The sequence below is a fragment of the Taurulus bubalis genome (assembly GCF_910589615.1).
Source record: "Taurulus bubalis genome assembly, chromosome: 2".
Taxonomy (NCBI): Eukaryota; Metazoa; Chordata; class Actinopteri; order Perciformes; family Cottidae; genus Taurulus; species Taurulus bubalis.
Window position 1 is genome coordinate 38104900 of NC_136590.1, and position 110311 is coordinate 38215210.

The 110311-nt window shown below is 40.3% G+C and overlaps 1 protein-coding gene across 1 annotated transcript; it reads left to right on the plus strand.

Annotated features, from left to right (window-relative positions):
- Nucleotides 1-33099: 33099 nt before the first annotated feature.
- Nucleotides 33100-107741, plus strand: LOC306753993 (roundabout homolog 2-like; the record flags this gene model as incomplete). The annotated part of the gene is made up of 27 exons (XM_079237905.1): nt 33100-33198; nt 36967-37293; nt 75974-76131; nt 76290-76410; nt 76562-76700; nt 79344-79480; nt 81092-81103; nt 81613-81737; nt 83074-83245; nt 86785-86990; nt 88490-88571; nt 88684-88849; nt 89380-89546; nt 89632-89753; nt 91179-91410; nt 96548-96672; nt 96769-96940; nt 98006-98182; nt 99252-99278; nt 99417-99456; nt 100979-101106; nt 101704-101976; nt 102771-102933; nt 103845-104102; nt 104909-105120; nt 107183-107338; nt 107476-107741. The coding sequence occupies exons 1-27, from the start codon at nt 33144-33146 to the stop codon at nt 107739-107741; spliced, it is 4218 nt and encodes a 1405-aa protein (XP_079094031.1). The 5' UTR covers nt 33100-33143.
- Between the last annotated feature and the right edge of the window lie 2570 nt (nt 107742-110311).

Sequence of the window (110311 nt, forward strand, 5' to 3'; positions counted from 1 at the left end):
TTTGCATCAGTAATATTGTAAACCCTGTACTTCATATTGCTATACTAATGCAGTATAAGTTAAACACCTCAATCACAATCAGCCTGTAAAAAGACACTCAGAAATAATGGATTGGGCCCTTTTGGACCTTGCCATGTTATCTGGTTGGTTATGCAACATTGAACACAGCCATCTGTATCCTTTCCTCAAATATGTCATATGCTTCTTTCCGCATTTCAGCAGTTTTTTTTGGATTCAAACAAGCATTTCTTACTCACTTCAAGCTGTTACTCAACCTCTTAAACCCTAGCCCTAGAAAAAAGAAGAGAAAAAAACATATCCCACATGCATCACATCAGGAGTTTAAGCTTAGTGAACCTATTTATATTATCATTGCAGATTAAATGGAGATGCAGAATGGAGAATGGAGATTTTCAAGGCAATAAGCCTTCAAACAAAGATCCCATGGATAATGATGCAACTCAATGTATTATCCTACTCTCTGCTCCAATGATGACAACAAAACTCTAAAATACAACATTTATTAACTCTTTTATAGATATACTCATGCATGTTTTGTCCATGTTGACTGTATACAAACATGTTATTGTCATATATTGTCTCCCAAAAACATTGAAATAGTAATAAGCACAATGAATATTGATCAACAATCATAAATGACTGACGAGCTCCATGCTATGCAAGCAGATGAATGGAGAATGCCAGGCCCCTAAGTAATCCACATTGTGTCCATGCAAGCTGATTGTAATGATATACGACTTGTTGTCAGTGTAAGTGTTCACATACAGGCACCAGAAGGTATTGACAGCCGCGCTCCCACCATGGATGTATAAAGAGAATAGTGCAAGTCAGTTGACTGCAACCGCAATTGAAATCTGCCTTTTAATTGCAAAGATAACACAGAACATAGATTCAAGCCATTGTGACTGTAAAATGCTTCCTCTCCCCATTAATAATGGACACTGTGTGTTTTGAGTAAAGGTTTGTTTATGTACAATGTAAAGCTCTGAATTTCAAATGTCCTGCCCTGTCAAACATTTCATTATAGACTGACGAGAAAATTACCCCTTATTTAAAAAAAAAAAAAAGGATAGGATCTATTTGTCTGGTTTTATTATTAGAATACATATATAAAGATGTGCAACATACAGTTGGTTTCAGAATTCGGTGAAGAAGACCCTATGTTATGAAAATGTGCATTTAACATGCATATCTTCTATAAATGACCATCTTGCGTCACAAGTTTATTTTAACTGTGCCATGGTGGTGGACCCGGTGTGAACACAGGTCCAGGTCTCAAGGAGAGTTAAGGCAGAAGTTTGACCCTTTTCTTACAAGCTATAACTTCCTTTCCACATGATCTTTGTGTACCCTTCAACATCAAACTCTGGTTTGCTTATGTCACCGTTTCCTTTTCTGTCCTTTTCCAAATCAATTATGCATCAGTGTAGCATCACAGATTTGGGACTGAAGTAAACTCTTTTCTGTCTTTGTTTGTTCTATCTACACAGGAGAAGACAGCGGTGAGTGTTCACTAATGTCGAATAAAGTGGACACAAGGACTGCATCTAAAAAATAAATACACATGGAACACTAGCACTTCTTTAACATTAACTAGCATGGTGCTTTATTGAGAATGTTTAGTGTAGCTGCTGGAATCCAATAGGAATGAGGTGATTTACCTATTAAAAGATAGCAATTAAATATCTGGAAAGAAAAGAGGAATATGCAAGTTAAATGTCACAGAACGATTTCTGCTCTTATGTAGACCAAAAGGTTAAAGGCTTTTCATCCATGAGGAAAAATGCTCTCCCCATGCATTTATTTATACTTTGGCTGTTATGGCTTTTTCAAGTGTCCCTACAGGGCTGTCTGCACTTCCAGCACCTCTCCACTTTTCCGCACTTTCCCTGGTGGGGCTTGACTGCACTAGCGAGCATGTAAAGCTCGTCTCAGAGCACTCTTCCCTCTGCCTGGGGAACGACACCCTCAGAAAACACCTACATGGAAATGCAATTAAAAGCTTCTTTCTCTGAATAGTACAGCCTGTTTTAGGGGACAGGGGCAGGAAATGTAGTGTGAGAGCAACATGGTGCTGGATGGACGGAGGATGAGGGGACCGAGGTGGGGAGGAGTATGCCATCTGCATTTTCCATCCCAGCCACTCATCTTACATCCATCATTTCAGCACTTAACTGTTTCTATCTGATGAAACACTCACATCGTAGACACCCTACCTATTTATACCAGAACTAAACACAGCCAATAGTCTACCACATCCACCAATCTAATATGCAGCGGACCGTTTTATTACAGTACATTGGGATGAGGAAATTTGTAACTAATTTCACACTAAGCCTGACCAGTCCAGTGCATGGTAGCTTAGCAATATATTTTATGAAATAGATTAGAAGTTACAGTTTTTAATCCTTAGATCTGAGTGAGTATTTTAAGTCATCTTGAAGGTGTAGATGCTTTGAGAATGTTGAGTGAGTGGAAGGTGGCAAGGGAAAGCAGAGTATGTGAGCCAAATATTTAATTGCGCAAATGTTTCTGTTAAGGATTAGTCCGTCTCTTATGAATTCTTGGAAGGACGTTACAAGCATGTGTGTTTCAACCTGTGCTGTAGTTATGGATTTCAAGCAGTGTCTAACTCTTTCCCCAGAGCTCCTGGCTATGATATAGAGTGTATCTCCATTAAGCCTCATTTTAAGAAGCTAGCCAATCAAAAGACCTCATAGCTATCACCCTGTAACCCTTGTAAGTAAAGGCAATGATTAAGTTCCCACCGTTATGTCCACTGTGGCTGTTTCTCATGTGTGTGTACATATGATTATGCAGATATCTGCATAAAGAGCATAATCTGGCACAAAAAAAAAGGCTTATTTAGTGAAAAGGGACCAAGCTGAACATTCCTCTCCTTGCATTTATGGGTCCTTGTAATTGGATGTGGAGATGTGAAATACCTTTGTGGCAAATGGAACACCCCCAGATACAGTATAGCCTTTGGTGGCGAAATGCTGTCATCTCATACGGAGAGGCTTGGCACAGAGGGGTCCTAGTCCTTTATGCAAGCCACTCCAGGAGGAATTCTTTAATTGGCATTAAATAGGGCACATAGAGAAAACGTACCATTGCCAGCACATGTGTCTTTGGGCCAGTGATGCCTCAGCTACCCTTCCTCCTTCAAAGTAGCATTCCCATACAATTAAACTGCATTCTCATTTACATTTCAAGGGAAATACATTTTCTCCCAGATTAAGGTTGCACGGTTAACATTGTAAATTGAAACAAAACCAACCAAAAAACTACTTGGATATGTTTCGTAAAAGATCACGATTTAGCTTAAATTAAGTATCTTTGCTTAATTAAAAAAAAATTCAACTTTGACTTTTGGTTTCACACAGGCATGTGTTTGTTTGACCCTCCCATCCACCCTGACTACCTTGACCATTCCACCTGTGCAGAACACTTATTTGTGATATGTCAAAAAACAAAAATATGTTTCCCCTCAAAATGTATTTGACAATGCAGTTTGGTTGTATGGGAACATGATTTTGAGTGTGTTTCAATTGTCTGCAACGGATGTCAAAAATAATTAAAGATCTTCACGAGCCTCCTTTCTGGCCATAAAGCATTGGATTTCAACATTGATGCAGTTCTGTGAAGTTCAAAGTTGTTGCCTCAAAGGCTGCAGATTTTAGGTGGCAGATTTAAATGACTTTAGGCTCAAATCGCATGTAAGGAACTGTATCGGCGTTTTAACATTGGTTCTGAAGCTTAACAAGAACACAGTGTTGTTGCAGTATCCGCTTGGTAATTTAACTAGTGTTATCTGCTCTGTTGGAGAAAAGAGCTGGGATTCACACGTACCTATCGGGGTTTTGTGAAATCTGTGTATCTGTCATCTTGCTTGTTGAATCAAAACAAAAACCCAAAATAATTATCGCAAAACAACTGGACATTTTGTTGTTTTAGAATGAAGTGTGGGAAGCCGTGAAGAAAGAAAGAATAATTATTTAGAGATTATCATTACTGAAATCTGTCCCTCTTATGAATGTTTTTTTTGGGTTGCTTGATTGCATATCTCATTAAGCACTTCATGCATTCAGTGACACTGTATGAGGCAGATATTTGTTGCAGATGTGGGTAACCATTATATATAACTAAAAAGGCTACTTTTGTTTTTTCTTTGCACTGTGCTGCTGAAACTTTGAACAGAAAATAAAATCTGGGACATGATGAGCTTTTGGGTGTTCCAATGAAATGTTTTAGCGTGGGTTGCTTCTGTTGACTTTTGTCTCATCTTCTGCATGGTTTTAGGAGCAAATTTCATACGGTACACACAGTTTAATATCTTCTTATTTGCAGGGTGTGATTTGAGGAAAGGCAAAGTATACGCGCTAAACCCCTTTATGCTTTGAAAACATTTTCAAAGCAAATGACAACGTGCACTAAAATCAAAGTATTGCAGAATGATTAATAGGATATTTGTGTCACATAACTGTATGTCATTTGTTTCATCTTGCATATTTGGCTTTGAGGATACACAGAGTACAAGCATAAATAATATTTTTCACTCGTCGTCTTCTTCAGCACAAATGAGATTGCTGTGTTTTTAGCTGCGTGTTTGCCCTTTCGAGGAGAGAATTCCACTGCACAGTATATGTTCTAACCCTAGGTTCAAATTGCCTGCACTGAAAATCACCATGGGCTTTTTCTCTACTCTAATTGCATAAGATGCTAATTGGACTGTGGAAATGGCCTCCCGAGTTTCATTGGGGATTTCCACGATGTGAATTCAAAAATAAACGGAGAAGCAAAAAGGTTTTTCAATTGCCACAAGACATCTGGGTGGCCTTGCCCTGAAAGCATATTCATAATTAAAACACAAAGTGTGGTGGAAGGTGGCTTTTTTGACCATAAACTGAATATGAAAAGAAGATGTAAACTTGGCATGCAAGAAAATGACATTTGAATTAGAGCATGCAGCATTCATGAAAGTTAAAGTATAGCCTTGTGTAGCCTTGTCACTAAACATAAAGACCTGACACTAAATGTTTTCCTTTGTGGTTGAAGTCAATGTCTTTTGAATTTTCGAAAGAATCAGGAAAGAAACGAAGGAATTAATCAGCCGTGTTGCATTTCGTATGCGGCATGTGATGTAGCATCAGTCGTAAAGGTCACACAGTGTTGTGCTGACATCATTACTGTAGGTTTTAAAAGTGTGGCAATCTGAAAGCGATGGTTGCCTTGAATGACTGTGTTACAGAAAGGCTTGGGCAACTAATGGAGACAAGCTCTTTCCATTACAATGCCATCTGTTCTACTGAACAGTACTGCTGGCAGCTGCACACATGTTGGAGCGAGACCTAGAAACCAGACAGAAAAGGTCCGAGTCCCCTGTGCTCTGAGAAGACCCGACGGAGACAGTTATTTTGTGACCAAGCTCTAATTAACTAAACTGATCAGTGGAAGTCTTTTGAATCCTAGGCTTGATGTGTTTTCGGATGCAGTGTGCTGATGATAGCATTGGATTGAATACAGTGAGGGGACAAAGCATTAATCATGTTGGAGCACAGCAATTTTTATTTCTACTATACGGATGTGATGAAAAAAAGCTAAATGGATGATTTAGTTTAAATATATATATAAAAAAGATGCATTTGTATTTGTAAAGCGTGCGGCAAGTGCATTCCATACGGTGCATGTTTTGTCACCGCTAAAACACATGAATGCAATGAAATGCGGCTGTTGATTTGGTCCGAGGGATTCACCGTGAAGCCATCCTTCTACATGAAACATTTATTTCTCCTAATTCTCCTTGCAGAACCTTTGAGTGGTAATAACATGTTTCTTTCCGCTTGGCCGTGCCAGACGAGCGACAGGAAGACTGTAGGCCATAATTATCCTGTTTGTTCAGAGGCTCAGTGCTTTTTATTATTTAAATCTCCTAGGGCTGTGAAAGTGCTGAGAGGCAATTCTTTCTCCCATTTTTTCACCATGCTGTGTTAGTCAGTGTTAATGCCACTCTGTAATTTTGTGATGTTCTGTTGCTCAGTGTTCATCAAGAAAGTGAAAGATGCCTTAACCAAGGGAAAGAAGTGGCATGACAGTGTAAACAAATAACTTGAATAAATTGCTTTATACCGACAAAAGTGCTGATGATAAAAGACATCAAATACCCGTATTATTATGAAGCGTCAACTTTTACACTGGATGCATAATGGAATGATTCCCTTCAACAGTGCAAACACTGGGGGCTTACGGAGGTGGCAGTATTTTGCTGTTATCCTCCAGACGGTCATCAATCTATATATGTGCTTGCAATATTCACTAATTATTATGACTGCTGCAAATAGCTAAGCATGTGATAATAAACACATTTCGCATAATGTCATAAAAAATAAGAGCCAAACTTCTCATTATATATTATTTCCTTAATTATGGAAGCAAGCTACAACATTTCACACAACATTAATACATTTTTAATGACTAATTTCACTGTGTAGGCTGCCAACATTTTCAACACCTTTTAGTTTTCTGTCTGTACAAGCACCGCAACATATACTCAGAGTCAGCTTGTCTTACACTGTAGAACAAACTTGTTTCGATTAGCTGCCATCAAGACATTTGTTTCTCCACAGACTGCCATGATAGCAGGTTTTTCTGGCACCAAATTAAAGGCCCAACTGTTCCTCCAAGTGAAATAAGAAAATATGTTGTTCCTCCCATCTGACGCCTCTTTCTGCTATTCTAAGGACGATGTGCCGAGGCCACGTGAGAGCAACAAAAGGCAATGTGATTAGCTGTTGCAATAATGACAAATTGTGTTTTGTCATTTAGCTTGGATAGTCTCAGAAAAATATTTATTTTTCAACAGTAACCTTTTCATGCAGCAATGGTGAAGAATAAGTGAGTGCATTTACTCAAGTAGCCTTCTGCACTTAAGTGTAATTTGTAGGTTCTTGAAGCCTACTTCATGCTACATTATAGAACCTACTTTTACTCAGAGGGAAATGTACTGGTGGAAGAAACATAATTACATGTATAATTTCTTTTGTGAACCTTTTTTTTTGTTGGTATATGTTGGCTAATTTAAGTATTGCTATTAATCACAACTATTTCAAGTGGCATCCATTCCGGAGTAAAAACTAAAGTCACATGAAAATTCCTGAGAAACTATGTGAAAATTAAACGGATGAAAGGAGATAAATCAGTGTGTCTGAGGCTCCAGAGAGGAGACGCTGCACTCTGGTTGTGAAATGTTAGTCATGTTTGCCACTTCAAGCACAACTAATTAAGGATCACATATTGGGTGTGGTTATAATTTGCATTATTGTACGTGCACAGTTGAAAATAACTGTACTACACAAGTAGTAGTGTAAAAAATATGCTTTAGGGAACAGTACTTTTAGGTACGTACCATATTCTAGTATTCTTCTATTTCTCTGATTCCACTCTGCTATATTCATTTGACAGCAGTAATTAGTCATGTTTAGATTTTACATTTAAGTAAGACATTTGACCATGTAAAATACAACACACTGTTTGTGATTAAACCAGTGGTGTCTTTTTAACTTGAACCCATTGAGGCCCAAAGAGGTCAAATCATCCAATACATTGCAAAAAAAGCAAAGATTGTATCCAGCACATTCTTTGCTTTTTTCCTTTCTGCCTCTCCCTTTAACATCTCACACACCTTCACAATGTATCTTGTGACCCGTTGAAGGGGCACAACCCCGAGGTTGGGAACCACTTGAATAAACCATATGTTAATGGATGTACAGTTGTTTATAACTCACTTCACCTGTACCAGCTCCAGCAGCAAAATGTTACTCACACATTGCTGCATTAATATTGACAATCTGCCTGTCTGCATGAACACACACTATACTGACACAATTAACAATACTGTGAGTCACTCTTGTTTTTTCATATTTCCAATCTCATGATGAAAAATGCTTACTACAACCCCATTACATTATTTCCTTTCTAGGTGTAACCCCTCCTCCCCATGTCTTTTTATGAAAATTAATTCCAAGCTGATAGTGGGAGTTGCTCTCAGTCAGCACATGAGCTCATACAGGGCAATTGTGCGCAACACAATTGGAGGAGAGAGAAGCCCGAGCCTGGGAGAGCAGAGATATTTGAGCGAGCCTGAAGAACCCTTTGTTTTGCTTAACGCTGCTTGGAATGAGACCCCAGCAGGGCAGTGCTGTATCCTCTGTTAACTCAAGTGTTTATCAGACAGTAAAGGAGTTGGCCATAAAATCCGGTGCTTTGGTTAATCTCTCTCCGTCATTTGAAGTCATGTGTGAATTCCCATCACTCGGAGTGCAGTTCTAGTCCCCTCCAGATGACACTCTGCTTACGTTATTTCAACACACTGATTTCAGCACTCGTTTGACCGTGAAAGGAATTTATGCTTTGTTGCCCCTCATTAAGGACTACTCTACTGTCTCCTGCTATGTTTGTATCAGGGTCTGACCAGTAATGGGCTTTTATTACACATCAATTATTTAATGTTGCAGAGGCTCCACAAATAATAAAAGATCTAACTCTGAAGCAAGGAATCTCTGTCTGTCAGTCTGTCGTCTGTAGATGTACGACATCCTCTGTCCTGGGACCCTTGCATCGGAACAGCAAAAAAATTAAAACTTTAACGTGGAGGAAAAAAAGGAAGAAATCTTAGAGAGCAACAGAAGGGAACCAAGTGCAATAGAGTGTACAGAATGAACCACATAACAGAGTTACAAGGCAGCATATGATATAAATGATTCATATAATGAGAGTAGTATGCAGAATAATGATGGAAAATCAACTAGAAACCAATAACAGCAGCAGTGGATACAGTAGAATAATAACGTTAATAAAAGCAGTAATGATATAATAGTAATAGTGGTGTGACATGCAGCGGCTGCAGGGCTCAGAGGACTGAGTCGAGCATGCTGTCTGCAGCGGGCCTTTACAGGCCGTGGTTCACTTTCTTTCTGCCGGATGTTGGATGTACTGACATTACAAGTACAACAAAACTGTTCTTCACTCCCCTGGAGTCAACGAGCGATGAGCTCCTCGAGAGCGCTGCAAGCAGCGCTGCCGGGGGCCAAGCGGCATCCGGCCCGCTCCAAATGGGCACGCGTTCCTCGCAGCCTCGCGCTCCGAAAGCAGTAGATTAGTTTCCTTCTAACTGCATGAGGCGGGAAAAAAAAATTCTGCTCGCACTCACAATAACATTATCACAGTAGAGTAGACATGGCCACAAATAAAATAGCGGTGTGGTTGGGTGTGGGATTCCGCTTTTTGCTTTTAGCATAATTAGATATTAATAGAATGTGCTTCAGTGTAGGCTTCAGGGCAGAGAATATGAGCTCAATTACTGTAGCAAACCCAAACCAAGAGTCTGAACCTATGACTGGACAGACTTGGAAGTCCTCATCTAAATACAGGCGGCCTTCCTGTCTTCTTGACCCCTTTCGTCTCCAAAATGATACCAGCCGGATATTTACAACCCTTAAAAGCCATTTGACAGCCCCACCATAAATTAATGACCTGTTTATCAGCAGTATCAGGCCACACTCGCGATTTTAAAGAAGCAATCCTTAATAGCTACAGTGATCTAGCAGAGACTGTGCTTTGATCATTATCATTTCATGGCATAGGTTTACATATTAATCCAAATAAGCAACAACAGTAGGGTTTTGAGAGCTATTCTTCCTTATTGACACTGCAAACATCCATGCAAATATGGTAAGATACAATTAAGCAGATTGTGGCATTAAACCCTTCAAATAATGAAAGCATTATGATACAAAAGATAAAAGGTTGATATCGTTTTGTTATCAGGTTAACAGCAAGAGCATTTTTATTTGGTCCCAAGACACTAACTTACAGTATGACATTAAAGTATAAGACCTAAGGGGAGCACTGTCCTTTGGTAAATGCTGAGGCGGCACAATAGCATCTCTTCCCCTCTAATTCCGCCTGTTTACAGAAGGCTGGGCAGCAGAGTTTGGGATTTATAGGCAGTTGTGATATGAACGAGCACAAAGACATGAAAATGTCACAGTTTGTCAAATGGCTCGTGACCTGAAAAAAAAAAAAAAAAAGAAGAGCAGCAGTCTTTGCAAAACAGTGTGAGGCGGCACAGTGTACTGTATGCCATAACATGTCTGGCCACAATGTGTGATTACACCGGCACATGAGCGTGCTCAAACATATCTTGCACACCCCTGTACTACAACGTGTTTAAACATATCTTAAATCATCATCTTTGAAGTTGGTGTCATTAAGAATGAGGGAGCAATTGCTTGGCGGTTGAAGATGAAACAATCACCAACCAACTGCACATTAGCCGAGTCTTTCCAGCTTAATGGTGGCTAAATGTATGGCATTATTCTGCATGAAGAAAGGAAAACCATTTAATCAACTGCAGTGGGCACGTGAACAGCCTCTCACATGTGTTCATTCACATCATGCCCTCTGTACAAAGTACTTTGATTGGATGTGTGTATAGTCATACATGCATTTAACTGTTTGCAGCATCTACATATAATACTGAACACAATAAGATTACAGTTAAGCTAAGCAAGCCAATTGCTATGTTGTTTGTTGCCAAAGGCGTATCATGACAGAGCTCTCCAACCTGAATAAGGCTGCTTAGGTTGTTTTTTTTATAAATGGAAGGAAATTGTTCACAGGTGGATCTATAGGAAGGGTCTTTCCAATCTTCCATATTTCTGATTGTGAACACTTGTTCCCTAACCACTATGTATATACATTTGAATGTTTTATTTTTTTTACTCTGCCTTGTGGTCATTTTACTTATCTTGGACCAGATTGGGTGGAATTAGTTTTTGTAACCGAATGTTAATGAGTTTCAGCTCAGTGTCAGCAACACCGCACATAGCCAGACACCGAGCCTATATAACATAATAGCACATCAACATGATTCACAGAAGCCTAAAGCTGCCTGCTCAATAAATTATTGCATATAGGTGCAGGGGAATTACTTATTGTAAGAGGCAGCGTTCAGAGTCCTCACTGCAGATGGAAAGAAAGTATTTTTGAAGCAGGATGTTTTTGTGCACAGAGGCATTGATTACAGTGGATTCTAGATTAAACCCAAGAGTTTACGAGCCATCTTCTTCTTAACTCTGCTTCCAACAGAGAATAGAATGTACGCAGATAACAAATGCAAAAAAAAAGAAGACGACAATAATACTAATGTGTCATGATTGCTATCTTAATTTCGACACGGTACTGTAAAAACCTGTCATCAAGGAAACTTCCATTTAACTGATAACTTCCCGTTGGGGTCATCAATGTTTCTGCACATTTCTTAATTTGCTTGTTGTGATCCAATATGGTAAATGAAGCTCGCTGAGTGGGACTTAATGGGAGCCAGCTGTGCATATCTTCCTTTTTAATAGCTGATTTTTCAGATGATGGTTTGCTTACTTTTAAGTGTGTTGTTATTATATTTTTTATTGTTTTAATAATAACACATTCATATTTTTATTATTATTGTCTATTGGGAATATCTCTAACTTAGAATTGTTTCTAAGTAATTGAGGATAATTCATTGTTTCACATGCGATCGTGAATGATTATCACTTTGAAACTTCAAGGGCAAGGACCTCAATTGTAAAGTAACAATCATTAGCACTAAACACTGCAGCAAAGGTGGATCTTGTTACATTAAATGCAAACTGGCAACATTATTAGACTGGAAAAGAGAGCAGCCAAACATCCCTTTGATTTACCTGTTACAATAAAGAGAGCTCCAGAAAAGGGCCAAATCCTCTGTGGCCAACTGCAGGAGTGTTGGTCCTGTGGTGCTTTTCTGAAGTATTTACGTTATTTTGCCTAACTCTGTATGTTATTGGTCTCACATTTTTAATGGGGCAGAATTTTTTAGTTGTCATTTCCAATTGCTTCCTCCCCCGATCTCCCCCCCGTCCTTACATCCAATTACCTACTGTGTCCCGCATGGGTTTTAAGGCAATTAAACGTCAGCAAATGTACACAAAAAAAAACAATCAAGCTCCTCATTATGAATGCTGCCCTGATGTGAACTACCCCAGCATTTTTTCCCTCTGGAATGGTTCTCGCTTGTCAACAGCCTTTACCAAACTTGTCTCAGCAAACTTGACACAGCATTAAACAATATGAAAAGAACCGAGGCAAAAGGTCAAGGCTGTACGACTGAGTCTAATAAATATACTAATCCAAAGTCCCAATCGGGCTCTGAAGATGCTGCAATATTCATAACACCCCCACAATACAAAAGATTTGGATGACATTTTTGATTTTGTAATGATTCTTTTCCCCTTCCTAAACTGTCTACAAATGATAAAAGGGTGCGTACGTGCTGCCAGATGGTTTGGCCAGAGGCCCTATCAACAGTCATAACACTAATGTATCTGCAATGTATTGTTACATGTACAATATGCTCAAGACAAACAATGTGCACTCACACAAGACTTCTAGACTCTCTAGAAACTCACACATTCTCTTCATGTGTACGCCTCTTGGTCAGCTTTAATCTCACTGGACACGCTTTGCAAGGTCAGTGCACAGCTAGAAGGGTCAAAGTTCAAATCATTTGAATTCTGTGGGCAGCAGAAGCGTAAAATCAAGGATGTGTGCAAAGCTCAATGTAGCAATGCTGCACTTCAGAGTTGAGCAATGGCTCAAGCTACTGCACATCGATTCTGCTCCTGACGCCGACTGCCTCCGAGCGTTACTGTTGAAAATACTCGGTTTGAAGAGGTGGTGTGCTTGGTAGAGGGAGGAGATAGAGGGCACATCTTATTCTGGATTTGGATATTCATATATGTTCAGTAAAGGTTGTTTGTGCCTTCAGAATAATACCTTAGCTTAACACTAAATATGAGGCCAGACCCTATCTGGTGTTTCTATAGTAACTCATTACGGCTGCTTAAGCATTGCACTATCAAAGAGAATTGTGATATAGGAGGAAACAAATATATATTTTCAAAAAGAAAAGTATAAGTAGAGAGTAAGAGTGTGAATTGTGATTGTTTTTCTGCAATTTAACAACCTATATTTCATAACAAAGTGAATTGTATTACATTTGGGAATGAAGTTGCATGTCCTGTACTGTGACCTTGTTACCAGGAGATGGCAGCAGAACTTAGTTTCAGTGACAGAATCATCCCCCCATTTCTCCGACTGGAGTGTGACGGCAGCTCAGTCTCCCCACTGTGTATATATTCACTTTATGTTTGAAAACAAATGGCCCAATTCAGAGTTAGACAACACACGCACACACACACACACACACACACACACACACACACACACACACACACACACACACACACACACACACACACACACACAGTTATATTACGTACATATCAATCTATTTATGTATTGATGTTCAGAAATTCAGAATGCTCATATTTATGTGTTTATGAACTATCTGTTACTTCCAAGTACACTCCATAAAGATACAAAGGAAGTAGTATTGAAGCAAATATTCTATATGTATTTTTCTCCTTTGTCCAGGCGGAATATTTCAACAGTTTTCCTAAACCCTCGATGCAGGTTCAAGTTAAAGAAGTTATTTAGCAGCTGTGTCGACTGAGAGAATAATATACTGGGGGGAAACAAGACAGGTGGTGAATCCATGAGTGATTCTCATCCTCAACACCAGATTACTGCTTTCCCACCACTTGATGGCAGTGTAACTGTGGAGATTTGCATTTGCCTGACTGATAAAAGGAAGCTTGTGTTGCTGTGGAAAATGCCACCCGTGGTACCTGCTGGCAACCAGTTATTCATTTGGCAAAATATGTGCATATGGACACAGACACACTACGGGTGAGCTAAACCTCATGAGAACGGTAGACCAACAGAGAAACCCAACGGGAGTAGGGGGTCCAAGAGCACCTCAAGAGGCCTGTATGTGCTGTTCATAGGATCAACAAAAGAATATTGAGGAGAAGACACCATTCCATCTGTATCTTTGCCACTGAATGTGCATGTGTGCCAAGTATTCATAGCTTATTTCAAGGCAAAACAAAAAGGGAGAAGAAATATCATGGATATTTTTTTGCTTTTTAAGCGCTCAGGGCACTGTAGCATATTCAGTTTGAGTGTGTCCCTTATTCAGTAGAGCAAGAGAAGTCCAGCAGACAGCCCTGTTTGAAATGGTAAACAGCAGTTTGTGAGACAGTCAACATCAGTGTCATGAAGACTAGAGGCAGCCTGCTGGCCAAGTTTCAATGTTAAACAGAGTACTGTGCTAAGATGAATATTTCATTATGAATGTCATCAGCATGCAGTGAAATGACCCGGGCACTGTATAAACGGACCAGCTTCCTGCTACTATCTGTGCAGTGCTTTGGCAGGGATAATTGGATGAATCTCTTCCCTGAAGATGTCAGGCTGTTCTGGGGTCAGTGGGGTGTCCAGTCTGGTGCAAGATGAGTGTAATATAATGTAATTATGTACCTAGTATTCTTGCCAGGGAATGCTTTTAGCTGTTGATATCTCTAAGTGGGCAACCCGTGGTCATTTTAAGGCCACCAACTTTTAGCTTCTCTTCGCGGAACATGCAATTCCAGCCGGAATTTTTGTTCGCTAACAATTTGTTGAGTAATAAAATGAAGACGATCCCCCCCCAAGCAGGTAATTGGATACTTTTGTAAATCAAAAATAGTCCATCATGTTATACTCCAGTGATTCCTTGAGATCCCTGATTTTGGTTTCGTCAAAGTTATCTGCAAATTAACTTTTCTCAAGCCCCGCGTGTCAGCCCGAGTTAGGCCCTGTGGCCATCATTCAGCGGGGAAGGCGGTGAAGTCGTACAAGGTGTGTCGGCGAGATACAGCAGAGTCAAAAGCCCGCGGCACAGTGTGTATTAAGGTTAATTCGAACTGATTAGATTAAGCAGTGGGGCTGTTGCTGTGAGGAGCAGGAGCATTGTGTCGTGGCCTGCCGTGAAGGGTGCGTGTTGTGCTTCATCTCCTGCTTCTAAGTGCACTTGTAAGGGTGCTACTTCATCCTTAGGGGGAGCAGGTCACATGAGTTCAATTCTTTGATAGCATATATCCAGCAGCTTGTCACGCTTGATGGGAGCGTCAAATTGGCAGGGTCTGGAACAAGGGACGTACTCTGAAGGAGGTTGATGAATGCTGGTTTATATTAATGCCACATTGCTCCTAACCCTTTTCCTATTACTTAATGTTTATCATATTGACTTTTCTCTGTGTAGCGTCTTGATATTATGTTGTCGGTCCCCGGAGAGCTGAAGTCATTTCCCCTGTTATCCGTCCTTTTCTTATTTCTATGTCCCTGTAATGCTGCCTGAGACGCAGCGCTATACGCTTTGCCTATCTGCATGCACATTATATTACCGCCGCCCGGGTTTGTCTTTTCCTTTGTGTCATTTCTGCTCATCCAAAGTACGGTCTTTTCAACGTTCTTTGTTGTTCCTCCCCGGGCCTTCAGGAATCCACTTTTACCTTCAGCATTTGCACTTTTAAGAACCACGTGTGCGAAAAAACCCTCAGCTGAGCTGTTAAAATGTAAATAAATTTATTATTATTTACCTTTATTTAACCAGATTAGTCAAATGAGTACCAGTTCTCATTTTCAATTATGACCTGGCCAAAAAGACAGCAACAGGAGGCGGGTCAATACAAGACCAAATAAAACATTGACACATCTCAAATAATCTTGTATATGACAACATCACAATATGTGCACGGAGAAGCAAATTCAGAAGCAGGTGAGGTGATCAGAGACAATCGTTTGTAATGAGTTAACGGAAGGTTGACGGAATGAGGATGCAGAGTTTTAGCTTCTTTTGCAACTCATTCTAGTCGATTTGAGCAGCGAACTGGAACCAGAAACGGAGCAGACTTTTGGAATGACACGTGATCGAGATATCCAAAATTAAACGTGTCCAAACTATAAACTAAGATACTCCACAAGAATGCTCTTTGAGGCTGTTCCTATGCACACTGACATTGTTAACAAGCTGATGTATAGCGGACTACTTTTAGACTCCTCATCTCCACTAATTCACATATGTATATACAGCTCCTGTGTGCGTGCAGCATGGGAAAAAGGGCTGGAACTACATTTCATAGTGCAATCCTGTTGTTTTGTACAGTATAATTGTCATGATGTTGGTTTGTCTTGTTTCCTGTTTTATTGTGAAGTCCTTGTCTTGTGTGTTCTCTGTGTTCCCTGCACTTCCTGCGCCTGTGATTGTCCGTGATTGTCTGTCTGTCTGCCCCCCCCCCCCCCACCCCCCCCTGTTAGATGTCCTGTAAGTTGTCCTAAAACAGGAAACCAGACAAACCAACATCATGACAATAATGACTAAATGTATCCTTGAATACATGTTCACAATCTAGGTTTACTGCAATAGCATGCTAACAATTGGTTATCGCACTACCATAGTACAGGTGAGGCTGATGACAATGTCATTAGTTTTGCAGGTATTTGGTCATGAATCAAAGTATTGCACAAATTGAATCTGAGAATATCGATTTGATTCAAAGACAACCAAGTATTACTATTTATCCTGTGATGAACCATCAATATATGTACCCAATGGCATGGTAATCCTTTCAACATTTGTCAAGACATTTCACTCAAAACCCCAAAAGTCTACCTCATGGTGGTTTTCGGTGAAAGTATGCTGCAAGCGTGGCTAAAAATGTTCACAATCCCAATATGAATGGAAGTATGGAAGTGGAAGAATGTAAATTTCCCCAGATAGCTTAAAAACGGAAAATACATTTGTCATATTCCAGCCATGTGTCAGTGCACTAGTAAGTACATTTGGCATCCGCAGTATTACCCCAGAATTGTTTGTTTGCAAAGTAGAGGTAAGACGGCGTGAAACAACGATAATAACACCTCTGACGAACATCACTCATGATTGCTTTTCATAAAATGTGCATGCTGGGACTTAGCTCATTAAGAGATGAAACATTGAAATCCTCATGTGCTTATTCATTTGCACATTTACCACATCTAAAAGCTAACTATAAAGATATATTTATATATATATATATAAGGAAACAGAATCAAATAATATATCTTGCAGAATTGAAATCTGCAGGGAATAAAAAAGGAAGAGGAGAGGATTGGAGAGAGACACCTGGTTTACTCAGAGAAAACTAAGATTAAATTATGAGCAGCTTGGTTAAGCTGACAGGTCTTAAATCTGTCTGTGCTGTTGTTTAGATATGCAGATTCATTGGCTGTGAAGATGTGACAAACTGCTGCAACCCAAGCTGATAAGAAAGATGTAAACAGCTGGTATTAGATAAAGGAGTGCCAATTAAGACACAGCCAGAAGTGATGAAATATAAGAAACATCAGACACAAACTACATGCAATTATCACTTTTTAGTCCACTATTCATTTTGACAACATATCTAAAAATACTACTCTTTTTTTGGGGGGCTTTGGGTTCAAATGAGAAGATTAAAAATGTGCTCATTTGCCTTTTGCATTGCGCAGTTTGTTTATATGGCATCATTCCATTACAAGATTAAGTTGAATATGCATGGCCCACTTTTTAAATTTGGGTAAGAACGTTAGATGCTATAATGTAAGCAACACGATGACGAGCAGCAGTGTGACTAGCGAACGATCCAGTGACGGCAAGGTGAGCAGATGAAAACAACCTCACCGAGATGGCCTGCACTAGACATAATATACCACTGATAAAGAACACTATAAGAACAGCACATAAGTTCACATCCTCAATTCATTTCCTGTCACTTCGATTGGATTTCTCTGCAAGTAGATTGTTCATCTGCAGATTTGTCCTGAAGTGGGTGTTCTTTAGAGCCAGCTTCCACCTGAATTCAAACATATATCACCTCGAGAAAATGAAATCTTACAAAGACATGTCTGGATATGGTTGGTACACTTGCATTAATGTTAACATTGTTTAAACTCACACCGGCATCTCCTTTCCAATTAAGCTCCCTTTACTACATATTAAGTGCTCAACTTAAGCTCCGGGCAGCAGAGGATGGATTTCAACAGAGCTGGATATCCTTTCATTCGGTCTGACATACAGTGTATGTGAAGAAATTACCAAGCCACAAGATTTCCCCCCCCAAAAAATAAAAAAAATTACTGCAGCCAAATTGAGACTCTCTTCATCTGTAAGCTGCTTTAAGCCTCACTAACGGCTTAGCTTCCCCTTATTAGTATTGGCTGCTGTGTAGATTCAGCACAGTACCCCCGTTCCCTATTTGCCACCAATCTATTTACCTTTGATGCTACCATGTGCATTGATCATTTCAAGCAGACCTCCCCCAATCTTTGAGTTGCATGTTAACACCGTAGCGCGTTTTTTTTTTTAATGCAAGTAGGTCGTATTGATTGTCCAGCATGTATTCTCTTCAAACACAGTCAAAGTCCGCCTGGAGGTACATTGCAACGGAATGGCGTTTTATCCAAATGAAAACTATTTGAGCTGCTACTCACGGAAGAATAATTGCATATTTTTTTCCATAGAATATTTCACCATTAAAGGTGGAAGCACAAGGTGAAAGTACCTCTTGTTCCTTTAGACATTGCAACATGGTATGTATATGAAAGGCACATCATCTTCTTTTCTGAATAATCTATGAATAGTCTGATTTCCCAGTGAGATGTGAAGTGAGTAGCATCTCCTGGGGATTAATGCAAATGCATCGGATATATTCCTTTGTACCTTTGCAGTCTTGAGAGTGCCATATATTGTATATTATGTATCAGCTTTTCTCCTGTCTGTTTGACACCCAAAACAACAGCACAGAATGAAAATGCGGCTGCTGGAGGCTGCTTCTGTCATTCTTACTTGTATACATTATTTGTAGTAGAATGGAGGATTTTTATGGAAATGGCAGAAGATATTTCTGAAATCTTGCATATTTAAAAACTGCAAACAAAGTCGACAAACTATTTTGTACAACTTAGTGAACATGGAGGTGGTATAGGGCAGCAAGTGTGTGGCTTTTGAGAAACTGATGCTTTTCTTACCAACTGTATTCACAAAAAGTAAAATTCCCCCAATATTATTTGTTTACCACAGCCCATAAGCAGGGGGCAGCAGTGCAGTACAGATAGTTAGCTGCTGTTGTTAATTGCTGCATTGGAAGGATGATAAAAACGGCAGTGGCAGACAAGCCAGATGCTTGTGGCAGAGGTTGTATAAACAGTGTCTGCTATTCCGTGCATCAGAAATGTGCAGCTACTGTAGACTTCTGACTTAACCTCATATCCCAAAATGGCCTACTGAGGAACATGTTTGAGTTTGATTAGAAATATATGCCACTTTTTGGAAATCTAGACCCAAAAAAAACATATTTCCTCCCAGGAAAAAGCATATTTCCTCCCAGATTTTCTCGGAAGCCGAACACAAATATTTAAAATAAGTACTTCAACAGCTGCTCAGCACCCACAGCTGTGGCACATTCTCTTTGATTACCTCCTAAAATCCTCTGTGCTCCACACAAACATGCTTCTGGTGCTATAAACATACAGTAGGGCTTAGTTATTTCTTCACATATACTCCTTCAGACAGACTGAGCAGGAAAATTCAGCTCTGTTAAAATGCATCCTCTGCTGCCCGGAGCTTTAGTTGAGCACTTAATACGTAGTAAAAGGAGCTTAATTGGAAAGAACATGTGGACACTTTCCATATCTACTGCACCCCAGTAGGTGTGATTGTAACTACAAACCAACACATCCTCATGCATAACCGACAGAGTAGATCATTTGCAAGTGATTAAAAAAACAATATATATGACTGCTCTATACCGTGGGGATGGAAGCGTGCTATACACACACAGAAACCTGCTCTGAACACATTCTAACTTTCACCAACTGCATTGTAAATTCAGCTACTTTACATCAACGATGCAGAACACTGACCACGTGCTGATCATGACATGACCCATTGGTAGAGCAAAGTACAACCGAATGCTGAGGAAGACATTTTTAGTTGTCCAAAATGTTACAATTAACCTTCATGAACTGAAAAGACAGTGATGGAAGAGAAACACAGACAGCTCCCAGACTTGATAACGCTGTGCCACCTGCCAATCATCAGGTAACCACACACTGAAGCATACCCTGCTTTACTGTCTATTTTACTCTAAATGGGACCCTCATTTGCAACATAAATATCATGCTGTATTGAAAAAGACGACAATACAGGCATGCTTACAATCTTTACTGAGGTAATAAATCAAGTGAGAAGTAGTGTTATTTTCTCATAGATTTCTATACAATAGGACTTATTTTTGCAACCACAGCAATTTGAACGAATGCACTTCCACATCGGTTTCAGTTTTCAGACCCGGAATTTATCACCTGGTGCTGACTAACATTAAAATGTATCTTAAATGCTTAAATTTATGCAACATTCATATGCCCAACTAAATACAAAAAATATCATGTTTGCCGATGTGATGAAGCAGCTTTTTATTAACATGCCTCCTACTATAAAAACCTCAATCAGTACCCGAACTAACAGAACAACCTGGAATCAATCAAGACAAAAAGGCTTTAGTCTGTCAATTAATAATTTTTTAGCAACCTATAGCTTTCCCTTGTTTGAGTTAAAATCTGACAAAATAATAGAAAAGGCTCAAGTCAAACCACATGAAACATACAGCAAAACATAGCATTGCAATAACAATGCAGTTCTCCTTATAAAGCAAGATAAAACAACAAGAATACGAGTTCTGGTTGTACAATGTGATGAAACAAAATACAAAACTGTGAATAGAATTAGGCCTCACTTTTTGAGTTTTTTGTTTGTTTTGGACAGTGTGGTTGGTTATCAACTAACAGCTCGGACACGCTGCTGTACAATATCGCCATTCAGCCGCTGCTACACGGGAAGACACATTGGTGAGACACACCTTATGAAGATCTGCACTCTATGTGTCCACCTTTCTAGTTCTCCATGAATAAATTGCATGTAGTGTTGCAATTGGAGGTCTCCAGCAGAGGTGGCTACACCAAATGAGGTTGTCATATGAAGCTTGACATTGTGATATTTACTTATTTACTGCCCCTTTTTCTTCAAATAACTTGGACATTGTTAACTTCCACCTCGGACTTGCCAGAGTCCACATGGGATCCTGTGGTAACTCTTGTGGTGAGATGCCAAATGGACGCATTCAGACACAGGGATTGTGACAAGGTAGGTAACGGGCAAGCATAGCCGATAGTCTAATACAGTAGCTTGTTGCAGTAAGCAGGAGTGATGTGTGTTTTATTTACTGGTCTTAGATAACAGGGTTTAGTGGCACAATACATATTTGGTCACATATGAGCTTTACAGTCATATTTAAGGGATATTAGTCAGTTGAAGTCCCTCTCCATTCAATACTGTGTTGTGTTTCATTGACTATGCCGTTTGAGCTTTAGAGGGACATATGGTGCATGAGCAGAGCTTGACAATAGCAGGCTGTTCAAATCCATCTACTGAAGGAAGAACTTTTAAGGTGCTGTGTTAAGTTTACATTCAGTGTTATTCACCAAAACACATGTGTATCTTTGACTTCTAACAAATCTATTGAACGCATGTATTTCGTCATTAAACATTAGCAAAGCTGATTTATTATTTTAAATCCAGCATTGTTTACATTCATGTTACCTGAACATACAGGTTACCCTGACTGTGGAATACTGTATCCTGGTGAAACTATTGGAAGGACTGTGTATTTTGTGTTCATACGATCTCATGCAGACCTAAACACAAGTGATTATTCAGAGTATTGGTATGTAGCATAAGACACGCCAGGAGAGGAACTTTACATCCTGCAAAATATTGAGCAAGGATTAACTAATGAGCGAGTCAGGTGAAACCATACAAAACATGTACAGTTATTTAGTCTCCTGGTACAGTAGACTATTGTAATAGAGCAGATCAGCTAAATCCAGTTTAGCTTTTCCAAACAAACTTAACATTGCACAATTCTTTCCAAAAACTCAACCCGCAAAATTAGACTGAAGTTTAAAACGGCGATGAAAGTGCCTAGAAAGAAAAATGTAATTTGCAGCAGTCTATCCTCTCTCTACTAATCGTCAGGCAGTGACTGAGAGTCAATATCCTCACTGGCAGTTATGTATGGGTTGAATCCTGTCCCAATGTAAAGTATATCCTTTCCCACACTTTCATCTCGTCTCCCTCCAAAGACAAGTGGCATCTTTACTACAGCTGGCACATGGACACGGGTTTGGACTTATACTTGTATGGCAGTCCTGTTTTAGGAGCCTTCGGTGTTTCAATTTATTAGCTACACCTCAAAGCAAATGTGTAAATCTACTGCAGATGATGAAGACTGCAAGCAAGTCAGAACACTGTCCAATCACGTACGACAGGGTGGTTTCAAACTATGCAGGCAAGGTTTGATAGGATATTTGGATTATAGATGGTTTTTGAAAAATATGAAATACGGCATCCAACAACCGGGAGAAATCTCTATATATCTAGGCAGAAGACAGGTGTGTAAAGGTTTGAATTGTAGGCATTGTGGGTCACAGAATATTTTTCCCGAAGAATAAATAAAAAGTTGTCTCAGTAAGACAGATCTCTGTACTGCAATGATAAACCTGCATAAGGCCTATTGACAATGCATGCATCCTTTTACATTGTTGTATTATTACAGGGTGCACATTTTGTCCACTAACCTTTTGAAACATTACCATTGCTCTTTGAATTTTGTATTGATATTCTCCTAGATTCATGATGTTTACAATACAGATTCAACACGAACATAGTGTTGATGACAAGATAGATACCCTGTGAAGGATACAAGGGGCACATTTCCAATACCCAAACCTTTGTGAAAGAAACCCCACTTTCAGCAGTGTTGTAAAAAGTTACTTGGAAGTGGGTGAAAAGTATCTTTATTTGGTTACTTTTTAACCACGTTTTGAACTGAGGACGTAACGTTTAATATATTTGACATTGTCTACATTCTGTGCATATCTCCAAAATGCCAGCCATATGACTTGTGCTGCTAAGTATATGTCATCGATCACTGATTTCAAATGTAATTAGTGTAAATGTAATAGTAAAAGTATTCATCATATTTTGAAAATAGTTAGAGAATTTGCTTTGCTTTTCAGGTAGCTTATAACAGCAAAACAAAATGGGGCCTAATGACAGCAGCAGGAATAATCCATCCGCCTGCTCATATTATCATCATCTCTCACAAACATAGCCTCCAAAAATATCACTCTTCATATGAATCAACAGTCCAATGTTGGTAATAGGCTATCAAAGGACTTCACTCAGCCAATATTTAATCTTGTCTTCAGTATTAGCGATGGCATGTTACATTAACAACACTTGACAGCGTTCTTTATCACTAAGGCCAGCCATAGAGGCTGCCTCTGCCTTTCACTTCATGCTGCCTCTGACATCAGTGGATAGTTGAGGAACTAATAGTTTGGCTGATTTACTGCAGTGACACCTGGGGGCATCACTGTAGCTAAGTCTACCACTAGAGATGACAAATGAAGTTAGAACATTCACTAAGTTCAGGAACAAAGACGCATCGGTGTTTAAATGTCTCACGTGTATGTGCCCATCCCAACGACAAATATCTTTCTTTCTAAAGCTAATCGCTGATCTGTCAATCTAAGTTCACTAGCCGATTTAGCCACAAATAATGTGCTTCTTTTTGGACACTGATCTCTGTAATGAAGATCTAACAAGATCTCTTTATTTCTTTTCAACTGTCCACCACCGTCAAGCTATCACAGCCTTCCCTGTTGAGCTCCATTGGTATACGTTCCCACACACAGGAAACACATCCCATAGAAAGGAAATGGAGACCAATATAGAGCCGACTGTGTACAGTACAGTTTAACAATCAGGAAAAAGTAGCTGAAATCTGGACCGAATTAACCATGGTTGAACATTTAATGGTATTGTCCTTTAATAGCCACTAAAATGTCTTTCTGTTGTTTCATGAACATATTGTACAGCTAAATGAATCAAATATGCATTACAGACAAGTGTAAAGAATAATGACTGAAGAGAAGGAGAAACATTCTGCAGTGCGGTCAAACTCACAGCATGATGTACTTCAGTCCTTCAGCATGGTAGATTTAAGTGGACTGCTTTGCATCCACCTGTGGGTATACTTGTGCATAAATTCAGTCAAGAAATAAAAACCAGCCTTCTGATTCTGTAATTTTTCAACATTTTCCCGATTAACTTTTGCTCAGAAAAGATAACTAATAGCTATCTAATAACATGGCGACACATTTTGACACACAACAAGGTTTACACTATGACAGTATATATTATTTTTGAGGAACATATACGTTTTTACAATGTGTGATTTAATTGTTTTGTGATGTCAGAAAACTGCTGATCTACCATTTTGCTTTTTATAGTAGGTGGACATTTTTTCTGAGATCTGGAATGCAGCATAAGTGCTTAGTCCATTTACATTGCCAGCTGAGACTTTAAACAAATCATGTAAAGGTGAGTCTTCCTCCCTGTCCCCTTATCCCCACTGTATCCTCTCTTTGGAAAATGTAAACAGCTGTAAGCGACATTTGCACTCGGCTTCGAGATCATTTCATTAAAGTCATAAGTATTCCTTATGCAAACACTTTTGATTTCAATACTTGCTTCCAAGCAAACAAAACAAGTGCTGTAGTGTTGTACTTTCTGTTCCAAACGCTCATATCTGCTTCAATTAATTTAGATTTCAACACCCAGCAGTTGAATTGTACTGATGGGCCTTTTTCACTGGATATAAATCATTTTGTATATGAAACAATGTCACAACTATGTGATCACGAGTCATATATCAAACCCAATTCTGTTGAAACCCCCATCAATCAGTGTTGTCAAGACTGATGGTGAGATCAGAAATGACTGGGTTCAATGCTGTGTTGACGCTAGTGTCTGAGTAATGTTAGGGCAGTGGATGTAGAAGGCTTCATGTGAGTATAGGTCTGCTGCCATTTGTCTCACCGACAGCAACACTGTGCAACACAGTGTCCTTGGCGGTGTAGTACATAATGTTTTTTCCAAGGTTGAGAGTCAGAGTATTGGATTTTTTCACACATAGTGTGAGTCACCTGTAAGCTAAGCTCCATCTCATCTCTGTGTTCCTGTCATCACTGGGTATAAGATTGATTGTAATAGTGTTAAGCTTCAACAACAGTTATGTCAGAGCTTACCGTTGCAACAATATGCTATCGCAAAGGCTAGTATAAACTCAAGATGTAAAACAAAACATTTGCTGAAAGTTCATTGGAGTTGAATAGGCTTAAGCCAAAAAAAGATGTGCCTTGTAAACCTAGTAAACCGGTGTGTGATGTAAGTGTGTATAATGAAAGACCGTAACTTAAGCAGTCAACCACATGTATCAAGTAATTGGTATTGGGGATCCTCCTTGCCACTAATTTTCTCTAATATATCTTATTTTGACACATTGTGCAAATCAGGTGAGGGTGACGACCAGTTGATAGGATTCTCTTCTTGATCAAATGCTGCCTCAAAGACGATAAACATGCATCAAAGTGTATACATACACATTTGATTGTCAAACTCAGATTGGAAGTGAAAGGTTTGGAAGTGTATTGCATCTAATTTTTCAGAACTAAATCAGAATAAGAAAAAATGGACGACAATGACACAGAATAGCTTACTATGGGGAGAAATGTTCTCAATACATTCCCTGCTGTGTTGTGCAACGCCCCCGGGTTCACCCTGAACTACCTTAGCAGTTTCTGCCAATGTGAAGGAGCAGCAACAGGACTGAGGTCCTTTTGGATCACTAAATCCTTCACTCTGTCACGCACAGTGCCGGCCATAAACTCACGATCACTTGTATCCACAATCTCATTCTTTCGGTCACTGCCTAGAACCTCATGACCATAGGTGAGGGACGCACGGAAGACTGACCAGAAAACATAGAGTTGGTAGTGATGCGCAAAATCAGTGGGCAAACTCACTGTCCCTCTTACTCCCACTCCCTGACACATCTGAACTCTTCTGCTTGGATCATTGGACCCCGTTAATGGAGCAGCCCAGCAGTTATTCAGGAGAGAACCATGTCCTCAGAAATGGAGTTGCTGCCTGAGCTTGACTGTAGTCTAAAATTAATGTATTTTTCCTCACAGAAATGCAAATTTATGCGGTAAGAGCCTTCCAAAATCTAATCAGATCATCTACTGTAGAGGAGCGAATGACAGTTTTTCCAGGAGAAACCTGTGGTGTACGTATTCAGTTTCTGGCATGTATTGTTCTTGAGTTATTATGTTCTCAAGACTGTGCCTACAAAGACAGATGCCATATAAAGTCCCACACCACTCTAAAATGAGAGACGTCTTTCATTACATTGTGCTCCATTCTTCTTATGAATTGAAATCACTAAGGGATATTTATTAATACAACTTGTACATTTTCAGAACTGTGTCTATAGGATATGATGAAAAACTTGAACTGGCTTACTGTACTAATAACAATCTGCAAATTATAATTGTCATCACTCACTTTAATCATCATCGGATAATTTAGTTTTGTGTGGATGATGGATAGTATTCGTTACTGAAATATAATAAAACTATACTTAATATCTTTAATTTCCTATCAACATGAAACAATTGAATGATATAAACTTGATAATCGAAAGATAATACTCCCTTTGCCTCAGTTGGACGATGTAGGATTGGTTGATGTTCATTAATGATACCTGTATAAAATATAGAAATGACCAAATACATGGTATTAGATGCATTAAAATAAATTATCTATTCATATTGTTCATACAAAAGTAGAACAAGCTTCTTCTGAACATGTAACTTGGGTCACATTCATAAAGTTACGTATCTATAAAATTATGCTAATTAGATTTTATGAACCCTGCAAAGAATACAATATTTAAGAGTTGAATATTAATATTCATCAACTGCTTCGAAGCAAAGGAAGGTATTTTCTGAGGAGAATCAGAGGACATATTTCAACTTTTGCAATGATAAAGTTTGGCAACCCATTTGATAGACAAGATCCTGGACAATTTAAATGCTGGATTGGAAATAATGAATATGTATAAACTTAAGGTCAAACTTTGTATTTAATACTTTTAATACACAAATTACTTCACTGACCAATTTCTAGACTGGAACATTATTGAATATATTGAAATAAAAGGAAGTAATGTAAACACGGCATCTGTCGCCTGTTGTCAGAGGCATCTGATTGATGAAAGAACAATACTGTTTGATGCAGTATTCAAACTTCCAACACTGACACTTGTTCTCTCTTAGCCTCCATCTTACTGCATGTTTTTCTGTTTCCTTTTTTTGTAAACTAGAGACCCAGTGCTGCTTTAGAAACATCTAACAAGATTAAGAGGCGAGTGCTACATAACTCTCTCACCCATGACTACCCGTTTGAGGCACAGAAAGTGGCCATTTCTATGGAAATGCAATGTTTACACGCATGGAAGAAGACTATTATCTGCCATTTTGAAAATGTTAAGAGTACAGTGCTTCCTTTGGTTTCTCCTTCATATTGCTCTCAGCATTTCCTTTGTTTTTCTATTTTTGTTCCCTGTGCTCATCCAGAGGAAAAACAAATGGTGTAAATGTCCTTGCGCTCGATTAAACTGAAGCCCTTTCTTTCTCCTACATGTCTATATCACAAGAGAGATGCCTCACTAGTGTCCCCAAAAGTACCGCTTCCACTTCAAGAAGCTGAATTGGGCCTTTTTCACCTTGAAAGCATTTAAATGGAGATGGTAGCATTGGGCCCTTCTTTTTCCACTCTAGCAAGGTATGTCAGGAGTTCAATGGTGTTTTGTGGAGCGTGAAGGTATACAGAGGAAGCACTGTGTCCATTGCAAGAGAATAAAGTGATAGTAATGCATTGACAAGACCACTCACCTCCACGAAAGAAAACTGCATCTCCTGAGAAGAGACATCTTGTGATGTCTAGCTCTGATTTCAAGAGTCCTCTGCCCATTACTTTAAAAGTGTCCCGAGAGACCTGATACAGTTTAAGATGTAGAGAACAGCCTCGATCCAGAATCGGGAAAAATAAACAAACAGTTGGACGGAATGTCAGGACAGCAAAAAGAAACACGCATGACAATCTATGACAATTTGTGAAATTAAATAATTTACTGTCTACTATTCTATGTAAATATTCTCGTAACACATGCAGCGTTCGTTTAATATTCTATTTGCAAACGCAAATAACTTTCTCCGGTGTGAGGGAGCTATGTAATGTCAGGATTTAAAATCCACTGCAGAGGACGGCAAAAAGCTAAAATGTTTTCGATTTGGCCGTCCAATGTGACCTGTTGTGGGTTTTCTCTCCAGGCCTCATCTATTTTTACCGTCCTGCTCTCATCCACTAACATGACATCCAGTTTGCCGTCTTCAGTCTGCCTGATTCTATGTGAATGCAGCATTAGTAACATTAGTGCTTGTGGTGTCGGTGCCAGTGGTCTCTTCCTAACTCAGGTCTGGCTTGGGAAACCTCTGACTCTCTGAATCTCTTTTTGGGGCGGCTGTAGCTCATGGGGAGAGCGGTCGTCCCGCAACCACAAGTTAGCCGGCTCGATCCCCAGTCTCCCCATAGTTTGCATGTCGAAGTGTCCTTGAGCAAGACACTGAACCCCCAGTTGCTGCCCGGGCGCCTCACAGGGCAGCACACTGCTCCTTAACTCTAAGGATAGGTTGAATGCAGAGAAGAGTTTCCCAAAGGGTATCATTAAAGGATAATTCATTTTCTTTTTTTTCTTCTAAACATAGTGTCAAATATATCCAATTTTCTTTGAGGATTAATCAGGCCAATGGCCATTGACGTATAATGACAAGAACCCATTCAGTGATGTATTAACTCACCATACAACGTGTAAAGTTTGTGTTTGCTGGCAGCAGCAGCACACAACCTCGAGGCATCTGTCAGATACTGTGAGAAAACTGGTCCATCCTTTGATTCAGTACCTGCACCAGTTGACAAGGCATTGGAGGCAATTTGTGTTGATTTTACTCTGTAAGGCTTTGCAGTACTACAGTGACACTGTCCAAGTACAACAGTCTGTAATGTGACAACCAATGTGTATCTTCAGCCCTAATGTTGCAGTTTCCCTGACAGCCATGAACACAACTCCACATATTATCCTAATAACTTGTGGAAAAATAGGGGGAGATGCTCAAAACAGGAAGGAACCTGGACATTCCGAAATGGAACCTCAACATTCCGGAACTCAAACATTCTGGAACGGAACACTGCAATTCCAGAACCCTGATATTCTGGAACCGAACCACAGCCACTAAAATCACTGCAACTGATGCATGTATGTTGGTCTTTGGAACTTATTGACCACAGTGGAACAATGTAGATCCTTTGTCTTGCATTGGATGTCCTTTTTTTCCAATAAAACAAGACATTGGAGCACAATACAAGTAGGGGAGCAGTTATATTAAAAACAACAGAGAAATGCATGTTTTCTTGACAGAAAGGGAAAAGGCCAGGGTACTTCAAAGATTTACGGTTTTATTGGATGTAATGAAATTGAAAAGTCTGTCATAAAGTTTGCTGTGGCTTTCTACATTTCCCAGTTGTACAATTTGAAAATACTCAAATCATTGCTGTATATTTCAAAGCACTGTTTAAAGCATCCACTGGACTTAACACACTAAGCTGTAAGACAGAGCTGTGTTACGTGTATAGGTTTGGACTTTGTGGTCAGGACACATGTCTACTCTGTCTACTCTCACTAAGGCTGAGCTTACACACACACACACACACACACACACACACACACACACACACACACACACACACACACACACACCATCTGTTACCTCCGACACTCCTGGCTTGGACAAACACGGTTATGACTAGGTAATGGTGCGGACAAAACTTGTGACCTTGACACTGTCTCCTATGTGTGATCAACAGAGAGAGAGAGAGAGAGGGAGAGGGAGATGGAGATGGATGAGAGTCAGAAGCCCTTTTGAATTTGGTTTGTGTGAGAAAGGCAGCAGAGTCCCACGTTGCCTGGAAACATGACGGTCTCAGTGTGTGATGAGAGATGGAGTCTTTCTCTGCCTCTCTTATCTTCTTCAACTTCAAAGATAAACATCAAATCAACTCCCTCCATAAACGTAATTCTCTTTTTTTGACCTCATACAGGGCATAAAATGCAATTACGTAGTTACTTATGCCACATGTCATTTTCTCCTGTATTTCTCCATTTTAATGGTATTTTCATTCTCATATATATATATATATATATATATATACATATATATATATATATATATATATATATATATGTATATATATATATATATATATATATATATATATATACGTATATACATAGCTTGTCAGAGTAGTTTCTGTAATTATGGTATTCATAGGAATATATTATTGACAAAAAAAACAACTTCATAAACCATAGCAAGGAAGTAAAGAGTGATAATGTCTCTTATTATATTTACCTATTTGCGCAGTTAACTGAATGAGAAATATTCTGGGCTCTCTCAGAAAGATAACATAAGAACAAAATCAGTCATACATGATTAGCACTACTGTGATCGCCTATTAACGGCTCTCAGCGTAGTGGCTTAGCCGGTGGCTCGCAGTGAAACAGAGCTAACGGCGTACAAGCGCTAACACTGCAAGCAACGGCAAAGGTGCTGGCAGCGCTAACAGTGCTGGGGGGGCGAAGGTTGGGTGCTATACTTCCACGCCGCCACCGTTATCAGCTGTAACCGGAAGCTAGCCAGTGGGGCACACCAACTTGCATGAACATGCACTAAACGGACACGCAGCCGGCCCGGCTATGTCAACAGAGCAAGGAGAAGCTGTCTGTGTTGCATACAGTACTAACAGTACCTACTAATATATGTGTTTCATTGGTTTCATCTGCATGTACACCTTACAGAGAAGTGTTCATACCGTCTCAAACTTCCTGTGTCACGGGATGATGATCATTTATCGTCACATTTCCCAGCGTCTAGACAGAATATTTTAATATCTCTCTTGCATTTAAACACTTGGATTACCATTTTGGCTTCCACCATGTCTGTTACTTGCGCTCCCAATTCTCCGTGGGAAGAGATATGAGATTGATAGCAACATTTTTTTCAACAGTAAGTGCTCATGATGAATAGCAGCATCACTGTGTATTAAGTCATTTGGTACAATTAGCACTAACGTGTTCTTGAAGTTTCCTTCTCAGATCATTAAAGTTCACCTTGATGGATTTTGTGAGGTTATTAATTTCTTCAAAAGCCTATTTATTATCTTCTTGCACTTCTGAAAGACAGGACGTGATTGTGCAATGTGTTAAGGTCACCCTCTGCATAAAATCTGGAAAATAGTCAGTGACAAGTTCCTTATGTCCTCCACTGCATTGTGGATTTTTTAAAACAGAATGACTACTTTTTTGTTTTAAAAAATTGCACTTATATATTCCAGCCTTCAGTTTTCTCGCATTATTGAATCGGACATAAAAAGCAATTGAGGCGAGTCTTCACAACACCATAAACTGAGCTGAGCTGCCATAAGAACAACCTGACAGGAAAAAACTATCGATGACATCATTTTCTGATGGATGAGATCTGTCCAATTAAAATTAATGTTTTCACTTTACATCCCCTTCACGCAGTCTCGATTTAGCCATTGTCCCCAATTACTATTCAATATACTGCTGTGAACACAATGCTAAAAATGGTTTAATTTCACCCTCTGGATCAATAACACCTGATTCAGCCCATCTCATTGTCCTCTCACAGCAAGCCACTGCATTTATAATGCTATCGACAATATTGAGCAGAAGCACCTCAAGCTGTGGGCGTGACATTTCTTTGCAGATATACACCTTTTTCACGAAAGCTTTTTCAACCATGAATATGAAATAAAATGCCACCTGGTAATACTGGGGGTGAGGTTAAATAAATGCTTTGACTTTGACAGGATGGTGGTCACAAGGGTTAGGGTTTAAAAGGAGAAAACAAGTATGTGATATTGTTTGTTGGACAAACAAAATGGACAACACTGTTAAGTTACAGTTGCAATCTTGCGTACCAAAGCATCAGCTTGGGGATGTGTCTTTTGGTTTATGGTCCTGATTTAAGTGTGTACAAGTATCAACCTGTGTGTGTGTGTGTGTGTGTGTGTGTGTGTGTGTGTGTGTGTGTGTGTGTGTGTGTGTGTGTGTGTGTGTGTGTGTGTGTGTGTGCACATGTGTCCTGATGTTGCATGGTAATACAATGCAAAGAGCAGTTGAAAAGAAACAAAACACAGAAACAATTCAGTATACGTAAAGGACATTTAATTAGTTATTTGGAGGACAAGGCAATTAAATACAATTAAATAATGATTAAAAAAATCCACCAAAGGTTGGGCATCTAATCTCCCAAAGAAAGAATAAAACAAAATGGCCAAGATAGCATACTTTCATTTGAATACATATTGATCATGCTGCATGTGTGTAGTTGATTTCTGAGCTGTTTGTGTAAAATTGCCTCCCAGAAAAATAAAAAAGGGGGGTTGGGGTGTAATAAGCATCATTATCAACATCTAATCCTCCAAAATGCAAAGTGTGTGCTGATTTTCGGGGTTCAGATCTATTGTTGTATGTTCTATTTGCCGGGTAGTTTCTCCCAGGGCAGCGGAGTGGAGAGGAGGGGCTGCTGCTGTGCTGCACCGCGCTGCTGCTCACCTCTGACTGCATCCCAGCTCCACCTTTCATCCCTCAACTTGTCCCGCGCGAGGATGGATGCGTTTCCCCGCGGTCGGGCCCGGTAAAGTGTCAGAAGAATGCGGTCGGACGGGTTGAACCGTCAGCCACTGGAGTGTCTTTGGGCGTCGGTGATGATCGCAATTGGCGAATGCAGAAATTTCCAACGTGTCGGCGAGTCGACTAGACCTCCGCTTACTGGCGCGCTCTCCGAGAGGAAGAATGGACGTGTGAATGGTTGCTTTCAGCGGCTGCAATAACTGATCGGGCTCTTTTAGTTGACTAACTTTAAACAGTTACTCGTCTCGTGGAAACAGCACTGATTGATTAATTGACTGTTTATTTTCGCTTGAGGAGGAATTCATGCGCCGATAGCTTACACGGGGCCAATATGCCAGAATGGGTCCTCTACAGTATTTATTTCTCTGTGGACTTCTGTACACCCAAACCGACGGTAAGTTTATGTTTACATATATTAATGCATATTATTGATGGGTTGATATCTTTCCACTCATGTATCTCCAGAAAGACACTCCGTTGACCTGGAGCGTATTATTCGATCCATGTTCTTGTGCATTAAGAAAATACCGATAATTGTATCTCACATGGTCTACAGGGAATGTGTTGTTCCTGTTACATTCGTGTTTCAAACAATGAATGCACCACAATGCGCCATATCATACTCTGTTCTTTCTGTGTTGATTAAGATTGTGTGCCAGGCCAACTGTTTAAATGGCTCATGCAGACGAAAGTTGCTCATTTATTCATAAGGGCTGCCCTAATTGAACGCATTGGTTACTCCTCGGCAGCTTGAGTATGTCGTGTATCATCGCAAGCATTGTGATTTGAATGGGTGCTGGTATAACAAAAAAAAGCCCACTAAACTTTTTGTATTTCCGAGGAAAAAGGGCCTTAATTAATTTTGTTTGAATCTATTCATCTCCCTGGATCTCATCAGTGGCTTACCTTGTATAGTCCTTCAAAAGTGTTGCAAACACACCGTTTATCAGACTGTGCTCACAGTTTGCTGTGGTGTGCTTATCGTGGGTCATATTCTTTGTGACCTATAATGCAAAAGATTGCTCAGGCAGATGATGGAGCTGACTGAATGTCCTATAGCTGAAATGGCTAATGTGCCATAGAGAAGATGCTTACTCATACTGTACATTGTTGAAATCCCCCCCATGACTGTTTTTTTTTTATCTACAATACATACACTGACTAGATGTATATGTTCCACTACAGCTGCACCTAATAGACATATCTAAGCTTCTTGACAGTAAGTTTTTTCACCAAGTGTTTTGTAGCCTACTTTTTGGTCCCCTGTAGCCCATAACATAAATCTGTGTCAGTGGGGTAAATGAATTACAGGTGTGGATTTGGGTGGTTCCAGGACACTGGAGTTGCTATGTTGCCAGTTTATTTAGGACAGCCCATATGTGCATTTTAAAACCAAAGCACTACAATGGCTCTGCAATTCTCCCTACAGTATCTTTGTGAAATTGATCAGTGATGATTTTACTCTTTCGTTTTGGAGGCTTTGATTTTTTATTTGACTGATGCTGAAAGAAGGTAAATAATAATACTCCAGTTTACATACATTTAAATAAGTACATTTGACACAAAAGCATTTCAAGCTTCACCAAAACAGGTTTGATTGCAGGGCTACTGCAGCTTGTAACATATTCTGCATATATATATATATATATATATATATATATATATATATATATATATATATATTCACACACACACACACACACGGGTAGGTGTACATTTCAGCCTTTCAGATTCAGTAGTTAAAATTCAACCATCTGTGAGAAGGAAGCACACTTAATCCCAATTGTTGGTGTCTGACTGACTATGCCTGTGGCAGTATTTAATCTGTGATCAATTAGAGAGGATACTGCTGAGAGTGTGCAGTCTGTACACAATACAATTTATATTGCACAGATCTGTGTGCCCATTTTAACTGTTTGTATCTATCTATATAAGGCTTTTATGAGATTTGCTGATTTTCAATTTGCTGAGTTTTTATGTTTGTGACATGCCAAACCTAATTTTCAAGTGATAAAGAACCTGAAAGACATGTGCTCTGTGCTTGACAATCAAATTAATCTTTTGGTTATAAACTGAAATTGAGTTTTTCTGAACTTGACTGGTAGACAGATGTCACCTCAAAGTGACTTTTATTAGAGTCATCCCTGTTTACAAGCCCTTACATGTTCCTGGCCAGCTTTTTCTGCCAGACCTTGGGTTTCAGCTTCAGCACCATGGACAGATCACCATAAACAGGCCCACTGGCAGAGAAAAAAAGACCTGGGTGGATACAGAGCTTGAGGCTTAACAGCTTTAGGCAGTCCTAGGCTAAAAGATAAGCCACATTTTGGGCATTTTCTGACTGTAACCAAACCAAGAAACTTTACTTTAAGACATGATTGGATTTATAACCTGAAACGTTATGAATACAAGACTATTCAGCTAGTAAAAATCCGTCATTTATTTCAAGGAGTAACATAGAAAAAAATATCCATCTATTCATTTCCCATCCCTACTTATTAATATTCAGGGTCATGGGGTGCTGGAGCACGCATTGAGCAGAAAGCAGGCAAACCCCCTGGTTGGGTTTCCAGTCCATCACAGGGCAAACAGTCTGACAGGACCCCGTCAGGCCGTCTTGCTGTTGGAAGACAGTACCAACCACTGAGCCATATAGAGACCCACAATTTAAATTATCTAATTTCTATTCTGTTGTCTGACAGCACAAGTCACACTGTACATTAGCCACAGTGAAGACGGGGTAATGGGACAACCAATTAGAAGAAGTCAGAATCCCACGGACTGTGTGTTTGTGCGTCCTTGTGGATCCACACAACTGTTACTTACCCGAGAGACATACATACAGGTTTTTAAATAGCATGTTAAAAACATAATGCATCAATACGGTATGTGTGTTGGCGACAGCTAATGGAATGCTTTCTGTCAACAAACCACTTAACATTATAGACCGTCACATCAATTTTACTCATATTTACAGCTTTATTTCTGTTGCTGTGTAGCAGCCAATCATCATGGTTGCTTTTGCAATTTGTATTATTTGTCACCATAAAAGGCAAAAAGATAAGATGGCGTGTAACATCATTTTAATTTATTTATATCTTATTTATTTCATGGCTTTATTATTATTTCATGGCTGTCCAGAAAGTCTGTTTTAGTGACTCAAAAATCACTTTCTAGGTTTATTTGCATGGACACAACGGAAACACGGAAGACCTTTTAACACAGATATTATAATGTGCTCATACACCATGAAACAGATGAGCGTTGTGACGCTGTCGTGTCCGTAAACAAACACAGTGCCACTATATTTGAATCATTCCTTAGTGACATTTGGAGGTAGAATTGAAGTACATCACTGCCAGTGTTCACATGGCCAAATAAATGGAAGGTATGTGCAGTGTAAGGGTTATTAAATGGGTCACTGTTACACAATTTACCATGTTATTCTTATCAGCATAGTCAGGATCATTCTCATGACATTTGCTATCAAACACGTTATGTTAATATAATAATGTAACCTTTAAGAAAGAATTGTAAACTTTGCGTATCCACACTCTTTCATTACAAAGTGATACAAATCCAATGTAGCAGTCACTGTTCTACACCCACTGAGACAACATGTTTGATGATGTCAATGTTTCATGAAAAGTGTTAATGAAAAAGCTAATGAGATGTAATGACTCCTCAGCTCCTGTCTGTGAAAGTAAATATGGGAGCCTGAGTGTAGTAACACTGTATGCAGCGCAGCCAGTAAGAACCCAACACTAATCAACTTTCCTTTCACAGACTGTAATGCAATTACACTTAGTTTTAGCTTCCCAACAACATAAAACAAGTTTGTACTAATGTTTAAAAAGCAGGGGAAGTATAAGTTTACCTTATTTACAGAGATATGGCTCAACAGTTCTGTCTTTAATCTTAATATAAATCAGCAATCAACAACTCCCCTCATGTGCAGTTTTTTGTTTGGTGATACATTTTTGGTTGCAACGTTTCAGTTTTTGCACTGCACTTTATTTTGTCCTGCTGACGAGATAGTTAGCTTAATTTCCCCCCAAACATACTGCAGTTGCTGCTGCAGCAAAATTACAATGCCTTATCCATATGTATGTATTGATTAAGACTATTTCTTTAAAGAGACTTTTACTGGTTTCCTCTCTAGGGTCTCGTCTTCGCCAGGAAGACTCCTCTCCCCGCATAGTGGAGCACCCCTCTGACCTCATTGTGTCCAAAGGGGAACCGGCCACTCTCAACTGTAAAGCCGAGGGCCGTCCGACCCCAACGGTGGAATGGTACAAAGACGGGGAGCGCGTCGAGACGGACCGCGACAACCCCCGCTCCCACCGTATGCTGCTGCCCAGCGGCTCCCTCTTCTTCCTGCGTATCATCCACGGACGACGGAGCAAGCCGGACGATGGCAGCTACGTGTGTCTGGCCCGAAACTATATGGGGGAGGCCAAAAGCCGGAACGCATCTCTCGAAGTAGCATGTAAGTCTGAGTATTCATCCTATCCCTCTGGGCACAAAGGTACTGCCCTGGTCAACGCAATCTTAGTGTTGCATGACAATCCAATGGAACAATTGTTTAGCAGTATGTATTGAGGTTGGTAACCTTAAGAGGAGTATGTGAACATGAGGGAAGTGTGAATGTTGAATATGAAAAAGGTAGAGTTTATGTTAAATTAAGCATAACATTTGTGGTGCTGCTGTTCTGAGAGATCCATATATAAGATGTCATCTGTCATAATATGAGCAACGTCACCTTTCCACCTACAAGCGTGAGTGTGTGTGCGTGAGTATGCTTACCCGTGTGCATAACATGTGTGCGATTATAGTTTCAGACTGCTAGTGAGACCTGTTTGGATGACCTGTTTGAGTTATGTATGGGCAGAGCTGCGAATCGCTGCAGGGACGGAGAGGAAAGGGGGCAGAATTTTAACCTAGCTAACTCCCTCTCACTGTTTGGATTTGGAAAGATGCAGCCAGCTCCCAGCCAGTTCTCTCCCTGTGTGGGAGAGACGCGCTCTGGGCTATTCGCATTTCCATTATGTGCTAAACTGAGCTGATTTCTTGCCATGAACAAGACGCACACACGCTCGGACGCACACACAGATATACATGATGCACACACAAACACCCGCATTGTCTCCCCTGCTCTCTGTTTCTCACTCTCACAGAGGTGTAGTACACACACAGAAAACAGGGAACTCCAGTCAAATATTTTATTGCAATTTGATTTTGAATTTATAAAACATTTAGCCGCCCAGTGATTGCTGTGTAGATGCTTGTTTTGAATCATAAAATATGGGAGTTGTTGGACCTAAGAATTGGAAGGGACTCTCCCCAACAGAATGATGGTTTTTGCGGCGCTATTGTGGCTTCAGCAGATTTGTCTCCCACTCCGGATGCTGTATTTGGCTTCATGGGGAAATCATGAAATAGGAAGTGAAAAAAAGAAAGAAGAAAAGACTGAGATAAGAGCCCTGAACCTAATAGCGACTCAGTCGAGACATTATCTGGGATCTTTGTGTCATTTTGTGCACCACATCCTCCCTTTGTCTTATTGCCTTTTCCACATTAGACACTTATATTTCTATTGTCTTCTTTTACCGGTGCTGTTTCCTCTCCTTTCTCTCAAATCAATAGTGGTGAACTGTCCTGGAAATACTAATGCTCAAGGAGATCCTGGGTAAATAGAAATGTGTGTGTGTGTGTGTGTGTGTGTGTGTGTGTGTGTGTGTGTGTGTGTGTGTGTGTGTGTGTGTGTGTGTGTGTGTGTTTCAGGATAGAGCATTGGCTTTGGTGTATAAAATGAGACATTGCGGTGTTTGGTATTTTGTTTAATACTATCTCGTGCCAAAGCTGAGACAGTATTCCTGTCTCATCATAATCTACGCTGCTATCTATATATATATATATATATATATATATATATATATATATATATATATATATATATATATATACACATTACATTGCCCATCTTAAACAACACAGTTGTATTTTTAAGATGGGGACTAACTCTCCCTCATGAAGAAACCAGAGACCCAAAACTGTCGTTATAGTGTCGAGAGACAAATGTTATAGCCGCTCCACTGATTCCCTTGACTGAATAGAGGGGCCGGCTTTATGAACACAATGACTGTGTCAGAGTGATTTTGTGGGGATTTTCTGGTTCTACTTAAACACAATAAAGCTCATTTGTATTTTACAGCTCAAACAGGCATTTTAAATTAGTTTTCTGAGTTAATTGTCACAATCATTGTAAGTGTAGGAGCAGCAATTCTTATTGGCTAAGCTTTCTTCTTTTTTTATTGTTGGAGTTGGAAGAGAGGTACTCTACTTGTGTATCAGCAGTACATATGGAGGGTAAATTAACAAACTAGATATTTTGGTGCAAATATCAAGTACCAAATCGAAGTAGGCTTGAATTTTGGCTCCAGAGCAGCTTTCATAGGAGTCTTGAATGATGTATTGTAGAAAATTAAATTGTTCTTGAAACCTTGTTGAGATATCTCCTTGATATATATATATATATTCACCTAAAGGATTATTAGGAACACCTTTTCAATTTCTCATTAATGCAATTATCTAATCAACCAATCACATGGCAGTTGCTTCAATGCATTTAGGGGTGTGGTCCTCTTCAAGACAATCTCCTGAACTCCAAACTGAATGTCAGAATGGGAAAGAAAGGTGATTGAGTCCTGTGGGCGAAAATGGCTTGTTGATGCTAGAGGTCAGAGGAGAATGGGCCGACTGATTCGAGCTGATAGAAGAGCAACTTTGACTGAAATAACCACTCGTTACAACCGAGGTTTGCAGCAAAGCATTTGTGAAGCCACAACACGCACAACCTTGAGGCGGATGTTCTACAACAGCAGAAGACCCCACCGGGTACCACTCATCTCCACTACAAATAGGAAAAAGAGGCTACAATTTGCAAGAGCTCACCGAAATTGGACAGTTGAAGACTGGAAAAATGTTGCCTGGTCTGATGAGTCTCGATTTCTGTTGAGACATTCAGACGGTAGAGTCAGAATTTGGCGTAAACAGAATGAGAACATGGATCCATCATGCCTTGTTACCACTGTGCAGGCTGGTGGTGGTGGTGTAATGGTGTGGAGGATGTTTTCTTGGCACACTTTAGGCCCCTTAGTGCCAATTGGGCATCGTTTAAATGCCACAGCCTACCTGAGCATTGTTTCTGACCATGTCCATCCCTTTATGGCCACCATGTACCCATGCTCTGATGGCTACTTCCAGCAGGATAATGCACCATGTCACAAAGCTTGAATCATTTCTAATTGGTTTCTTGAACATCAATAAATCTCTGTGTTCCCCGGCTGCTCGACCATGCAGACCAATCACAGACCTAAACAGTCCATTTCCAATGTACATTCAGTATCAAGTACCTGCTGTTTGACTACTGTGGAAATTGAAATTGCCTGATTGGGAGTTCTCCTTTAAAGCCGGATGGCAACATAATGACTGTGTAGGCCTTGCAATTTAGTGGTCAAATTTAAATACCACTTCCATTGTTTTCTTTTCTAACCCCATATATTTAGATGTTCACTTCCTAGACGTAGAAGCTACACCCTGATATCTTGCTCACAACTTTAGTCTAGTTTTTTTGTCGAAAAAAGCGATACTAACCTAATTTGTTATATGTTATCTCCTTTTGTGCGGAATAGGCAGTCAATAGTTAGTTTTTTGTTCTGTAGCTTCTCTTACATAAAAAAAAAACAGTATTTCCAAGGCAGCCTATAGTCTTCTTTGTGTAATTCAGAACAACATGGCTATGGGGATGCATATTTGTATGGCTCCTTCAGGGGCTGCAGGATACTGCCAGTATTGCTGCAGCCAAAGTTGTCATGCAATGCTGCGGGTGGAAGCAAGCGGGTAGATGAAAGTGCTGTGGGGATGCTCAAAATGGTATGCTCAAAATGGTTTGCTTCCTTAGAGTCCACACACATACTCAAATGTTCTAATGGTCTGTAGCATTGTATCCTAACCAGTGGCTTAGATAATGTAGCTTAACTTGAGGGGTGCTGCTCCCCTGGGTGCATTTGTGCTGTACAAGCTCAATTTTGGTGGTTCCTCATGCATTTTATGAGCTTTAGTCTGACTGCAATTTAAAGGGGCATTATTCATTCCATGTGATGCAAAACACTTCAGCTGTTTGAGATGGGAGCAAAGCTTGAAATATGTAAATGATGTAGAAATGCCAGACATCTACATCTGGCAGTCTTTCCAAAACAAATAATATACCTCATAACAGCTCTTTGTTTTTTATATCAACTAAGACTGACTAAAACAACACTTATTTCTACTCAGTTGCTTTTCTGTACACGTTGCACATGACAATTAATCAATACACAATAACCGAGCAAAATCATATTGTATGTCTTGTGTTGTATTGATCTTCTAAACTGACTCTGGATTAGATGGCAACAAATTAGAATAAGTCATAAAGCTGTCAGTATTTTGTAAATTTTAAGACATTATTTATAATTTCCAAAACAAAAACAAAAAAATATTTGCTGCAAATTATGCTAGTATTTTAAGGTTTTTCCGTTTTTTCTTACACACGCTAGTTCTTGTGCCTAATCATCTCACTTCAGGCTCGATACACTAGAACTTTGGGGTCTGTTAAGACAGTATGGACATACTATAATGCCATCTGCATGGTTATTTGATCTTTGCTAAATATTTGTCATACTGTAGATAATGTTGCAGAATGGTGGTGCTTTGTACATTGAATGTGTCGCTTGCTTTGTACAATGACTGAATAAACCCAATATAAAAATTCTCAACTATGTTTTTCTCAGACTGGAAATAAGAAAAAAAATAAGACCCAGCAGATTACCAAATTTAATCCAAGGCCAGTATGGGAACATGCACTGCATCCGCTGATAGACCATCACTGGGCACACATCTGGAGTATTCTCACTCTCGTTGAAATTCTATTTCCTGCATATGTTGGGTGCATATTTGACACAAATGATAACATCAGTCATTTCGTGAAACGAGGCCATGTCTGTTTTATTATTAGTCAGTCTTGTATTTTTGCTTGATAAACAAGACTCATTGTGTTTGTTGGTACTGTTGCAGCATGTCACTTGTTTCTCACATCCAAGTATGTAGTTTTAATATTCAACCGTCACCTGTCAATGTGTACGATCACACGTTGCCAACCACTGAGCCTGCTTTTCACATCTTCCGTCGGTTTTGTTCAGACGCTGCAGCTGAGCACTACTTCAGAGCAACGTCAACAAACAACTGTGCGACCTCCAGGCCACCAGTGGACTGGCACTAATCATCAGAGCGAGTGGCTGTTGATGGAATTAGAACAGCTCCCGCAAACTATTTAGAAGGGACAGAAAGACATAAACAGTGATGTGTTGAAGGGAGGTGTGGGTGGAAGGGCGGCGGATGCAAGGGTGTTCATTAGTACAAAACTCAAGAGCAAGATGAGTCCCCCTCTGTTTGACTGTGCTAAGTGAATTAGAATAGTCACTCAGCCAGACAATCATCAATTAAATCCCCCCCAGTTGCAGGCAGCCAACAAACTAAGCAGCCACAATGCTAGATAAATCTAATGTCTGCATTATGTTTTTAGTGCACGTAGTAATTATTTTAATGAGAGAGAACGCATTGGACATTTATTTGAAATGTTGATAGAATGAATGGAATTATTGGTGGAGTTTCATACGTTGAGGTTCAGTTGTGGAGGAGCATGTAATAAAAAAAAGAGTTGTTAGAAATATCGTCGTCAAGCTACCAGTGCTTTGCCAAGCAAAAGGGAGGTGACACAATTTGGAGTTGGAGCCGAGTCCATCATACACGAGGTGAAAGTATGATATGATAGAAAAATATGAGATCTAAAACCTGGCCACATGAAATCCAACGAGACCAAGAGTCTACAGCCGTGCTCTGTCAGACACAGCAGTGCTTTGAGTTCAATGCTAACAGGATTATATTTAGCAGGTAACGTTGTAACATGTTAGCGGGTTAACAAAACGCTGCCCCCAGTGTTTTTTCATAGCGCTCAAACTTTTTTGTGCAGCTTTTAGTGCTTTTAGCTGGTGTCGTACCAACTGGGAATCCTCCAGTTGGTGCTGATGGTGAAAAAAACAACCCAATGTCCCAAAAACATAGAGTAGCCCTAATAGATAATAAAAAGCAGAGGGCAGACGCTAGTCTATCATATCAAAAATGATTAGAGTTGTGATATGTTGTCGAGATATAAACCCACATGCAGTAGGGGTGCTGGGATGGAACGCTCCCCAGGGCCTTGTGGGTGCGGTTCTGCCACTACATGGATGGACATGCACCCTAACAGGGTTCTGACTACTGCTATTAACATGATACAATCAGCTAGAAGAGATGACTGACCAGATCTTTTTGAACTGCAAAAACACATGCCATTCTAACATAGCAAAGTGTTAGAAAGTAGTGTTTTGTGTTGTTGTGGTTTTTTCTTCATTTAACCACTCATTTTGACATGCCCAAAAAGAAAGAACGATACTTAGCGACAATTGTTGGCAACAGTTTTTTTTCCAATTTTCGAAAATTAAAGCCTGCAACCTATTCCTGTTTGCTAATAGAAAAAGAACAAGGATAAATACATAATTTAGAATTAGTAAGATAATTACATTTGTAAATATGCAACATTCAACCTGTGATTGGCAACATGAAGTTGTTTCGTCTCCCTCATTTTCCCGTTCCACTCATCAAAACAAACACAAAATACCACCCATGCATGAGCATGTAAGAGTCCGGTAGCACTCACAAATGTATCTGTAATTTGCGAGACTGTGATCTCTGTGAAGCAAGGCTCTCAAATCCCTTTTGTGAACTGGCCTGGTGAACCAATAAGAGCATCTTAGATTCCCCAATTTTTTTTTTTTATATCTGAAAAAACTTTAGCATTTTAAATTGTCTATGTTACTGTATATTGAAAGAGATGAGAATGCCATTGGAATCTGGTCTCCAATAACTTCTGGAAGAACCTACAACTCATAAGCCAAGATAGTACATGTATTGTATATTCTGCGAAAAAGAAATGACCAGTGAACATTTTTTAATTGTGATTTAGATTTAATTATCAACATTATTCAAGTTATCTAACTTCCCTACATTCAACCTCTGCTTGTGTTATGTCTCATCCCTGTTGAGGAGTCATCCGTGTCCTCATTCCCTGCTTCCTTGTCACTGTGTTCTCTTTAGTGATGGGCATTCCTTTGAGCCATTCAATGCTGTAGACTACGCAGTAAACAACATTAGCCTAATTGAGATAATTTGACAGTCAAAGCCGTGCTTTCTCCAGGCATTAAATAGTGTTCTCTCCCAAAGTGCATCACATGGAAGGAATTAATTCCCACCTCCATATTTGGTCTTTAAAACTGGCACACACCATGTGTATAGTGGATTAAAAAGTATTTGTGTTTGGTCAGGCCTGGGCTACGGTTGGGTTTTTTGATGAGATACCAGAAATGAGGTTGTGGTGAGCCATTAATATTATTAAGCACATAGTTAGCGCTATTGGGATTCTGAAAATCTGGCACACCACTTGCAGTAAGGTTCAATAGGGTTTCTATTAGACGGAAAGTCTCTGATGTTTTGGACAGTGGCGAGTTGCCATCAATCATGCATTTAACTCTTACCCATTGACAGCATCCAAAGTTAGTGCCTGCCAGCCCTGTGTGTTCCCAGGCAGATTGTCAATATTTTCCGTGGGTAGATAGGTTGGCCACATTTCACCATCTGTTGCCAGTCCAACAGCCCTCCTGTGTACTTATCCCCTGTTTGCCTTCCTCTGCCTTGCTCTCGTTAAGCCGGTACAGAGTACGGAGTTTTGTGAACCCAGCTGATCAGAACGGATCTTTCTCAGCTGTTGATGTGCTGAGGATAGGTTTGTGTTCTCATTATTTTCTGTGCGCCTTCCCCATGAGTAGTTATATTCTTATTATACAATTTGTAAATTTAGAAGTTATTGACTTAAAACTAAGGTTGGTAATGTTGAGAAACTAGCAAGAGTATGCTTGATTAAAAGAAAAGAAACTGGCCTATTGTTGCCAACTCTTTTTCAATGAAAGTATTGAGCAACACTAGCTCTAAAAGTCTCTAAATCTAGCGAGAAGGTCGCTAAGCCCATCGCTTCAGACCTCCCTCCAAACCACTCCCCCGAAATAATCATTATGAAAGTAAACACAGGACTGGGCGGTATGGCCAAAAATTAATATCACAGTATTTTGTAAGATTCTAGTGGTTTCACGGTACATCACGGTATTTAAAAAAAAAACACATTCATTAATTGACGCCTAAAAGGACCGCCACCGTAGTTGTTCACTGCTCGCTGGCCAACTCGCTCGCAACTGGCCAGCAGCTGTTTGTACGTTGGTACCCAGAGTGTGTTAGGAAGCTAAACCTAGAGGGACTTAGGACCCAGGGGAATGTAGGTATGAATTTTTCATATACCCCATATCGTAACGATTGTTGTAGCTATTCTGCAGGCAGCAACATTTCATTTCTACAGCTCAGAGCTGATGCAGCGGGCGGAGCTACTTAAGTGTCAGGGTAAGAACTTCAGTCATGGTGGTACATTTATAAAATGACACTGCCGAACTGCATGCTGGGTACAGCTCGTCCTGTCAAACTCTGTCGCACAAATTTTTGGTTAATATCTAGATTTTATAGAGAATTTCAACAAATAACAAAAATGTTTTTGGAGGAAATTAGACCCTAATTTTATTAATAACTTAATTGCTTCATACATTTTTTTTAAGAGGTGTTTTCCATGGTGTTCTGCTCTGGTCAGTGTGTTTTGATAAACCAAATACACTAAGGAAAGGTTTCACTAAAAGCTGGAAAATTGTGATAATGTGCAATAAAATGAAATGTATTATGATTCAGTCAGTTATATTTGATAGTATGTAAGTGTATGTGAACTTTCCATGCACATTGATTAGGTGAATTATACGAATGGAGAAGAGTTTTGAGAAGAAAATGAACATTTCCTATGCTATGAATGATGGGTATCGAGTTGGATGTGTGGTTAAAAAGCACTACCATTCAAACACAGACTCAACTTAGAAGTACAAAGCTGTCCATATACCTTGAAGAGTATTATTCTTTAAAAGCCTTAAGTGGCGATCGCATTGGAATGAAATCCTTTTCCAAACTAAATCTCTGATCACAATAACACTGAGGCATATTTCTTTTGCACCGGTGGTGTCTTGTTGTTGCTGGGCAGCACGTAATCCGCTATCCGTGTTCTGTGTGCCAGCGAGCTACACATAGCTTTTTGCAGCAGCTATGTTAAGGCAATCGAAAACCCAGCAGTAACTGAAACACAAATCTAAAAATGTACCCGAAGGTTTGAATGCCCCACTAATGTTCCTCTTAGCTTGATGTGTGTTGTGTATGTCGTTGCAAGTTTTGTCCGTTTAATCAGATACTATAGCTCCGGGTGGTCAGTAATAAGCACCACTCGCCTTTTTCTCCATTTCTGTTGTTGACAGTGCAGTAGAAAAGGACACCCCCTGAGCTCTTACGATTAGGCGGCAGAGAAAAAGCTGAAGAGCATTTATCCGTTCAGAGTGGAACTTTTTCCAACTCGGGGCACTTAGAGCCCTCTTTCAGAGTCTCACAAAACACATGAGATACGCACAGAATGCTTTAAACCCTTCAAAATGAATTACAGAACTGACGAATTGCGAGCTGTTTGTTCCCTGCGTCTTTAATCTTGACTGATCAATTTTTCAAAACGGTCTGCCAGGATGAGGAAAATGCGAGGAGGGTTAGAGTTGACGTCTGTTCTTCGGACAATGGGTTGTTGTTGTTGTTGTTGATCAATCAGGTCGCACAGTAAGTCAAATAATAATGATCATGTACAGTTGATTGCCATCTGTTTTCTCATTCCAGTTCAAGTACGGAATCCCAACGGACTATTTGCATGTTGGTCATACTTGCTGCAATTGCTGTCCAGTGCAGGGGCTGATTGTAATAGCATATTACCATACAACCTTATAAAAAGCTCAACATGTCTCATCAGTTGTTATTTTTGGTCTTTGTGTCAGTGAAAGAAATTTTAAAACTATACTAGTATAGAATATATTTTTATTCTTCCGTTTAAGGTGGTCTAATGCTTATAACACTGCAAATATAGAGGTGGCCAGAGCAAGCAAGTGGAACTAATTTATGCATATTTTCTGGCTGAAGACAGTGCGATAAGGGGCTAGCATCTGGTGCTAACTGGACCATGCTCACTCCTTGGAGGTCTGTGCATTACGAGGTTCGGTAAGTTAGCTAAGGGCTAGCATCTGGTGTGAATTGGGCCATGCAAACACCTTTAAGAGCTCTGGTGCACTTTCTTACAGTTGGTTGGAAGAAACATATGCCTGGTGTGAAGAGGCATACTAAATGGATTTACTGTGTTGCAGCTTGTCTCTAATTCTCTCAAGAAGCAGCCGTTTGTATGTGTTAATGCCAATACAGTTCAACATATTACATTTTAGAGTCAATCAATATCATTTAAGTGTTTTTCAAAATAGGTGTTATACATTCAGGGTCCACTTTATTAGGTACATCTGTACAGTGAACAAGCCAATTAACAGTTCTACCATGAAGTCTATTTTTGTGATGCCGAAAATGTCACAAAGGTCATAGATGGTGACTGTTTTTCACTGCATTATAATTATATTAATCACAGTCTGATGTAGCTTAGTACAACATCACCTTTAACTATGACCTCAATAATAAATGTATATTTGCATTTACACATTTCTGACAATGTTAGCAAAAACAGAAAATGATGATCTTCGTAAAACAGGTGTTGTTTTGCTTTAGATTGACAGGTGTACCAAATAAACTGGCCACTATTGTACCCTGGTAAATGCTTTTTGGTGCTTGCGTCATATTCTTATTATTTGACTTGAATTATATTGTGCCGCTATGCGTTGGCCATAGGCAGGTTAACTTTAATTTGAAGTTGGCTTTAATTTAAATCTATATTTCTCTATAATATTGCTACTTAATCAACGTCCTCCCCCTCCCTCCCTTCAAGTGTATTGAATTTTCATTTCAATTTCAATAATGCACCAACTCAGCATTATATCTCTCCCCCCATCAAGAAGCAATGATAAGTTTGTCAAGGACAATTCTAACAAAGGATATTAGTTAATCAGCAGTTTTCCATGAAAAACGCTAAAGTGCTGATTAAATAGAAAATAGTCCATTGAAGCAAAACGTATGACTAAATCATATCGAATGGCTCAATGTTGTCCTTAGTTGATTTGATTTTTTTCATGTGCTCTCATAAATGAGTGCACCTTCCTGGATGTGCTGTTGTATTAAATGCATCATGGAGTCCAAGGCTATTGTTTGAATCCATTCAATTCTTTGTGTCAAAAGACACAACTAAAACTGCAGAGTCTTGGTTCCTGATAAAAGGTATTGTAAAAGTATTCATGAAATAGTACAACAATTCAAAAATGATGTGCTGGAAATAGGCTGTGCTCACTGTAAAGTCTAGTCTAATGACAGCAGCAGTCAATACCATCCATTAGTATAACAGTGGTTGTGTGCAGGAAGTCACTGGCAAAACTAAAAGGTCATAATGGGTCAAGCTGCTCCCATCCACCTGTCACAGCCTGTGACTGAGGATCCCTGTTATAAATAAACCAAATATTCCTGTCTGCCTGAGATGTCCAGCCCACAGATGGAAAATCCTCCAGCAAAACAGTGTGAAAGGGTTCAGCTGCCAGCTACTCCGTCCCTATCTGACAGACAGCGATTCTCATTTAGTGAGAAAAAAAGATGTTGTCTGTCAGAGTAGCCTTGAGTTGTAATGCTTAACTTGCACTTGTCAAAGGGAAAGACTGTGGTAAAAATGCAACCATAAAACTATAAAATACAGCCAATGAAATCATTTCAATTACCACCTCTGTCAGAAGCATACGTGATAGATTTACATTCAATTATGCTGTACATACAGAAACATTTGATCGTGGCATTTTGTGCGGGCACGTTTGGGTTGGAACTTGGCAAAGACCGACCGTAACACACAATCCATTTTCGATATGACGGATCACAAAATGATTCATTACACGCCGCTACCTTTCAAGGAAGTATATTGTGATGCCATACACAGTAATACATTATTGGCTATAATTTAATGCAGTCGTGTTTCAACATTTGAGTTTGAAATATGGCTATACATCTCCTTGTAGATGAGTTGGCGCTGGCTTAAGCTTCTCCATTAGCAGACCTTGAATGAAGCCTTCACACAAGTACGGATACAGCTCTAACTCACTGTAGCTGTCATCTACGGACACTGCAGCTGGGTGTTCTGGAAGCTACATCCAGTCATGTTTTATAACCATCATATCGGGTATCAGTATTAGGATGAACAGAAGGGATTATGGCCAGGTACAATTGCATTAGTAATATTCCAACTGACCCCTAGCATGCCCATGTGCTCATACTACGTGTGTGTGTGTGTGTGTGTTGCCTTTACTCGAGTGTGACAAAGCTAAGTCATGTGTCTCTCAGCGATAATGGTTCATTATTGTTGCTGTGCAGTGATTGATGTGCAATCTCTGCATAAAGACTTGACTTGGGTAAGAGGGTATCTTCAGGCAGATTTGCTTCTAATGAAAAAAGAAAACACCCAAGGACATTGGCACATTCACAAGCGGTGGAATTATAATGTAGTATCTTCATTCTTTCTGGCATATAAAGCTGGACTGGAAGCTTTAGTCAGTGAGTTAAAATATATTGTGTTTTCATGGTGTTATGCCACTGATTTGAGTCTATCCACTCCCTTCAGTGGTCTCCAGTCTGGCAGGGGGTGATGGGAGTGAAGAAAATCACCAGCCAGCAAGAAGAACTCGTTGTTGGTTTATTATTCATGTGACCCACCCAACGTTCCACCAATCTAGGCCAAAGCGCTGTTATATCTGCTAAGTGTCACCTTCCAGACTTCCGTTTGCCCATTCATTCACCTCCATCACATCGGTTTGCCCAGAAATAGTCAACAACTCCATCCATCGTGTCTTCCGATTAGCAAGAAGTGGTGACATCAGACTTCCCAAGTGTACACCTCGGTGAGTAAAAAGGAAAGGGAATATCCGGAAGCTTGATTAATTCATGAAATCCACGGAACGTAGTGTCTTTCTCATATCCAAGCGCACGCACTCAAGCATGTGTTTCTGCATGCGTTCTACCTGGGTAGGGTTATTTCATAAATAAGTGCTTTATACAAGACAGAGTGAGCCCCGTTCAATGTTCTGTCGCTGCCTTTTACGCCAAGTGCTGCACCTCAATGTGTGTCAATTCATTCTCCACTGTTGTACAGGGTGTAATTGCAACAAGGCAGCAAATGAGATTCCACCCACACCTGACATGTTTGTTTGTGTGAAGCAAGCAATAGTTACAGTCAGTGTCGCGAGGGCAGAGTGGTGGTCTGGATAGCAGACTCAGAGTGGTCTCTATCTGAGCTGCTGTAACGCAGGCCTTTATTTTCTGTCCTAAACACCAAATAATCAGTTTTGATCTCTCAGACACGTACGTAATCCTGCATTTTCTGACTTTACATTCTTCCCAATAAGCACATATACTCCCTCATCCCAAACAAAAGCAACATGTCATTGGGTGCCCTTCATTTTCCTTAACCAACAACTTGGTGATATGTGATTAGATATTTACTCAGTATTTGAGGTTTTTGCAAAACATACCATATAATGTGTAGGTTGTTCGTATGGATCCGGTGCCTTCCACCTCGTGGAAATTTGTGCAACGCTACTATGCTCCATTTACTGTATGCTGAGAGGACTCTTAAGTCCCTAGTTGCAGCTCTAAAAAATCCCTTATCTGAATTAAAAGTGATAGGAAGCACATGTCGTGAGCTGCAGGGCCTGTACTGGCTTAACTTCATACTTAAAGACACTTTACACTAGACCACAATGCAGGATGGCATGCCGTGTAATTGCATTTATAGTAGAAGTGAGACACATTTTCGGCGAAAGACTCAAAGGCTCTTTCGTTCACAACCAATGTTTTTTTTAGTCTTGCGAGAGACTGGCACATTTGCTATACATGGCAGGAAAAGGGTTTTTATATGCTGATTTCAGTGTAAATGTGAAGCAGACACAACACAGCTAAGTGGATGTTGCACAATGTCAGCATGTGGTAGATTGTAGGGGCCACAACACTTTGCCATTTCCTCCTTTTACTTTTTACCTTTTCCTCACAGCAGCCCTTCATACCCCAGGCCGAGTAGCCAGCGAGGGAAGAATGACGCAAGACAACACCAATACTGAGCCAGATATTCATACGCAGGAGAGCAGCAACATATAAACACTCCACTGGCTATCGTAAATATTTGACTGTACTCAAATGTTTATCACAGCAGTGTTGAGAAAGTTAAAATAGGCATTTTAGTTTAAAGAACACATTATTATACAGAGGGCAACAATGTGGGAAGCAGTTTTATAAAGGACTTGTGTTCCTGTGTAAATGATGGTGCTCTCATTGTTCCCGGGTTAGCTTGGTCTCATGCTCCAGTAGTTAATGTGCAGCAGTCCATTGCTGCAGATGTTGTCCGCATGGGGACTGGAACTGAGAAGTGACCAACAGAGCTCCCTATGGGGAGGGATGGACAGTGTGTTCCAGAACAGATGTTTCCAGCCTTTGTGCGTTTGTCATTTGGGCTTTAATCTGGTCAGTGAAGGGCATTAGAGAATACAGAAGGCAAAGGGGAGGGCTGGTGCATGCAAGGGGGACCCCAGCTGTCTGCACCCTTCAGAGGACACCCACCTCAAATCCACATGCAAGCTCATCCCAGGCAAATCCATACCCATGTACTGCAGACGTACAAAGCAACCAAATGGCACACACTTTGTAATTGGCTCAGAATTAGGGCACATGGTGTATTGTTGAACCTGTGGAGATTATGCATTATGCTTGAATCTGTGGAGATTATGCAGCGCTGGGATATTATGCCTCCATTTTCTCTGATTGCCTCTGCATTATGTCCCTGCTTGTGCTACAGTGGATGTCCCAATAATTTCATCCTACTTTTTCCTCCCTAATATTGAACCTCATTCTCTTTTCACTTTCCTCTCAATTCCCTTCTGCTGTTTTGCACCCTTTATTCCTCTCCTTCTACTATTCTCTTTCACTCTCCCCCCTCCTCTCCACTTCTCCTCCTTAGGGCCTCTGGCTGTCTCCCCACAAGTGATGTTCTCCTGGCCAGATGATGCATGCATATCTCTTGTGTCTTCTTGATGCTAACTCACGTCGACATTTGCACGGCATTGTGGGATTATGCTCTCGGTCATATTTCATGTAATGATGAAAATGATGATGGTGATGAGGATTCAGGGAGGGGTGGGGGGTGCTTCTATTTTCTGCCCTTGTCTTTTCTTCAATATCAATCAGTGCAGCGAGATAAGATGGAAGATAATGGGTGTTCACAGAAAGTGGAGAAGGAATGACAAGTTGGGGTTTCTGCTTTCCATATCTCTTGAACAACAGCAGTCCACTACTAAAAGAAGCAACTTCCATTGTTATCGCTGTTGCATCAGTTTTTATATTTTAAACTGCACCACTTTGGAAGCTGCTAACCCCTGGCTTGTCTGTTTGCCTCTCACATCGGATGTGTGTTTTTTTTTATTCACCTCATGGGCAACCATGTTTACATGAGCACCATGTTCCGCCGAAGAGATGGCATGAAAATCATCCCTAATAGAATGGAATATTCCTTGCAAGTGAGCTAACAAGGGAAAATGTGATCGAAGCAAAAACAGAGTTAGAGGAAAACAGGGGGGATGAACACATTCAGGAGAAGAGGGAGGGGTATGATTATTGGACTAACCCTGGAGGGATGAGTTGGGGCCATGGCAGACGTTTTGCCTTCCAACAGTGCCTTGTGTGTGTGTGTGTGTGTGTGTGTGTGTGTGTGCACAGTATATTTGTGTGTGTCTATGAGAAAGTTAGAGCGAGATGCGGGGGGTAGTGTGCACAATTCAGGGGCTTGTCGGTATGCAAAGCTATGTCAGTGGATATAGCATCTATGGAAGAGAGATTTCTTCACAGTCTTTGCTACACCCTAATTAATCTGCTTAAAACCTGCTAGGCCTGTCTCCAGCACTCTTACACATCAGAAAAGCCAGGCAGCTCTGAATCCAACCAGGATTTTCTCCATGGATGCCAGTGGAAAATCACTCCAGCCCCACAGCTGACAGCTTTCTGTCAGAGTGTGCAGAAATGCATATAAAGTAGAGACAAACATAGACCTCATCATTTCCTATGATGGATGTTTTGTGGGGAAGCAGTTGTCACAAAGGGTCATGAAGCCCATCCGGTTGTTGGTTTGTATTGCCTTCCCGCATCCTCTGCCTGTTGGGTAGCACACTTCCATACTGTAACTAATGGATAAAGCCATTCATGGTGGGTAGTATTCTTTTAGCCTTGCTGTATGCTGTAGTTCTTATCAAAATCTTAGACAAATACCAATGACAAAAGGGTGACAGTTATTTATTTTGTATCTCTTTTACTCATTGTTACGGCTAGAGCTAATACAAACAATTCTCCTGGCAATGTCGAATGGACTTAATTCAGACCGTACAGTCAACTGTTTGTGAAAGCTGTTGTGAAGAACTGTCCAAACTTAAGTTAAATCCAACAAACTCACCTAACTTTAGTTGAGTCTGCTCAGCAATATGCTCCAATAGTTTTTTCCACAGCCTTTGCCAGCCACAATGGATTGCCCAATCCCACGATGAATGTCAAGTAATGGCAGTTGCTCTTTACAGCAATGTTTCATGACCAATTTTATCAATTAATCCTGATAATGGATGGTGTTGCTAGTCTAAATATGTTTGGGTCTGGAGGGCTACTTCTTTGGTTAACATGTAGCAATGTGTCTTACTCAATATACAACCTTAATGTGACTCAAATCTTGTCGTTTGAATTGTGTGAATCAATACTTGATTGATTGTGAAGATGAATGTATGTATGTATAAAATGTACAATTTTAACTAATATAAATCACTGATTGCTGACATTAAGGCAACTATTTGTTGTATACAAGTCTTTAGTCTTTAGTGAGCTGATTTGCATACATTTACAGAACAGAAATCTAAACATAAAGCCGGGTTCAACAGTATTGTTTCATTTTGTTTACAATTTAGAGTCCAAAGTTTTTTATCTGGAGAATTTTGGGTATTTTTTTGTATGACTAGACTCAACAGCCTTGAAAAATCCCCATCTGCCATATTTTTTATAAATAAAATGCTCTAGCTATGAATGATATTTGCACAAACCTCTGTAAAAACCTTCAGAATATAGATAGGAGTGACATTGGAAAGTTTGGTGTAAGTGCTACTGAAGTGGAGATTTGTAGCTCAGTGTATGAGAACAACCTGATTTGGAGAAAACAGCCTATAAAGATGTGTATTGTACAAATGATATATATATTTTGCTAGACACCACAGGTGGATAGGGTTCCCAGTTGATTCATTATATAAAGAAAACTATGTTTTGTATTACAAGTTTTCTTAAATGTTATGCTTAAATGTGTATTTAGGAGAACTGTTTTCTCCCTACTAGTCTAAAAGACGAGGTAAAATAGCCCAAAAATTCAAAATTGATCAGTGCATGAAAATGCAGTGATTTTGCAGCTGGTGTCTTGCCTCAATGCCTGTCATCATGGGCCTTGATAAAATGATCTACAACAACATGCAGGAGGCTTTCTAAAATGAGACGTTTTGGAGCTCGGAAACACCCTATTTTCCACAGGCACCGCTAAAAGCAATGCAAAATGAAAGGTCATTGTATTAGCTTTAATTAATATTAGAGTCAAAAGTTGAGTCCTGCTGTTTTTTGGTAGTTTTTGAAAGGAATACTTTCATTTACCATCTATGTGTTTTGCACATCTATGACATGAAAAGAACATAGGCACACCGTTTTTGGGTGCTCTTAACATAATTAATTTGTATTTTAAGGTGGGCCACTTGTTTAGTGGAAAATGGATGAGAAGATTAACAAAATAACTCCATTCACGTAATTTGCTAAGCCAAAAAGCACGCTTTGTGATTCGGATTTAAGTGATGTGCTTGGTAACCTGCTTGCTCCTCGTGTGGTGAAAATGCCAATCGCTAAAGGAAAAGGACGAGAGGAAAATAGATAGGCTGACGATCAAGGTGGATTTTCCAGCTTTTGAATTGCAAAGCAAATCTACAAGATCTCTGTTCTATCTGTCAGGAAATGGTTGTGGATCTCTAGGCGTTTATATTCAGTCAGTTGTAAATGGGGCAACATTTCCACATATATAGTGTATTTTGTGTAATTGGGTAAATCCTCTGCCAGCCCAAATTACATTATGTATAAAACTTAATCTTGATCTTTATTCATCTCTCTCACTGTACATCAGGGCTTATGAAAGTCATATTTAAAAAAAGTCAGATATTCTTGTAGCACATAAAAGTGCAGGGCTGCTTTTCCTACCAGGATTCATTGTTTGTTCAGAAATCAACCAGAGGCAATGACTGTTGGTTTGATCGATGAAAAAGATTTACAAAGATAGTTTATATATTGTCATGATACATAGTGATGTATTTGTTACAATACAGGATGCTGCTGTAGGGAAACATGATGCTATTTTTTCTACCTTATATTAATGTAAAATAGAAAAATAGACCGTAACTTTCAATCACAATCCATCCAAGATCCCGATAATGCTGATGTAATTTGATAAGTGGGGACAAATCTTTATCCATGTAATGTAATGTTCACCCTCTCTACTAAATTCAGAATGTTCTGTCAAGAAACTGAAAGTACCAATTTAAAGTCCCTTTGTGTACTGTTTACGACAGCCACGTCCAGCTTGATTCTTCACTTAGCCTCTCCGGTTCCAAACAAAGATGACGTAACAGATGATCATGACGCACGGCTCCACATTATCAACATTAACATACCATAATTATAGCCCTCTGATGAATTGACATGATTAATATGAAAAGCTCAGCATGTCCAGAAAACAAAGATGGCTTAAGTGATACAGACTGTATTAATTTCATATAATTTGCCATTCAGGGTACAAGTTTGTGTGAGAGCACTTTCTCTCCCAGCTCGGTTCAGATGGCCTCAGATAACACAAATCCAGTCCTGTGCAGTCATCCAGAAAAGGAAGTTTTTCACCATCAAATATGGACATTTATCTTGTCTGTTTTGCATATTTTATGGAATTAATTCATGTTTTCATTAAGTATTTACAATATTAGCTTATTTTTTTTACCAGACTGAACATAGTTGAGTGCCACAAAAAGAGAAAGGTTTGTAAATATTTAGTTCTGTTCTTCAAATGGATTAATTTATAATCTTGCTCAGTAGAAGGGAATATTATACATAACCAAAATAATTCTCATCACTTGGCAAATTTAGTTTAATTTATGAGTAGGCGTCTTTGAATTCATTAACTTCCATGCAGAAGAGTGGATTATTAAGATAATCTATGTCATTGCTCACTGTGTGGTTAAGTGTCTGACCTGATTATATTAATAGTTTTAAGGGCTTTTTTTTAACAGCTTATTAAAACAGTCTCATATTGTCAGGCACAGCTCTCTTGTCCATTCTGGTGTCCGATTTATAGATCAGAGGTGATGAGGTCTTTGCCCCCAGTATCCTCTAAGGAATGCCTAATGAAAATGAGATGCCCGTGTTAATTATCCTTGCTTTATTCCACTCAAATATATGTTCTTTTTATCCTTGTTTTGCATATGTTGGAGATCAGTTTTGTTCGCTGTCTGTTTGTAACACCTTACATAAACAGTATTCGCTGCAAAAATGACATTATTCAAATTCTCGACCTTGGAGAAGGCAGTTGACAATCTCAATTTAAGGTCCACCAACTCGCTTTGTTCCGAAGCTTTCCACAATATATATTTTTACATAATTTATATTTTTTCAATTTCCATGGAACAGTAGAAAGATGGTAAAGATGTAAGGCATATATGCACACATGAAACACACATATGCTGACACATGCACACACAGTTATAGTGAACAGACCGGCAATCAATGAAATTATATTTTAATTGGACTTAGGGCAGAACAGTTCCAAAACCAACCTTCTCCTTCTGTGTCAGCTCAATTAATCCCTGATTGGAGCTAATTGCCTGTGGAAGGTCTCTCTGAAACAACAGTGGATATGAAGTAGGCTGAATGTGCTTGGCTGTGTACCCTTCACTGTTTAATGCAGTCTTCCTGCCAAGCAAATCAAATATTTGATGACAGAGTGTCTAATTGCCTTCTTTCTGTCTCAATTACACTCTCGCTGCTTTTGATTAGCAAGTATGGACAGGTGCATACTAAATCGATGTGTGTGGTGTTGGGATATACATTCACTCACCATAGTTTAAACATTAACGCCACAGTAGACACTGTCAATCAGTAACTCACCGGCCACTATGCCAATAGCAGCGCTCGCGGTTCTCCAACCATTAGAACACTCTGGTCTCGCTTCACTCAGGCTATTAGCAGCTGTTAAGCTGGCTGAATAAACTGTGAGCTAATGATTAGAATGCATCTGAGTTCTGAACTCTATAGCACCGCATTTAGCAACACTTAATTAATCTTAATGGATTCTGAAAAACGCCAGCCAAAAAAAAAAGAAAAAAAGCCTTATCCATAAATTACTTTTCTCTGTTCTGTACCACACATTGCTACAAAGAACTCCCCAGAGACGCGTTAACTCTCGCACATTAATATATGTGTGTGTGTGGTGTATGTGCGCAAGCACTTACTGTAAAGTAGGCACAAACTAACATACACACCCTCTCTTCCTGAAAAAGTGTTTACCAAAATATTAGCTCCTTGAATCAACCTCTCTCCCACTTTTCCCTTTTTCATCCCCTTCATCCTACTCTGTGCCTTTTCTTTTCCTACGCCATAATTCTCTGTCTTTTTATGATGCAAGCGAACGAGGAGAGTTAGCCACTGCACCAGTGAACGCTCAGTTTTTTGAAGGGATGCCATTTAAATTTAGTGTTGAAGTTGAATGAATGGTTTCAGCAAGTTGTATTTGCAGTATTATTATTTGTTTGCACCACACGTGTGTGTGTGTGTCTGTTTGTGTGTGTGTGTGTGCGTGTGTGTTTTTGTGTGTAGTGCCTGCCATAGCGTTCTTATCACCTCCTCACACACCTGCTTCCCTCGAAGACTGAGCCTCCCCTCTTCTCATGCCTCCTCATCAAAGCCAGATCCAGCCACAGTTGTCGCTTCCCTTTCCCAGCATGCATTCCCCTCCCCCTGTCTAGCTGGTCTGGCCCGCGTTCAACAGCTACCGCTTCCATTGTATTGCTGTGTTGTCCAGGCAGTAAGACCTTGCTGGTATCATACCGTCCCTCGGTGGAAAATGACTGTGGCTTGGCGGATGTAGGTACAGGCGCTGTGTCTTTTGGAAGCACTTTTAAGGATTAGAAATGACTATAAAGTGAAGCACAAATCATAAAGTTAGTTGGCACTGGAGGGAAGGACATTTTCCTACAAACTACAGGTGGAAATCACATGTTTTAGCTAACAAAGTCACTGTTGTGTGATTTTCAATACCTCTTACATACTACTGACTGAAGTAGTAGCACATAAGCTTAGATTGATATTCATGTTGCCTCCTTTCAGTGGGGAGGGGTTTCACAGTAAGTTCTATCAAAACCCAGCCATCTTGTGATTGTGATTAGGTGAACGCTAATGACCCTTGTGAAGATTGCAGTACATTCGTGAAATGTGTTTTTCCCTAAACAACAACAAACACACCACCATTAACAGTCCTATCTAATTAAAAGGCATCTGTGTAGGTGGCCATAATTTAAATTAGTTTCCAGTCTGCCTTTGTCCTCCATTGTAAACAGATTCCTTCATAAACTGCAATGCAGTTTAGAGGAACTTTAATTAAAGCCACAAATCAGAACAACAAAGAAAAGAAAAGCATCTCAACAAAATGGCCAAAATACATCTAAAGATATTGTAAGTGTGTTTCTTTAAATGTTCTCTGATCGGCAATGCAGGAGTTTCCAATTATTGTACACAAGGTGACCTTGGCATGGGGTGTGTTGTCAAATAGGGCTCCAACTAATGATTATTTTCATTAATAGATAATTAATTGATTTCACAGTTTAGTCTATACAATGTAGAATGATAGTGGAAAATGTCCATCACTATGTTTTAAAGCAGTTGACGTCTTCAAATTGTGTTTTTTTAATTATTATTAATCAATTATCAAAATAAAGAGCCCTATTTAAACAATCTATAGCGAATGGTCTAAATGTCATAGAGCAAGTGCATTAAGGGTGTGTTGAACTCCACTTTTGCAGGTTAACCATGCATACGTTAGCCCCAAATAAGGGGATATAAATCATAGGTGTGTTTTGGGCACAATATGAATCAAACCAATCAACGTGTCATCTCCCGTTCCCTTTTAAAAGGCAGGTGAGCTGCACCTGAGCGTTGCTATCTGCTCGCATGCAAAGTGAAAGCATGCAAGCAAACCATCCACCTTCTCCTACTCATCTGTCCCATCAACATTTTACTACAAATGAGCAAATCCACCAATAACCTATTTACTGAAGAGAAGGAATGCTGCTGTGCGTCGCAACAAGTAGAGCATTGTTAACATTGTACATTGTAAGACCAACATCACCATGGACATACGTACAGATGGAGCCAAGTACTTTTGCTACTTACATAATGTGGATGCTTGGCGTGGAAATGAAACCTGTGTCAGCTTTGCGGCGGTTTTAAAACAGGGTCAAGTGTCACTGTCAAACTACTTAAGATTTCACCATTCTACACACAAACACAGACTGAATGTATTCCCGCAGTTAAGCAACTGCTTTGTTCACACTCTTCTTCGCTCATATACCTGGAAACAATTCCTCTCCTTTGCATGGCAACATAGATGAATGTTGCATTAGACTTTCTTTTCATAACTCTCTGTTTTCTTTACAGAGCTGACAAGACCTTCAATGCCAACCACTTAACAAAGTCAACTTGCTTTTCTGTCTGCCATTAATGTACATTTATCATGAACTCTCCATTCATTCTCCCTTTCTTTTCCCTCCTCTTCGTCTTATGATTCTTGCTACATACCTCTTCATAGCAGTGGTGAAGTGTGCACATTTTTAATTAACTTTGTCAGAAGAAGGAATGTCGTTGGATTTCTAATTAACAGGGGCTGAGGTTTAAGGATACTGGAAAAGTAAAATGAGAATCTCCATTTCTTTGTCTCCCTTGAGGCTAGGATTTTAGGAGCAATTTTGTTATGTCTCATCGAGCATCTAGTGCAGGGTTATCGTATCAACTCGCCACTTTCCTGATTGGTTTGATGATAATGTGTCTGTTAAAGGATTACATTTTGCCAGCGTGCTTTTTCTATCTTTTTTTTCATAGTGCACGTGCATTCTCTGCTTTACGGGAGCAGCATTTTTCGAGACATCGAAACAATGCATACCTCTTTCATGCTTGTAATCCTACCTCTAGTCATAGAAATGTTGTGCCAGCATCTGTATGTGTGGCGTGCGTCCCTCCCTCCCTGCCTGCTCTGCCCTCCCAAGAGAGCCGCAGCATTAATAACTGTAAGTGGATAATGCCCGAGCTCGAATTCCGATCAAGGTTTAATAAGAGCAAGATTCAGTCGGTCACTGGCAGCAGGAGGCACTTTGTGTGTGTGTGTGTGTGTGTGTGTGTGTGTGTGTGTGTGTGTGTGTGTGTGTGTGTGTGTGTTAGCTGGCATGTGTGTACGTAAGCATTGCTGCTGCTGCTGCTGCATTCAAGGGTTTCTCACCTTTTGCCTAACAACGACAGAAATGTGAGACTTAAATGTGAGTCGCACGCCTCTACCTACTGTCAAGGTCAAACTGTGGTCAGTCAAAATGAACAAGAGGATATCATGAGTCATTAATAATGTAATCAGGAGAGCAGAGGTAGTTTTCCTGCTTAAGCACAGACCAATGCGAGGACCTTCATTTTGTGCTTGTGCCACAGTGCATCAATAGGTAAAAAGATGGTTTTGTCATAGCGTGTTTCCTGCGTCGACACATTGGCTTCATGCTCGCAGTAGATGGAGCATCTCAGCGACACCGTTGAACACCATGCACGATCAGCCGCTGCACAGCTCCGCATGTATAGTTTCCAGTGAAGTATAAACGCAGCGCAACAGAGTTAATTGGAGCGTTGCACGGATTCTATAGGCGCATTCCTTCAACTGACAGTCTTCTAATACAAACAGACTGGTGGGCATTGCAACACTGAATAACATAAGACATTACAGCACGAAGAACAGGGAAGTTAAAATGTACAGCAACGTCACATTAAAACACCTAACAATTATTAATGTTTCTATGTATTATGTAATATTAAGTTCCCCGGGTAAGCCAAAGGACACAATACAGAGGGAGCATTATTCATGTTGAGAAGACGTGTGTTTTGCTGAGAGCCATTAAACATGCTATCTGCTCATTGCCATTAGCTCCAAATGCTCAGAGTGCAAACCTGACTTTGACATGTAATCCTCTTACTCGGAAGAGGACTAATGCACGCAGAGTATACAGTACATCCGACAAACATCCTTTTTTCCCCTTTGAACGCGTTGGATGTCACAGTATCGATGAGACTCCTGTTTTGGCTGTCTCCCCAATCTCTTTTGACTTCCCGTCTCTGTTCCTGTCTCCCCCCTTCCTGCATCCAAGCAGATGGCCTCCCTCTAACAGAGCAATGACACCAGATGTGCAGTTCCAGTGTCGACTCAGGGACCAGCTGGGCTGAGTGTGCCAGTGGTTCTGTTGATGAAAATGACTCTGCTGTGTGTGTGTGTGTGTGTGTGTGTGTGTGTGTGTGTGTGTGTGTGTGTGTGTGTGTGTGTGTGTGTGTGTGTGTGTGTGTGTGTGTTGTTTACTCTGGTTCAGTGGCATGTGACAGTTGGGGAACTCTCTGTGGGTGAGGGTATGGAGAGTGAGCCACAGCGAGTTGCACTGCAGCTCAACTCAGCCATGCAGTGCTCAACAGCACACCCACCAAGGATGAAACTATACAGCTACCCATCCAGAATAAACACTCTCTCTCTACATTGTATCCCACTCAACATCTTGCTCTTTGGAATACTGCTTTTTCCATCTGTAGAGCTGTCTCTCACATCCCCCATCGTCCCTCATACAGTACATAATTATGTATTCTTTCCTCTAACCTATTTAGTAGCAAGGGGATCACTGGTCTTATTACTAATTCATACATACTCCTCAAACAAAGACGTAAGAGTAAAAACAGTCTAGGGTAGAATTTACTGAGTTGTATTTGCTTAAAAAGGAATGTGTTGATTTTTTATGAAATATTGCTCTAATTTAAATATTCCTATTGCAGATTGAAACTTGAAGCTAACACTATAATGCATGTTTCATTCTGATAAAGAACCTCAAGCCACAGCTAATGAAGTTGTTACTACATGCTGCGCTCTTTAATTTAGGAATTTGCTCCGAAACAATTCATTATTAGAGATGGTTCTGCTGATCAATTAAATGATAAGGAAACAAAGAAATCCTGTTTTCTTGGGAATAAGTCTGACGGCCTCCATAGGATGACGACAAATAAGCCAAGTGACAATGTTACAGTGAAAAATAAATTATATATAGAAATATAGAACGCAAAAATGATGGATATTGCAGCCTACACCTCTGTGATAGCCTAGTTATCTGAGCTGATTATGTTTTTCTCATATCTCCCAGCATAGAGATTATGATGGGGGTGGGTTAATACCTACACCAAATGGCTGACGAGGTGGATGAGATTCCGCAAGCTCTTAAGCATGCTCTGAAAGAAGATTCTCGCTCTTACAGGATAAATCATAGCCCTTTGAAACTTTTGAAGGGAATGTGGAGTCCACTCACCTTTTATACTGTAATATTTTTAGCATTTGTTGAGCCAGAAGTGGTGCAGCAGACAGAGGAGTGAAGGCTCCCATAGGATTCAGTCCATTAAGCCAATGAGGGCAAAGCAGTGATTTCAGATATTGGAGACTTTTAAGCTCTCCAGTAATCCATCTTGCTGCACCGCAGCATACCCATGAATAGTTTGCACCTGAATTTCACTGATAAAACGTCTTTAATTTCCAAAAAGGACGATTCATACACTGTCACTGATAGAAATACAATCGGAGTCAAACAGATATTGAACTCTTTGCTGTGTTCATTTGACTGGATCAAAAACAATGCAGATTGTTGTTTGTTTTCATGGTGACAACGCAGTCGGTGTGGAGCCGTACAGTGTGTCACACTCACTAGTTTTTGGAACTTCGCTTTGGCTTACTATGCACATTAACCTGCCATTTTTATTTTGTCCGTCTCTTGCTGCATTCCAGTACCAGTTGCATTATGACAAAGAAGCATGACACAATTTAAATGAGTAGAAACTGACAGGATATGTGTATTTTAAACACATCATGTACTCTATGAAGCTGTATTTTGGGGTCAGCGATAAACGCTAACATCAGCAATCTAGCATGCTCACAATGACACTATTACCATGCTGATGTTTACAAGTATGTGTACTATGTCCACCATCTTAGTTTAGCTTGTTTGCCTGCTAAGAATTGGCAATAAGCACAAACCCAGAGTAGGTACTGGTCAGGCTGAATTTGTATGCTGCATTTTCCAAATAGTTGGTCATAAACTAAAGTGTTCTACAAATGAATACTTTGACCTGATGATAGCGCAAGATGAAAAGTCAAGGATGACTGTCTGCACCACATTTCATGACAGTCTATCCAATAGACGTTGAGACATTTTACTACGTTGCCAAATATCATCTGAAGGAATAGGTTTTGTCCTCTCGGGAAAATTATTTTCTTGACAACATGTTGTGCCAATACCCCCAGTAGATGTTTCACTTGCTAGGTAAAGCAGGGTGGAGTCTAACCCGGCACACATTGGGTGAGAGGCAGGGTTCACTCTGGACAGGTCGTTCACTCATATGGACTGACAAGCACATTCACACCTTCTGGCGATTTATGGTTTCCAATTCAACCTGCATGACTTTGGACTGGGAGAAACCTACACTGGTACAGGGGGAACATTCACATCCAGGACCTTCTTGCTGTTTGATGACAGTGTTTACCATTTAGTGTTTGTGCTGCCCCAATAAGTATTTATGCAAAGTACACTTTTCACATTGCTCACCCTGTGGATAAAAGCATTAATGACACGTGGGGGCATAAGACTCAGTGTGTCAGTCTGAGGATGATTCCTCTGCTGCTGTGTGGATTAGGCTGTCTACTAAAACCACTTTGAATGCTTCTGTGTTTATGCACATGACTGCTGCCAGACAAGTGAAATGCTGAAATGCACATCATTTTTTTTTACACGCTAACCTTTAACTCGGAAATGTTAATTAATACTCTTTCAGTGAAGTGAAGCACAATTTGAGATTCTTTCTTTGTTTTATTTGAGTATATTTTTGTAATTGACTGTACTGTATTTATTTGACATAGCTGATTCTCAGTGCGCTATAGCCAGGCACCAAATATCATAAAAACACTACTGTAGACTCCACACGTACTGTAAGCCAAGCAATAATTTGCCGTGGGACTGGATGCTCCAGTGGGTGTGTTGTTCTACAGTGTCTCATCAATTACATTCCCTGAGAGAAAACACCCGGCTGTTTTCTGTTTCTACGGATGCCGAGGTTAATGGTGCTGCTCTCAAATGCCTCTGCCAGCCAGTAATTGGAGCAACTTAACAATCATAAGTGCAGTCTTTGTAGTGTAGGGAGCAGGGGCGGAATACAGCTTTATTAACTATGAAAAGCCACCTTTTATTGATTGACCCCTTATTCATTCCTCCACATTTTCCTCTTTTCACATCTTAGAGCTTCTGGGTTTTTGTACTTGAAAAACACCACCGACCATCTTAGAAGGACATTATAATGAGCAGAAAACCGCCTCACATTCTAGTCCCTGTTAGGATGCATTTCAAACTGTCTGGGTGCTTACATTGATAATTAGAAAATATAATAATTAGCAGGGAAAGGAAAAACACCTGTTTATTTGTTTTGGCGGTTTCAGAAGGTTCTGTTTTTTGAAAAGCCATTTAGTCTGAATTATTGAGACATTTTGTTGCCTGCACATAACGAGTACGTTTACTGAATGGCAGCAATGGGTTAGTCAATGTCATCCCATTCCAGAATTGCTGAATTTCTTGTATAATCCCTGCTTAATGAAACTAACTCAAGGTAAATAAAGGGCAATCTTAGTTGGGAGGAATTTATTTTCCAGTTTTGACACCGTGATTTTATTGAATAGTTTCAATTTTAATGAGCGATCTTTGAATTTCAATAGTGAGTTGAATGAGGATAGGCTGTGGAAGCCAAATGGGTATACCTTGTTTGCACTGTCTGTTTGTATGCTGTGGGAGTGTTGATTTTCCGGATCCAGAAGATTAAAGCTGGATCGTCAGTTTCCTAATGCCTTGCACCTAGAGAATATGTGTTGGCATCCATGTATGTGCTTGCATCTGTCACTCTTTTTTAACATGTCTTACACTGCTGACCTTTCTTCTCTCTGATACGCTGCGCAGATGTTTTCGCTCTCGTTCACCTGACCACAGACGGGGAACGGGTTTGGCACATGGCGTCGTATGCAGATCAGAGAGTAAAGTCACTGCAGACTGGCTCCAGTATGTCAGCATAACAGAAGTGCAGCACTTCATACTGCCGAGTCAGCCTCTCACAGCAGTCATTTACACAATGATTTAATGGGTTATTACATTGCCTCCAGGAAAAAAATAGAACCATCCCTGTGTTGTGCTCTGTATTTCATCAGAGGAAGCTGCCCGTGATGAGGGATAGCATGTCAGTTAGAACTCTGATTGACAGGTTATGAAAGCATCAACAAATATGATTTGATTCTGATCAAATCAGATAAAGCATGGGGTTAGAAAATCAAATGAGCCAGAGGCCTCTTTATACAGAGAACATCTGAGCAAACTGTATTGATACACATAAAATGTGTGTTTTGCTTGAGATGCTTTGCGCTGTTTCTGTCTGTCATAAAGTAAAGTGATCCAAATATAAAGAGAGACAAAGAAAGGCAGGTGATCAATCATAGCATCAGTTCACTTGTACGACACAACTTGACTCAAGACAAATAGCGAAAATATCATCAAAATATTGCCCACATTAAAAGCAAATTGAAGACAATGAGAATGTTTGTGTTTAACAATATTAGACGTTTTATTGCACACTTTTTAAATGCCTGTATTGCATCTGTAATTATGGTAAACTATTGCTTGTTCTTACAGAAAAAAAAAATCTATTTTTATAGTATTTTAATGAATTAAATTATCTCCTCTGTTTATAAACGTGCACCGTGCCATTGTCAGCCACCACTATTTGTCTTTATTTCTGGGCTTCCTGACGTTTGGTGTGATATTGCAGCAGTATAATGCAACAAAAAGACTGTGATGTTGGGAGCTGCTCTCCAGGACCCACAGATTCATAGCTTATCATGTCTAAAAGTGAGCGTCGGGCCAGTCTGCTGCCTTTAGCCTACTTGGCAGCCTGGTGGCTATTGCTCATCTGTCCCCAAGCCAGTGTGAGCACATCACCGATCTGGACCAGGATTAAAGGACCTAATACTAACAGCTGTGCTGAGATTAGCCATGTCAGTATTTACAGTTATTTTATCAACCACTGCTCTACTCGAATAATGAACTGCTATATTTGAACTCCTGCTTTTATTTTACTTGGACCTCAGCTTTAGATTCACTCTGACATGCATTGCAAATATCTCCGTCTTTAGGTAGAGATGGATGGAGAGATGTAGTGTGATGGAGATTGGTAGATTACTATTGAGGCGAATGATGGTTGGGACTAATACTTGGGTACATGGATAAACAGAGTTGGAAGAATCCCCCTCCTTTATTTCCCCAAATGGGTCTAAAATAAAAGTGGTGTAAAAAAAATAGAGTAGAACTGACAGGGGATGAAGAAATGGATGATTAACTTAAAACGTGTACGTCTGCAGCATTACGATGTTGATGGATTGAGCAGTTTTATCTCCTGTGTGTGTGTGTGTGTGACAGAGAGGAAGGTATGTCGTGTGTGATTGTGTTTGCACACGCAATTCCCTCTCTGTGTGCTAGTGCTTACCTTCACCGGCAAGGGCATGAATATGCATGTGTGTGTTCACACGGGGAAAGACATGTGCTCTCAGCAGAGACTGATCACCCCATGATGGGCCATCACTGGAAGATTGGACTAATTTTCCATACCTATCTGTCTATGGAAATGCAATATATAAAAAATGTATGCCGTTTTCTGAAGTGGCACCACAGGCTTCCTTCTGATAGATAGTGCATTTTAATCTGCGTAGACACTTTATGTGATGGAAGAGATCCTGCGACGGTGCTGGAGAGCAGCAGGTCAGCGGCAGCTGCTCCGTACGTACGTACACGATCTGTGCTGGGTGGCCTTGGGTTTACCAGGGGGTGTGCATAGATGTGATTAACAGAGATTTGGGGTGAATAATCTTCTAAGCCGCTCAGTGGAGCACTGGTGATGGGGGCTGGGGTGGAGATGGGAGAAGCTTAGGGCTACTGAGACGCATACCTGGACCCCTTCCTGCCTGGTGGAAGGCGACTTGTGTCTTTTGAATGTTTAACTAGCACCCCAACGATACATCAGCATCGTGGATAATCGATCCTTGGCTCGCAGATTTAGGTTGACCAATAAGTAAGAAAAATTCAAACTTTTTTATTTGCTGCCTTCACATAATTTGTAAAACAGAGAAATGTTTATTTTTCAACTGTAAAATGTACAACTCAGCAAACATTTTAGGCATCTAAAGAAGAACATTGTACGATTTATCATTATCAGATATTTTGTACTCTCAAATATATATCAGTGTCCTTTAAAAAAATATAGTAATTCAGATTTTATATTGATAACATGGTGGATGTCACTGGGTGGGGTGGGGAATTATGTATTATGCGTCTATAAATGCCCTCACCTCCAGAACATCATGGGTCTTGTGTACTACACTCACATGTGAACATTTCAGTCCATTTTCTCATTTAGAGATCAAAGGTCAAATCAGTGCAAACAAAACGTACCATATATTATCAGTTGATGTGGTACCATTCCATTACCATATTAATTAGTTTTCTTTTGTGCCGAATGTCACGAGTAGTGGGGGTGCAGCGCCCGGATTCGTAGCTCCAAGCATTTATTCAAATGCATCCACACATATATATACTATCCAAACATGCACATATTGTGGCCCATCTGTGTATGTACCCATGCAAAGAAGGATATAACCAGGATGCTGTGGTAAACACAGCTTAGCACCACCATCTCTGGTGGCCATCATGATATGTGTTTGCAGGATGGTGCAGACGCACATTGTTTTGCTTTCTCAACATCACTTTCTTCCCATTAGATCCCACAAAAGCCAAGGCAATGGGGAAATATGATATAGCCTATATAGATTTATAGGAAAGGCGTAGGAGGAAAAAAATGATTGAGCCTGTTTAACCTTTAAAGGTCTGAGTGAGAATGCCTTTTGCTTTTTTTTTTTTTTTTTATCCAGTTCATTCCATTGTGATGATGTCGGTGATGACTCTGAAACACAGCAGCGTGCATAATTTCAGTTAGAGAAGACGAGTGCATGTAAGAAAGCTCCTTCTCTCTGGGTGACCGCTGCTTTAGTGAAACAAGGCGGATAAAAGGATAGATTCTGATCCCTGACTCATTTCACAGCTCATGTTGGACCACTCCGCAATATTGCTGTAAGGGTCTATGATATCCATGGTCTTTGAGGAGAAATAATGTGATCGTCTTTTATTTTATTTTGCTTGCATCCATTTTTCCCACTCTTTATTCTTATATTCATCCAGTGAGAGCCAGAGCATTGTCCTGGTTTATGAACACGGGTCAGATGTGCCTCCCAGCCCAATCCGGTTGGGAAAGGTTCCTTTAAGTACTCAAGCAGACAGAAGAACGGGACATTATAACTAATGAGGGATTCAGCATCCTTAAATACAAAATCATGAACTAAGGTCATGTACAAATGTTTGCATAATGTCATTATACAGAAATGTGCATCCAGATTCACAGTTGTAAGTAGATGCAAGATAATAGTGGGAGCGGGCAGATTTACAAAGGTTAGTCTGAGAGATAGAGGAATGTGTTCTAGTGAAGAAATGCACAAAGACAGGAGTAATTAATTATAGATGTGGAAATGTGGTCTCAGGGAATGCTGCTTCTGTAACTAGAGGCCTGGCAAGTGAGAGATGAGGGAATGGAGATGGTGGAGGTGGAAGTTGGGGGGAGGGACCCTCCTCCTATACAATCCACAACTTCAATTTACATTACATGACAGGAGAATGGAGGTTAATTAAACATGACAATGGTAGGGTGTTTTTGTTAACCCTTCATGGTGGTTGACTGACTCCTAACTCAAAGGCCAAAGAATGCATAGTAAATATGTTTTAGTCTACGCCAAGGTGTAAATTCCCATAAAATTATCTCACGGAAAGAGTTTTGAATAAATATATGCATAAAATGACCCCGCTTGTGGTGTGTGGTACAGATTTGGATGAGAAGGACAAAATAAAGGCCATATTCCTGCTTAAGACCAAAAATAAAGAGATCTATTCTAAAGGAAACAGGGGGGGGGGGGGTTATAGCAACTAAATTGCATCTAAAACTTTGCTAAATGTTGTATTGCCAGAGGCGTGCCCACTTTTCCATGTGCATCTATTTCTACCCTTCAAATTGACGCTAATTGGACTTGACAAATGATGCCAAAAAAACAAAGTCAAGCGGTGCTATATTTTCTTGCTGCCTGTTTATAATTTTGGACACTGCTGACTTCGGTTACCATGGAACTCCTGACGCTGCCTTGGAGAAAACGCTTGAAGTTGGGTTTCAAAAATGGAAATGAACTATGGTCATATTTGGTCCATATGCTGTACCAATCGTTTATAAATATGTTTGACTAAAATAAGAAAACAATGTACCCATATTTACACTCCAGCAGTAATGCCAATTACAGTTAGAAATGATGTCCTACATCTAAAAAGCTATTATAATGACATCCAATTCATGCATTCCTACCATTTATTTGTGCCCTTTGTTTTTTTCCATACGCATATTCTCTCGACATCATACCCTAAATAGATGCCAACAAAATAAATGTAGTCTATATGCTGGGTACCATATTATTTCTGTGAAAATGGGCCTTGCTTTACTCATGTTGTATCCTGCTGATCCTAATACGGATTATAATAGAGATAATGTACATCTGTGCCGGACTCGTAGCCTCGGGAGACATCGTGTAAACGCTCCCCATCTCCCCGCTGTCCGCAGTCCTGACTGATTGCTGATGACTTTTTTAGGGCACAGACACACTAAGTTGTTTATTTATTTTTTTAAATCCCCGATGTAGATAGCTCTCTTGACTCTATATCCTCCCCAATTGTGTGTCGGCATATCTGTCTTGCATTCTGCGTCTGTCTCATAAGCAGCGATCTGTTGTGGTCATCAGCAAAGTTTGTGGTATGAGGACAGGGCAGCTGTTTTTTTCATTTGTTTGCTTGTGTGTGTGTATGTGTGTGTGTGTGTGTGTGTGTGTGTGTGTGTGTGTGTGTGTGTGTATGTGTGTGTGTGCGCTTTATGCATGTGACAGATATGGGACATTCTTGACTGCCGTTGAGAAAGTGACACACCCCTACAGGCTATCGTGTTCAAAATGAATCTTCGGCAAACTCCAAAACACAATTTAGCAGACCACTGTCATGAGAAATCCCTTAGCTGTTTTTGCATTTTGGACACTCGATCACTAACTGTATACAGCTATAATATAGTTTCATGATTCGTTCAGCATCACAATATCTGACATTAGACGCAGGCACATAGCATACAGTATAAAAATAAAGATATATACAAAAGAATACCACCTGATTGCTGTTTAAAGCTGCTATGTGGTGAGCTTTGTCCACATTCAGCACATAAATTCTTTATTGCATCGGTGATTCCCAAATGGAAAAAAAGCCATCTGTTACACGCAACAACTCGCAAGGTGTTAGTGTCTTCATCTTTCCTCATATTAAATTCTGTTTCTTTTTGCCTCTGCAGTGTTGCCCTACAGTAGTATACCAACAACAGTTTTCTTTTGGGTGGGTTGGGTTATATATTCCCTTGCTGGAACACCAACCTGCTTACACGGACACACACACACACACACACGCACGCACGCAAGCAAGCAGATAGCTTCAAAGCAAACTAAATGCTGCATGAGTTAATTGGATTGTAAGTTTGTCACCCATCATCATCTGTTACACCTTGTTTATTTACCAGATTGTATTAAGTGAAAGTGTAATAATTGATGCTTAGAACTGACTTTTTAGAGCTAAATTAATAGGTCAGAAATGATTAGGAAATGCAACTCCTTAATCACATCTCACTAGCTCCTGTTTCTTTCATAAATGCATGAACATTAATGGATACGCTGGGGGAAATTACTAATATTTTAGTTTCACTGCGTTTAAGATTATTGTAGTCACACATTTACATTTTATAGGTGAACTTTACTTGATAGGCCTTCTTGGCCAAATTGTATTGACGTTGCATTATACAGTTTATCTTTCAATACTAATACATTGGCACAATTCCAATGGATTTTATTGGTGTTCCTGTGGGGCTGTCATGTACATTATACACCACATGCTTGGAGCCAACTGCTAGCATATCTTAGCTTAGCAAGATGCTAACATGTGATAAAACAAAGTATTGGACAAATTAAGATTGCCCAGATGACGGAGTTAAAGGAAAAATCGGTGGATCAACAAAGTTATTACAATTCATCCTGAGGAGGATATGAATGTGTGTACCAAATGTCATGACAATAACCCATTCATCCAACAGTTGTCAAGACATGCCACTGAAAAACCAACAACAACACAAACATCAACTTAGAGGAAAAGTCAGGGGATCACCAAAGTCAGTAGGATTTCCCCTCTTGGGGGAATAGTTGGAACAGTGGTAGAGACAGTCCGTCTGGACCAAAAGAGGTGGACTGACCGATCACAGCCTGACATTGACCCCCCCTACAGCCATGCCACTAGCTTTGCTTAAAACAAGATATTGTGGGTGACAGGGACTGAGGGAGAGGTAGAGGTCATAACCGTCAATGTCTGCACCGGATTTCATGGCATTTCATTACACTCTGGGCCAAAGTGGTGGAACCACAGATCAACATTGTCAACCCTCAACCATGGCAAAAAGACCACAAACGTAACAAAGCATTGTTGCTAACGTTTCCTGTTATGGATGTGTGACGTCATAACACTCAGCAACTCTATATTGCATCCTTGAAAAGAGATGCTCCAGTGAATGTATGCCAGCTTAATGGATAGACGAGACATTAAGTGTACCAGACTAGACAATACATCCGTTGTCTGATAAATGTACTGCAATGTTGATATTCTACATTTGAATGACGTGAGGAGCTTTTGCTCTGAGAAACATTCATCAAGATCTCAAGAGGGATCTTCATGCATCTGATGGTGAAAATGCTGTAATGAAAATTGAAAAGGGTCTTAGGAAATCAGGATGCTGCGATGAAATATCTAAACATTTATGACAAACACACAACACCCCCCTTCTTATAAATCATATAATGAGTCTCTCTATAGTTATTTGTATTCAGATACTTCCACCTTGTCACATTATTTTACCACCCATTGTGTCATGAAATGAAGCCCATTTACAAATCATTCTCCTTCTGATTTGATAAATGAAACTGGTGAGTGAGTGAGCCCGCTGAATGGCTTGTTTGAATAATTGAGCAGTACTCAATCAGACAACATTAGGCAGCGATGGTGGCCCCTCCATCTGAAATAATTACCAACCGACAACAGACGACACACGGGAGCTGCCTCCACAGGGACTCCACATTTGAGACCAGTAGATTAGAACCACACCACCCCCCACATCCAGCGCACATCTCGCATGCCTTGACGAACACCACCTGCAGAGGCCTCTCGGTGAGAACCGGAGAGGAAAGGGGACACCCCACAGCAGTGTCCGGGGTGTGGGATAGCTGCCACTGCAGTGGGCTAATGCTGACTGTCAGGATGGAATAAATCACAGCCACAGAACCGACGGTGTTTATGTATTCGGACCAAGACCCCACCCCCTACACTTTCAAATTTGCAATAGCTATTACCAAGAGATTGTATAGTTAGTTAGTCACTTCCAATTTGTTTAGACATGATTTATTATATACACCATCAATCATAAAACAAATGAAACCCCTATTTTAGTAATCTTGGGGTGAAATTGGAAATATCCCTGAAATTGAAAACAATAAGTAAACCGTACATGACAAATGAAGATGTTTGGGACTTTTAAATGAGATAGATATAATTGAAATGACTGACACCTTGAACACTAGTACATCCGCAGATAACATACTAGTATTTGTTTCTTTTGTTAGGATAGTGTTTTTGGATATAAGTCACAGTTACTGTAAAAACACTCCATTGTTCCGCTAACCATCTGCAAAATGTAATGTGACACAATGTCCATTATCTGTCTAACTTTTGTATAATTAGGTTTTCACTTGTCTTGAGTTATCCAGTTTTTCCGCTGTGTGTCTGGGTTTCACAGTCTCTTGAGACAAGCTTTGCTACAGAAACAGCTTCAATGTGACAACACAGGAACAGGAAGGTAGTTGTGTGACTGGATGAATGTTTTCTGCATGGAGTGGGTCACTAAGCGTATCGTGCATATGTCTGTGCCAAGGTACTGTCTGCAACTGAGCCTCATTTACTCCCCGGCTGGATGTGATTGACAGCTGGGCCGAAGGGCCTTTGGCTCCTTCCTGATTTTCTTTTCCACGAGAGGTGTCCTCTGGGACTTGGAATCCATGCTACAGTATATCAGCCGAACAGCTTATGGCTGTAATGAGGATGAAAAGCAAACTGAACATTGAGCCAGTGTCTCCATTCTGTGCTGCTCTTGAGTTAAACAAACTATCTTTTTTTTTTCATCATGCACCATGTTTTTATGATTTACATTAGACCTTTTTGGTGTCACAACACTGGCTTGTACTACCATAGTTGGTGTCCATTAATGAGATACTGAAAACTTTAAAATTGCCTAAATATGAACTAGTATTTAGCATCAGTGTGTATTATAAATAGGTTCACTTATATCTAAAATCCGGAATGACAGTGAGAAGCTAATGTTTATTCAGGAGATTTTCTTTGAAACAAAATCTTTTTTTCCTTTACCACTATTTTCTTTTATTGTTCACAGAGTATTTTAACTGTTGTCACACAAGGCACTTTTTTATTCCAAATTGGCCTTCAGTAAGGCTTTTCACAAAAACAACATGTCATAAGGTATTAATGCAAAGCGACGCGACTCATTGCAGGATCCAAATCGCAATCTCTATTTTTAAACCTAATTCCAGTGATGGCTTACAGTACACTCCTTCCTGTAGCTACTTAAAGCAGAATCTTTTGAATTGATATTTGGGATAACAGTTGTGACAGAATAGGGAATATTGAAGCTGTAACCTTTCAACTTAGCAGCAGATAGCTCATAGCTAGTATGGCATTGCTTGACAATTCTTGATGTTCTCGCTCCTTTGAACACACAAACTCAAGTACAGACATCCCAGCTATTGATAAATTGAAACGGTTGTCCAACAGTGGAAAGATGCAGAAAAAAGCCCAGAAATGGAATTCTAATGAGCTAAAGGTGTGTACGTTCAAGTAAAAAAAGAATAAGCTATTCTTGCATATTTCACAAACTGTATTTAAAGTAGCTGTCATAGATTCAGGCTTTTTTTTAGTATTATAGAATTGCTGATCCTTTTCTAGCTGCTGTTGAAGGTTTGTTGGACTTTGAGTATATTTTTCAAAAGAAACAGTAACAATTGCTGCTCTTAATGAGATATTCTGAAACCATTTCCCCCTGGACCTTCAATTGATTCAGTCAATATCCATGGCCATGGGTGCTTCCAATTTGTACATTAGGCGGTTCAGCCTCTCCTCGAATAACCAAGGTCTGGCCCTGTGTCTGCTACAAGTACAGACCCATCTCCAAAGAGCTGTTTTCATCCAAGGTTTCAGAAAGAAAAAAATATCTCAGCCAAACTGGTATATTTTATAAATCAAAGTAATAACTTTGAAAATGTTATCTTTTAAAGCCAAAAGTGCAGCTGTTTATACTTTGATTGTATTGATTATTTGATGGCATTTATAAGATTATGTTGCAAAATTCTCTTCGGCTATTCCGGGTTCCCATAGGATGTATTTTAATGATGTGGTGACCCTCTGACTTTCCTTCTTGCACAATCATCAGGCCAATAGCTATATAATATACCGATTCTGTACTCCTACACAAGAAACGTAATGCACTAATCTCATTCACACTCCCCAGAGGATCAACCTGTTCTAGTATGGACTCCCTAAAGTTTCCTTTTAGCACAAGCTTCAGGTCATTGTCCACCTTCCTTCCTCCACATGTTCATTGATGCCACCACTTGTGGGTTTACAAAAAACAACAACAGCAAGCACTTGTGATTAATTGTTTTTTATGAACAGTATCAGTTGTTCTATCCAACGCCTTTCCTATATGGTATGTAATGATATTTGCATTAGGAAGCTGCTATAGGGCTGTAGAAATGCAGTGTTGACTTATATACCTCCCTTTTTGGGTGACCGCTAAAGTCTTACTTTACTTTTATGTGTCTTGGTCTTCTGCTAGGTGTCTTTCCCATATTGTTCTGTTAATCCTACCTGGCTTTACACACTATTACATTTAGCAACTGAGATCAAAGAAGAGCCTGTGCTCATATCCTCGGGGGGACTGCTGTATTATTAAATACAGAGATTGCAGAGGGTCCTGTGAGGCAGTCTACTCGATTGAATTATCTTTTGACTCTCACATTAAAAAAAAGGTGGTAGAGGTCGGTAAGCGCGAGACAGCTCAGTCTTAGAGCGACTTTCTGTTTCCGATAATACAATCTCAATAAACTTTAAACTAATCAACTGTATGAGCCACTGTTACAGTTGGAGTAACCACCCCTGCTCCCTCTTGTCCCGTAGTGCTACGGGACGACTTCAGGCAGAACCCACAGGATGTGGTGGTAGCGGTCGGGGAGACTGCTATTCTCGAGTGTCAAGCTCCACGCGGGCATCCTGAACCCACCACCTTCTGGAGGAAAGATAAAGCGCGCCTTGACCTCAAAGATGACAGGATCACGGTGGGTAACTCATCAGGGAACATATTTTACAATACCCTTATACTCTGAATCACATGCTCAATGAGTCACCCTCTCAAATTTACCTGTAGCCGTTACCATGAAATCACTCATCATTGAACCGGTTCATTATATTTACATGCCTTTTTTGTTGTTGTTAGGTTCGTGGAGGAAAGCTAACCATCTCAAATACCAAGAAGAGTGATGTGGGGATATATGTGTGTGTGGCGGCCAACATGGTTGGGGAGAGAGAGAGTGAAAAAGCTCAGCTCTCAGTGTTTGGTAAGAGGTCTCACATACACTCTTTGTCTGGTTTAAAAAGCAATAAAGCGTGACTTTATGTATCGAAAGTATTTACTGAACACTAGCATATGCAGTATTTACCACTCTGCCAAAATTAAGCATCCATGTCATGTGCACTGCCCACATCCAGAAAGACCAGTGTTTGTGCAACGGCCTGTGAACCAGGTGGTCCTAGTTGAGGAGACTGTAGAGTTCAGGTGTCAGGTTCATGGTGACCCACCTCCCACACTGCGCTGGAAGAAGGAGGACGTGGACATTCCCCGCGGCAGGTGAGGGATGCGTGTGAATGTGTGTTGCGTCTGTGAATGCATTCTTGTTTGTGTGTGTATATGAATGACAATAATAGTCATAATAGATCAATGTGATGCACAGCTAATGAATCCTACTTGAGAAAGAAGAAAAAAAAGATTCAACATATTACATGGAAGACTTTCATCAGTGTAGCAAAAATCATTTATTAGACTCAGAGAATCTCATTATTTCCTGTTTGAACTACCAGATGAAAGCATGTGCATCGGTTGCGTTTGACTAATTCTCACTTTCAAGTACCGCTGCACTTTATGTGTGTGAATATGACACAAAATAAAACATGCAGAGATTGAAGAGCATATGTAGAATATAAACCGTTCCAATACAGTAGCCCTACAAGGAATAGTTCCTCTGTGAAGTCTGTAATGTCCAGTCAGTCGGAAAGGTGTTGATTCATTTCTGTGGTAATTTGTGATGCTGTTGTAATGGATTGCGTCATATTCAAAGGTGTTCCTGTGGTTTGGTTCACCCCTGTGTACCCACATCATAAGCACATATTAATTGCCCTGCAATCCCATTAGAGCACTTATTTTTTAAGTCATTATCAGCCTGTCATGTGGGTCTTAATAGTTACTGCTCAGCGCTTTATAGTTTTAATTACAGTATGTCTCATTATGCAATCTGGCCATCCATCAAAACCTTTTAATTCCTTTGATAGGTCTGAGTATAAGTTTAAGACCCCCTGTCTTGTCTTTTAATATTATAAAACGATTAACATGACATTCAAAACATGCTGTAGGCTGCAAAAATGAGTTTCAGCAGGTCTTTAAATGTTGTTACAACTAAATTGACTTAAATCCAAGTTATGTAACAAATAACACAGCAAACTGTACCAAACACTTAAATTGAATGATAAAACACAGACAAGTGGTTATTTCAGACACATCAACATGAATCGTAACAACAAAAGAACGTCATTCACTTGGTAGCTTTTGTAAACTGTATTGATGCTTACATATCCTATAACCGTTTAAAATAACCCTGATAAACCTGGATATCTAATTATGAGAAACCTGATTAAGATGCATACACCATTTCATATTAAATCAGACTAGGTACAATACTTGGTGCTATACTTTTGCAGTGCATTTCCATATAATCTGTTCTGGCTGGTTTAATCGTCAGTTGTTCTCTTGCTTTTGATTGATGTAAAATTTGTCAACTAAAACTCATTATGTATGTATAATTAACTATGTCATAATGTTTAAAGAATCAACTGCTAATTAATTAAACATTAGTGGCAATGACTACTAGAATTGCTATAAAGCATCAAATAAATCAAATAAAAAAGTATCAAGTAAACAGAATAAAACTGAGTAAACATGGACCCTGTAATGCTCAACCTCGTGAGCCAACTATGTTAAATTGATAATTCATAAAAAAGAGAAACATTCACTTGTGCAACAGGTTTAACGAACACTTGTTACAAGCCGTGACTGCTGTGTGAAGACAGTACGGCCCTCTCGGGTGTGTCAGCCTATCTTGTGAGGTGGAACCACTTCCTGTCCCTCTGTCTGGAAGTCTGTCTGCCCACCTGTGCCGTGCCCTCTACCTCAGCACCCCTTGACTCTAGAAACATGTCCTACTTTCAGACCTGCCTCGCCTCACTTCCCTCCTTCCACTGCTTTCATTCTCTTCGTAAACCCGTCCGCCTCCTGGGAAGGCTGTATCTGGGTCAGAGATGTGCTGTGAATGGAGTCCTCAGCAGACTCTGGACAGACCCCACAACCTCCATCGATATTCTGCCCACACCCTTTGGAACATCTCTTTCAAATGTGACTTTTTCTCACCCCTTGTGCCATTTCTCTGCCTGACTTGTCTCCCATCTCGGAATCAGTATGGCTGGCTAGACAATTTCACAGGATCTCTAACGCCAAAAGGCCCCCCAGAGATGGACAGCCAAACTCCTTGCTCTTCTACTCTTTCCGTCTGTAGCCCCTCTGTGGCGCTTATCTAAACTCTGGTAGCTGAGATGCTTCCCCCACTCTAACTGCACTACTGCTGCCTTGCAGTATGCTGCACTGGTGGATGCACACTGATGCATGGAACACATCTATGAATTAGTCATTTCTTACTGCTCGGCTCATTCATCAAATTCAGTTTGTCAGACTGAGCCACTCCCTTACTCCCAGACTGTTTGTCTATCTCTCCTTCTGTCTCCTTCTCCCTTCTCTTGTGCTTGCTCTCTCCCACACAGATGCACTCACACACACACATAGTATAGCATACTGCACAGCCCACACCGCAGTCGGTGGCTCGTCTTTATAAATATTGAAATAGTGGAACAGTCAGGGTTCCAGCTGAAAGCACCTTTCATTTTGCCATGCCTTCATCTCAGCATAATTGCTCCCCTTTTTCTGCTTCTGTGCAGCAGGGAGTCGAAGAAAGTCTTTCTGTATTCTATCAAAAATGACACAACCTAAATATAAGCTTCCATCTAAAATATCACACAAGTTTCCGAAACCTTGATTACATTTTAGTGTTTATTGATTGTATTTATTCTATTTAAATGCTCATTTTGATATGCGTAATTGTCATTGGTCTTCTTGTTTTATGAAATTGACCTGTGATCCCTTCACTTGACATGATGTCACTGTCTCCAGGTATGATATCAGATATGAAAAAGAGGACTTCCTGCTGAGGATAAAGAAAGCATCCGTCAGTGATCAGGGAACCTTCACCTGTGTGGCAGAGAACCGTGTGGGCAAACTGGAGGCCTCTGCCTACCTGACTATCAGAGGTGGGTAACTGCTTGTGGACTCACTCGAAGCAAAGCTCATAACCCATCCGTGATATTTTTTTGTATCTCCCAAAGCAGGCCACAGGACAATCAGTCCTTTATTGCCCACTTTACGAGCATTATTGCCCCCCTGCTGAAAGACTGGGCCTGGCCAGAGCTTTTCTTTCATATAGCAGGGCCCATGTAGTTGATTGCTCCAGATCTCCAGCTAGGCTCCAGATATGAACAATCTAACCAGCTTTAAGTGAACTGTTATGACTTCTCCTGGGGGTCTCATTCTCCATCCAGCCCACCCGCTCCATACTTACACCATAACAGTGTCATAGTAAAGGTTGATATTGCAACAATTAAAAATAATATATTTCTATTTGGCAAATCAAGCTTTCTGCTCGTTACGTTGGCATTATAAGACCCTGAAAACATTGTTGATACAATTTAGGATAGAAGACAGACAGATAGAAGTAACATTTGACTTAGAACCAACCCATAACATATTGGTATCACGTGGTACTACATACATCATAATACACACTGTACATTACATATCCCATAACATTAACTTTCCATTCCTTCTATATTACTTTATACTTTTTGTTATTGTTGTTCCTATAACTTAAGCATGACTCGTAGTATACCCAGAAGAGATGTCCCGACCCAATCTTAATAAGATTGTGGAAACAAACAAGGCATATTTTGACCAATATATCCCTTATGTTAAGGCAGATTTGTGCTTGGGTATAATGGTATTTGACATGTATAGTGAGTTAACACAGACCAGTAATACAAAAGCTGCACTAAAGCAGTAAACCCTGGTCTGAATATTTTCAGAAAGACAAGAAGAAAAAATAAATTATCAATGGTAATGAATACAATAAAATAATCGTTAACGCCTTGGATACTCGTGTGCTTATATTTGTACTCGTTCAGCCAGTGTTTTTTTTTTGTGGCAATGGTTACCCTTCTCTCTATCATTGCCAAGGTGCCATTTCCTTGAGAACCATGCCATCACCGGTTTTTGGTGACTGAGCTCCACCCTCTTCCCCACCCAAACTTCATGGATGGAAACAAAGGTTACAATATTGTAACCCTAGTTCTATAACCACAAGCGGAGTCATCTACTGGTCTCTATGGGTAATACAGTCCTCTAATCACAAGCATGAATCCACTCAATGGAAATATGCATACGCTTAGCAGGCCAATCAAGATGTGCCCACCCAAATATGTACTGGTGAGGTTCTTGAAGCAGTGAATCCATCAATGGAGATGAGCTGTCAGTGGGCAAATCGGCATTCGCTAAAGAGATAAAGGAGGTCAGACAGCAAGGAGTGTGCTGCCTTTTGTACTGTCTGGTCAGCATGTGTTCAGGTAGGCACCTCCAGATTGGCCGGCTATGCTTATGCACATTTCCAATGGCCAATCCATGCTCAGGATTTGAGGAGATTATTACCCATGTAGTTCAGTAGAGGGCGGAGCCTGTGTAAATTAGAACCAAACTCCATCTCATTCATTTCTGATTTTCATTCTTTTTTTCTGTCCCTCTGTTCTACTCCTCTGCTTTCCTTCTCTCTGTGTTGTGTGTTAATCTCACTCACACCATTGTTGTGTCACCAGCTCGCCCTGTTGGTAAGTAAGAGCTGATCCCATTATGCATGCGTTGCTCTTCTTCGTTGTTTCTGTTTTTGATCACACACGTATGCATGGATTGATGTGGCATTCCACAAACATTCATCAAACTAATATTGGACATGCATATCCACATTGTTACTATCAACCCTTGACTTTTCTGGGCAGTTTGGATTTACCACCTCACTTTTTTCAAAGGGTTCAGATACAGTATGATTCATATGCCCTAATTCAGAAACTTCAATTAAAAAGGACATTATGGCACCCTGCTACTTAGTTGATGTCATTCATTTGGATGTTCTAGCAGCTGGATGAATGACTTGTGATTGGCATAGTCAAGAAATAGTTCAAGAAATAACAAAGACCTACTGCATGAACCTTTTAGGTCCGTAGCTGGATCTTCAGTACAAGCATTTTCCTTTAAAACTAGTCCTTCTATCACACGTTGTTTGAAAGTCTGTGCCAATGTTTTGCTATTGTGTTATGGTTAATTTCACCTTTAACCTCAGAGGCGCCCCAGTTTGTGGTGCGACCCCGTGACCAAATTGTGGCACAAGGACGAACAGCTACCTTTCCTTGTGAGACCAGAGGCAAACCACAGCCCACTGTCTTCTGGCAGCGAGAGGGTAGCCAGGTGAGGGTACTGATTTGGACAAAATGTGTTTTTAAATGTAACGGTTTATATGTGTGCATGACAGGAAATTCATTATATCTCGTATAGGCCCACCTTGCTATACAGACTTAAATTAAAATTTGAAATTCTGCAGCAGCATCCATATTTAATTTTCTAAAATGTAAAAAATGGCCTAAGGGTCCAACTAAAAGGATCAAACCATGTGACAGCACAGTGTAGTCCTGTTCCCGGTACAGATAACAAAGTGGTCATTCATCAGCAATCTACCCAAGTCCGACTGGCCAATTCACTTCGCAAGAAACAATGTCATGTGCAGCATTAAAGTCATTAGACATAATGAAAGCAGGCTAATGTCCTTTCCTGCCCATCAGCTTGTCTGCTTGGGGTGCAGAAACAGACAAAGCTGATGCCTCAATTTCATGACCATGACTGCAGGTTATTACAGCAGGATTATCACTCTTGCGGGTAAACTGCCATTCAGACCTAGCAGGAAAGAGACATTGACCCACTTTTCGAACATAATTGTTGGAATATGTATGCAAATTGAAGACATGTCTTAAATACAGCAGTGATTGCTTTGAAGTCTGTTGTATTGACCAAATATGTTAGGTTGAAATGCATTACATACATATAAGGGTAACTTTGGTATTTTCAATTTTGGCCATATGTTCCCAAGTTTATCTGTCTAAGTGACTAGTAGTGACCACAATTTTTTTTTATTTGTCCAGTATTGAGTAAGAGCGCTGCAGCCAGAAACCGCGAAATAGATTGTAATGTAATCACTTTGGGCACATTCTCACTGTCAATTTACATCCACTAAAGTCCTTGTATTTGCTACTGACAAGCTCAGATTGTGTCTGAAGACACTATGGAAATGTCCCGACAGAGAAGTAAAATGTTATTCATTTTGTTTGATCAAGTCTGTCTTTCCGCATTGGAAAAATGTTAAGACAACCGACTCTCAATTTGGGAAAGTGATATAGTAATATAGATGCACATAATCTTGTTAGAGAGATATGATTTAAACTACTCAAGAGTAATTGCAATGGTACTTGAGTTTTACCAGGAGAGCTATTGATAATGTGTATTTGCAATAATAGTCCTAATAATCTTTTTAAAGCAATGGGTAATTTTGTGTCGCAAACAATATCTACTTCATGAGCAACTTAGTACTGAATTTGTACAGAATATGTTTTATCTTCACATGGATAATATGCTTTTCAATAAAAAATAACAGTCATGAATTTCCTTTTTTAAGGAATTGTGTACTTTTGGGCTACCAAGAAGGTATGCTATGCCGTTTTTTTACATTGCTTCCCACTTTCATTCCCTGTAGGATCTTCTGTTCCCCAACCAGCCAAAACAGGGAGATAGCCGTGTTTCTGTGTCAGTGGATGGAGAGTTGACCATTTCATCTGTGCAACGCTCTGATGCTGGGTATTATATCTGCCAGGCCCTCACTGTAGCAGGCAGCATCCTGGCCAAGGCCCAACTTGAGGTAGCAGACGGTAAGGTTGGACACACACAGAGTCACTATGAGAGCTGCTTTTATTCCGTTAAAGTATGTGATATAACAACACAAACATGCATTAACAACAAATATTTTAAAACTATAACCAACATTGTATTGTTACGCCTCGTTAAGTTAATTACTCTTTGCATCAGAAAAGCACATGCATGGTATTGTAAATACAAAACACTATTGCATGACTACAATGCTCAATATCCAGATAATTTCACCAGAATGGAGCATTATTTGTCCCTATAGGGTATAATCTGGAGGGATTACTTTTAATAGCTGGGAGGTGACAGAAACATCCCCGCTATATATACCTTTTTACAGTTTGTAAACAATAATGATATGTGTTCACATACGGTTTGGCAATGGAAGTACAGCGGAGTGCCTGTCAAGCTATGCAAGGGCATTAGTCACCAAAGATCACAAATGCAACCTAAACAAGTTGACTTTCCAGATCTGTGTGCTATAAGTGAGTGGATCCAGTACTAAGCCAGTGGGCCAATATTAATATGAAGTGGCCAGATGAATAAATGTATTTGGTGGAGAAACCTAGCTACAGCTGTTGACCAGAATGTGTAGCTGTCCTCGTAAAATAATAAGAAAAAAAATGTAGATACATAACAAAAGACAACAGTTGACACATCACATGTTAAACTGACTGAATTTTGTTGAACTTGAATCCGCAGCTTGCTAACTCATCTGGATGGCTGGGGCAAACCACTACTTCCATTGCCAACATGCACGTTCATATGTTTGATGACATTTCAGGACCAATAATGATTTCTAAGAATTATGGACAAATTATAAACTTGCAATGCCAAACATTTGTAATCACAAATGCTTTCAAAAGCCAATGCCTCCTTCATGTTCCTATCGTGACATTATTCAAACTTTAGGCTGTGGAACCATCAAATATATGTTACCTTGCTTTCTGAAGTCACAGGTTTGTTTTAGCAATGCTGTTAGTGTAGGGTACTAACAACACACTTTGCAATTTAATGGCATTGTCAATAGTATTTTGCTTTTTCATTTGATGTGTTTCCCTTTAGATGCATACTGGGCTTTTATCAACAATAAAAAAAAACATAATATTGCAGCATTGTCCAGACCTAATAAAACAATGAGTACAGCACTTGTCTGCCCACACTCCAAAAATGCATCTCACAGTATGTTCTGAAAGCCAGTCACCCACACAATCATCTTGTTTCATTATCACCGCATTGTGGTAATGTGAATGGTCTGAAAAGACGAAAACTGTGTAAAATAAAACTGCTTTATTGATGGAGAGACACTTTAAAATAAAATTTCCTTTGACAAAGCTTTTAATGTCAACATTAAGTGCTGTGCCGCCGCCAGCCGGGAGCTGTGTATGCCCTCCTCTCCATTAGTTTCTTGGCTTTTTCTCCCACACATTATTAAATTGACATCTGTTGAAGGGTTTCTGGAGAGGAAATGACTCCTGCTCTGTCACTCAGAAGAGATGGATCAATATCAAAATGTTTGGTTTCGAGCAAGCGGGAAGGGAGAAATGAGGTTGATTGACGACTGTAAAAGGGGAGTTGCCGTGATTCTGGCATTACTCAAGATTAGGGGTGTCCAAGAGGGTCTTGCACTGGATGTACATTTTCTGATGGTCCATATATGAACTAGTGCTCCACTCTGGGCGTTAAGGCAGATGTGTGATTGACAGGTTTATTAAATATCCAGTCGGACTCGTGAGAATAGAACGTGCTATAGGGATTTTTGTGCAGAATAGGTACAGGGCAATTCACCTGGCCACTGTTAGAACAGCAGCCGTGCACTCTGATGCACACACACCACTGCATATGCAGGTTTGCTAGCTAAAGTGTGTGAGGATGGAAACACAGCCATTGTATTTAGCCCTTTTTCAGACACCAGTCACCATTAGCATCTAATGTAACTACTGGGAATCCAAGCTGACCACGGCTGCTGCCCTCCTCATAGGAGCAAGCAAAGTCTTGTTAAAGCAATATTTCAAGCCTACAGGGGATGGATACTTGATATTAGAAGATTTTGTGTATTTCTTCAACCTGTCCGGCGAACTCCTACGGACACTGAGGATGCCTGGAGGTTTAAGGGGCTACTTCTGTGATGGTTGAAAAGAATGTACAAACCAGGACCTCGAGAGTTACTGTTCAAGCCTAGTCTTGAGTAGAGTTATTTGTAGAAAGTGATGCTTGGATTAGATACACTCATCTTATCAATGTTTTAATAACCAACATTCACTCAGTAGCAGGCATACAACCAGTAGTTAAGTCTCCCAACATTCCTTTATCTGCAAACCTAATGTGAGACAATTTACTATAGTTTGCAGCTGTGGTAAAAAATGTCGACAAGCAACATTTTATTATTACCTTTGTCACTAATGCCTGGAATGTCTGATAGCATTTATTGCAGGACTACAGCTACATTAGGAACAGCAATACAAATGTTGTTTGGCTCTCTAATCGCTTGGGGGGGTAGTCATAGCTTGATATACAGTCGTGTAATGTTTTCCTGAAAATAAAATGCTAGCCTGTTCTTCTTTAGCCAATATAGAGACTAATGCTCAACTGACATTCCCCACGAAAGGCTCATTATTGAAGCATTTATTTCTGTGAAAATCCTAGTAAATGCTTGTTAGCAGCACCATGTAGATGATGTTCATATTGCTACATAAATGCAAACTATTCAGCATCTGTACAGTAATCATTGACATATCACATGTGGTTCTGCTTACTGTACCTTCACCCAGTCGCTCGAGGTGCCGTGTTCCTCATTGTGCTGAAGAAGGTGTGATGAAAGATTAGGCATGGGGAAGCTGCTGTAAACACTTGTACAACTGGAGACAGACCTGATAACAGTGGAGAGCAGCAGTGAGGAAATTGGGAGCGGAGGGTAGTTACAAGGCCCAGAGAGCTTCAACACTCCAGATACTACTGTTGCAGAGTGAACAGCCTGTTTTCTGGATGATATAACATCCTTTAAAAAGCTTTAAAAAAGATGTATTGTTTTTCTACTTGGCATGCTAATTCAGAGTTTAGTTTTTGTGTGGCACGGAGGGAGATGCCATGAGGGTGGAGGTACGGCCATGAGTCAGAGAATAGGAAGGGAGAGGACAGGCATGAATGTGTTGAGAGGTGTTATAAAGAAGGTATGGTAATTAGCACCACGGGTGAAGCATCGTTAATCCTCACCTAGTAATTAAAGCTCAAAGGTGTGATGCAGTGCCATGAGCACACTGCCCTACCGTGGAAAAGGCTCACAAAACATCACTTCCTCTCACAACAAATCCATCAGATTGAGCCCTAACATCTTGGGCCTGCAGTCACTAATGCAATTACTGCGATCACAAATTACCACCTTGTGAAAGGTCACATGTTTTTTTTCTCCCACAAATCAGTCAAATTCTAACGGTTAAGAATAGAAAGCCATTGCGAGACATGCCAAGACTGTGACATCAAAATCACAGGGTTCACAAATGTGCGTTGAAAATAATCACACCTGTTCCTTGATTATTATCCTTAGCCCTGAAGGACCGCCCCCCACCCATCATCCGACAGGGCCCATCCAACCAAACGCAGGCGTTGGGAGGTGTGTCTCTACTTAAGTGTCAGGCATCAGGGGACCCAGAGCCCACAGTCACCTGGCGAAAGAATGGCGCCAATCTGCTTGGAAAGGATCCGAGATTTTCCCTGCTGGAGCATGGCAGCCTTCAGATCCAGAGTACCAGGGTGGGTTATAGTGGATTACAGATAAATGGATGTATGTAGGATTTAGCAAGCAGCATTAGATGGCACTTTACTTGTATGTACTGTCGAGAATAACAGCATAATTCCAAAGTTATGGCTATGTGGGTCTTATTTTTATAATTAATTTCATTAATTGCATAATGATAACCATCAACATATTGGTGAGAACTGGAAACAGTGAATATTAAGCTTTTTCTCCATCCTTTTTTTCTGTACCTGAAGTGTTCAAAGAAATTTTAGCAATCATGTTTCAATGGGAACGTTTCAAACACTTTTTGAGAAAATAATTCACCCCGAAGTTAAAAATAGAGTTGTTTTGCACTCTCGCCATATCAGTTAACCTCGTATAGATGTGTGCCTACAATAATTACTCTGTGCACACATGTACCTATACCTGCAAGTCGTACATGTATACAGTGCAATGCGATTTATTTTCTTCAATTGGACAGGGTCCTATTTGTGTTTCATTATTTTGATGACCTCCCTCCGCTGCACTGTCAATACAAGCAGTTATACAAAGGGAAATAACTATATTGTACATAACAAGATACACACACAAACACACACAAGTTCTGTTTCGTGTTTATTCTTCTATTGCATGTGAAAGACGAAAGAAAAATGCTCTGCCGGCTGATGTCCGCTGAATGTAATTCACATGGACAAGTGCAGTCGGGTTGCTTTTAAAAGATGAATAGCGAGTATTGATTTTTATAAGTTGTTAAATGCTGCTATTTAGTCCGAATCTCTGTGGCAGCAGTTAGCCTCAAGGACAGGGACAAGTGAGTGGTCTAAAGGGGTTAATATAATGGAGAAAGTTCAATATACAGTGTCCTGTCACAGTGTCAAAGTGCTCTCCTTGTGTCACTCTCTCTTCTACTCTCTCTTGAGAGATAGCGTAGTTGTGAGTGGCTCCTAAGGCACTGCCAATATACAATAAATTGTCATATCTCTTATTGCCCACGTCAGCACGGATGATGATAATGTTGATGGCTCTGGGAATAGAGGGTGACTATTATTGGAGGAAATCAATTAAGAAAATGAATGTAAGCTCTTACTGGGCTCTTTTTTTCATTGGCCGGTGTTAAAGTTTCCTCATCCACTCTCCGGCTTTTCTCGAGCCAAATGCAGGCCAATGGAGGTTAATGCATTTTTACTGTACTACTAGCTGTGAACCTCCTTCAAAAGCCCAGAGTGACGTAAGAGCTTGTAGAAACCATCTGGGATCAGACTTACAAAGACTATTGGACTCAGTTGAACAGAGAAACCAAGGACAGCCGGAAACTATATAATTTGAAAAAACGATATACAGTATATTACAGAGGAAATATGTATGGGTCAAGTTCAAAGAGATTGCTTCACCTAATTATTTGGTTTTCGTTTTGAATGTGGTCTCTGTGACAACTGTTAAAGTTGTAATGATTGAGATGCAGATGGTGCCTCTTTTTAGCCGGAAGGATAATATCATAATCTGTCTTCCTTAGCTGTCAGATCTGGGCTTGTACACCTGTGTTGCCACCAGCTCCAGTGGAGAAACCTCATGGAGTGCCTACTTGGATGTCAGAGGTCTGCTTCAGAAGAAATTATTCATATAAAAAATGAACACATTTGTATGCAATATATTCTTTGCTATTGCAGGTATTCATTATGTCTCTCTCTAAATTTCCATTTTTTTCAGACTCCACTGACCTCTTAGACTTCATGCCTCTCAACGCGACGGCCCTCTCAGTGCCACCCTCCAAGCCAGCGGTCACTGATGTTACCAAGAGCAGTATCTCGTTGTCATGGGAACCGGGGCCAGAGGCGGGCTCCCCAGTGTCCTCCTATGTCATCGAGGCCTTTGGGTATGTCTGTGACCTATGTCCTCCAGCTACATTTAGTGACCCCAAACTTTCATGGCCGTTGTGGGCGCTTCCGTGGGCATTCAATCAAGCCAGGGCCGTTTCAAGCAGAATGTTCTGAAAGGCTTACAATTTTTTGGAAAAGATCTATACAAAATCTGGTATTTGAAATTGAATGCTAATTATTTGGCAAATAAAAGCTCAGTTAAAAAAGAGAATGATTGACACGTGAGAAATCGCTTTTGTCCCTTCCTTACCAAATAGTTGACGAAAAGAAAGGACTTCAAACTTCAAAGGCTTAGAGTGTGTCATAATTGTTCCCTGATTACTCTTTTTGAGGATGACAGGACGTTTTTCTAAAGATTCCACAAGTGAATATGCCATGTCATTACTGTTTGACATGTGATGTTTGCTTCCAGTCTCCTGGAACACGGCCGACCAGTGTCGCCCTGAATACACTGCCTAGATTACTTCTGTAGTATAATGATGAGATTCTTCCTAATTAATTCAATTTACTCATGCTCTTTCTACAGTCAGTCAGTGAGTAACAGCTGGCAAACCGTGGCAGACCATGTGAAGACCACTGAGTTCACAGTCAAGGACCTGCGACCCAATACTGTCTACCTGTTCATCATCAGGGCAGTCAATGCTCAAGGGCTCGGGGACCCCAGCCCCATGTCTGAGCCAGTCCGGACTCAAGGTACAAAAATACGTGTATTGTAATTCGTTCTTATATCTGCGCATCAATATTCCACTCTACATTTCTGAATTTCTTTGTTTCCTAGACATAAGTCCCACAGCGCAGGGAGTGGACCATCGGCGTGTGCAGAAGGAGTTGGGAGACGTGGTAGTCAGCATGCATAACCCCGTGGTCCTGAGCTCCACTTCAGTGCAGGTCACGTGGACTGTGAGTACTTGTATAACTTAATCATAGTAGTTGTACCTTCAGAGCAGCAAAACAAATCTTGCCGAGGCTTTTGGGAACGTCATACTTGGCATGTCACTACGTTTGGATTAGTTTGCACCCGCACAGAGTAAATTGTTTGAGGGATGGCCACACATTTATAGTCTGAGCAGCTGGTGCTCCATCAATTTAAAATGGTTTGAGGTGATGCTGGTATCAAGACTAATGTTTCTATTCAGGACAAATACATCACCATTAAGTGCTACATGTGTCACTTCTGGAGGCGATTTAAAGTCAGCCCTTTATCTTAGAAATGTTATTTTTGTCTGTTAGCAAGGTGTTCCTATAACTGCTGCTGTAGGCACACCGAGGACGGCTTACACTAGTCTGCTTTGTCGGGCGTGTCTGCACGACAACCTTGTATGCTGCTTGCAGACTTACAGTGACAGGAAGAACCTGCCTTTGTTGTGGTCCTTGCGAATAAGTCTTAGGATGTTACGCGACCCGGCTCCATTTGCGAGAAACACAGTCATTTGTTACCAAATGTCAAGTAAAAGTCCCTGTTGGACATGTTGTGAAGCCGTTGTTGCCCTGTGCATGTCCTGTAGGAACAGTTGCACAAGTGCTTTCCCCATTGCATATTTCATATTTCAGTGAACTTTAATTGGACAATCTGCTACTCAACTAAATGTCAGGTGATAAAACAAAGATGCCAAACAAAGTGTCACTAGTTGCAACCATAACCCTTATTCTAGACCACATCTTCTAAGACGATAGGAAAGTAAACAGATAGGAGGGTAATTTATTTAGATGCATGGCCTTAAACCACATCAATTATTTTTCCAGTAACAGAGATAAACAAACACATGAGTGGCACTGCATCTTATCTCCACAAGGCTTTTAGATTCTCAGATCATTCTGTTAATGACATACTGACTGAGGCTGCAGAGAGGAAGAGACCAAGAGGAGAAAAGAGATCCATCCTAATCTATTTTGACTGGCCTGATGATAAACAGCTGCTTTATATCACTTGTAAAAGCCTTTCCTTGCTTCTGCCCTTGTTAACAAGCCATTACTATGAGTTGTTTGTTACATATTTTACTCCTCTCCTGAAATGGACCAGCAAAAGAAAGAAGTCGAACTGTTTTGATCCAGTATTTTGAGTCCAAATTGTGCCGAAGGTCTGACTCAGGGGTGCTGTTCGGCTTTGACAAAATAGACTACAACTCTCTTCATGTGGTTGCTGGCTCCTCTGCTGCTAATTAAACTGTATAATTAACTAAGCGTGCATTGTTACTGACAGAGGACACTAACGGAATGCTGATCCACAGCTCCAAAGCAGTTTACACACAGATGTACGCCACCTCCCACATCATTACCATACAGCATGTCTTCATTGGACTCTCTCCCCTTCGCCTCTCCTTTCAGGTTGAGAATCCATCCCAGTTTATTCAAGGCTACCGGGTTCTGTACCGGCAGACGTCAGGGCTGCCCTCCCCGGGGCCGTGGCAGATGCAGGACTTGAAGGTTTCCTCGGAGAGGGACATGACTCTCTCCGGTTTGAAGAAAGGCATCGTCTATGAGATTAAAGTGCGGCCATACTTCAATGAGTTCCAGGGTGCGGACAGTGAATCCATGACAGCACGCACCATGGAAGAAGGTAAGCGACAAATTAATTCACATTTCGGACAGAAATCAATTTCTCTGCTGATTATATGTTGCAAAGAAATATAAGATTGAGTTACTTATTCATGCACAGATGCTCTTGTGTAAATGGTTTTGCCTACTTCTATATTTAGTTGCTGCTAGTAATGGCTTCATGGCTAGATAGTAATGGATAATGGCATTTCAAGTACACCCGCCCACACACGCACACTGCTGCAGCAGTATGTCCCCTATGTGGGAAAACAGGTTTACCAGACAGCGCAGTGGGGGTCTGTGACAAGCCTGAGCCTCTGTGGGTTGGTGGGCAGAAGGGGAGGGCACAGACTGTCTCATTTGACATAAGCTAAACTCTCTCTCTGCTCCTCAGTGGACCCCTGCTGCCTTGTCTCCGTCACACACCAACCAGAGCTGCATGACATGACCCCTGCCTTTATCAACCCAAACACACACACACACACACACACAATCTCCAATGTATTGGTGATAACACGTATTGGTCTGCTCCTCCTCTTGTGCAGATCAAATGATCCGCTACTTCAGGGGTGTCAAACTCATTTTAGTTAAGGGGCCACATGCTGCCCATTTTGATCTCAAGTGGGCCAGACCAGTGAAATCATAGCATAATAACGCACACATAACAACAATATTTATCTATGTTTAAATCATTGGTGAAGGTTTTTGGATGATAAACCCTATTTTAAGGTCTTTCTACAATAAACTAGAAACATAAAGACCAAGAATTCAGACATCAGCCCACTGTTTATCTGCTTGGGCTCTCCTCTGCAGATTCTCTCGCTTTGTGACGCGTTTGTGACGCCACTTTCATGACGTTATCCATTTTTAACGACTTTAACACAATGCCTCGCGGTGAAAAATACAGTGAAATGTCCCAAAATGTTATCCTCCATTTGCAGCTTCTCCTTGAATTTCGTCACAATGTCTGTTTTTCTCCCGGTCATTGATGGTGCACCGTCTGTACCACACTGACAGCGCTTCAACGACAGCCTTAAAAATGTAATTCGCTGTAGTGGTGTCTGTCATAGGTATGAACTCAAGGAACTCCTCTGTGACCCGCCAAAGTCTCATCAACACCAAGAAAGAATATTGCCAGTTGAGCAACATCTTTAGGAATGTCAGTGCTCTCATCGATTGCAACTGAAAGTGCTACAAATGACTTTACTTTATGCTTCTTTTGGCTATCCAAATCTGCTGAAAGATCGGAAATCCTATCTGTTACAGTATTCCTCTGCTATTTGTTTTTGTGGCATACCTTTAATTAATGGTGCCAGTTTGCCAACAAAATGTCAACAAAAGAAAGCTAAAAAAATGGGTCTCAAATTTGATTTAAAAGACATCTGCAAATAAAGAGAGACAAAAGGGTCCTCTCAATAGTTTCTAAGTCCTAATGGTGCTATTGGATAACACTATAGCAACTCTCATAAAAACTAAACAAACTCCATCCGCTGATGAGGACCATTTCGTAAGGTTGAAAACTCAGGAAAAAGCTGGCCCTTGAGATGGGATTCTCAAACTACCATTTTCAAGGTCAAGAATGACCTGACATGCTTTCTGTACTTCATAAACGCAGTGTTCTCCCTGCTGGCTGAGCACGGGGACCTCTTGATGAAGTTTACTGCATTCATGTGCCCTACAAGCTGCACTGTATGCACCATGGCTTGTACTGAACTGAGAGCAGGTCATTATAAGGCCATTACTGCATCTTCCTCACAGAAGGATAAGGATGGCTATAAACAGGGGCTACAAAGGGAAATTCCCGTCGCTGTAGTCCAATTAAAATGGTCACACAGGAGCACTAAGGATCTTTGTGGACTGGGGCACATGCTGTTGGAACTTGGGATCCTGGAAACCAGACGTCGTGGTACAGAAAATTGGCTTGATCTGCTGATACTCTGGAGACCGGAAACGTGCTGCTCTGCAGAATTATGAGCATAACACTCTATCCATCAAAGGCAGATTGGGAATGTGCCTCTTTCTTTGTGAAGTACTAGCAGAGGGCATCTTAGGTTGTCTCGGAGGTCAAAAGAGCTGATGTCTCACTCTGCAAGAAGGAGAAAAACATGTGCATTACAATTAATGATCACATCCCCGCGATAAGTTGTTGGTGGGAGAAATGTGGCCAGAGTCAGTTGGCTCTGTGACATCACCGTCATCCCTATCATCCCTATCATCCATGTATCTTCAGGGGTTCCACCATTGCCGATACCAAATCAGAGGGAATGCAATGGTGTAATTAAGACCGAGGTAGATACTCTTAAAAAAAAAAAAATATATATATATATATATATATATATATATATACGGATATACTGATAGTATGAGACCATGGCAAGAGGGTCGGTGAGGGGAAAAGACAGCAGCCTCCTGTGTGGAATATAACTCCCTGGTCCTATGCTAGATGGAGTTTATTTTTGCTTTACACATGTGTTATATTGGGACAGTTATGTTGACATAGAAATGTTTGCTAATTCATGAAGCAATTTGCCTAATTGATGCACTCATTTGCATAGCAGGTTATGTTTACCACTTTATACCCTGTATAGCGGGACATTAAGCAGCTTAAGTGGCTTTTGTTTAATTGCGCAGCTGTGAGTAAAAATTAAATGTTGGAGACTTTGGAATTATGAATTGCTTTAAATAACTCTCTCGTTACTGTGTTCATCAGTCTTAATATAGATATTAGTCACATTATTAAGAGCAAATACCCTTTGACCTTTTCCGCTGTTCTGGACATTTATTGTGATGTTATCCTGAGTCATTACTGGTATTGTAGCCATTATTCATCCTCGGGGATTGTTCTTGTACATAGAACTACACTTAATGCTTCCTGTTTCTAATGTAAGCCTTTAACAGGCTGGGCAAGATCCATCAGTTTGCGGGAACCACAGAAGTCATATTTGGAAAACTGGAGCTTACTTGCTTGATGGTGCACTCACATTTGCTCACCAAAATATGTATAGTTAAAGTTTCCCCTTAAACAATCTCCTCTTTGGCATGATTGTAGTTTGAACTGTGTGAAACTGAATGCATATATCTTATATATCTCTAGAACAGTTGTCTATCCTTGTACATTGTACATCAAATCAAAATGACAAATGATAAACTCCTGGCTCAAGTATTGTAAACTCAAGAATGCTCCCAGACTGGTGGCAGTTTGCGCTCTATTGGATGTGTTAGATATTAATGTTTGATTTATGTGTGTGTGTGTGTGTGTGTGTGTGTGTGTGTGTGTGTGTGTGTGTGTGTGTGTGTGTGTGTTTCCCTCAATAGATGTATGATTGTGATTTGATTTTGTGAAATTTGGCCTACAAAGATGATGTATTGCAGAAGAAATTATGAGCCAGAGAGTCCCACATAATGTCTTGTTTTTTTCCGGATGTTGGCAGGCAATCCAAATCCTTTGTAACGGTTGACTTACTTCCACTTCTGTCCACCTGGATCCTGCAGTTTGTTTTAAGCAAAGATTATTTATGGCCATGCCTGATGATATCTCAGCAAAAATATGTTGTATAAATGTAGGAATTTTACATTTGGCTGTCAATAAATGAGCCAGTTTTCTTTCTGAATGGTAGAATCATCACTATATTGTGACAGTACGTCCGCATGAGTTTGTTTAACAGCAATTGCCTCGGAAAGTCAATACAGTCCAAATGGCTGAATATAGATATCCTCAAACTGGGTTGAGTCAATTTGTAGAATGTAATAGAAATAAAGTGCCTCTCATATGGCAGATTTAAATCTTTTGTACTGCCAAGCTGTCGACTATTTTTGCCGACATGCCATATCTGTTTAAAGCCTCTCTTTTAAGCACAAGTTAAGTCATTCAGGAAGCTTTGTTTCATCTTTTCAACAAAAAAAAACACATTGGATTGCCATCTTTTGTTATATGAGTTTACTGAGCCAGATGTTTCGAGCTTCCCAGATGTCAGAAGACTAGCAGAGACACTCTTTCTTCTACTCCTAATATGGCCCGGCTTTATTGATCTGATCTACCAACACAATCATTACTTGTTTCTCACGGAGGCCATGTGCACATGTTCATTGCACTTTTCTCCGACCATTCCCAGAACGAATCCCATCTGGAGGAGTCATATTGCTCTCTGGCCAGGTGGCAAACAAGACAATCCCGTCATGGCCCACCTGCTTTGGCTCAGTGCCTTGCTTACATGAACCCACTGCAGATAGCATTATTATTTTCAGTTCCTTAATTAGGTTCAGAGTAGTTATTTCATTCACTCGGTTAGAACATAATGATAGTTTTAATGGGAATCATGAAGAATTGTGTACCCGGAGTGGTTGTGTAGTCCGTTGAGTGAGAGATGATGATTTGCTCAGTTGCATAGACATGGTGTTTGCCTCCTGCTGCCTGCAGTCTCTTTAAATCAAATTGCCAATCTGTCCAGGCAGGTTATCAGGCCAGTTTGGTACATTTAAAAATAAATTTAAAAAAAGACCCATTAAAGAGAGAGTTTGAATTTGGCACCATGAGGCATAGCACCACATTTCTGTTGACAAGCCATCTCAGAATTCTCATTAGCGGACATGGAGACTGACCATTTTCATTAAGATGAGATATGCAAAATTGAATAAAGCTACTTTTAATGCATTTACATGTGGTCATTATGGTTCTAGTCCATTATGGTAATAATGTTTGCTGCTGGGCTCAGCCATTTTCCCTCTGCCTGAAACAAATTCCGCTCCTATCGGAACTTGCTGGCCTGCATGGAATGGTTATTGTATGTGCAATTAGTCGAGCGCAATTTGCACCTCAGATACTAGATTATAGAATGTTAAAGTTAGTATAATTGAAGAATTGTGCATTGTTTTAGCTTCCAGTGCATCCTCCCCCAAAAAAATCATTTCATTAAGATAGGAAATTGAGATGAAGTGCTCAGCCATCTGCCACACTGGCTTAGAACATGTTTTGTTGTATGGCTTGCTGTATATGAGTTGAGGTTGTGGATGAGACAAATCCTTCTTTGAGATGATAAAAAACAAACAGTCGACACTCACATTTCTGAAAGAAAAACAAAACGATATAATACATTATTTCACTTTTGTATCTATTTCCTTTGTTTCTTTAATCTTCTGACCCTCCCCCCTTTACCCATCAGCCCCTGGTGCGCCTCCGCAGCAAGTGACAGTGTTGACAGTCGGCAGCCATAACAGCACGTCCATCAGCGTGTCATGGGACCCTCCTCCCTCCGACCAACAGAACGGCATCATCCAGGAGTACAAGGTGCGATCTGCACCTGATAAGCTGTACCAAATTGAATATTTTAGTAATGTACTCTACCTTATAATGAATTCTGTCTGGCGTGTCTGTCTCTTTCAGATCTGGTGTCTGGCCAACGAAACCCGCTTTCACGTCAATAAGTCTGTGGATGCAACCATCCGTTCAGTGGTTGTTGGGGGGCTGCAGACTGGAGTGCAGTACCATGTGGAGGTGGCTGCTGCCACCAGTACAGGGGTGGGGGTCAAGAGCAAACCCCAGCTCATCATCTTGGGTAATCCACACACACACACACACACACACACACACGCACGCATGCACACACACACACACACACGCACACACACACACACCAAATCTGGGGTCAAATTAAATGACCTCATAATGGGGGACCTCGGTCTCCATCACAGGCTGGGGGTCTGGAGAAAGGATTTATCAATTTATTAGACTTGAAGAAAGAAGATTGCGCTTTACAACGCAGCCGTCTACTGAGAAATCAATTGCGGTTCATTAATAAGCGTGGTGTCTGGTAACACTGTGCCAAGTACTGTTAACCATATCAATAATGCTCTTCAATATGTGTCCAGCTGGCGCTAACAAAGTCAACAGTGTTTTTGTTGGAGCTTATCAGCCTATCACATCTTATCAAATCGCTAAAGGATGCCCAGAGTATATGAGCCCAGAATCAATATCGGAGCCCAGGCCAGATGCTCTTCATCTGTGACTTTTGACTGATATATAATAACACCCTTAACGCACAGAGAAAAGGAAACACAGGCGTGTGGACTGAAGCTTAATGATGGGGGGGGAGTTCCTGCTGGAGACTGTGAATCTAATTTCACAGCACAGTAGCCGCAACAGAAAATCAAACTCTGTCAGAGCTGCTCTGTCAATCTTGTGTCTTGCAGCTCAAGTTGATAAGTGCACTGCTGAATTGATTTACTCTGCCTACATATTGGATGCACTGATGCCTTTTTTTTGGGTTGTGTGTTTTTTTTATACCACAGTTGCCCCCTGCGAGTTGTTTTTTTCTTTTGTTTCCATTTATTCATGGTCTCATCTTTTAGCTTTTCCAGTGGTCCATGTGTCTTTAATATATGCTGTTTTTATTTTCCTTTTAAGGTGCAAAATACTTAAACAATGGATCTTTTTATTCCAAACATACATTTATTTGTTGTCTACTTCGATAACCAAAAGAGGCATGTTTTGAACAACAGTGGACATTTTATAGATTTGATTTTTTTTTCATCCTAAATGATTTACAAAGACTATTGACACATAATGATTTGTTCATTGTATCTTTTGTGTGCTTGTGTTTACTTGTGTGCGTGGCCCCCAGGTGCAGAACTGAGGGACGTGATGACGGGATCGGAGGGCAACAATAGCATCTCAGACGTGGTGAAGCAGCCAGCCTTCATCGCTGGTCTGGGAGGGGCCTGCTGGATTGTTCTTATGGGCTTCAGTGCCTGGTTGTACTGGAGGAGAAAAAAGAGGAAGGGACTTAGCAACTATGCAGGTAAAAAAATAAAAATCAATTGACATGGTTCTGCACCCAAACAGAATCTCAAAGCACACTCGTTCTCTCTCTCTCCGACAAAAGCTGATGTCATCACTGATGTGACTCCATTTGAGTTGGCTAAAATGCAGAACAAAGAAAATGTATTCAGTACAGATGGAAATAGGCCCTATTTACTTTAATTCACTGTGCACTGGTGTGCATCAACTGTGCTGAGTTCCATCAGCACCGCACCCCAACAGTCTAATACATTCATGCAAAATAAGTAATTTAACATCCCCTTCCATTATCAGACCGTGGCTGGTGTTGTTTGCACATTAACACGAGGCGCGTCTAGGTTTACGTCTGAAATATTCTTTTATCCCTCTGTGAGTCAAGCATATGTGCCATTATCGTAATGTGTATTGTAGCTTTCATTGCAGTGACTTGGGGAGAGAGAGCTCTGATTTCCTATTTCAACAGGGATTTACATTACTTCTCCGATCTCTTCTTTCAAAACAAATTGAGTTTAACACCAAAACATCACATTTCATGTGTACTGAAAATATTCTATGATGTTCAATGTTTTAAATAGGTTTAAATATATGTATATGAAATACTTGAACACAGCATTCTTTTTTTTCTTCTGAGGTGTCACATTTGTCAGGTTATTTACTATTTAATTTAAGAAAAACCTCTTATTCTTCTCTCTTTTAAAGAAAGCAGAACAAGAAGTTCCCATTTGTATTCTGGAAAAAATTATAAATAAAATGATGATGATGCAGATGCCCCAGGGGTCAAATGTGTCAACTTCAACTGTTTCCCTCAGGGCAATCAGCGTAATTCAGAAAATGCTGGAATACAGTGGTTAGATGCATTAGTGCCTCTAGTTTCATCAAAACATGCTCGTGCAGACATCCCATCATTGCAAAATGAACAAGCAAAGCAAAGATAAAAGGACTAATTGCACAGTTCCACACATGTTTTTATGGATGTTTTTGAGCCCGAGACTATGGCTGCATCTTTGTTTCATATTTATTCGTATGATTCAACACACTGTATCCACTTTCTTCTTCTTTTTGAATTGCAGTTCAATCCTTCACCTTCACGCGTGCAGGTATGTCTTTACATTATGTATTATTTATTCAAATATCCCAGTGAAGCTGCCTATATTCAAATTGATGGTGCTACTGTACATTTTTGACACAAAATAATTGCAATTATGTTTCCCTCTCCTCCCTCTTTTCTCTACAAGTTACATTCCAAAGAGACCGAGGCCTGATCAGAAATGGAAGGTAAGAATCTAAATGAACTCATAAAACTGAGAAAGCCTTCAGCTGGAGCTTTCCCCACTGACATTTTAGTGCTTAGTCTGCCTTCTTAGTGACAAGAGCCTATTGTAATGTCGTAATGAAGAATTATTTCCTGATGAACAGAATCTGCAGACACGTTCCAATATCCCCCTGCTGCTCACTGATTTCAGTGTATGATTTGCACTGATGTACACTTGATGAAATCATTAATCACTCCTTTGAAGTGAGCGCTACCAATTAATGCAGGTGAGGACTTCCTTCTCTGGCTCGCTCTCGGTTCAGAGCCAGAGGTCGTGGTAGGAGGGGGAGAGGTGATGAATGTGCTTGTTTGAAAGCGCATGGCGTACGGTAAACTCTGATGGAACAACAAAGTGACCGGACCTTGAGACTCCATTCATCGGCTGTGAGAATTTCCTGACAGCTCAAAATCCCCGAAGTGAAGTTCACCTTTGTATCCACCGGAAAAAAGAAAAGGAAGAGGAAGAGGAAGAATTTCTTTGCCGAAAGTGAAAGAATTAACGTCCTCGTCTTCTTCATTCTCCCCTGTTCCCTCTTTCCGTTCCGCCACACCTAAGCAAGCAGAGAAGCCCAGAGCAAATGGACTAAAAATAAACAGTTCCTTGACATTTTTCGTGTGCGCTTCACCACATTGTATACTCACGTGTGTGTTATTGTGTCAGTGTTTGGCACATGTTTCCACGCAAATGTATGTAAATCTATGTATATGCTTGTGTATTCTAAAATGGAAATTATTGGTGTAATTGTTTGAACACCTTTGAGCCATCATCAAGTCAGCTGTGAACAATTCCCTTGGCACTTGGCAAATCAGCGTCAGTGGGAAATACACTGTGCAGCCTCACATTAAGCAAACATATGTGCACAGGATGCACGAAGCATGTAAATGTTTCGCCTTTTTTTTTTTTTTTTTGCAGCTGCTGATATAAAGTGGTTGTGTCTTCTTTTTTTTTTGCTGCCCACAACTTTCCTACCTTGAAATCAAACCCTGTATTCATGACCGTTGTATTTCACTAAGACAAAACGACACGGTAGCTTTCCTAAAGCACCTAATGGGCTTCTGCTGTCTCTGTTGCTATGGAGACGGTGCACCAGTGTAGCCGATCTGCCAGAGGCTGTCCATGATTCTCAATTTAAAATGTAAATTTCTGTTGTGCTAAGGCTCTAAAGTGGATTTAGTGTGTATTTAGGTCTGGCTTGTTTCTCCGGGGAGAATTAGGAATGGTGGAGTGAAGGGGAGAAAGAAAGCTGATTTATAGACTTGCCATTTTATGTCTCTTTGTTGTTTATTGTCGCCTGTGTGCGAGGCTGCTCCACAGGCGAGAATATGCTGAATGAGTTTTCACATCAATTTGTTGTTGATGCAGCACGAGGAAAATGAGCAATGCTGTTTCGCTGCAGCTTGGATATTAACTATGTCCGGGGTTCTCTGTCTTAACCCCTTCTCCTCTCTTTCTCTCTCTCTCTCTCTACAAACATCCTCTCACAGCCGTCCAGGGCTGTTGAAAGCGGGCGACCAAGGCCTCCCCTGGCTGGCTGACTCCTGGCCCTCCACGAGCCTCCCAGCTAACGGCGGCTTGGGGAGTCCGAAGGGCGGCAGCAACTTTGGCCGAGGAGGTAAGAAGCATAAACAAGCTGGGGCCGGGGTGTTGGGGAATGCAGTTTTAGCGATGCCTGGTCAGACAGTTTTGATGCTCATGCATTGAGAAGCGCAGTGACAGGTCATCACACAGAAGCATGCACACACAAACAAACACATACACGCAAATTAAAAGAGCCTTTGAGGGCTATACTTTACTAATTGGATTTGACAAGCCTGATATTTATTAAATCTTTCGTTCTTTCTCATGCCCTGCTATTGTGCCTTTTTTTTACGAGGTTGTATGAGATTGAAAGTTCAAGTACATGTGTTTATTGTGCATTTGTGTGTTTGCATGTTCTCTCAGCTTTTTGGAACCCTGGTGAGCTCCAGGCTTTATGTGTGCAGGACAGTAGAGCTGAAGGTTAGCGCTGTTTGAATACCCCTCATGTGAACACTCTACCGGGCTCCCACAGCGTGTTGCATGCTAATTGTGGTTGTAGATAATCACTTTCATTTATATCAAGTCCATGTGAGACCTGTATTTAACTAATACAGAGCGCCAGAGCAGCAGGGAGTGTTAATGACCTTAAAGATCGTTAACTTCACGTCAACTTATCTCTCCATGATCTCAGATGTTTTACCGTCCGCAGCAGTGGAGAAGACGGGCACCATGCTGTCAGATGGTGCCATCTACAGCAGCATTGACTTCATGGGGAAGGCAGCCTACAGCAGCCCGGCGCGAGGCAGTCAACCCACCCCCTATGCCACCACGCAGATACTGCAGTCCAACAGTTTCCACGAGCTGGCTGTGGACAGGCCCGATCCCCGCTGGAAGGCTTCTCTCCAAGCCCAGCAGGAAATGGCAAACCTGGGCTACTCGTTAACTGACAGACGCCCTGGCAGTGGTACGAGCCCCATGAAGGATAAAGCTCAATTACCTTTTTATTTTTTATGTTGCAATGTTTTCACTCTTGTATATGATTTGTGAGTCTCTAGGGAGAGCGGTGTTTAAAATTCCAGTAAAAGCCCCATTTTGCAATAAAATGACAGGAATTTACTACAAGGGACTTTGAAAACTAAACCAGAGAAAGAGGAAAATGAAAAGGAGGGAATTTATTTACATAATATCTGAAAATGGACCCCTAGGATAATGTCCTTAATTACTCTTCTATCTTCATCACAATTCTTCCCCAGGAGCTCATCTAGCCCAGAAATGTCACCCAATCATGACGCATTTCTTTGGGTTAACTTGATTAGTGATGGCAGAAAATCGCTCAGTGTTATTTATGCAGTGTATATACATTTAGTATAGTCGTGGAGGCATTTCTGTCTGTACTTTGGCTGCTTTGCACAACAGCCTGTGTGCTCAGCTAAATGTCAGGCTTACCGGAGATAGTAGAGCAAGTGGGGAGGCAACATAAAGTGGTTCGCCGCAGGTTTTGGTGCCTCTTTAAAGAAATGTCAACATTTAGAAAAAAGTCTTAATGCGCTGTCAGCACACAAAAAGAGAAATAATGAACACTGGGCAGGAGACAGGTTTGAAAAAGTTAGCAGAGAAAGATAGAAGATAACTTTCAAGATGTGTGTTAGTGTGTGTGAATTCAGTGTTGAATAATATTGGTGTATTCAGGATTTTCTTAGCATTGTCTATAGAAGACTAAACTTCCTTTCCTCTTTATTCCCCCCCCCCCCCCCCCAGGTGCAAAGGCTGGGAAGAAAAAGAAGGTGAAGGGTGGAACGAAGGCCTCTAAATCAAATGGGTCGTGCTGGGCTAACATGCCCCTGCCTCCACCACCCATGCACCCACTCCCTGGCACTGAGGTTGACCTTGACCGTTACCCCCAGGAAAACCACGGAGGAGGGTAAGATACATTCATATCTCATCAGTCTCTGCCTCGGAACAGATGCACACATACACAAAAACACACGTCGACAGAAGAAACGCATGCAAACACAGGGGTCACAATAACTGGCACCAGTGTGTGTGTGTGTGTGTGTGTGTGTGTGTGTGTACCATCAGAAAGCTTGGAGAAGAGCTTCACATGGTTCACAAAATAGACCTATAGCTGCCGATTCTCCTGACCTAGAAAAAAAAATAACAATTTGGATTGTATTGAGCTGTTATACACATTAAAAACTAATTATTAACATTTTGATTTAAACTAAAGTAATTGAGGGAAAATGTATCACCTCTTGTGTGGATGTCCAGTCTGTGTTGATGGTAAATGTAGTCGATTGAAGCAATACATTCCTCATCGCTTGCTATATTGACCGAGAAAGGGGAGAACCAGCGCTGTCATTTGATCCGACAGTGGTTGGATGACAGTTGGATGCAAGGAAGAGCTAGAGGGCAGGCTATGTCCGCTTTGATTTCTCACCTCCGGCCCTAGGTAGCGAGGTGCGGGCTTTAAATGCTGCTCAAAAATAGAACTTCCTTGTTGCATTGCAAACTATCTAAGTTTCCAACAATGAAAATAGCATCCCGAAATATAAGTGCAGAGGATGTTATGGACGAGGAAACATTTTAGTGTGTTTTTGCTGACTCTGATATTCAGCTGTATTTATGGCTGAAGATAGCCATTGGAAGCTCACTTGCAATTTATTGCTTCGATCGACTACATTTACCATCGCCAATAACTGGACATCGGCATTAAATGTGGAACATTTCCATTGAAATCATTCGATATTTCTTATCCTCTTTAACTACTTGCAATCAACTCTTCAGCAAAGTCAATGTGATGATTAATATATAAAACATTTGTCCATATGCCAGATACGACAGCAACAGTTGGGCCCCACCAATGTCTGTCCAGACGTACCGCCACCAGAATTTGGACAACGAGGCAGAGGAGGAGAGAGGTCCAACTCCTCCCCTGAGAGGAAGATCCTCCTCGCCGGCAGCAGCTTCCTTCAGCCAGCCCTCCTCTTCCTCTCTCAGCTCTGCACACCACGATGAAATGCAATCCATTTTGCAGGCCCACTTGGATGAGCTGACCAGAGCTTACCAATACGAAGTGGCCAAGCAGTCATGGTAAGGATTTTTTAGAGGTGTAGTTACCTACATTTTTGAGACCACCTTCCTTCTATAATTTGATGTAGTTATTTGGTTAGAAGAAGAAAACACGTGTGACTGTTAGATCATTTCAAAGCTTTATACTGTGCCCATGCATTACAATTTTGTTCAAATATGTTTGCTTTGAACACGAGAAGAGATACCTATAATTTTATTCATTTCATTCTGTTGATAGTTTGGGACTTTGCATATCAATGGCCAATGTTTGAGCGTCTTATAATACTGGTATTTACTTGTGTCAGCCCAAACCCGCGGACCAGGTTTCTTGCGAGCGATTAAAAACATCTCTCAATTGGTCGCACCTTTGATGGAGCATTGGGGGAACTTGACAAGGCCGAGGCGACACATGTTGGAGGGTAATGACTAGTTTTAGACTAACGTGCTGTTCTGACATCAGTAAATAGAGTTGGTAATTATGCATGCATCTCCTCTATGGCGGCATGTGAGCCATCATGGAGGACAGCTGTGGCGGAGATAACAGGCATGTTGGTGACAGCCCTGCCCATCCAGATATGCTTTATCCAGCCCAATTACAACTCCATTGTGTTAGCACAACACACACAAGCGCCGAGAAAGTAATCAGTGAAATCACTGCAGGCATTCATACTCTGTGCACATTGCATCTGTACCTTTCTGAATATGCACTAATCCGACAAGATTCCACAAACTTGTTCTGCAGTATTTATGCTCATTATCTGACCTCAATTGCTTTTGAAGTGTGTATTTTGTCAACTAATATACAGTATTTCCCCACAATTGATTAGGCACATGAAGGGCAGTCCAAGTGTGTGCACCACCCCCATCCCTCCTGTGGACTTCATGTCTAGTACACTGAGTGGCTCGGATTTGGGAGTGACTCTCCTTTCTGAAGAAGACGAGGACTTGGAGGAGGAGGAAAGATACGCTGCGGTGTCAAAGAATTTGTGTGGCTTTGAATACACTCCCGGTCACAGCGTAGACAGCCTTGAGGGCAAAGGTACGTTTTACATATGTGGAAAAAAGTTTGACTGAAGTCATTGCGTTTAAATCTGTAGACTGTAAAAATGTCCTTTCTAAGTACATTTTAAGGTAACATACAATACTGTTTTTAATGAATAGCTGGTATTTGATTTATTGTTATGAAAGGTGCATCACATTTAGGAACATGGCTATCTACCCAAATGTCAATATGTCAAAGAGCTGTGGAATAATAGTGCAAACAGATTGCTTTGTCCCCTTATATATATGAAGCCTGCAGCTGCAGCCCCTTGGCACTTAAACATTTCATCAATATCAGACGATTTTCCTGTACACGGTTTAACTCCCACGACAGTGCAGGAAGACGAGTCTTCCAAATGTAGCAAGGCAAAGTGTGTGTGTGTGTGGGGGGGAGAGGTCAGGGTTGTGGATGGACATGTGTCTGCCTTTTTTTTTTCAACCATGACTACATTTAGTTTCCACGCACAGGTTTCGCAGAGTTGTCCAATATCAATGTTCTCGTCTGCCAGTAGAGTTTGGACCGCTGAGGTAGCAAATACTGTGCAGTCTGTTGCCTGGCTCACCGATCACCTACAGACACACTGCATAGAACAAAGCCTATGAAGTGCAATAGCCCACCACACACTTGTCTATTAGAACATTTCATACTAGATCAGGAACATGTTTACGTAGCCAACAGGGATAGAGATTGACCCTCAAAGGTCACGTAGAAACTATAGTGCAGTGTCCCAGTTTGGCCGATTGCTTGGCCTCTGCCATTGCAGCTTTCTCAAAAAACGTTTATCCAAACAGCTTCACACTCAACACTTCTGCAATACACCCACTACGTCTGGAGTAGATCAGAAGAATGGTTGTCAAGAAACATACATAGATAAAAAAAAAACTCCTTCCATCTTAGTTAGATATCCTACTCTTGATATCCTTTTTTTCTGCAATTGTTCTTTGTCAAAGACATATTCAGACAGTCTGTGAAAAGTAACTTGAAGCCGTTCGTGCATAGACATCAAAACCATAACATAGAATGTTGGAAAAACCTTTAGAAGTGCTCTATTGAAAAGCCACATGTCTAACGTTTACGATGGGATGCATTTATAAATAGGGTTCTGTCTGAAAGCCTTTCTTTAGAGTGAAACGTGAAGTCTTCTCCCACAGGGACGGAACTGTACCATTTTTAGCTTCCATTGTTTGACAGGTTAAGAGATTGACTTGTGAATTGAGAATATGTGTTTTTAACACATTTAATAAACCATCGCAGGGCAAATTACAGGTCGCTGTGACTAAAAATGTTTCCAAACATTGGCAATGCAAACATGTTATCGTGTTGTGTTTAGCTGTCACATATTGTTATTGGTGGTATTAGAAGAGCCGACAAGCAGATTGAGAAAACAGCTTTAGTCCAGTGAGACAAATCATGAACAAAGCCATTGTGGTGGCAGTATTTCCACAGGGGTTCCCATATTGTAGTTAGATGCTTTAAATGTTGTGTTTGTTAAAACATTATTTCATGATGTCTGATTTAAATACAACATTCAAACGCTCTTCTAGGTTTTCAACAACGGTTTGCTTATATTGCTGCAACAAAGACAAATAGTTCTTGATTAAAGCATTCAAGTTAAGCTATTCTTTAAGAATGTATCCTAAGAAGTAAGCATGAAGGAGTGATATAATACCACAAATATCCTGTGTGATAGAAACTGTTGTGATAAATTGTTTTGTTCTTAATAATGGTTTTCTTAGCAGCAGTTTATACGTCACTGTCAATCCGGTTGAAACTAAATCTGCACTCTGGTGTAAAGTAACATTTTAATAATATTTAAACCTTGTTTAAAAACGTCACATAAACACTAGTATGTTTAACATACAAGTTCAACACCATGTCTAGTAATTAATCTGATTCTTTTATTTATTTTATTTCTATTTTTATTTTTACACAGGCTGATTACTTATTGTACATCCACATCACTCTTTGGCGTTCATTTCGATCCATTGCTTGATCGCCAAATACTTGTTCAGGCACGCTGAGCGAAATGTTTCTCTTCATTAACTCCCTCTCTGTAAAGGCGCCCAGCAGTGTCGCCTAGACAGCTCTGGCTCGGCAGACCATGGCGTGCAGGGCACTCATAGCCTTGGCCACCAGAGGGCACCACTGACGGGCCTCAAACCACAGACGGGCAAGGTCGGGACTCTGCCCAGACGAAGAGACAACAACACCGACGGTAAGTCTTTTGCACTCTTTGCCAGCGCTTGCCAGAGAATCCTCTATGATGGTAAATTCAACAAGGAGCACCTCTATCATGATGTCTCATTTGATGTCCTTTTGCCAAATGCCTCTCCACTACCATCCACGCAGCAGCCCACACGCCGGCCGCGAAGTCCCTGCACAGCCTGGGTTCCCGCATGCACAGCTCGTGGGCAGCTGCGGCCTCAGACCCCTCTGAGGAGTGCATGGTGACCGTGTCGACGCTGGAGCGTCAGCATATGGCTTCCTGGAGCGGCACAACAACATCTAACAGGGCCACCCTGAGTCGGGGTTCCCACAAGAGACCCGGCACAGAAGCCACCCACAACGGGCACCCTTCCACGAGCAGCACAGAGAAAAGAGAGCACTGTAGGTGTTAGTCCTCATGAGGACATATTTGTATGCACATTAAATGTCATGAATGTAATTTCAGCATGCAAATGTCATCTATGTGTGCAGAGACAAATAATAGGCAGGCTTCACTGAAACTTTCTTGACATTTTCAGAATCAATTTTATAGTTTATTTTGGCTTTCCCCCGATTGACAAAGATTAAGAAAAAGCTATGGAGTTTAATAATTATAGAGTACATAATACATTGGTAAATTCACTTCTTTAAATAAATACAAAGTGACTCAGATGTGCCTCTTGTAGTCAGTTGTGACAGCGTCACAATGCAGTTATGTAATAGGCATTTTTAAAAGGAAGAGTTATGCTCCACCACTTTCAATAAGAAAGTATCCCACCCATTTCTATTCCAATGTGAGATGCTTCATGGGATTGTAAAATGTTTTTTTCAGATATTGAGAGTGAAGTGTTCAATCTCACCCAGATTTGACATTGTTGTTTTTGGTGTGTCTGCTCCTCCAGAGTCTTTGTGAAGCATCGTTCCCTGCAGTTGCTCCCTGTCCCAGGACACCTTGTTTGTAAGCGCTATGAGATTTCCTCTCTGCGAGTGACACAGAATGATGTTTGGAAGATGGAGAGGAGACAGAATGAAGACAAAGGAAAAGAGTGCAAGATAAAATGCAGAGTTGTAAATTCCATGTACAGACACAGACACCAGTCTCGCAGTGTTATTTTCATCCCCTCTTCAAAAGAGTAAACAGTATGTTATATGTCCGCTTCGTTTCTCTGTCACATGGTGTACTAAAATTCACACGGTGGAGATGAAGAAGATAAATCACAGCAAAATGACAAACTAATATGAAAAAGGACTTGCATAATTTGTAAATATATTTTTTAATGTTTTTTCTCTTCTTTTGCTTTGCTATGCAAGCTAAACCTAATGTTGTCTCTTTTGTGATTTATTACTGTGAATGATTTTTTTCATTACTGCTCAAATTGTTAGCTTATTTTGATGAAGCTACTGTATTGTTGTACTTTGCACAGAGCGTTTTTTGGTGAAAATAAGCACAAGCCCATTGTCAGCTGAGCTGAGGCGGAGAATCATAATGGCAAAAAGGGACGTCTATGTTAAACAGAACCTAAACAGAATATATATATACTTGGCTGTGCTATAATTGTTTTGAGAAACACTAAGATATTGAGAGTTACAAGGAAAAACACAGGTTAATACCTGGAAATAATATGCCAATGTAACAAACTGTGTTTTACACTACTTGAGAAATCCTATTATGCATAATACTAAAAGTGGTTTTAAGCAAAGGTTTACCAAAACATAGTTTTATGGTAACAACGCAACACATCAGTTGTGATATCCAAAGCAAAGACATAGAGAAATAGGTTAGTGTCTTTTCCCGACCATTCACAACAAAAAACGAATATCTAATTATAAAATGGTAATTATTTTCCAATTACATACAGTGACATTGTGCAATATTGAACTGGCAGTATGACAGTAGAGGGACGTGTCCAGTCCACAATGTCCTGTTGTCACCGGAAGGCAGATGAAATGCGATGAGACTAGATTTGTTCTCATGCATCACACTTTTGAATGGTTATGGATTTACACTGACTGTCACCTTACAAAGATGTATAGACTTGACCAACGGCCAAATTTGAAGATCTTTTAATAACCTTTTTCAGTTTCGAAATGCAGCCAATTAGTATTTTCTGCCAATGAGATTCACGATGCATTGTCTTCGCACTTGTTTGGATGGTTTTGTTCTGATCATTGTTCTGGTCATGGCTCGCCCTTTGAAGGATCTTTACCTTGCCAGATTGGTTTGCCCTCAGGAATATGCAGCCACATACAGTTGGGCCATTTTTTCAATCCTTTGATGCAAAATAAAATGTGTATGTGAAAACGAACCAGATTTCTCTCAACACCGCCTTTGAGTCCTTTGAGTCTTTACACCCATCAAGCTCATCAAATATACCCTTGATTTTTTTTCTTTGCGAACCATGCTTTAACATAATATTGGTTCCTTTACATCTCATTTGCCTTTTTGAACAGACATATTTACACCAAACTAAAAGTAATACAATATGTGCATACATTTGTAATGGCATAGTTGGTGAAATGCAATCCTCACTTAAAGAGTTCTCTTTCTTATAATTAATTCCTCTATTTTATAAATATGTTGTTTGATCAGTGGTTTTCAGACGACATGCTAGCAATTGGCTTACATACTGTAGGTGCTACACAGTGACATCATGGATTATTTTACTGGCTTTTGACTTTATTGCTCTTTTTGTCAAACACAGCTTATGTCAATAGCCTGATAAAAGATCCAGATACAGCAGTGATAGCTCCCAGACAAATTTGATTTAACAAAGAAAACATTTTGATCAATAAGAAACTGTTTTCAGACTTTAAATAACTATCACAAACCAAAAAATGTTTTCTTCTTTCAAGGGGTGCACAGAATGATTTAAGTGATCCATGTTTTATAGTCATTGTAAATGTTGATGTATTAGATTAAATCATTTCTTGAACAATATTTTTTGAACTGCTACACTAAGCCTTTTTTTAACATACTATACTA